The sequence below is a fragment of the Bufo bufo genome, chromosome 1, assembly GCF_905171765.1.
Source record: "Bufo bufo chromosome 1, aBufBuf1.1, whole genome shotgun sequence".
Taxonomy (NCBI): Eukaryota; Metazoa; Chordata; class Amphibia; order Anura; family Bufonidae; genus Bufo; species Bufo bufo.
Window position 1 is genome coordinate 810,332,920 of NC_053389.1, and position 144,179 is coordinate 810,477,098.

At 44.3% G+C, this 144,179-nt stretch overlaps 1 protein-coding gene across 2 annotated transcripts; it reads right to left on the reverse strand.

Annotated features, from left to right (window-relative positions):
* Nucleotides 1-15,472: 15,472 nt before the first annotated feature.
* KCNAB3 (potassium voltage-gated channel subfamily A regulatory beta subunit 3) lies at nt 15,473-103,170 on the reverse strand. 2 transcript variants are annotated; one of them, XM_040415198.1, is made up of 14 exons: nt 102,902-103,170; nt 78,025-78,068; nt 74,718-74,755; nt 74,490-74,569; nt 69,251-69,295; nt 69,124-69,168; nt 60,907-60,950; nt 57,622-57,708; nt 32,629-32,714; nt 30,579-30,699; nt 30,395-30,489; nt 23,981-24,101; nt 23,672-23,760; nt 15,473-15,913 (listed from the first exon to the last, which is right to left on the reverse strand). In XM_040415198.1, exons 1-14 carry the CDS (start codon nt 103,120-103,122, stop codon nt 15,824-15,826), a joined length of 1,206 nt encoding a protein of 401 aa, XP_040271132.1. In that variant the 5' UTR covers nt 103,123-103,170; the 3' UTR covers nt 15,473-15,823. The 2 variants fall into 2 exon arrangements, with proteins under 2 accessions (XP_040271132.1, XP_040271133.1); XM_040415199.1 differs by lacking the exon at nt 57,622-57,708.
* Between the last annotated feature and the right edge of the window lie 41,009 nt (nt 103,171-144,179).

The window sequence follows — 144,179 nt, forward strand, 5'->3', positions numbered from 1 at the left end:
TGAATTTACCGGACAAATAAAAATCAGTAATAGACATTGTGGCAGGAACCTCCCCCTGTAAGGGGTTGAGGACCTGGGGGGTAGTTTCAGAGAACAATCTCTTAAGATATAACTTGCGTATAGACAAGAACAGGTCTATCTCGAAATCAACCAGGTTGAACTGTCCCGGTAGGCTGTATCCCAGCCCCCGATTGAGGAGTGTGATACAGCCCTGGGGCAGTTCAGAGCCTGTGAGATTAAGAACCACATTTTCAGGAGGTGTTTGTATGTAGAGTTCGTCAGGAACTACTGTCGCCAGGAGACCTGACGTCTTCGTCTTGTCGATTTTCTGATTCCTCTTACTTGCTGTTCCACGTCTGCCACGCCCCCTTCTCGTGCTTTTTCTAAAGGGGTGTTTAAATCTTCAGTTGAGTTGACTTCATTTCCCTCGGAGGCACTTGATTCCGAATCAGTGGCCCAAAAATTGTGGCGGCCTCTCCGTGGGGTTCGTTTAGGGCGATTGCGCTTTTTCCCCCAATCAAAAACACGATCAGCCTCATAATCATTTTTGTCTCTGATGAATTTATCCCTCTTACGGTCTTTAATGTCCGCCTGTGTGGCAAGTAATTTTTTATTTAGCCTCTTCTCAAATCCATGAAATTGCGACTCCATGAGTCGTTTTTGTAGTTCTTCCCTTGCTTTGGTCAATTGCTCTGTAACATATGTGTATTCTTGCTGATCTCGTGCCAATACCAATTCCATAATCTCTAAAGAGAATCTCTGATGTGCTGCTTTCCATTCCCCTGTAAATAGGGGATCATCCTCGTACTGCACGATCTCTTTAAAGAGGCGTAAGCCTCTAGGAACACGTCCACTTTCCTTATAGGACTTCAATGACTCAATGGTCCAAAATAATCTGACTTCTTTGTCAGCTAGTTGGAATATTTTTACTTCCAAACTTTTAGTGCTGGAAGTCTGTACATAGTCCTGTTGATTGCAGGTAGCAAAAAATGTGTCCGCCCCTTGGCGACCCTGGATTAAACTGCATGTGGTATCAGGTGCGGTTTCTATTTCAGAGGTAATGGCCTCAGTGCTTAATACGGCGTGCTCTGCCATCATGATACAATTAGTATAGAGAGTGCCGCCTGTTCACGGTTCATGTCTCCCTCCTCTCTGACTTGAACTAGACCCCGAACCCCATTGAAGTCAATGGGTACCCGAACTTTTGAGCACTAAAATGGCTGTAAAAATGTCTTAAGAGCATGGCAAATGCTCTGCAAACAAATTTGGATAGGGAAATGAAATAAAAAAAAAGATAAAAGACCTTAAAAAAATAAAAATTAGGAATCATGTAGGAGGAAGAGGTTGAGGAGGCGGTGAATGGGTGGATGTGGCCGTGTAGGCTCACGTGGCGGTCTAGGTGGAAGCGGCGGCGAAGGAGGAATAGGTAGCCAACACAGATGTGTGTTATTTTGCATTTTTACATAGGGGTATCCCCCAAAATATTGGGACATATAAAAAAAAAAGGAATAAGTGCACTTGAGTACAAGGTGGATGGTTGAGGTCCTGCTATTAGAACTGTCTTTTCTGCACAAGGTACAGACCTGTCCTGAGGGATCCAAGCCTGGTTCATTTTAATGAACGTGAGCTTGTCCACGTTGGCTGTGGACAGGCGGCTGCGTCTGTCTGTAATGACGCCTCCTGCCGTGCTAAACACACGTTCAGAGAGTACACTGGCTGCAGGGCAGGCCAGCACCTCCAAGGCATAAAGGGCAAGCTCTGGCCATGTGGACAATTTGGAGACCCAGAAGTTGAATGGGGCAGAACCATCAGTCATGTTGTTCAAATGCTGCCTCCTGCTAACACGCTCCATATCAGGAGTTGGGGCCGATTGTTGCGGCGAGGTGACAAAGCTTTTCCACATGTCGGCCATGCTAACCCTGCCTTCTGAGGTGCTGGCGCTGACACAGCTGCGTTGGCGACCTCTTCCTCCTCCCATGCCTTTGCCTTGTGCTTCCACTTGTCCCCCGGTGTCAGTCGGGAATGCTCTCATGAGCGCGTGTACCAGCGTGCGCCTGTAGTCGCGCATCTTCCGATCGCGCTCCAGTGAGGGAATTAAGGACGGCACATTGTCTTTGCAACGGGGATCCAGCAGGGTGGCCACCCAGTAGTCAGCACACGTTAAAATGTGGGCAACTCTGCTGTCGTTGCGCAGGCACTGCAGCATGTAGTCGCTCATGTGTGCCAGGCTTCCCAGAGGTAAAGACAAGCTGTCCTCTGTGGGAGGCGTATCGTCTGCGTCCTCCGTATCCCCCCAGCCACGCACCAGTGATGGGCCTGAGCTGCGTTGGATGCCACCCCGCTGTGAACATGCTTCATCCCCATCCTCATCCTCCTCGTCCTCCAGTAGTGGGCCCTTGCTGGCCAAATTTGTACCTAGCCTCTGCTGTTGCAAAAATCCTCTTTCTGAGCCACTTCTAAAAGACTGGCCTGAAAGTGTTAGAGATGACCCCTCTTCCTCCTCCTCATCCTGGGCCACATCCTCTTCCATCATCGCCCTAAGTGTTTTCTCAAGAAGACATAGAAGTGGTATTGTAACACTGATAACGGCGTCATCAACACTGACCATGTTGGTGGAGTACTCGAAACAGCGCAACAGGGCACACAGGTCTCGCATGGAGGCCCAGTCATTGGTGGTGAAGTAGTGCTGTTCCGCAGTGCGACTCACCCGTGCGTGCTGCAGCTGAAACTCCACTATGGCCTGCTGCTGCTCGAACAGTCTCTCCAGCATGTGCAAGGTGGAGTTCCACCTGGTGGGCACGTTGCATATGAGGCGGTGAGCGGGAAGGCCGAAGTTACGCTGTAGAGCAGACAGCCGCGCGGCAGCAGGATGATAACGCCGGAAGCGTGCACAGACGGCCCGCACTTTACGCAGCAGCTCTGACATGTCGGGGTAGTTGTGAATGAATTTCTGCACCACCAAATTCAGCACATGCGCCAGGCAAGGGATGTGCGTTAAACCGGCTAGAAGCTGCAATGAGATTTGGCCTATTATCGCACACCACCAGGCTGGGCTTGAGGCTCACTGGCAGCAACCACTCGTCGGTCTGTTGTTCTATACCCCGCCACAACTCCTGCGCGGTGTGGGGCCTGTCCCCCAAACACATCAGTTTCAGAACGGCCTGCTTACGTTTACCCCTGGCTGTGCTGAAGTTGGTGGTGAAGGTCTGTCGCTGACCGGATGAGGAGGTGGTAGAAGAGGAGGAGGAAGCGGAGTAGGAAGAGGAGGCAACAGGAGGCAAAGAATGATGCCCTGCCATCCTTGGCGGCGGAAGGACGTGCGGCAAACAGCTCTCCGCCTGGGGCCCAGCCGCCACTACATTTACCCAGTGTGCAGTTAGGGAGATATAGCGTCCCTGGCTGTGCTTACTGGTCCACGTATCTGTGGTTAGGTCGACCTTGCCACAGATGGCGTTGCGCACTGCACACTTGATTTTATCCGATACTTGGTTGTGCAGGGAGGGCACGGCTCTCCTGGAGAAGTAGTGGCGGCTGGGAACGACGTACTGTGGGACACCAAGCGATATGAGCTGTTTGAAGCTGTCCGTCTCCACCAGCCTGAATGACAGCATTTCAAAGGCCAGTAGTTTAGAAATGCTGGCATTCAGGGCCAGGGATCGAGGGTGGCTAGGTGGGAATTTACGCTTTCTCTCAAAGGTTTGTGAGATGGAGAGCTGAACTCTTCCGTGTGACATGGTGGAGATGCTTGGTGACGGAGGTGGTGTTGTTGGTGGCACATCCTCTGTTTGCTGGGCGGCAGGTGCCAACGTTCCTCCAGAGGCGGAGGAAGAGGCCGAGGCAGCAGCAGAAGAAGGAGCAGGAGGGGCCTGAGCCCTTTCTTAGTTTTGAAGGTGCTTACTCCACTGCAGCCCGTGTCTCGCATGTAGATGCCTGGTCATGCAGGTTGTGCTAAGGTTCAGAACGTTAATGCCTCGCTTCAGGCTCTGATGGCACAGCGTGCAAACCACTTGGGTCTTGTCGTCAGCACATTGTGTGAAGAAGTGCCATGCCAGGGAACTCCTTGAAGCTGCTTTAGTGTGCTCGGTCCCTGGTGACGCTACGCTGTTGGCTCGGTCTCACCACTGCCTCTTCCTCCGAATTCTGAAAGTCAGTGGCTCGACCTTCATTCCACGTGGGGTCTAGGACCTCATCGTCTCCTGCATCGTCTTCCACCCAGTCTTCCTCCCTGACCTCCTTTTCGATCTGCACACTGCAGAAAGATGCAGCAGTTGGCAACTGTTTTTCGTCATCATCAGAAACGTGCTGAGGTGGTATTCCCATGTCCTCCTCAGGAAACATAAGTGGTTGTGCGTCAGTGCATTCTATGTCTTCCACCCCTGGGGAAGGGCTAGGTAGATGCCCTTGGGAAACTCTGCCAGCAGAGTCTTCAAACAGCATAAGAGACTGCTGCATGACTTGAGGCTCAGACTGGTTCCCCGATATGCACGGGGGTGATGTGACAGACTGATGGGCATGGGTTTCAGGTGCCATCTGTGCGATTTTTGCAGAAGACTGGGTGAGAGATAATGTGAACGTGCTGGATCCACTGTCGGCCACCCAATTGACTAGCGCCTGTACTTGCTCAGGCCTTACCATCCTTAGAATGGCATTAGGCCCGACCATATATCGCTGTAGATTCTAGCGGCTACTGGGACCTGAGGTAATAGGTTCAGTAGGACGTGTAGCTGTGGCAGAACGGCCACATCCTCTCCCTGCACCAGAGGCTCCACCAACACCACGACCATGACCGCGTCCCTTATTAGATGTTTGCCTCATAGTTACCGTTACAAAGCAAAGTAAAAAGTAGTTAAGTCTGTTAAAAATAATTAACCGCCAATAAAAACCCTTATGTAGGGTATTGCACTAAAAAAAATTTTTTTTAACTATATATGACAGCGGTATTTGTGGCCTAAGTTTCACAGTAACTTATGCATGTCTAATCCCAGATGTGCAGTATATCAGAGGGTTTTTTCACCCCAGTAACCAAAAAGCCGTATTTCTGGCCTAAATGTGACAGTCACTTATGCACGTCTAATCCCAGATGTGCAGTATATATTAGAGGGTTTTTTCACCCCAGTAACCAAAAAGCCGTATTTCTGGCCTAAAAAAGACAGTCACTTATGCAAGTCTTATCCCAGATGTGCAGTATATTAGAGGGTTTTTTCACCCCAGTAACCAAAAAGATGTATTTCTGGCCTAAATGTGACAGTCACTTATGCACGTCTTATCCCATATTTTGGAGTATATCAGAGGGTTTTTTCACCCCAGTAAGCAAAAAGATGTATTTCTGGCCTAAATGTGACAGTCACTTATGCACGTCTAATCCCAGATGTGCAGTATACACTCACCTAAAGAATTATTAGGAACACCATACTAATACGGTGTTGGACCCCCTTTTGCCTTCAGAACTGCCTTAATTCTACGTGGCATTGATTCAACAAGGTTCTGATAGCATTCTTTAGAAATGTTGGCCCATATTGATAGGATAGCATCTTGCAGTTGATGGAGATTTGAGGGATGCACATCCAGGGCACGAAGCTCCCGTTCTACCACATCCCAAAGATGCTCTATTGGGTTGAGATCTGGTGACTGTGGGGGCCATTTTAGTACAGTGAACTCATTGTCATGTTCAAGAAACCAATTTGAAATGATTCGAGCTTTGTGACATGGTGCATTATCCTGCTGGAAGTAGCCATCAGAGGATGGATACATGTTCTCATTCTGTTTACGCCAAATTCGGACTCTACCATTTGAATGTCTCAACAGAAATCGAGACTTATCAGACCAAGCAACATTTTTCCAGTCTTCAACAGTCCAATTTTGGTGAGCTCGTGCAAATTGTAGCCTCTTTTTCCTATTTGTAGTGGAGATGAGTGGTACCCGGTGGGGTCTTCTGCTGTTGTAGCCCATCCGCCTCAAGGTTGTGCGTGTTGTGGATTCACAAATGCTTTGCTGCCTACCTCGGTTGTAACGAGTGGTTATTTCAGTCAACGTTGCTCTTCTATCAGCTTGAATCAGTCGGCCCATTCTCCTCTGACCTCTAGCATCCACAAGGCATTTTTGCCCACAGGACTGCCGCATACTGGATGTTTTTCCCTTTTCACACCATTCTTTGTAAACCCTAGAAATGGTTGTGCGTGAAAATCCCAGTAACTGAGCAGATTGTGAAATACTCCGGCCCGTCTGGCACCAACAACCATGCCACGCTCAAAATTGCTTAAATCATCTTTCTTTACCATTCTGACATTCAGTTTGGAGTTCAGGAGATTGTCTTGACCAGGACCACAACCCTAAATGCATTGAAGCAACTGCCATGTGATTGGTTGACTAGATAATTGCATTAATGAGAAATAGAACAGGTGTTCCTAATAATTCTTTAGGTAAGTGTATATTAGAGGTTTTTTTCACCCCAGTAACCAAAAATCTGTATTTCTGGCCTAAATGTGACAGTCACTTATGCACGTCTTATCCCAGATGTGCAGTATAACAGAGGGTTTTTTCACCCCTTTAACCAAAAAGCCATATTTCTGTCCTAAATGTGACAGTCACTTATGCACGTCTAATCCCAGATGTGCAGTATATATTAGAGGGTTTTTTCACCCTAGTAAGCAAAAAGATGTATTTCTGGACTTGCAGACCTGCAGATATCCTGTGCTGGTGCACTATCGTTGCATAAAATGGCTGCCGATTATGTATTGATATTGACAAACTGAAGTAAAAAAGTTCGTTTTCAGCAGTAGTTGGCTCAGGGCAGGCTTATATATAATTGTGCACTGCATCCACAAAACACATTTGCTGTAGATCGCTGAGTAAAAAAAGCAGTTCTTGATAAGATCGCTCCCTGATCTCTCCCTCACAGCAGCTGCAGCCTCTCCCTACACTAATCCGAGCAGAGTGACTGGCGGCACTACGTGACTCCAGCTTAAATAGAGGCTGGGTCACATGCTGCAGTTGGCCAATCACAGTTATGCCAATAGTAGGCATGGCTGTGATGGCCTCTTGGGGCAAGTAGTATGACGCTTGTTGATTGGCTGCTGCGCAGCCTTTCAGAAAGCACCGAACCGGAACCCAAACTTTTATGTAAATATTCGAGTTCGGGTCCGGGTACCGAAAAACCTAAAGTTCGGTACGAACCCGAACTTTACAGTTCGGGTTCGCTCAACTCTAGTCATAGCCAGTTTTAAGACTGATACAGGTTTTGGTTTTCACAAAGTTTTCTAATTCTGTTTTTATGGTGACAATTTGCATTAAATCTAGATTGTTATGAAGAGTGATTAGATAAATTGCAATTAATTGTAATGTCATTATTTGTTGTGAAAATTAACTTAACCGCCTCCGGACCGCCTAACGCAGGATCGCGTTTTGGAGGCGGCAGCCCTGCGCACAGTCACGCATATATGCGTCATCTCGCGAGACGCGAGATTTCCTGTGAACGCGCGCACACAGGCGCGCGCGTTCACAGGATCGTAAGGTAAGCGAGTGGATCTCCAGCCTGCCAGCGGCGATCGTTCGCTGGCAGGCTGGAGATGTGATTTTTTTTAACCCCTAACAGGTATATTAGACGCTGTTTTGATAACAGCGTCTAATATACCTGCTACCTGGTCCTCTGGTGGTCCCTTTTGTTTGGATCGACCACCAGAGGACACAGGTAGCTCAGTAAAGTAGCACCAAACACCACTACACTACACTACACCCCCCCGTCACTTATTAACCCCTTATGAACCCCTGATCACCCCATCTAGACTCCCTGATCACCCCCCTGTCATTGATTACCCCCCTGTCATTGATCACCCCCCTGTAAGGCTCTATTCAGATGTCCGTATGATTTTTACGGATCCACTGATAGATGGATCGGATCCGCAAAACGCATACGGACGTCTGAATGGAGCCTTACAGGGGGGTGATCAATGACTGGGGTGATGCTTTTAGATCATTGTCTTCTTCTGCTACCCATGGTGCAATCATCATTGCTTTGCATCTAAGGGGCTTCACAGACAAGGATATTGCTTCTAAGATTGCACCAAAATCAACCATTTATTGGATCATCAGGAACTCTAAGGAGAGAGGTTCAGTTCCTCTCAAGGGCCCGGACCATCTCCTCAAGCGGAGTCAGCTATGCATGGGGAGAAAAACAGAACTGGATCGCACATCCACAATGCTATGCTTTGATCTGAACTCGCTTCTCAGCGCCATTTTAAAGTGTTCAGCCCCCCATATTTCATGCTGTACCAGAGGCATTAGTGTACATTTTGATCAAACGGCAGAGGCCCACTCACCACGCCAAGGTCGCCTCTTTGAGTGGGACCTCCTCTGACAAAAAGGTGCAGCACAATGCGGTGACAAAGCGGCACTGCCCTAGTAGGCGGCGGGACCCAGGAGTCAAACAGCAACCCTGCTGTCCGACAGTGCCACCCATGGCACAGGGTCCCACCAACCCACCAGAACAGCGCCACAAAAACAAAGGCCACCACGCAGTACTGCACCATGTGAACAGTTGTCTAACACAACATGTCCACTACTATCAAGCTGCAGGTCAATGACCACTTTATTCGAACTACTGTGATTATAACCACCTGTGCCAAATGGGAGGAGTGCTGATACCAGTAATAAAGAAGAAAAAGTCAAATAACAATTATCATGGGGAGAAAAACAGAACTGGATCGCACATCCACAATGCTATGCTTTGATCTGAACTCGCTTCTCAGTGCTATTTTAAAGTGTACAGTCCCCCATACTAAATGCTGTACCAGAGGCATTCAGCTATGCGATCGGGTCATCACCAGTGTAGAGCTTGCCAGGAATAGTGGCAGGCAAGTGTGAGTGCATCTGCATGCACAGTGAGGTGAAGGCTTTTGAAAGAATGGCCTGTTGTCAAGAAGGGCAGGGGGAAAAAAAAAACTTCTCCAAGAGAAATATCAAGGTCAGATGGGCATTCTGCAGGAAATACAGGGATCACACTGCAGAGGACTGGAGTAAAGTGACTTTCTCTGATGAAGCCCCTTCAGACTGGGACATCTAAAAAATGATTGTCCGGAGAAGAAAAGGTGAGTACCACCATAAGTCCTGTGTGATGCCAACACTAAAGTGTCCCGAAACCATTCATGTGTGGGGTTGCTTCTCATCCAATGGAGTAGGCACACTCACAATGTTGCCTAAGAACACTGCAGTGAATGAAGAATAATATCAAAACCTCCTCCAAGAGCAACTTCTCCCAACCATCCAGGAGCAATGGGGTGAAGCACAATGCTTTTTCCAGCGTGATAGAGAACCAGGTTACAACGAAAAATAACTAAGTGGCTCTGCAAACATTTTGGTTCCATTGCCAGGAAACTCAACAGATCTCAATCCCACTGAGAACATGTGGTAAGTCCTCAAAAAGCAGGTGGACAAACAAAAACACATAAATTGTGATAAAATCTAAGCACTAAATTGGTTACAATAAGTCAGGATTCAGCCCAGAAGCTGATATCCAGCGTGCCAGAGAAAATGACAGAAGTCTTGAAAAGCTTGGCGTTTTTGTCAATAAAAGTTAAAAAGCTTATAAAATGTTTATAATTGTACTTTTAGTATGCCATGGAAACATCTGACAAAAAAAAAGTAAAAACTCTGAAGCAGCAAACTTTGTGAAAACCAAAAATTGTGTCCGTCTCAAAACCTTAGGTCATAACTCTAAGAACCCTCTTAGCAGTCCTGATCAGCAGATGTGTGGCTTCCCCATCATACGTGGGACTTAGGAGGGGTTTTCCACTACTGCGCAACCTTTGTAAACTGCTGATTCAGAATGTTGTGTTAATGTTCAACCCATCATTTCAGCCATTATTAATGTCCAGGGTGATAGCAGTCAGATTGGTGTATGCATTATGTAGTCCTCTCTTTCCAGTGTCAGTAGATACAAAGTAGGAGGAATATAAATCTGGTATCTCTGACTAGTATCTGCTTTATCGTTGCTGACTACCTGCCCCTTACCTGCTTTCTGAGCTTCCATTTTGACCTCTGCCACTGACCTATGAACTGGTGGCTGTGGAGACACAATGTCAGTAGTTGTTATCTTTGACCAAATGATAGTCATGAGTCAGGCACAGAATAAGCCTTGGCCACCTTAGTTAAAAGTACAGTAGATTTAGATGAGCAGATAATCGTTTAAGCGATCACCGACATGAGCGACTACCAGCCAAACGTTCTAGAAGTCAACTAGCATTTAGATGAAAGGTTTGTCATGTACAATTTAGTTTTTTTTTTGCACAGGGCTCTCTATCAAGAATGTACACGATGTACATTTACATAATGCAATTCATTACAAACCATGATTGTACTTGTTTGCATCAGACGTCGAACTGGCTTTTTTGGTCAGATCGCTCATTCGTCCATCTTCCATCGCTTGCATTCAAATTGTAACGATTATCTGCTTGTCTAAATCCACCTTAAGGAATGAATGGACACCAGCCAGTCTCTAGGTCAGCAATGAGGCTGTGTCTAAGTCTGTGACAATCTCCTGGTCAAACGTCACAATTATTTAGCTTGTACCCCTGTTATAGAGGTCAAGATTAACATTCAGAGAGCATGTAAAGAGGTTGTCAAGGTAAGTAGTCAACAGAAACTTGTGTCTCTTTGGTGGTTTGCTCTACTTCCCATTACTGACCCAGATTGAATGACTTTCATTGGCTGAGGTCTAAACTTTTGCCTCTTTTTCTCAGAATCATCTCTGGTCCAAAGGTCGCCATACACATTAGAGGAATGTCGGCCAAACCCAATGATTTTGGCGGGAGCAACTGAGATTCTGATGTGTATGGTTGTGCCAACTCTTCTTCTTAAATTTTAACATGCCCAACCCTTTGTGCTCATGGGACATATGTCTCCGCTAGAGGACTCTGGCAGCAGTGTACTTCTGATTGAGAACAAATGCAAGCTCAGACAAACACCCGTTAGCTACAGTGTATGGTCATTTTGAAGGGGTATTCCCATTTGGAACATTCATGGCATATCAATATGTCTGAGAACCCACTCTTATCTATAGGATAGGACCCCCGAAGTGCAGCCATGAGAGTAGCCATGCATGTGCAGCCATCCTCCATTCACTGCATATGGGAGTTTCAAAAATAGGTAAGAATTTTCTCAGCAATTTTTGACAGTCCCATAGTGGTGAAGAGGGAGTGGCCATTTGTGTGTGTGTGAGACTTACAAACATTTTTAGAACGCTCAGCAATAAATGAAGAGCGTGCCTTTGAGTTTAATGTGTTTTATATGAAAGGAGATAGACTTTTTTTTTTTTGTAATTAGCTAGTAGTGACCAAACATTGTACCAAATATGCGTCCCCTCACTAACGAGCTTCCTATATGTGTCAAATAACTGAATGATGAATGTTTATGATCGGAGCAGTCAGATTGGTGGGTGTAGAGATGTCTCTGCTCCCAGCACTGTGTCTGTAGGTAGAATAAACCACACAGAAGGACAGCTATCATACCACTTGTGCTACATGGAGAAATACACCAAACTATGTCCGTCACAGTTCTTCTCTTGAGTCCAGAGACTGCGGCTTTGCCTCCTAACACCAGACAACTGAGAAATTTTGCGTGACTTTTGCTGCTGAGGAGCAACATGTAACTGAATCTCTTCTTGTGGAACATGCCTTTGTGATGATCATAAGGCCGTGATAAAAGAACTAGACTGAGCAGTACTAAATTTAAATTTTGGCCTTGAATTCTAGATTTCTGTAGAAACTGTAACAGAATGTTTCTTCAGTGCCACCGTTGAGGTCATCAGTGAAATGTCAAGGAAACCGATGACGTTTCTGAAGAAGCACTCACTTCTTCTGAAAGGGCCAACATGGAAATAGTTCAGGTTTATTACTGACCAACATAGCTTGTTGTTCTGGTGATTAATATAGGTTCCAGTTAATAGATCTCCTACAATGTTATCTTTTGGCATATACTTCTTAGGCATCAATTATTTCCATAACTGGAATCTCTGGAGAAGTATTCTTCCAAAGATCAATTGATGTTTTTTTTTTTCATTTATATATAACGCCATGCTTTAGGCATCTCTGATATTTTACGATATGAGAGTCCACCATTGCTGAAGAGGTAAGGGAGCGTTACTGAGTGTCCCTGCCCTTCTTTATGGTAAGTTGTGGGGTTTTCAGGTCAGGAATTTCTCACCAGAGTTGTTTTCTGTACCCAGATCATTTGCAAGAGCTGAAACACTAAAGAGAGCAGTTTTAGAAAGACATCTGACGTTCATGTATTACTCGACAGCTTATTCAATGAGCATCATGTAACGCTGTCCCCTTGTTCTCACTGATTGGCAGGGGTCATCAAAAGTGGGCAACCCCCTTTTAGTAAAGAACCTTTCTAGTATCAATTTCAAGACCATATAGTCTGGTTGGTACATTAACAAGGGGACATCGTCTACGACTATAGAAAAAAAGGTTCCTGTACTACATATGATTCTTTACTGTAAGAGCAGTGAGACTATGGAACTCTCTGCCTGAGGAGGTGGTGATTTTGAATTCACTAAAAGAGTTCAAGAGGGGCCTGGATGTATTTCTGAAGTGTAATATTATTACAGGGTATAGTTACTAGAATTCATGAGAAGGGTTGTTGATCCAAGCATTTATTCTGATTCCTGGATTAAGAGCTGGGAAGGAATTTTTACCTACAATGAGGAAAATTGTCTTCATGGGGTGTTTTGGCTTCCTCTGGATCAACATTGCAGGATAATAGTCCAAAGTGTATTTTTCAGTCTTACAAACGTTTTTACAGCAGATACTAGAGATACACACCAATCACAGACAAGGACTCTCGAAAGTGCTTTTTGGATTCTCAATTTAATATTATTAAGCAAGCTTGAGCAATGACTTCTCTGCCTTCGAGTCACACCAATCAGTAGTCATCTCCTAGCTTATGTCTGTCAGCTTAAAACTTCTCATCCCTGCAGATTTGGAAGATGTTATCACCGGGCACAAAAATTGGTTATTGCTTCCTGCGCCAAGTCTATGTACATCTATTAAAGTTCAACGAAAAAGACACAATACAGAACTAATAATAAAAAAAAATACTCATCCCCTCCCTAGTCTCTGGCCTCTCACATGGCTGATGTGAGAGTTACGACCGACCATTCAGTATCGTTGTACTCGATGAGTTTGAAAATAACTCCCTGCTGTTGGCCATAGACGGAATGATTTACTTGGAAGACGGAACGAATTTTGTCCAGTGTACCGTTTAAACATAAACTAATAAATCAAAGGTAGAAAGTCAAATGGCTTCAACTATTACAGCATCACAGACAACATGATTATCTTTATGGATACTCATTAAAGGGGTTCTCCAGGCTCCTGATACTGATGACATCTTCAGGATAGATCATTAATATCTGATGGGTGAGTGTCCGACACGCCGCGCCCCCACCGATCGGTTGTTCCCTGCAGCCTCTGGCACTAGGACTAGCACTTTGAATGGAACAGGAAGCACAGTGCCGCTCAACGTGTAGTGGCCATGCCGGGTTATTGCAGCTCAGCTGCAATTCACTTCTATGGGAGCTTAGCTGCAGTAACCCAGTAGGACCTCTACACTTTGAATGGAGCTGTGCTTTCAGGCTGCAGGCAATAGCTTTTCGGTGGAGGTGCGGGGTGTCGGACTCTCAACGATCAGCTGTTATGACCTATCCTGAGGGTAGGTCATCCTTTTTAGGAGACTAGAAAACTTATTTAAAGATAATAGAGCAGAATATCATAACATCTGTGGTCAACTCTGCTTGAGTAAGGGAAAAAATTCCCTTTTTGGGCTAGAACTAAGACTCGGGATTGCCAACTGGAATCCTATTGTAATCTGAGGTCTCCACCATTTACCAGAAAAGAGGGATCCCACTAATAGGAACCTCACTGTTCATAAAAAAAATTATTAAAGAGGAATTTTCCTCAAGTGGATTTTCTATTGCTATTCTTTGGATGAAGAAAAGGGGTTCTCCCCTTGAGCCTGCCCTTATATACCAATGGGGGCTCCTCCGAAGAGCACCGCTTAAGTTGATAGACCTGATGCATTTTTGATCATAGACTGTAGGCAACAGCCAATTGGCAGAAGTCTCCATGGGTCCTGATGTACTAAGCTTATCTTTGAGGGACAGAGTTGTTTGAATGGGAGTTGTGCAAAATGGACAACCCCTTTAAATTATCTGACTCATGTAGCACATTTCATCTTTGTGCTGGATCCCCTGGTATAATTCATTTGGTTATCTCTGCTGCCATCTTGTGTTTCACGTAATAGATTACAGCTTCATACCTGTTCCGTTATAGAATAATTTTGTGAACTTCCATCTTGTGTTTCAAGTAGAGTATTACATCTGTGCTACATTTTTTTATTATATCTTTTGCAGAACAGTTCACGCGCGAGTTGCTCCCGTGCGGCCACCTCTTATAGCCCGGAGGAATAGGGGGTGAACAGTTTTTCTGCACCCCACAAAAGCCGTCTATGCTTGAATACAAAGATTTACAAACGGATATTTAATTTCCGACCACTCATCGGAGGATTTTGTTGTGCACCTGTCACAATAAGTTATAGTTTTGTCACCTCGGTTTGGTTTTATCTCCTCTGCTTTCGGCTTGCGTCTCATGCCAAATGCCTACAGTGGCTATAGCATGCAAATGAGAGTCTATAAGAGCAGCATCCTACTAGTGTTAACATGGAGATGGTCTAAACTGCAGCTGCCAACCCCAACCCGACTGCGAATCTACAGAACCAAATCGACATCCGGGTCAGTGGATCCGTAGTCCAGCTGCATTACAGCCAACTGCATGAGGCTTTACAAGGGGTCAGTGTTCATTAGCGTCAGTTGCGTTGTCTGGATGTACAGGGGTCTTTTATTAATGGATGGAGCTGATTGTCATGTGTTGCAATGTCTGATGTGGTGGCATGCTCCGGACACAGCTGAATGGCACAGGAAGAACATGAATATTATTACAACCAAGACACAGTCATGTATGATAATCACTACTGTGGTAATGACTCACAGACAGAAAATTAATTGTGCTCTTCATGTAAAAGGAAAGGGGGTCTTCCTTCTGCCCACTCTGTTTAATGAGGAGTCCAGACGGACAGTTGCATTGCATATTTTAACTTGTCGGAAATGTACACGCAATGAGACTTCTCCTCTTCCTGCGCAACTAGCCAGAAGGGAGCTATGAGTCTGCTCCTCCTCCTGCAGGGTGATACATATAGAAGGAGCTATGAGTCTGCCCCTCCTCCTGCAGGGTGATACATATAGAAGGGAGCTATGAGTCTGCCCCTCCCCCTGCAGGGTGATATATATAGAAGGAGCTATGAGTCTGCACCTCCTCCTGCAGGGTGATACATATAGAAGGAGCTATGAGTCTGCCCCTCCTCCTGCAGGGTGATACATATAGAAGGGAGCTATGAGTCTGCTCCTCCTCCTGCAGGGTGATACAGACAGAAGGGAGCTATGAGTCCTTTTATAGAGAAAATCAGGAATAAGGAATATGAGCGCCATGAATCAGCCCTTCTTTAAATCTTTTCCATGCTAGTACCAGTTTAGTCGTTTTATCTCTGCCCCTCCCCTCGCAGGGTGACATGAAGTAATGCTTGTATTGACCCCACAGTACTAAGCAGGCAGCTGGTTTTCCTTCCATTATTGCTGGCTAAATGTACTCCTCCCGCTCTCTCAGCACTGCCAGAGTGGGGGACCATGCACCAGGCGAGCGTAATTTCATATGTCCTATGACCTCAGTCGTTGAGGACATTTCGAGGATTCTTCCAAAAGGCGGAGGGGAGGTCCTCACGCTCGGGAATCTTTCTTTATGTTGGGTTTGTTGCCAAGAATCTGGTCTATCTCCATTATGATCTGAGGCGTTATCTGTGAGAGAACCTGGAAATGGAGAAGTGGGAAATAAAGCAAAAGAAGTCAATGAGTCATATGAAGAACTTGCACTTTGAGTTCCTCCTGGATCCTGAATGGAACTTGTCACACGTTTGGCTGATATCGATCTAATTTAGCTTTGGTATCTAGTAGGAAAAAAGTCTAGACAACGCGGAAGTGATCTGCATGCATATTGAACTCGTAGTCCGTAGTAAGTGGTACAGCTGTACTCTAGTAGATCGTATTATTAAGGGGTTGTCTCATCTCAGATATTGATGGTATATCACTAGGAAGTGGGACCCGGACCAATCTCCAAACCGTGCCTTCCAAAGTGAGGTAGAGCAGACCGAGCAAGCATGGCCACACTCCAATCACCCCCATTAGAGTTCCGAAAATAAATGGAAAAAACAGATGCAAATGAGCTCTAAACAAGCTCTGCCTCTAATGCCATCAGATGTAAGGAAGCTATTCTATAAGTCAGTGTTCAACCCTTTAAATGAGCGCTCTATACCTCCCCTTCGGCCCAGGTACGAGTCAACGGAATGCTCTCCAGCCCCTTCGAGATACGAAATGGGACACGTCAGGGCTGCCCTCTCTCCCCTTTCCTGTACATTCTGTGTATGGAATCCCTTGCTAATGCCCTGCGAGCCAACCAGTCCATCAAAGGCATACACGTGGGACGTACCGAACATAAGCTGTCTCTGTTTGCGGATGACCTCCTCCTTTATTTGTCCTCGCCGAGAGTGTGTCCTAGATCTTTTCCATAACCGGGAAAGGAAACTATGGGTGGAGATGGTCCACGAACTAGACCCTTACCTAGCAACCGGTATTTTTTGGTTGCCGCAAACATACCAGAGACAATTACTCGATCCCAAACATCCATCCCTCCTTCATATGCTCGCTTAATCCTGGGTTAAATTTGCGTCCAAACTCAATCTGATCACGGCCTATGGCCCTTTAACGGCCCTTAACAACTGTCCTAATCTGCCAGCGGCTATTGGGCACCTACCGTCCTTTCACGCCACTTCTTCACCCTTGATCAGGATACGAGATCTCTTCGGGAACACTGGTATACGCCCCTGTGGCTACCAAGATCCCCAGAGCAATGGTTTCTCTACTTCCAGCTCCGCAACTTCCTCCGCTCCCTGGCCCCCGGATCGCAGCCGTCGGCCCGCTTGACTGACTTTGAGAAGCTATGGCTAGCGGATTCTTGTCCGGGGCATGCTATCTCTCTAGTATACGGCTTGTTGGGCACTGGGGAGATTGGAGACGGGCCACTCAAGTCCCAAATTGCAGACGCTAAGTTTGCGACTGATTGGGAGAGGGAATTGAACACCTCATTATCTGATGATCAGTGGAAAAGAGCACTCCTGTACACACACAAGTCCATTGTCTCTTGTCGACTACAGGAACTTAACTATAAGATACTTACGAGATGGTACAGAACTCCAGTGAAGGTCCACCGATTCTATCCTTCGGTTCCTGACACGTGCTGGCGCTGTAACTCAGCGGTGGGCACTATGCTTCATATATGGTGGGAGTGCCCAGGAGTCTCCTCTTTAGGGTCAGACGTCTTTTCCCTATACAATGCTCTATATCAGGGTCTGGTCCTCTGGAAACGGTTCATTGACGACATTGTTTTTATCTGGCAAGGGGACACTATATCCCTTGACAGTTTTTTAACCGACTTAAATAAAAATGAATTTTACGGTCAATACATACGCGCACAGAGAAATTGTACCACTAACATCCACTATCAAGAGGAGGCTGAAATACTGAATGCAAAATTTACAGAAAAAGGATATAAATTAGAAACACTCATCCCAATCACTGGAGCAGTAAAAAACTTGGATCGGAACATCCTATTAAAGGACAAAATACCGAATATAGATGACCCCGAGGACCAAAATGTCATCAAAGTCCCTATTATTACCACTTACAGCGCAGGGGTGAACAGTTTCAAAAGAATCATATACAAACATTGGGACATTTTAAAATATGATAAGACAATCGGCAACCAAATTCCTAATAACCTCACATTCATCTATAAAAAAGCCCCAAACTTGGCGAGTTTGATGGCTCCTTCTATCAAGAAAGAGAAAGCGGACTCCAAAATATGTACCAAAAAGGGCTTCTTTCCTTGCAGACTATGTAATAACTGCAAAACCTTGAGGTACCATGTCAAACCCACATTTGAAATAGAAACCAAACAAGGCAAATATATAATAAAGGATTACATTACCTGCCACACCAAAGGAGTCATCTACTAAATTAAGTGCCCATGCGACAAAATATATGTGGGATGAAGTAAAAGAGAACTTAGGGTGAGAATAAGGGAACATAACAACATAAATAAAAAATCTGAAAATCACCCCTTGTCCCGCCATTATACTGAATTTCACCAGGGAAAGTTTTCGGGATCAAAATTTGGGGGCATAGAGAAAGTCAAGGAAGATAAGAGGGGTGGTGACTACATCAAAACCATGTCAAGAACAGAAAGCAAATGGATATTTAGATGTAACAGTCTGGCCCCAATAGGACTAAACCAAGAAATAGAACTATTCGCATTCCAATAATAAATAACTAACAATAACTAAACATTGTATTTACCATGCCCAATGGACACTTAGCAAATCCAAGATATCATAAGCCCCGCCCCCTTCTCTTTATCTCTACTCATCCACCATTATCCGACCTTATTCACATATACCCAAATAAACAACTGTAGAACTATATAGATAAACCAGCTGAAAAAATTGCATTTAAATATATGGAAACATATTGATATCTCCACCGTTATAAAACCTATGTTTGCTTGTTGCCATGGGAATCGGAGGAGCTACTTAAACCTCCTAGGTACAGCTAATAGACTAACCCTGACGAAGGAGCCCGATAGGCTCCGAAAAGCGTAGGTAGTTTTTGTCCTACGGAGGCTCCTGTACTCTGAACGGTGACGTCACCACAAACGGTTTCCCGGGCAACAGACCAACAAGCTCCCTCGCGCTTCGCGTGCTTCCGGCCGGGGCCACGCTGCTGCTGGTAGGTGAGCCAGGAGGACGCCGCGATTTAAAAGAACAGGACAACCAGAAGAACTTTACAGCAACCAACCCATAGTAATTGCCACACTGGACCACTAACTGAAGGACTAATTTTGGATGAACAATAAGGTAGATACAGCGCTATTTCTACTTACACCAGTTTTGTTTTTTGTTTGTTTTTTGTTTGCTGCTTTTTTTGCCTAAATGCCAACAAATATATAAACATACCTTCACAGTACTCATTCTCAGAGACAGCCGTTTAGTCACTCAGGCCAGCACTGACTAATATTACCATCTGTAGGATTAGCTGTCTTGACCGTGTACTCCAGCGCTATCTGTCCTATATCACCTATGGGTGATATACATTTCTTTCTTCAATGCTCTATATCACCCTAATGTTACACCCTCACCATTGATTGCCTTACTGTCCATATATCCGGGGCGCCCCCAGCAAATAAAAAGAGGGACACTTAGAATCTTTGTACAGGCCATGAGGCAAATTATCCCCCGCAGATGGCGGTCCACGGACAGCTTGCAGAGAATAACCTGGATCTCAGCCCTGGACATCCTAGTTCGTATGGAGGAGCTTGGGTCAGAATCCCATAACCGGGTACAGATTTTCTCACGCTCTTGGGAGCCATGGTTCCAATTTCGGAACTCATCCCGTTTTGCAAACTGGTTGGCTACTGGTAGTACTGAGACCCATAGCTCCTGAACTGTGATACCATGGTTACTTGGTAGTACAGAACATCCTCAGCTTCCTCATCTACTGTTCTCTGGCCTCCCCCCCCCCCCCCTCTGATTTTGTGAGTCTGCTATCCCTGGTTCCTTACAGCTGGTAAATTGAACAGCATTACGCTACTCATACAATATACTTGTTACAGAATCCAGACTTCCCTCCCTTGCCCCCTAGTCTGTCCGTCCGTCCCACCTCTGTCTTTGTGTATTTATTATCCCCGGTTTCAGACAGCCGGTAAACATACAAGTATATGTCTTGTCCCCCGTGTTAGTCCACTAACTTATTGATTGTTAAGATATTATATCATCAATCCTTCATCTCACTGATTCTCAATGATAAAATGGCTATGTTGTAAACTTTATTATGCCATTGTTTCAATAAACAAAGATTGAACCATAACCTAGTTATATATCATCAATGTCTGAGATGGGGCAAGCCGTTTAATTGTTTGGTGGGAAGAGAGGTTGGTGCACAAGTCAAAGTCTCTTACCTTTTCTGGAAGACTGGAGATGGCATACATTCATTTCATATGATAGGCGGATAAGAAATACCAAGTATCTATAGATGAAGAATGGAAATGACACTACATGTCAACCTTGGACATTCTTCAGCTCTGGCTACTTGGTATATGCTATCATAATTATATGTCATATGTAGTAGATGATAAATCTACTACTGTCCACCAGAGACTTGGTAGTTCCTGAAAACCAAGTGAACTATATTTTTTAGGAGTTTTCTACACTGCGTGCAGAATTATTAGGCAAATGAGTATTTTGACCACATCATCCTCTTTATGCATGTTGTCTTACTCCAAGCTGTATAGGCTCGAAAGCCTACTACCAATTAAGCATATTAGGTGATGTGCATCTCTGTAATGAGAAGGGGTGTGGTCTAATGACATCAACACCCTATATTAGGTGTGCATAATTATTAGGCAACTTCCTTTCCTTTGGCAAAATGGGTCAAAAGAAGGACTTGACAGGCTCAGAAAAGTCAAAAATAGTGAGATATCTTGCAGAGGGATGCAGCACTCTTAAAATTGCAAAGCTTCTGAAGCGCGATCATCGAACAATCAAGCGTTTCATTCAAAATAGTCAACAGGGTCGCAAGAAGCGTGTGGAAAAACCAAGGCGCTAAATAACTGCCCATGAACTGAGAAAAGTCAAGCGTGCAGCTGCCAAGATGCCACTTGCCACCAGTTTGGCCATATTTTAGAGCTGCAACATCACTGGAGTGCCCAAAAGCACAAGGTGTGCAATACTCAGAGACATGGCCAAGGTAAGAAAGGCTGAAAGACGACCACCACTGAACAAGACACACAAGCTGAAACGTCAAGACTGGGCCAAGAAATATCTCAAGACTGATTTTTCTAAGGTTTTATGGACTGATGAAATGAGAGTGAGTCTTGATGGGCCAGATGGATGGGCCCGTGGCTGGATTGGTAACGGGCAGAGAGCTCCAGTCCGACTCAGACGCCAGCAAGGTGGAGGTGGAGTACTGGTTTGGGCTGGTATCATCAAAGATGAGCTTGTGGGGCCTTTTCGGGTTGAGGATGGAGTCAAGCTCAACTCCCAGTCCTACTGCCAGTTTCTGGAAGACACCTTCTTCAAGCAGTGGTACAGGAAGAAGTCTGCATCCTTCAAGAAAAACATGATTTTCATGCAGGACAATGCTGCATCACACGCGTCCAAGTACTCCACAGCGTGGCTGGCAAGAAAGGGTATAAAAGAAGAAAATCTAATGACATGGCCTCCTTGTTTACCTGATCTGAACCCCATTGAGAACCTGTGGTCCATCATCAAATGTGAGATTTACAAGGAGGGAAAACAGTACACCTCTCTGAACAGTGTCTGGGAGGCTGTGGTTGCTGCTGCACGCAATGTTGATGGTGAACAGATCAAAACACTGACAGAATCCATGGATGGCAGGCTTTTGAGTGTCCTTGCAAGGAAAGGTGGCTATATTGGTCACTGATTTGTTTTTGTTTTGTTTTTGACTGTCAGAAATGTATATTTGTGAATGTTGAGATGTTATATTGGTTTCACTGGTAAAAATAAATAATTGAAATGGGTATATATTTGTTTTTTGTTAAGTTGCCTAATAATTATGCACAGTAATAGTCACCTGCACACACAGATATCCCCCTAAAATAGCTAAAACTAAAAACAAACTAAAAACTACTTCCAAAAATATTCAGCTTTGATATTAATGAGTTTTTTGGGTTCATTGAGAACATGGTTGTTGTTCAATAATAAAATTAATCCTCAAAAATACAACTTGCCTAATAATTCTGCACTCCCTGTATACTTGGATTTGTTGACTTGGACTAACCAGTAATACTATCTGGTACTTCAATGTGGAGGCTGATGAGGTTGGGTTGGATTGGACTATGGAGGAGCCGAGCAGATTGATGTATAGTTTTATGGGAAAAGGTTAAGTAAAATTTTTCATTTATACATATACTTCCGTGTTCATTCTGGGCTTTGAAGTCAAGGAAGCGGTCATATCAGTTTTTGCTCTACAACTGTCAATCACTGATAAGAACGCCTCCTTGACTTCAAAGTCCAGAATAGATAGTAATAAAAATCTATGAAAGATGAGTTCTCATGTATCTTTTCTCACAAAACTACACGTTTGAGTCACATTCTGACCACTTCCTACTTTCAATGTCAAAAGTGCCTAGCTCATGGGTAAAAGGGGCAATGTATTATATTTGTGAAACGGGCTGATTATCGGCTTTCAGGCCAAGAGTGGCAGTATTTATGAAACTGCACAGTTTGTGAATCGTTCTCATGCTTCTGTGGTGAAAGTATATCGTGAGCGGACAAATGGCACCATTGTGAATAAGAGACACGGGAACTGTGGAGCACCAGGTCCGATTGATGTGAGGAGTGAATGTCAGCTAGGAAGGTGCACAAGGGTGGACTGACACGGTACAGTGGAGCAGCTCACCACCAAAATGAACTAGGGGGCTACCAGACGTGTCTAACACAACGGTTCAGAGAACCCTACTGCATATGGGGTCCAGAGCAGATAGATGGTCACTGCATCTCTGCTTATAAAATTGCATCAGCAGAAAAGGCTTAAATTTTCGCATCAGTATCAGAATTGGACCTCTGCTGATTGGTAAAGGGTTGTCTTCTCCGATGAGTCACCTTTTCTGATTCATGGAATGGATGGATGAAGAACAAACACCCTGCAACCATTGGTGGAAGAACACAAGCTGGTGGTGGCAGCGTTATGGTCTGTAGAAGGTTTTCATGCATTCTCTGAGTCCACTCTATGTAGAAGGCACACTCAACCGATTTGGGTATGAATCCATCTATGCATATTATGTATCACTCTGCTCTGCATCTCCTGACAGGTTTCCTTTTAAACCTTTAAAGTTTTTGGAAAGCATGTTTTTTGAGCTATCAAACAGTTTTCATTGTAAATCAGACCATGGAGGTCACATGTTTAGAACTTGTTGTTATTCGAACCAAAGTCCTGAAATCTGAGTTTACGCAACATGGTATTTATTATATATACTGTAGATCTTCTAATAGATCCCCTTTAAAGTGGTATTCCAGTGTAAGTAAGAAGTTCCTTGGCCTTCAACAGTTAAAACCAATGAACATGTGATCGAATCCCCTGCCACTGCCATGCTAAGCCGTGCTCCACTTTTTGCTGACATCCCAAAACAGCATCAAATACCTTTAAATGCCACTCAGCCAATCACAGATGGATCATCATTGCAGCCAGTGATTGGCTGAGCTGGATTCACAGCCACTTCCTGCTTTGTCAGGACTTGAGCAGGAAGTTGAGCACAGCGAGAACCTGTGCACCATCAAAACAGTAGCAGCATGGGCTCGGGGAGGTGAGTATAAACTTTTATCCCTTTTTTAACCATTTGATGGTCATGGGACCTCTATTTGATTGTTCTGCAATACCCCTTTAATGTTAAACTCTAAGGCCGTTTTAGTCAATGGGCCTACAAACACAGGATCTCACCTGGATGGAGCCCAAATTCTCAATAAGCTGATCACAATTGGAGACACCCAGAAGCACAGAACTGACTCCCTCGCTGCGCAGGCACCATGCTAGAAGAAGAAGAGGCTTTGTTATAATCAAGTTAGAATGCATAACTGTCTGGTCTGCTCTTGAAGACATTGTCTATGACTATAGGTTTGACCATCTATAATGTGGACACATTTCTCATCTTTATTGCAATGTATTCTACTGCACTTTCCCACATTGCTATGAACTGGCCACACTACTATATAAGTCCTATATAAACTAAGGTGCAGGGTCTTCTCCTACCTATGGCCAGCTGGGTGACTGTGCAGTGGAGGCGCTCAGCGATGGCATGCAGATCCTTCACCTTTAAGTGCTGTTTTTTTCCTTCTTCACTCACTGCTTTTTCTTTCAGCCAATGATATCCCTGCAAAGAATACAGGAAGCATTAAGACACAGTTACGGAGCGTTATCTGCTAGTGTAGCACAACTTGATTTCATATCAAACTTAGAGTCCCTGCACTTTCATACAATTTCATTTAATAGAGAATGGTGTAAATAGCTCATTTCTAAATCACTTCATTTAAAAAATCTTCCTGCATCCATGTGAAAAAAGCTGTAAAGTCATGGCCACTAGGGGTCTCCCTTCCACCTAAGTTGCAGTCCACTGCCTGTTGTCAAGGCAAGATCTGTCCGTGATAACAGAGACCGAGAAGATGGTTCACAGGAAATGGGTGTGTGTCAGAGCTAGCTGAAATCCTGAGCCTGATAAAACAACTGTTTCTACACAGCTTCTGAAGATTATAGGAGCCTCCTGTGTGTCTGTAGGTGTGATTTCTCCCTCCTTATCGGTTCTGTGAGCTCTGGAGCTGAAAAGAAAGTGGGAAGTAAGGGAAAGGATGTCACGGCAGTACAGTGCTGGACACTCCCTGCTTCTGAGTGAAATGCATCTAGCTGTGCTGCGGAAACAGGTAATATGTCTGAAAGAGACATTAGGGAAGCCCAAGCATAACTGGTCCTTCACAGTTATGACTGTACAAAGAAGCACAGCCATTATGCAAACTTTTTTTTTTTTTTGAAGATTGGGAACTGTGTCATGGTCTTACCTGCTTGCTGCTCTCCTTCGTTTGACATGTGCTGGCGGCCATCTTGGGTCCTGGGTTTCTTGTAGCCTTCCACCCTGCGGCTCCTCCTTCCCCTGGGAGGAGCTGGATGCCTAGCTCATATATATAGGAGGTCTGTGGCTTCAGTTCCTTGCTTGGTCCTCTTGTGTTCACATGCTTCTAAGACTGCTGCTGCTTCTGGTTCCTGATCCTGGCTTCGTCTGACTACCCTGCTGGTTCCTAATCCTGGCTTCGTCTGACTACCCTGCTGGTTCCTGATCCTGGCTTCGTCTGACTACCCTGCTGGTTCCTGATCCTGGCTTCGTCTGACTACCCTTCTGGTTCCTGACCTCTGGCTTCGCAAAGACTCTGCTCGGTTTCACCATCCGTTTGGACTTTTGCTTTACAGCTTTATTTTCAATAAAGCCTTCTTATTTTCATTTATCTCTTGTTGTACGTCTGGTTCATGGTTCCGTGACATTAGGACCAAGCCATGAATTCTGACGGTACAGGGCCATCCTCGCTACCCACGCTGGTTGCCAGACTTGATCAGCAGGATCACCTGTTGGGTCGGTTCGCTGTGGCGTTGCAAACCCTGCTTGAACGCACGGCTCATTTCGCTCCCGTTGCCGATGGGTCGGTTGTCGCTCCTGGGCTCGCTCCTACTGCCGCTCCGGTTGTTGCGCCAGAGTCTACCCCGACACCTGTTGTTGCGCCTGCGGTGTTTCGGGGTATGACCGGTTCTGCCCCTCTTCCACAGCGCTTTGGGGGAGAGCCAACTCAGTGCCGAGGTTTCCTTAACCAGGTGGGCATTTATTTCGAGTTGCTGCCACATGCCTTTCCTACTGAGAGATCAAAGGTGGGCTTCTTGATCTCGCTGCTCTCGGACAAGGCCTTGGCCTGGGCCAGCCCTTTATGGGAGAACAACAATCCGGTGGTTGCCGAGTTTTCCGGTTTTGTTGCTTCTCTTCGGAAGGTATTCGATGTGCCGGCTCGTGCTGCCTCTGCTGCGAAGCTCCTTATGTCCATCAGACAGGGTTCACGATCCGTAGCTGAATACGCCATTGAGTTTCGTACCCTGGCAGCAGAGGTGGGCTGGAATAATGAGGCTCTGGTCGCTGCTTTCTCTCATGGTCTCTCGGATGCCTTGAAGGATGAGGTTGCAGCTAAGGACCTACCAGTTGAGCTCGAGTCTCTTATTTCTTTCCTGATTTTGATTGACACCAGACTCAGGGAGAGACCTTCCTTTAAGGAGAACCTGCGGAGGTCTTCTAACAGATTGGTGCCTACGTTTGCTGTCCCACCCGTGCCTCCCTCTCCTCCCACGCCTCCTGGGGATGACTTGTCTGGGGGTGAACCCATGCAGCTGGGGTTTGCTCGCCTGTCCGAGGGGGAGAGGGCACTCCGGAGACGCGAGGGCCGATGCATGTACTGTGGTCTCGGTGGGCATTTTCGGTTGGCATGTCCGAACCGTCCGGGAAACGCTCGTACCCTGAGATCCTGTCGGGGGCAGATCTTGGGTGGAGTCTCCTCGTCCCCGGTTTCCCGTGTTGACAAACCACTGATCACTGTTGTCTTCTCCTGGGTCGGGGGCTCGGTGACGACCCAGGCGTTGGTGGACTCTGGTGCTGGTGGTTTGTTCATTGATAGTGTGTTCGCTGCCGCCAATTCCATTCCTCTGCAGGCTCGAGGTTCCCCACTGGCTCTTGAGGCGATAGACGGCAGACCCCTTCTGCCGCCACACGTGACTCATGAGACCCTTCCAGTGGGGATAGCCATTGGTGCCGTTCACAGAGAGTCGGTCTGCCTCCAGGTTATTTCGTCTCCACACTACTCGGTGGTCTTGGGGTACCCCTGGCTCCAGAAGCATAATCCGACTTTCGATTGGAGATCGGTCGAGATCCTCTCGTGGTCACCGCAGTGTGGGGCTAGTTGCATCCATGGGTCTGTCAAGTTGCTGTGTACTTCCTCGGACTCTCTGTTGCCTCCTGAATACGAGGAGTACCGGGATGTATTCGATAAGGTGCGCGCGGTTGCCCTACCTCCGCACCGCCCATACGATTGTGCCATAGAGTTACAATCTGGTGCCGTTCCTCCTCGTGGCAAAGTCTATCCACTGTCGGTAGCGGAGAATGAGGCCATGGAGGAGTACGTGAGGGAGGCGCTTTCACGCGGACACATTCGCAAATCTTCGTCCCCGGCAGGGGCTGGATTTTTCTTTGTGAAAAAGAAGGGAGGTGAGTTGAGGCCTTGCATCGATTACAGGGGTCTCAATCGCATCACGATCAAGAACGCTTACCCGATACCCTTGATTTCCGAGCTGTTCGATCGCCTTAAAGGGGCCACGGTCTTTACCAAACTCGACCTGAGGGCGGCATATAACCTGGTAAGGATCAAGGCGGGCGATGAGTGGAAGACCGCGTTTAACACCAGGACCGGTCATTACGAATCCTTGGTTATGCCCTTTGGGTTGTGCAATGCGCCCGCAGTCTTTCAGGAATTCATCAACGATGTTTTCCGTGACCTGTTGCAGCAGTGTGTGGTAGTCTATTTGGATGACATCTTGGTATATTCTGAATCCATGGAGGCCCACATTCTGGATGTCAGACGAGTGTTGCAACGGTTACGAGAGAACAAGCTGTTCGGTAAGCTTGAGAAATGCGAATTTCACCGATCCCAGGTAACCTTCTTAGGTTACATCATTTCCGCTGAGGGGTTCTCCATGGATCCTGAGAAGGTTTCGGCTGTCTTACAGTGGCCCCAGCCCAGTGGTCTTCGTTCCCTGCAGCGCTTTTTGGGCTTCGCCAATTATTATCGGAAGTTCATCAGGGACTTTTCCATGCTGGCCAAGCCTCTCACGGATCTGACCAGGAAGGGCAGTAATTCCCAGGTCTGGCCGCTCGAGGCCATCCGAGCTTTTGAGGCCCTAAAGTCCGCCTTTGTGTCGGCTCCGATTCTGTCGCATCCCAACCCTGGGTTGCCCTTTGTCCTCGAGGTGGACGCGTCTGAGACGGGAGTAGGCGCCCTTCTGTCTCAGCGTAGAACACCAGAGGGTCCTCTGCTTCCTTGTGGGTTTTACTCCCGGAAACTGTCTTCCGCGGAGTGCAACTATCAGATTGGTGACAGGGAGTTATTGGCCATCGTGCAGGCCCTTAAAGAATGGAGGCACTTGCTCGAGGGTTCGGTGGTTCCGGTTCTCATCCTGACGGACCACAAGAATCTGACCTACCTTTCTGAGGCCAAGAGATTGACACCACGTCAGGCCAGATGGGCTCTGTTCTTGTCACGTTTTAATTACGTGGTCTCCTACCTACCCGGTTCCAAGAACATCAGGGCGGATGCCCTATCACGGCAGTACTCCGAGCTGTCCAGGGAGGAGTCGATTCCGACTTCGGTCATACCTCCGAATCAGATCCTGGCCGCCATTCGCACCAGCCTGACCTCTCCCCTGGGTGAGCAGATTTTGGCGGCTCAATCTGGTGCTCCCTCTGGGAGACCCAACGGCAGATGTTTTGTGCCTGAGGAGTTGCGCACTCGGTTGTTGCGAACCTACCATAACTCCAAGACCGCGGGGCATCCTGGAAAGAATCAGCTGTCCTGGGCTGTTTCACGTCTGTTCTGGTGGCCTTCCCTACGTTCCGACATCGCCGCATATGTAGCGGCATGCTCCGTTTGTGCCCAGAGTAAGTCCCCTCGGCACCTTCCGTTGGGCCTTCTGCAACCCATAGCCACCGGGGAGCGCCCATGGTCACACCTGGGGATGGATTTCATTGTGGACCTCCCTGCATCCCGAGGCCATACGGTCATTCTCATGATTGTGGATCGGTTTTCCAAAATGTGCCACTGTGTTCCTCTCAAGAAGTTACCCTCTGCACAAGAGTTGGCCACGATTTTTGCCAGGGAGGTCTTCCGGTTGCACGGTTTGCCTAAGGAGATTGTGTCGGATCGGGGGAGTCAGTTTGTGTCCAGGTTCTGGCGCGCCTTTTGCTCCCAGTTGGGGATTCATCTCTCCTTCTCCTCGGCCTACCACCCTCAGTCCAATGGGGCCGCAGAACGGTCCAATCAGGCCTTGGAGCAATTCCTTCGTTGCTATGTCTCCGATCACCAAGACAATTGGGTTGACCTCCTGCCTTGGGCTGAGTTTGCCAGGAACACGGCGGTGAACTCTTCCTCTGGGACGTCTCCCTTCATGGCCAATTATGGGTTCCAACCTGCCGTGTTACCGGAGGTATTCTCTCGCCAGGATATTCCGGCTGTGGAGGATCACCTTTCCGTCCTACGTGCTTCTTGGGTACAGATCCAGAAGTCCCTTGAGGTCTCTGCGCAGCGCCAGAGATTCCAGGCTGATCGCAGACGAGCGCCTGCTCCTTCCTACCAGGTCGGAGACCGTGTATGGTTGTCCACCCGCAACCTCAACCTTCGAGTGCCCACTCCCAAGCTGGCGCCTCGCTTTGTTGGTCCCTTCCGAGTGCTTCGCAGGGTAAACCCGGTAGCCTATGCCCTTGCGCTTCCTCCTGGCATGCGGATCTCCAACGTGTTTCATGTCTCCCTGTTGAAGCCACTGGTGTGTAATCGTTTCACTTCCTCGGTTCCTCGGCCTCGTCCGGTCCAAGTGGGCAATCGTGAGGAATATGAGGTGAGCAATATCCTGGACTCACGCCTGGTCCGCGGTCGGTTGCAGTTTTTGGTCCATTGGCGTGGTTATGGTCCAGAGGAGCGTTCCTGGGTTCCCTCCGCAGATGTCCATGCTCCTGCCTTGCTCCGAGCCTTCCACGCACGCTTCCCTCAGAAACCGTTTTGTGCTCCGCGGAGGAGGGGCCCTTGAGGGGGAGGTACTGTCATGGTCTTACCTGCTTGCTGCTCTCCTTCGTTTGACATGTGCTGGCGGCCATCTTGGGTCCTGGGTTTCTTGTAGCCTTCCACCCTGCGGCTCCTCCTTCCCCTGGGAGGAGCTGGATGCCTAGCTCATATATATAGGAGGTCTGTGGCTTCAGTTCCTTGCTTGGTCCTCTTGTGTTCACATGCTTCTAAGACTGCTGCTGCTTCTGGTTCCTGATCCTGGCTTCGTCTGACTACCCTGCTGGTTCCTGATCCTGGCTTCGTCTGACTACCCTGCTGGTTCCTGATCCTGGCTTCGTCTGACTACCCTGCTGGTTCCTGATCCTGGCTTCGTCTGACTACCCTTCTGGTTCCTGACCTCTGGCTTCGCAAAGACTCTGCTCGGTTTCACCATCCGTTTGGACTTTTGCTTTACAGCTTTATTTTCAATAAAGCCTTCTTATTTTCATTTATCTCTTGTTGTACGTCTGGTTCATGGTTCCGTGACAAACTGGCACATGTGCAATCCACAAAACCAGTACTTACCTAACAAAGAGCTGATCATTAATGTCCAGGATGTAAGACATTTTCATAGATTTTTGTCTTTTTTTCTTATTGGTTTATTGTTGAGACTGTTTTACGTACAAATATATTTTAATATTGATAGTCAGCCAAAAAATATCAATCTTAAGGGGGAACCAGGTTGTCAGTCTTCCACCAGTACACCCTGTGGCCGACTTATCTTTGGAAATTGTCCATAATGGTTAGGCCCTATAAGTCTACGGTGTCATAGTCTTACCTTGAAGGAAGCTCTAGATTTTTCAGGGATAGTGTCCGCATATTTGCCAGTAATCATGCCACATGCTAATGGAGACCAGGTCATGGAGCCAACACCTGGTGAAAACAAGAGTGAAACAAATCCAAAGCGTTGGTGATGTCACCACGAACTGTGGATTGGAAGTCGTCTAGAATTTAACTCTCACCAATCTTATGATACAGCTCAGGGAGTTGAGTCTCTACTTTTTCACGCTGGAAGAGGTGATACTCAGCTTGTTCACACACAGGAGGGATGAGGTTAAACTGGCGGGCCACAGAATAGGCCTCCTAGTAACACAAAGGTAAGAGTGACTAAAACTACATAGTAACCCACGTCCCTCGTTTTCCAGTTTCTCCACCACTTTACTCCTTAATGACAAATGGTGGATATATCCCTCGATGAGCAGGTGCTAATTCCCACAGCACCACCTGTATCCGTCATGAAGGCCAGCTTGTTGTTTTTTCCCCATCCCTCCACAGAATAAAGTTGAAGCGGTTGGCCCATTTCAGACCTCAGTGTTATCGCTGGGATATGCCGTCAATGTCAGATATGGGGCCCTGAAGTGAAGAAGAGCATACTGCCAGCTTGCGCCCCATTCACTGCTATGGGATTTACAAAAATGGCTGGTGAATTGAGGGTGGCTGCGTTTGCGCAGTATGCTTTCATTCAGTTTGGGGGCATGTCCTGGAGATAGGAGAAACTCACAGAGATGGGACCCACACCTATCTGACATGGTATCAATGTCTGCGATGGCCCAACCCCTTTAACAGGTTATTTTTACCAAACAGTAGATGGCAAAAATGCAATTGCTGGAAGTTTTTATTGCATTTCCAACCCCCCACCCCCAATACAAAATAAATTATATGTACCCGAAAATGGTGACATTGAAAAATAAAACTCATTCACAGAAAGCCATGAAAATGTAAAAAAAAGTATGGAATGCGACAGTGAAAAAACAAAAAAATGACTTGGAAGTTAGACAACCTCTTTAATGACCAGGTGTTTTTTTAGATAACTCCCTCTCTTCACTCTGCAGAACCTGTTATGGTAAGCAAACTTACCTGCTTCCCGATGCTCTGTTCCGGCTCTGTGGGTCCACTACTGTCTACACTGTGTCTTGGTTTTCACATGATGGAAATGACTGGCTGCCGCAGCGAAGTGTCCCCCACGCAGCACGTGGCTCTTGTTCATGACAGAGGTTTACATTTGGGGAACGAAACAGTGAAGACAGTGGTGGACCTATAGACCTAGAACCAAGCATCAAGTAGCAGCTAAGTATTCATCTCTTTAAGGTTCAAACAATCTCTTTAAGGTTCACTACATCTCAAAATACAACCTGTCGTAGTTCACCATATCCGGCCTAGCTGGACACTGCCACACACCTCTGAACCCCTTTGACTATAATTGCATCTGTCCGGTTTCCGGGTTTTGGTGCGTGTAGCGTTTTGTTTTGCCCATTTCCAACCCAGCACTCATGCCAGAAACTGAACGCATCCAATGATAGTCTTTGGGATCTGGCGGTGAACGGCTAGATCCAGTGAACTCCGAAAAAGGCTCTTCTCTCCAGGAAAAGTTAAACGGGCGGGGGGGGATGGTGAACCTACCCTTAGTGGCAAAGCTCCATGGGAAAATAATATGCAAAGAGGTCTTTCTCAGCGAATGAGAACCACCTTGCTAGTGCCGTTGGATATTTAGCTTGGCGTGTTTCAAGGCTTGTTAAAAAGTTGGATATTGACTCATTGGGCGGCACGTCCTAAAGGTGGCAAGAGGGTTCTCTATGGGAGATACCTCTTTCCATTATATAAGGAAAAAGCGTTGACTCTAGGGCAGGGGTGCACAACCTGCGGCCCGGGGGCCACATGCGGCCCTTGATACCATTCTGTGCGGCCCCCAACCATCTGGTAACAGACATGTATGCCTATGTCTTGTGGCTGCTTACATGTAATTTTCATGTATTTCTCCCATTAGATGAGAGTCCTGGAAGTGTAACTAGACATTAATGGTATATAATGTGTGTTCAATATGCCATAAGTACAAAATTTCAGTTGTTAATACACCTTTAAATTTTAATTTCGGCCCTCGTCATTGGTTCAGTCTGGCAATGTGGCCCCCAACCAGGAAACGTTGTGCACCCCTGCTCTAGGGGGACAAGACTATAGCACTGGCTTTCTACAAAACAGACTGATGCTGAGATCAAGCTTTTGTGTCTCACGTACCATAATCTCCATTGCACTCCAGCGGGATGTGCCCCAGTACATCGCCATCCCCTGGTTAATGACAAAGGTCATGGCCCGTACGATCTCTGCACAGAGGAAAAGAGGACAACATAGTAAAATGGGATGGGAGCAGATCTGACAAGCATGGGCAGCCTGGTGGGCGGTCTGCGAGGCAGAGGCTGGACTTTACTACAGACCCTCCCAATTTATATGTACACCTGTCACACGCTGTGCACACGCTGGAGGGTGTCATACACTGTGCACACCCTGGAGGGTGTCATAGCTCTCTGACAGTTTCCTTCCTCCTCACTAGAAATAATTCTATTGCAGACATATATAGATTTGCCTATTTTTAGACAGCTGTTCCTGCGTCCAGCTGTAGAGGGACCCGCATACTGGGAGCCGGGCGCACAGGGGCTGCAGTTTGCTGAGATCAGCATAAATTTTGAGGAGGGGGAAGGGCTCAGGAGGAAGTATTCAGCCACAATTAGGCAAGGAACACAGAAGATAGACAAGAGAGGTAATGAGGATGGGAGGGAGCATGGGGAGAGACGGGTGCAGACTGAAGGAGGAGGCACACACTAGGAGACAGGCAACTTCAGGGGTCTATACCGAGAAGAGACGAGGGGGATACCACTGCTTTATTGTAGTATATATGCCTCTCATGGAAAAAGGAAAACATACATACACACACCATACATACATATACATTCACATCATACAGACACATATGCATTATACATACAGCCACACACCAAATATACATTGACATTGTACAAAAACGATACATACATATACACACACATACATTGATTTCATACCAATACACAATACATATTGTAATGCCGTGGGCTCCTATGACCAGTTTTGAAGAAAGGCAGGGACACAACAAAGTCTCTACAATACAGTTTATTGCTTGTTCCAACCAACTTACAGTTCAGTTCAGCCGGATCGCAGCCAGGTCAGGTAATCAGTCCACAGACCAGTGTTTCCTTCACATGCGTCTTGCAGGGTGTGATCTGTAGCCTCTCACTCCACAGACACACCCTGCTTCATGAGGCTGACTAGGGATGAGCGAATCGACTTCGGATGAAACATCCAAAGTCGATTGGCATAAAACTTCGTTCGGAGCAGTCCCTACTGCTGACTTTTAAACCACAATCGTGGATATGAGTCACGTATGAACCCCGGAGTGGATTGTGGGGAGTAAGCACCCACCCAGCTCTTTGCTTACTCCCAGTAAAAGCCTGGATTAGCTGAAACCAGCTATGCTAGTTATAGTCCACTATCTATTCTAGTGGACGCACAAGCTAACGGCTTTTACTCCCCCAAGGCTGGGTACCTTGGTGGCACGTTTCAGGTGCACCCCAGCAAACCTCGATATGCATCTCCTTAATAGGTTTCTTGAACCATTCTCGGAGATACATACCGTCCTTCATATATGAGGCCTGTCACTGCCTCACAGTATATATACACACAATAATATATACATCCACACACTATACATACACATACATTCATATCATACAGACATATATAATATACATACATACACATATACACCCACACCGCAAATACATTCACATCATACATACTATACATACATATATACAACCACACACTATGCATATTCATTCACACTATGTACACACACTATACATATACACCCACACCAAAGATACACATATAAAAACATATACATTAACATTGTACAAAAACTGTACAGATACACACAAACATACACATCCACACACTATACTTACACATACATTGATATCATACAAATACACTATACATACATACACACATTTACACCCACACCACAAACACATATTCATTCACATCATACACACTATACATACCGGGGTTCATCTATGTAAGGCCTGTGACACAGTGAGAGGTTTGGTCTGGAAAAACAGGTCAAATACCGGACCGGATTTTAAGTGCCGGTCCGGGTTTTGGCAGCACCTGGCTGTCCTTAAATAGGAGGCTGTGCTCAGAAGCCATGTCTGTGTGCTGGGATCTGAGGTCTGTGCTGGGCTGGAGAGCTGAGACCCGTGTGTCAGGGGAACAGGCTGCCAAAAGCCTGTATTTGGACTTTCTGAGGCAGAACTGCCACTAAGGTGAATTTTTGTTATATTAACTTGCCATTAGGTGTGAAGTAACAACAACACTGCAAAAGTGACGTTTTGTTTTTGGCACCATGTGTGAATAAACACTGAAGTTTGAATTACGAACTTTGATTTGTTTTGATGGTCTTTTTTGTACAGTTAGGTATCTTTGGCAGTCCTTGCGCCTGCTGGAAAATATAGACGATTTTCAGCAACTTCTATTCCTTTTTGCTGTCCCCCACCACGGCCAACACTCCTCTGTGTCAAACGCAATATAAAAACATCCGTGCAACAAATATCGTCGCACAGGCATTTCAAAAGTCATAAAATAAACTGTTGGTAAATGACCCCCACTGCGGGAATCAGCTCTGTAACATTAGGCCAAATGTGATCGAATGCCGTCGGAGACTGTGACACATAGGTCCATTTCCAACAGGTCTTCGCAGTTCTTCACATTCAATCCCAAGACACAAATTAACCCCTAAGCTCTAACTAACCATACAAGTCTCCCTGACTATATACGTGGCTTACTGCCAACCACGCAAACAAAATTACATTAATGTGTTACCTCACACCAGGAGTAAATGTCCACCTCCATGGTCAGAAAGGGAATGACTGGCCCCACTACCAACCTGCCCATCATTCTATAAACATCCAGGCCTGTAACAGGACTTACTATAGTCCTTAGCAAACTACTCTTTGTTCGGAATACTCAGCTATACTCTGGGGCGGATTGGCCATAGACCATACTGGGAAATTTCTCTGAGGGCCGATGCCCAGAGGGCCACCCAAACCCCCATCTCTGCTGCTGGCTGGGTACAGAATAAGATATCAGTGGTAATTAACTCTGTTAGAATCAGGTACTCATGTACCCAGCCCACAACATGACCTCCTGAATTCAACTATGTCCCGCATCTCACCTCCTAAGCACCCTGCTCCATATCTCAGTCAGAGACAACTGGAAGAGGAGGAGGAGAGAAAATGGCCTCTAATGATGGCCAACTCAGAGGGACAGCTTTTGAGGCAAGATATTGTGCGGCCCTGTGGTATGCGTTATTTTGCGCTATGGTATTGCTGACCCCCCTACTTTTATTGCAACGCCTCCTGTCAATTAAGACCCCCCTACAATATGGGGCCGCTTTTAGGTATTTTTTACCAGGGCCACTTTAGGTTCCCAATCCGCCCCTGGCTGTACTGGATCCATTATATCTCATCTAGTTTTCCCTGGAAGAGTAAAATACTTCCTCGAGCCTAGTGCACATATGCCAGGAATCTTGGGGAAATATAACGAGCTCTGATCACTTTTCCTTTCACTGCCTAACAATTTACACTATAGATTCATATATATCCACACATAATACATACATATAAACTCATACCATATATACACACATACAGAAACCCCACATCTACAAACTATACACACTGTAGGGATTTCCCAAATGGTAGCCTTCAGATAAATACACAGTGGCCTTTTAGTGGTGGAAATCAAAGTAATAAATGTCTTTTATTGTCGGCACACCACAATTCAACAGGCGGTAGTGATCAGCTTACTTCAGCTGACACTTAAAGAAAAACAATTCAGTCTTGAATCTGAACAATCACATAGAAAGTTTTAGGGCACAGTACCGTACTCCCCACGTACTGGATGGGAACCTTGCTTTGTCCTTTGTCTCTCGGCAGAGACCCTCTGGTTTTCACTCGGCTCCAAAAACACACAGCTACACAGAGCTCCACCATCAGCAAGGTAATCATCACCCCTGACCCTGCCGGCTGACTTTTTGTAAGCCCATCAAAACCCGGCCTGGACCATGGGAAACAGCCACCCACCCTGCACTTTGGCTGCTCCCAGTAAGAGCCGGCCCAGATTAGCTTTTCACAGCTATGCTAACTATCAAAGTGTGCATCAGCAACTGCTGCGGACATATGCACTACTGGCTCCTACTTCACCGAGGCCAGGAACCTTGGTGACACATATCTTCCATCTATGATGGTCCCTTGTGCCTTTCTACAACACATACATACGCACACAAACATACGCACATCTACAAACTATATACATACAGTATACACACAAACATACCCATCTACAAACTATACACACATACATATACACTCAAACCATGTGCATACACACAAACACCATACATACATATACAACTGACATCAAACTTACACACACAAAACAAATTGGTACTGATTTGGGGGTTGATTTGGGGTCTGATTTGGCAGCTGATCTGGGGTTTGGATGAATTTTGGGGCTGGGATCTGTACAAATTTGGAGGCCGATTTAGGGTCTGTATGAATGTGGGGGCTGATCTGGGGTCTATATTCATTTTGGGGTCTGATCTGGAGGTCTTTATTAATTGTGGGGTGTAGGGAGTCTGTTAATTTTTGGGTCTGTCTGGAGGTCTGTATTAATTTTGGCATCTGGTCTAGGAATCTTAATTTTGGGGTCTAAATAAATTTTGGTGTCTTTCTGAAGGTAATATTAATGTTTGGGTCTTGAGGTCTGTAATCATTTTGGAGTCTAGTCTGGCTGTTTCTGTATTAATTTGGGCAGGCACTGGTCCGCAGTCTCCCCCCGCAGCGCGTTTCTGCTTTCCCATGGGGGTCCTCCTAACTTCCTACACTCTACTTTTGTGACTTATGTGACCAAGGTCCGGAGCGACCGAAACTTCATAAAGACTCGGAGTCACAATATTGGCATCTCTCCGTTATTACTTATGTACCCATTTGAGGATATGTCGGAATAAAATAATTTTTATTTGCATGATAACCTTGAGTGTGCGGTGGTATCTCTCTTACTATTAATTTGGGCAGGGGCGGAGTGGGAACTTGAAGTAGCCCTGGAAAAAATACTAAAAGTGGCCCCGTTTTGAAGTCTAGTCCAAATTCATGGAAGGCAGGGCCAACATAAGTAGGCAGGGCCAGCAATATCATATTGTGGCACATTATACCATCCCAACAGGGCTAAATAACACAGTCCATCACAAAATACTGCCAGCAGCACAAAAAAAAATTCCCCAAAACTTCTGCCGCCAGCGAGGAGGACTCAGGCGACCCACTGGGCATCGGCCCACCAGGAAATTTCCATGTTAGCTCTGCGGCCAATCCGACCCTGAATTTGGGGGTTAATTTTGTGGTTTGGTCTTGAAACCTATATTCATTTTGGGCTTTGAAGGTCTGTATTAATTGGAGAGTCATATAGCTTGCAGCATTCTCAAGTGCAGCATTTATTAGTGCATCTGAGATATTTAGGAGATACTCAGGAGGTAATCTGGAGGTGGATACAATCTAAAAAAGTAAGATTTGTTTGTTTAAAATCTTTCCCCTCTTTAAAATGGCAGACCTGGTTCTGTGCACGAATTGTTGTGCTTTTATTTCAGGTTCCACTCTTCGGAGGTTTGGATGCTGTCTGATCTGTAGACAGCTCTCAATAATGCAGCAGGAAATGCATTTTTGAAATCTGAGATTTATAAATTAACTGTTAAACAAACTCAGGCTGGGAATGTTGCAATGCCACTGCCACTGCCACTGCCACAGAGGCCCCCTAGAAATGGAAGATGGGTTACTGCAGGTTCTGGTAGACTGAGAGTTGTTGATAGAAGACATGTCCCACACTCTGTGGCTCTCCATAATTCATTTGCAGCACTTTTAGAGCGCAAGAGCAACATGGAGGATGGCTCAGGCACAGTGGGTGAGGAACAATCATCTCCCATGCCTAAAGTATGCAAGACTGCAGCCAAAGACAAAAAGGATAAGGTAAGGACTGATAGTAAGCAGCTGTTGGTGGGCAATTCTATCATAAGAGGTGTGAAGTTTGAGGAAAATAGTTTTGTGAGATGTCTCCCTGGTGCTACCGCTAGCAGGGATAGACGACGTATCCTTAATATTGTTAGGCAAGCAAAGCAGGAAAGGGAGGTGTATGTTATTGTCCATCTTAGGACAAATGATCTGGCTTGCAATGAGGTTTCAAAGGTGAAGGAAGCTTTTCACACACTTGGAAATGATATAAGGGATGTTGAATCAACAGTTTCATTCTCTGCAGATTTGCCTGTGCATAACCTTCAGCATGACAGGAAGATGCACATTAAGGAATTCAATATATGGCTTGGTGAATGGTGTCTGAACCAGGGGTTTGGCTTTGTGTCTCATGTTAGCTCTTGTTGGAATGGAAAAGAACTGTGCAAGAAAGATGGTTTGCATCTTTCTCTCAAGGGAACGAATGTCCTCAGTGAACAGTTCAAAGTATTTGCTAAGGAGCATTTAAACTAGGATAGGGGGGCAAAAGAGTGATAATCCAGAAATACAACTGCCCCCCGAAACAATGCCAGAAGATGCCAGTAGCACATAGGTTAAGAAATGACAAGCTCAGAGTCTTGTCCACAAATGCTTGCAGTTTAGGGATTATGATCAATGAACTTGAGTCTATAATGGCATCTGAGAATATAGATTTACTGGCTGTTACTGAGACATGGTCCAATGGGAGTAATGACTGGGATATAACAATACCAGGTTTCTCTCTATATAGGAAAGACAGAGAAGGCAACAAAAGGGGGTTACCTTTCAGCTTGATAATCATAAGGTAACTCGTGTAGGTGTGATATATAGACCACCTAGCCAAGTCAAAGAATTAGATGATCTACTAGTTGAGGAAATAGCTAAAATGACATTGAAAGGGGAAGTTATCATTATGGGAGACTTTAATCTTCCTGATGTAAACTGGAAAACCAAAATAGCTAGTTCTGCCAGAAGTACAGATATTCTAAATTCCCTACTGGGATTATCTCTACAGCAAGTAGTTGAGGAGCCAACCCGGAAGGAGGCCATTTTAGATTTGAGTCACACCACACAAAAACAAACTGACTTTTCTAAAATTAGATTAGAGGTATACAAGTCCCTATCAGATTGGAACAGTTTCAATGGAGTCCAGGAGAAATGGGACTACTTAAAAGTGGCACTATTGAAGGCAACAAATAATTGCATTATGCTTGTCAGTAAAAGCAAAAAAGGAAGAGACCACTGTGGTACTCAGCAGAAGTGGCCAAAATCATTAAAAACAAAAAGATAGCATTTAGTAATTATAAAAAAAATAAAAAAAACGAGGATGACAGGCAAATTTATAATATTAGGCAGAGAGAGGCCAAGCAAGTTATAAGAGCTTCTAAAGCACAGGCAGAAGAGAAATTAGCTCAGTCAGTGAAAAAAGGCGATAAGACATTCTTCAGATACATAAATGAAAAAAGTAAACTAAAACAAGGAATTACCAAATTAAAAACAAAAGAAGGAAGGTATATGGAAGAAGATAAAGAACTAGCTGACTGCCTCAATGAATACTTCTGTTCAGTTTTTATAAAGGAAAATAAAGGAAAAGGACCTCAGTTAGGAAGGAAGACTAATGAATCTTTTGATGCATGTGTCTTTACAGAGGAGAAGGTTCTAAGTCAGCTGTCTAAAATTAATACAAATAAGTCACAGGGGCCTGATGGGATACACCCAAAGCTATTAAAAGAGCTAAGCGGTGAACTAGCAAAACCATTAGAAGATTTATTTAACCAATCACTGGTAACATGAGTCGTCCCAGAAGATTGGAAATGAACAAATGTTGTGCCCATTCACAAGAAACGTAGTAGGGAGGAATCGGCAACTATAGGCCAGTAAGCCTGACATCAATAGTGGGGAAATTAATGGAAACCCTACTTAAGGAGAGGATTGTTGAACATCTAAAATCCCACAGATTGAAAGATGAAAAACAGCATGGGTTTACTTCAGGGAGATCATGTCAAACTAATCTTATAGATTTTTTTTGATTGGGTGACTAAAATAATAGATGGCGGAGGTGCAGTAGACATCGCTTATCTGGACTTTAGTAAGGCTTTTGATACTGTCCCACATAGAAGACTTATCAATAAATTGCAGTCTTTGTGCTTGGACTCCCATATTGTTGAATGGATTAGGCAGTGGCTGAGGGACAGACATCAGAGGGTTGTAGTCAATGGAGTATATTCAGACTATGGTCTTGTTACCAGTGGGGTTCCACAGGGATCTGTACTGGGACCCATATTGTTTAATATCTAATATATATAATAGCGAAATTGCAGAAGGCCTCGATGGTAATGTGTGATTTTTTGCTGATGACACAAAGATTTGTAACAGGTTTGATGTTCCTGGAGGGATACACCAAATGGAAAAAGAATTTAGGAAAACTAGAGGAATGGTCAAAAATCTGGCAACTAAAATTGAATGTTGATAAGTGCAAGATATTGCCCCTGGGGCGTAAAGACCCAAGAGCAGAATATAAAATCAGTGATACAGTCCTAACCTCAGTATCTGAGGAAAGGGATTTAGGGGTCATTATTTCAGAAGACTTAAAGGTAGGCAGACAATGTCATAGAGCAGCAGGAATTGCTAGCAGAATACTTGGGTGTATAGGGAGAGGCATTACTAGTAGAAAGAGGGAGGTGCTCATGCCGCTCTACAGAGCACTAGTGAGACCTCATTTGGAGTATTGTGCTCAGTACTGGAGACCATATCTCCAGAAGGATATTTATACTTTGGAGAGAGTTCAGAGAAGAGCTACTAAACTGGTACATGGATTGCAGGATAAAACTTACCAGGAAAGATTAAAGGACCTTAACATGTATAGCTTGGAAGAAAGACGAGACAGAGGAGATATAATAGAAACTTTTAAATACATAAAGGGAATCAACAAGGTAAAAGAGGAGAGAATATTTAAAAGAAGAAAAACTGCTACAAGAGGACATAGTTTTAAATTAGAGGGGCAAAGGTTTAAAAGTAATATCAGGAAGTATTACTTTACTGAGAGAGTAGTGGATGCATGGAATAGCCTTCCTGCAGAAGTGGTAGCTGCAAATACAGCGAAGGAGTTTAAGCATGCATGGGATAGGCATAAGGCCATCCTTCATATAAGATAGGGCCAGGGGCTATTCATAGTATTCAGTATATTGGGCAGACTAGATGGTTCTTATCTGCCAACACATTCTATGTTTCTATGTCTAGGGGTCTGCATTAATTCTGGGGTCTGGGAGTCTATTAATTTTGGGGGTCTCATCTGTGCTTTGCAATAAGAGGGGGGTTTTCCAGCCATGTAAAATTTATTTTTGAATGAGAATAAGAATGTCATAAATAATAAAAGTAGTGATACCTTTCTGATCCCCACCACTCTCCTTCCGCTACTTGCTGCGTCCTCGCTGGTCTCCGTACTCCCAAGTCCCTCTTGACTCGAAAATGTGACCACTGCGACCAGTGATTGGGAAGTGAGTGGTGGGGATTGATAAGGTATCATAGCTTTTATTATTATATAACATTCCAAGCAGTTTGAAAGCACGGTGGATCAGTGGTTGGAACTGGTACCTTGCAGCACTGGGTTTCAAACCGACGAAGGGCAACATCTGCATGGAGTTTGTATATTCTCCCCATGTTTGTGTGGGCTTCCTCTGGTTTCTTCCCACACTCTAAAGATGCAGAATATGTTGGCGTCATATAAGTAAGCTAAATAAATAAACCTGCATGGGTTTGATTGTGGACTTTCATTTTAGCAGTATAGTATTTGGAGGCATTGGGCAACACTGTTGGTGCAGTATTGTGGGCACATGGGATAGCAGCAAGCACAGTATTCATGGAAGCTACAGAATGGCAGTGTTAAAGGGAGTATCTGGATAGGGCGATTCTTTGCTATAGTAGATTGACTGCAGAAGCAGTGAGCCAAAGTCAGAGGTATAACCTGAATCTCCTAAGTTCTAATGCAAAATCTGTAAATGGCTGCCATCTACCACGTGACATATATTAACCACCTCCGGATCGCCCAACGCAGGATCGCGTTCCGGAGGCGGAAGGTCCAGGCGGGGTCACGCATCTATGCGTCATCTCGCGAGATGCGATATTTCCTGTGAACGCGCGCACACAGGCGCGCGCGTTCACAGGATCGGAAGGTGAGCGAGTGGATCTACAGCCTCCCAGCGGCGATCGTTCGCTGGCAGGCTGTAGATGCGATTTTTTTAACCCCTAACAGGTATATTAGACGCTGTTTTGATAACGGCGTCTAATATACCTGCTACCTGGTCCTCTGGTGGTCCCTTTTGCTTGGATCGACCACCAGAGGACACAGGCAGCTCAGTAATAAGTAGCACCAAACACCACTACACTACACCCCCCCGTCACTTATTAACCCCTTATTAACCGCTGATCACCCCATATAGACTCCCTGATCACCCCCCTGTCATTGATCACCCCCCTGTAAGGCTCCATTCAGACGTCCGTATGTTTTTTACGGATCCGCGGATACATGGATCGGATCCACAAAACACATACGGACATCTGAATGGAGCCTTACAGGGGGGTGATCACCCCATATAGACTCCCTGATCACCCCACTGTCATTGATCACCCCCTTGTAAGGCTGGCTCCATTCAGAGGTCCGTATGTGTTTTGCGGAACCACGGATCCATGGATCGGATCCGCAAAACACATACGGACGTCTGAATGAAGCCTTACAGGGGGGTGATCAATGACAGGGGGGTGATCACCCCATATAGACTCCCTGATCACCCCATGTCATTGATCACCCCCCTGTAAGGCTCCATTCAGACATCCGTATGTTTTTTACGGATCCACGGATACATGGATCGGATCCGCAAAACACATACGGACGTCTGAATGGAGCCTTACAGGGGGGTGATCAATGACAGGGGGGTGATCAATGACATGGGGTGATCAAGGAGTCTACATGGGGTGATCACCCCCCTGTCATTGATCACCCCCCTGTAAGGCTCCATTCAGACGTCCGTATGTGTTTTGCGGATCCGTGGATCCGCAAAACACGGACACCGCGGATCTGCAAAACACATACGGACATCTGAATGGAGCCTTACAGGGGGGTGATCAATGACAGGGGGGTGATCACCCCATATACACTTCCTGATCACCCCCCTGTCATTGATCACCCCCCTGTAAGGCTCCATTCAGAAATTTTTTTGGCCCAAGTTAGCGGAAATTGTTTTTTTTCTTACAAAGTCTCATACTCCACTAACTTGTGTCAAAAAATAAAATCTCACATGAACTCACCATACCCCTCACAGAATCCAAATGCGTAAAATTTTTTAGACATTTATATTCCAGACTTCTTCTCACGCTTTAGGGCCCCTAAAATGCCAGGGCAGTATAAATACCCCACATGTGACACCATTTCGGAAAGAAGACACCCCAAGGTATTCCGTGAGGGGCATATTGAGTCCATGAAAGATTGAAATTTTTGTCCCAAGTTAGCGGAAAAGGAGACTTTGTGAGAAAAAACCCCAAAAAAATCAATTTCCGCTAACTTGTGCCAAAAAAAAAAATTCTATGAACTCCCCATGCCCCTCATTGAATACCTTGGGGTGTCTTCTTTCCACAATGGGGTCACATGTGGGGTATTTATACTGCCTTGGCATTTTAGGGGCCCTAAAGCGTGAGAAGAAGTTTGGGATCCAAATGTCTAAAAATGCCCTCATAAAAGGAATTTGGGCCCCTTTGCGCATCTAGGCTGCAAAAAAGTGTCACACATGTGGTATTTCCGTACTCAGGAGAAGTTGGGCAATGTGTTTTGGGGTGTCATTTTACATATACCCATGCTGGGTGAGATAAATATCTTGGTCAAATGCCAACTTTGTATTAAAAAATGGGAAAAGTTGTCTTTTGCCGAAATATTTCTCTCACCCAGCATGGGTATATGTAAAATGACACCCCAAAACACATTGCCCAACTTCTCCTGAGTACGGCGATACCAGATGTGTGACACTTTTTTGCAGCCTAGGTGGGCAAAGGGGCCCACATTCCAAAGAGCACCTTTAGGATTTCACAGGTCATTTTTTACACATTTTGATTTCAAACTACTTCCCACACATTAGGGCCCCTAAATTGCCAGGGCAGTATAACTACCCCACAAGGGAACCCATTTTGGAAAGAAGACACCCCAAGGTATTCCGTGAGGGGCATGGCGAGTTCCTAGAATTTTTTATTTTTTGTCACAAGTTAGCGGAAAATTATGATTTTTTTTTTTTCTTACAAAGTCTCATATTCCACTAACTTGTGACAAAAAATAAAAACTTCCATGAACTCACTATGCCCATCACAAAATACCTTGGGGTGTCTTCTTTCCAAAATGGGGTCACTTGTGAGGTAGTTATACTGCCCTGGCAATTTAGGGGCCCTAATGTGTGGGAAGTAGTTTGAAATCAAAATCTGTAAAAAATGACCTGTGAAATCCTAAAGGTGCTCTTTGGAATGTGGGCCCCTTTGCCCACCTAGGCTGCAAAAAGTGTCACACATCTGGTATCGCCGTACTCAGGAGAAGTTGGGCAATGTGTTTTGGGGTGTCATTTTACATATACCCATGCTGGGTGAGAGAAATATCTCGGCAAAAGACAACTTTTCCCATTTTTTTATACAAAGTTGGCATTTGACCAAGATATTTATCTCACCCAGCATGGGTATATGTAAAATTACACCCCAAAACACATTGCCCAACTTCTCCTGAGTACGGAGATACCACATGTGTGACACTTTTTTGCAGCCTAGGTGGGCAAAGGGGCCCACATTCCAAAGAGCACCTTTAGGATTTCACAGGTCATTTACCTACTTACCACACATTAGGGCCCCTAAATTGCCAGGTCAGTATAACTACCCCACAAGTGACCCCATTTTGGAAAGAAGACACCCCAAGGTATTTCGTGATGGGCATAGTGAGATCATGGAAGTTTTTATTTTTTGTCACAAGTTAGTGGAATATGAGACTTTGTAAGGAAAAAAATAAATAAATAAAAAATCATCATTTTCCGCTAACTTGTGACAAAAAATAAAAAGTTCTATGAACTCACTATGCCCATCAGCGAATACCTTAGGGTGTCTACTTTCCGAAATGGGGTCATTTGTGGGGTTTTTCTACTGTCTGGGCATTGTAGAAACTCAGGAAACATGACAGGTGCTCAGAAAGTCAGAGCTGCTTCAAAAAGCGGAAATTCACATTTTTGTACCATAGTTTGTAAACGCTATAGCTTTCACCCAAACCATTTTTTTTTACCCAAACATTTTTTTTTTATCAAAGACATGTAGAACAATAAATTTAGAGAAAAATTTATATATGGATGTCGTTTTTTTAAAAAAATTTTACAACTGAAAGTGAAAAATGTAATTTTTGGGCAAAAAAAAGCGGTAAATTTCGATTAATAACAAAAAAAAGTAAAAATGTCAGCAGCAATGAAATACCACTAAATGAAAGCTCTATTAGTGAGAAGAAAAGGAGGTAAAATTCATTTGGGTGGTAAGTTGCATGACCGAGCAATAAACGGTGAAAGTAGTGTAGTGCAGAAGTGTAAAAAGTGGCCTGGTTATTAATTGTGTTTAAGAAAGGGGAGCTGAGGTGGTTAACACTGGTGTCTTCTTATATGTCAAAAGATGCCAAAGATGCATGTGTGTAACGGGGTGCCACAGGCGCACTCGGTCTCCCATCAGCTGCATACCTGCTGCTTAGCTTCGGGAGCGAGGATCTGTGTTTGACCTCGTTCCCAGGGCGGCTTTGCTAGCTCCCTGCTCCTAGGTCTGCCTTGAGCGCCGAGCTGATCACTCGGTGCTCATCTGGTCGGTCTGTCGGTCATGTGATGCTGGCCACGTCACATGACCCTCACTCCCCACTATAAATACAGGCAGCCTGCTGGCCACAGGTTGCCTGTTAATTTAGGTTCCTGGCGTTTGTTGGATACCTGTATACTTACCTGATCCTGTTCCCTGACGATCCTTTGCCTGCTCCTCCTGTACTGCGCATCCCTGCTGGTATTTTGACCTCGGCTTCCACCTGACTATTCTTTGCGGACTCCTTTGGTACTTCTCGACTCTCCTGGTATTTATGACCCCGGCTTCTCCTGACCATTCTTTGCTTATCCCTCTGTACTGCGTTGTCCTCTTGGTTTTGACCCGGTCCATTCACTATCCGTTATTTGCCTGCACGTATCCTAAGTTAGGGACTGCCGTCCAGTTGTCCCCTGTCATCAGGACTCGTGAGGCAAGTAGGCAGGGCCAGGGGTGAGGGTGGAGCGCAGTGGTCACTATGCTCCCCCCTGTGTGTGTGTGTACGTGACCGTTACAGATTAACAGGCCCAGTAACCACTGTATAATGAATCCTCTGGTGACCCTGACTGACTATGTCTCTAATCTGACGCAGATGGTGCAGGAGCTAGGGGAAAAACCTCTGTTCATTTAAGTTAGGGCAAGGTTCTTCCACTCCTCAGGCCTCCAGTCCACATTTTAAACCCCAGATTAAGATCCCAGAACCCTTTTCTGGAGACCGGAAGAAGTTTCTCTCTTTTAAGGAGAGTTTCAAACTTTACTTCCGTTTGCGCCCCGTGTCCTCTGGCCCCGAGAGTCAACGCGTGGGCATTATCATTTCCCGACTACAGGGTGATCCCCAGGACTGGGCGTTCTCTTTACCTGCTGGCGCCAGTTGTTTAACTTCTGTGGAGGGGTTCTTTCAGGCCCTGGGTACCCTCTATGATGAACCAGACAGGGCTCTAGTAGCCGAGACGGCTCTAAAGGCACTGGTTCAGGGCAATCTACCTGCGGAGGATTATTGCACCCAATTCAGAAGGTGGTGTGTCCCCTCAGGATGGAACGAACCAGCCCTGAAGAGTCAGTTCAGGTCAGGTCTGTCTGATAATTTAAAGGATCTTCTGGTCAGTTATCAACTTCCAGAGACCTTAAAAGAGATGATGACCCTTGTTGTCCGACGGGTTAGAGAGAGACAACAGGAACTACAGTTCTCTTCCCAGATGGTGGTCCAGCCACAGGCCTATCCCAGACACAACGCTGAGGTCTCCACCGAGGAACCCATGCAGGTTGGCATGACCCGAGGGAATCTTCGCCGCAGACGTGGAGAATGCTTTTACTGTGGAGATCCTGACCATTGGATAAACCAGTGTCCAAAGAAGGTCCTCTCTGTCAAGTCTCCTATGGCAAGGCAACCTAAAGACCAGGTACACCCTGATTTTTCTAAATGTAAGCTTTTGGTACCCATTACGATTTCTCTGGGGGTAGATAAATGGCCGGGTAAGGCCTTTATTGATTCTGGCTCAGCAGCCAGCTTTATTGACTCTGAGTACGCTGTAAGATCGGGTATTCCAATGTTTGCTTTACCAACTCCTATCCATGTCATGGCTATTGATGCTACTCCTCTTATTGGTGGTACGGTGAGCTCATGTACCTCAGAGATTTCTCTAACCATGGGTGTGTGCCACTCAGAGAGATGTTCCCGTTTAGTCCTGGAGAACCTACTGGTTAAGGTGGTACTAGGGTTGCCTTGGCACCGACTACATAACCCCACTATAGATTGGTCCAAGGGGGAGTTGGTGAGATGGGGGCCTAAGTGTGACTCATGCTTGTCCGTGGTACAGGCTGGGGTCTCAGTAAAGTCTGATACTTTACCCACTGTTGTTAGGGAATATTCTGATGTATTCTTATCACCAACCCCGGAGGTTCTACCCCCCCATAGACCTTATGATTGTACTATATAGCTAGTAGAGGGGGCCAAGTTTCCTAAGGGGCGAATTTATAATCTTTCTAAGCCCGAACGCAAAGCCATGGAAGATTATATTAAGGAGAGCCTTGGTAAAGGCATATAAGACCTTATGTCTCTCCTATGGGGGTGGGGTTTTTCTTTGTTAAGAAAAAAGATGGTGGTCTTAGGCCATGCATCGATTACCGGAGATTAAATCAAATCACTGTCCAGAATAGATACTCCCTCCCATTGATTCCGGATTTATTTAACCAGGTTCTGGGGGAAACCTGGTTTTCCAAGATTGACCTGAAAGGGGCATACAATCTAATCCGAATCAAGGAGGGAGACGAATGGAAGACGGCGTTCAATACTCCAGCAGGACACTTTGAATATTAGGTGATCCCTTTTGGACTCAGCAATGCCCGAGCTGTGTTCCAAAACTTTATGAATGACATTCTTAGGGAGTTCTTAGGTAAATTTGTTATTGTCTATCTAGACGACATTTTGATATTCTCTCCTGACTTCGAATCTCATGTGTCTCATGTTAAACAAGTATTAGAGGTGTTGAGGGAGAATCAGCTATCTACCAAGCAAGAGAAATGTGTATATGGTGTACAGGAGATTCTGTTTCTAGGGCATGTTCTGACTCCTCACGCCTTCAAGATGGATCCTGGTAAGGTACTAGCAATTAAGGAATGGGTAAGACTTTCATCCTTAAACCCCTTACAACAGTTCTTAGGTTTCGCCAATTACTATTGTAAATTTATTATGAATTTTTCTGTAATTGCTAAACTGTTGACCGACCTTAATAAGAAAGGGGCGGATTGGGAGAATTGGTCTACTGAGGCCATTTCTTCATTTGAAAAATTAAAAAAGGCATTCAGTAGCGCTCCCATTCTGATCCAGCCTGATCAGGAGAGACCTTTTATTGTGGAAGTGGATGCGTCCGAGGACGGCGCAGGAGCAGTCCTTTCATAAGGTCCTGCTAGCCTCACTAACCTGAGACCGTGTGCCTTCTTCTCCAGGAAATTCTCTCCCACGGAGAGAAACTACGACATAGGGAGCTGCTGGCCATTAAATGGGAATTTGAGGAGTGGAGGCATTTTCTGGAGTGGGCAAGGCATTGTGTAACTGTTGTCACTGACCATAAAAACCTTATGTTTCTCGAGTCTGCTAAGAGGTTGAATGCCCATCAAGCCAGATGGGCTCTGTTTTTTACTAGTTTTGATTTTTCCATTATGTTCAGGCCGGGAAGTAAAAATGTAAAGGCGGACGCATTATCTCGGAGCTTCCATGCTTTTCAACCTACTGAGGTACCACCTGAATCCATCCTACCAGCAAAAATCTTCATAGCAGCTCTAACCCAGGATATCTCAGCTCGCATTAGGTCTGAACAACATTTGGCACCGGTATCCACCCCAACAGATAAGTTGTTTGTTCCCGTACAATTTCGTCTCCAGCTGTTCGGTGAGTGTCACGATTCTGCCTTTTGTGGACATCCGGGTGTTGAGGGTACTAAGGATCTGGTTTCTAGATCTTATTGGTGGCCCACTCTAGCTAGGGATGTCAAGTCCTACGTGTCAGCCTGTGAGGTTTGTGCCAGGTCCAAGACACCTAGGACTCGCCCTGCTGGTAACCTACGACCCCTACCCATTCCCAGTAGACCCTAGTCCCATATCTCAATGGACTTTATAACTGACCTACCGTCGGCGGAGGGTAAGACTGTGGTTTGGGCAGTGGTCGATAGGTTTAGCAAGATGGTCCATTTAATTCCCTTTTCTAAACTTCCGAATGCCAAAACCCTGGCATCTATTTTTGTGAAAGAAATTGTTTGATTGCATGGTATCCCGTAAAATATTGTTTCTGACAGGGGTGTGCAGTTTGTGTCCAAATTCTGGAGGGCCTTCTGTCAAAAATGTCAAATTTCATTGTCTTTTTCCTCTGCCTACCACCCTGAGAGTAATGGGCAGACTGAACGCCTTGATCAGTCTGTGGAACAATTCTTGAGGTTGTATGTTGCTGATGACCAGCAATTATGGGTTAAATTTCTTCCATTGGCTGAATTTGCTTTGAATAACCGTGTCAATTCTTCTGCTGGGGTTTCACCTTTCTTTTGTAACCATGGTTTCCATACCCATTTTCATTCTGGGTCATCCGTCTCCTCCTCTAACCCTGAGGCGGATAGGCTCTCCTCTGAACTGTGCACAGTTTGGGCCTGGGTTCAATCGAACTTAGAAAAGGCTCAAAGTTCTCAGAAACTCAAGGCCGATAGGAGACGTTCAAGGGGGCTGAATTTTCAGGTTGGGGATAAGGTATGGTTGTCCTCCAAGAATCTCTCTCTTAAGGTAGATTCTAAAAAGTTTGCTCCTTGTTTTATTGGACCATATAAGATCACGGAGGTGATTAACCCGGTATCATTTAGGTTGGAGCTGCCCGAGTCATTCCACATTCATAATGTGTTCCATAAATCTCTACTTAAAAAATATTTTGAACCGGTAGTACTATCGAAAGCCTCGCCTCTGCCGGTTCTTGTTAATGATGCTGTCGAGTATGTGGTGTCTAAAATAGTGGATGTCAAGAAGGTGCGTAATTCCTTGCAGTACCTGATTCACTGGAAGGGGTATGGACCTGAAGAGAGATCTTGGGTACCTGCCAGGGAGGTTCATGCTCCTAGACTTGTTCGAAAATTTCATTTAGAACACCCTGAAAGGCCATCGCCTGATGTCTTGGGTCCGGTGGCCCCTCGTAAAAGGGGGGGTACTGTAACGGGGTGCCGAAGGCGCACTCGGTCTCCCATCAGCCGCAGACCTGCTGCTTAGCTTCGGGAGCGAGGATCTGTGTTTGACCTCGTTCCCAGGGCAGCTTTGCTAGCTGGGAGGCTCCCTGCTCCTAGGTCTGCCTTGAGCGCCGAGCTGATCACTCGGTGCTCGACTGGTCGGTCTGTCGGTCATGTGACGCTGGCCACGTCACATGACCCTCACTCCCCACTATAAATACAGGCAGCCTGCTGGCCACAGGTTGCCTGTTAATTTAGGTTCCTGGCATTTGTTGGATACCTGTATAATTACCTGATCCTGTTCCCTGACGATCCTTTGCCTGCTCCTCCTGTACTGCGCTTCCCTGCTGGTAATTTGACCTCGGCTTCCACCTGACTGTTCTTTGCGGACTCCTTTGGTACTTCTCGACTCTCTTGGTATTTATGACCCCGGCTTCTCCTGACCATTCTTTGCTTATCCCTCTGTACTGCGTTGTCCTCTTGGTTTTGACCCGGTCCGTTCACTCTCCGTTATTTGTCTTGTCTGCCCTTCCCGCATGTATCCTAAGTTGGGGACTGCCGTCCAGTTGTCCCCTGTCATCAGGACTCGTGAGGCAAGTAGGCAGGGCCAGGGGTGAGGGTGGAGCGCAGTGGTCACTATCCTCCCCCCCGTGTGTGTGTGTGTACGTGACCGTTACAATGTGTAGTAAACTCTGCAGTCTTCAGGAGAAATCATCATGATGGTCTGGACCAAATAGAGAAGAAAAGGAAATTGAACAACTCAAATCAGTGCAGATGTTACCTGTGATTGGATTTCTATTTGTTATGGCTGTGACTGCTTCTTTTAAAATACGTTCAGATCTTTTTATTAGAAATTAAGGTCACTTTAAAGAGTCCCTGTACTTTTACACAATTTCATTTAATAGAGAATGGTGTAAGTAGCAAGTTTCTAAATCACTTTATTTGAAAACATCTGCTGCATCCACCTGAAAAAAATAGATGTAAAGTCATAGCCACTAGTGTTGAGCGCGAATATTCAAATCACGAATTTTAATCGCAAATATCACCACTTCGACAATTCTCAAATATTTAGAATATAGTGCTGTATATTCGTATTAGCAAATAGTGTTGATCACGAATATTCTAATTGCGAATTTATCGCGAATATCGGCACTTAGCAACATCCCTAGCAACCAATAGGAAAGTTGCCTACCCCTTAGTGTTGATCGCGAATATTCTAATCGCAAATTTTTATCACAAATATATTACATTGGCGATTTTCGCAATTAAGTAAATAATGACTGGAGATCACAAATTCTCGAATTTGCGAATTTATGGCACATATTCAGCCAAAAATCCGTAAATTTGAATATTGCCTATGCAGCTCATCACTAATGATAACCCTTACATTTTGTATAGCGCTTTTCTCCTGTCGGACTCAAAGCACTCAAGAGCCTACTGAAGCTGACTTACTACTGAATTGGTACTGACCCTACCTAGCCAGGATTTGAACCCTGGTCTCCCATATCAAAGGCAGAGCCCTTAACCAGTACACTATCCAGCCACTGCCACTATGGGGGGTCTTGCTTCCACCTAATTTGCAGTCCACTGCCTGTTGTCAAGGCAAGATCTGTCCCTGATAACAGAGACTCAGAAGATTGCTGAGATCCTGAGCTTGATAAAACAACTGCTACTACACTGCTTCTGAACATCACAGGAGCCTCCTGTGTGTCTGTGAGTGTGATTTCCCCCTCCTTATCAGTTCTGTGAGCTCTAGAACTGAAAACAAACTGTGGGAAGTAAGGGAAAGGATGTCACAGCAGTACAGTGCTGGGAGAGAGGAGATGCCCTCTGCTTCTGAGTGAAATGCATCTAGCTGGTCAGCTGAAACAGGTAATAATATGAAAAAAAAAACATTTAGGGAATCCCAAACATACAGTCATGTGAAAAAATTAGGACACCCTTTGAAAGCATGTGGTTTTTTGTAACATTTTTAATAAATGGTTATTTCATCTCCGTTTCAACAATACAGAGAGATTAAAGTAATCCAACTAAACAAAGAAAACTGAAGAAAAGTCTTTTCAAGATCTTCTGTAAATGTCATTCTACAAAAATGCCTATTCTAACTGAGGAAAAAGATAGGACACCCTCACATGTATTCCCTCTTAAATTGGCTCAGATCTCACACAGGTATATCACACCAGGTGCACATAATTAGTAGATCGTTACTCTGCATGTTGAATGAGGCTTGCCCTATTTAAACCTCAGACATTTAGTTTGGTGTGCTCCTGACTGTTGAAGTGAGAGTGAGCACCATGGTGAGAGCAAAAGAGCTGTCAGAGGACTTCAGAAAAAAGATTGTAGCAGCCTATGAGTCTGGGAAGGGATTTAAAAAGATCTCAAAAGATTTTGAAATCAGCCATTCCACTGTCCGGAAGATAGTCTACAAGTGGAGGGCTTTCAAAACAACTGCCAACATGCCCAGGACTGGTCGCCCCAGCAAGTTCACCCCAAGAGCAGACCGCAAGATGCTAAAAGAGGTATCCAAAAACCCTAAAGTGTCATCTCGAGAACTACAGCAGGCTCTGGCTACTGTTGATGTAGAAGTACATGCCTCTACAATCAGAAAGAGACTGTACAAGTTTAACTTGCATGGGAGGTGTGCAAGGAGGAAACCTTTGCTTTCCAAGAGAAACATCGAGGCCAGACTGACATTTGCCAGCGATAAAGTTGACAAAGACCAGGACTTCTGGAATAATGTTCTTTGGACAGATGAGTCCAAAATTGAATTATTTGGACACAACAGCAGAGGACATGTTTGGCGTAAACCAAACACAGCATTCCAAGAAAAGAACCTCATACCAACTGTGAAGCATGGAGGTGGAAGTGTCATGGTTTGGGGCTGCTTTGCTGCAGCAGGACCTGGTCAGCTCACCATCATAGAATCCACGATGAATTCTACTGTGTATCAGAAGGTGCTTGAAGAACATGTGAGACCATCAGTTAGAAAATTAAAGCTGAAGCGGAACTGGACCATGCAACATGACAATGACCCAAAACATACTAGTAAATCAACCAAAGATTGGCTGAAAAAGAAGAAATGGAGAGTCCTGGAATGGCCAAGTCAAAGTCCAGATTTGAATCCCATTGAGATGCTGTGGGGTGACTTGAAAAGGGCTGTACGTGCAAGAAACCCCTCAAACATCTCACAGCTGAAAAAGTTCTGCATTGAGGAGTGGGGTAAAATTTCCTCAGACCGATGTCGAAGACTGGTAGATGGCTACAAGAACCGTCTCACTGCAGTTATTTCAGCCAAAGGAGGCAACACTCACTATTAGGGGCAAGGGTGTCCTATCTTTTTCCTCAGTTAGAATAGGCATTTTTGTAGAATGACATTTACAGAAGATCTTGAAAAGACTTTTCTTCAGTTTTCTTTGTTTAGTCGGATTACTTTAATCTCTCTGTATTGTTGAAACGGAGATGAAATAACCATTTATTAAAAATGTTACAAAAAACCACATGCTTTCAAAGGGTGTCCTAATTTTTTCACAAGACTGTAACTGTTCCTTCACAGTTATGATTGTACAAAGAAGCAAAGCCATTTTTCAAAACCAGGTACGCTTTAAATATATTCTGGGGGGATCACAATTTGCCTACTCTGCCTAGGGCATGAAAATACCTTGTCCCGGCCCTAGTACTGTAAATCTATTTATGGACACATTAGCATTTTGTCCCAATGATATCATAGGTACAAATCCTAATTAAATATGGATTTAAAATATGGACGCAGTATATTTTTCACAGCCTCCATCAACCTCTATGACAAAATTAGAAATATGACCGAATAGCTCCATTGATTTACATGCACATTCAGGAGCTTCTAAATTTAGAACCACCAGTACCTTGGTATAAATGGGGCATTATACTCTGTTCACACCTCAAATGGTACCTAATGGACCTGTTGTAAATCAATGGTAGGGGGAATAAGTGATTTATGAGAGGAGAGTACTCCTTTGAGTTTTCCGGTTGTATGTTACATTTTCTTTTGAGACTTGTCTGAATACTGATATTTAAAGAGTATAGCATGAAATTTATAATAGTCCAATTTCTTAAAGGTTAATTAAGCCATGTCGATGGTAAATGGTCCACCAAAATGGAAACTGGGGCTGCATGGATTAATGAACATATGGGGCACTTTCTGTCTCTTCGTTGAGCCAAGAGGACTGCAGTGACCCATAGGTGGACTATCTAGCAATGCCTATAAAAGGTCCCGTGATCACTCGTATAGTCACGGCTCTTAATTTTTAATTAATTCACTCTTTACTACAGAGAGAGTGGTATCTGAAATCAATAAGATTAAAAGGTTTTGTCTACAGTCTGCTGACAGCTGCCAGGGAAAATCGACTTCCTGACGTCACTGAATCTACAGCCGAAAATCAACGATTATTAAACTCATCCAATGAATGCCTAAAATAATTGTATTGTAGATATATTCCATTAAATATGAGGACAGAATTCATGTAGAAGGGAAAAACAGTTCGCAATGGAAAGTTATCAGGCGTTCAGAGGTCAAAAATTCCATACTTTAGCAAAATCTGATTATTTTTTTTCTTCTCACAAGCTAATTGTTATGCCAGCGGTCTGTGCCCATGTTCTCACCTCCCCTGGTGGGTACAGCCACTGGATCACTCACCTAGGTTCCCTGTGCTGTTTCTTGTGTGCTTTGTGCCAACTGGCAGCCTGCTGCTACTTCCAAGCCACCACGACTGCCGAAGTAGCACTCTCTCTATGCAAACTGAGTCCTGTCCCCCCTTCTTTTGCCCATAGGGTGCAGGCACTCTTACAGGGCCAGTGCCACTCCTTTGTCTTCCCCAGCTAATAAGTGGCCACCTTAGGGTATTTAAGGCATCTACTCCTGTGATAGGGTGCTTGAACACTAGATTTTAGTTGTATGATATCCTGCTAAGGTGCATCATTGTCTTGCTTTGCCTGTCTGTCTACCAACCTCTGGATTTGACCCTTCTCTGCCTGACCTGACTTTTACCTGTTCCTTGTACTGACCCTCATACTGAGTTGTCTTCCCTAAAGCTTGGACTGATTTTGGATTGCACAAACTCTGCCTGCCTTCACCTCTACTTGTCCCTGACTGCAGTTTCCTGAGCTTGTGAGGATGGAGATGGGATGTAGGACAACTTCTCATATCACTGGTTATAGGGGTCCAATAGACATACATAGGTGCACCGTACTCTTCCAGCAGAGACACAGCATTTCACTTAAGCTATAAGTGGAAGGTCCACTGCAGCCTCCACTATCTCCATTCGGTCTAATACAAGGGACTGAATTAGCTTCTTTAATACTGCAATGTATACAGTGGGAGGTTTACCCAATGTATACAGCAGGTTCTAGATGTTAGTTCCCTGTGAAGATGCGCCATTGTTCTGTTTGATCTCCCATGTACCAGCTTTTACCTGTTTTCTGGATTTGAACCTTTGCTGCGTGAATTGAACTCTTCTCGTCTCTTGCACTGACCCTGTGCTGACCGCTCATACCTTTACAGTTTATTGCATTGCATGTACAATGCCTGCTCTGACCTTGGCTTGTTTACTACAGATTGCTTGATCCGTCATGGCCCCACACTGGTGTCACTTGACTTCTGTGGGTCAGCAGTCACTGAACAGAGGTTACTCCAGAAGGCGGCGGTCTGGTGGTTTTCCACCAATGGAGTTCATATCATTGTGTAGCACAAGTCATATCTATTCAGGGACACAGTGGATCCATGTCCACTTCCGTAACAAGATGAAAGGAATCATTAAACAATATGCCCTGCAGATTCATCATATACAGCAGGAATTATTGTTTTTCACTCAACCTGATTGATGTCTATGTGATATAGCTCTATCTTACTATTGGTGCATAGTAGTGTTCTCAGTATTCTGAGATTATATCATTAACATTGAGTTCCTTGCTATTTTTCACACGATAGTCATATATAAAGGGCATTTCTAATTGATGGAGACTGGGATTTTCTTTTTTACTTCACTGACAGTGATACAATCACATTTTATGTAGACTCACTCAGTGGGTGGTTGGCTTCTTGGAGCTATGGGTGACATCAAGCACCCATCCACCAAGGGTCCAGCAGGTAGAGCAACTACTGAGGGCAAGCAGCTAAAATGACGTACCTCAACTTTTAAAGGGGCTTTAGAGGTGAGCATTAGTGATAACAGTGGATGATGGAGGGGTAAGAAAGGTGGGGAGGCAGTGGTTAATGTACAAGGAAGGAAAGGATATAAAGGCTCAGGGGACAGATTGGAGAGCCTAATAATCATGACATTTCCATTTCTTCTTATTGGTACCTTGCTTGTTATGTCCCTGGGTGACACTGGCTGAAAATATGTCAACATGATATCTTCCAAATAAGTGATTGTCTTGTTACATATCTATAGATAAGTCCCAGATCTAAAATTCTCCCCGACATAACTGGTCTACATAAAAGAATATCAAGTACAACCTAATGTAGAAAAAAAAAAAGGCATAGTAAAGAAGAAGAAAGAGAGGAGGCAGGATAAAGATGAATATACCTTCCATTGGGCTATTGGCATCCATACGATTCGCAAAAACAATATCTACGTATTCCAGCTGCAGCCTTTGTAGAGACCCCCGGAGACCTGATGGACAGTGGATATCAATTAAATACATTCAGGACAAGATAGAAAAATAAATTTGAGAAATAGAAATGAGAGGCAGCATTCCTTTCCTTTTAATACATCATAATAGAACGCTTGCTCTTGATTATAGATTCTTCTATTGTCAAGATTACAGCAATTAAAAAGAAATCCCAAAAGGACAAGCCTCGGCCTCCTGATTAAATGAGACATCGAGAGGAGGTCAAGATGGGAATCCCAGAGAGACCTAAGAAGGCAGTTACCTCCATCCCCCTCTATCCTTCGTATTCTTCAGAATGTCATGTCCTATGGACAGCTTTGGTTTTAACTTAAAAGGGAACACTTCTCCGTATAACAAAAGACTCAGATTTGTCTGATTCTCGATGAAAATGCAAATCAAAATGTGGAACTTTAGAAAGGAAGTAGACGTGTGTATTTTCACTTTGAGATTGTCTAACTTAAGGACATAAACAAATTTGAAGGTTAAAAACTTTTAGAGCTGTTTTCCACTTTTAGATGTCTGATAATAGATGTCTTTGATGTCTATTAGATATATTAGATAACTACCCGTATCTAAAGTTGATAAAAACTGATGATTTCAACCAAAATGATTATTCATCAGGTGAAACTCAAAGGGTTCTGGGGCATCACTGTTATCTTTTTGTACTGGCCCTACTAACATATATTTTCCTTAACTTGACCATCCAGGTAAGGTTTTCGGCTATGACGTTGAACCACTATCCAGGACAATGAAGACTATAATACTGTTTCCTATGTACAAGAACATAACTACTATAATACTGCTCCTATGTACAAGAATATAACTACTATAATACTGCTCCTATGTACAAGAATATAACTACTATAATACTGCTCCTATGTACAAGAATATAACTACTATAATACTGCCTCCTATGTACAAGAATATAACTACTATAATACTGCCTCCTATGTACAAGAATATAACTACTATAATGCTGCCTCCTATGTACAAGAATATAACTACTATAATACTGCTCCTATGTACAAGAATATAACTACTATAATACTGCCTCCTATGTACAAGAATATAAATGCTATAATACTGCCTCCTATGTACAAGAATATAACTACTATAATACTGCCTCCTATGTACAAGAATATAACTACTATAATACTGCCTCCTATGTACAAGAATATAACTACTATAATACTGCTCCTATGTACAAGAATATAACTACTATAATACTGCTCCTATGTACAAGAATATAACTACTATAATACTGCTCCTATGTACAAGAATATAACTACTATAATACTGCGCCTATGTACAAGAATATAACTACTATAATACTGCTCCTATGTACAAGAATATAACTACTATAATACTGCTCCTATGTACAAGAATATAACTACTATAATACTGCGCCTATGTACAAGAATATAACTACTATAATACTGCCTCCTATGTACAAGAATATAACTACTATAATACTGCCTCCTATGTACAAGAATATAACTACTATAATACTGCCTCCTATGTACAAGAATATAACTACTATAATACTGCCTCCTATGTACAAGAATATAACTACTATAATACTGCTCCTATGTACAAGAATATAACTACTATAATACTGCCTCCTATGTACAAGAATATAACTACTATAATACTGCTCCTATGTACAAGAATATAACTACTATAATACTGCTCCTCTGTACAAGAATATAACTACTATAATACTGCTCCTCTGTACAAGAATATAACTACTATAATACTGCTCCTATGTACAAGAATATAACTACTAATACTGCTCCTATGTACAAGAATATAACTACTATAATACTGCTCCTATGTACAAGAATATAACTACTATAATACTGTTCCTATGTACAAGAATATAACTACTATAATACTGCTCCTATGTACAAGAATATAACTACTATAATACTGCCACCTATGTACAAGAATATAACTACTATAATACTGCTCCTCTGTACAAGAATATAACTACTATAATACTGCTCCTCTGTACAAGAATATAACTACTATAATACTGCTCCTATGTACAAGAATATAACTACTATAATACTGCTCCTATGTACAAGAATATAACTACTATAATACTGCCCCTATGTACAGGAATATAACTACTATAATACTGCTCCTATGTACAAGAATATAACTACTATAATACTGCTCCTCTGTACAAGAATATAACTACTATAATACTGCTCCTCTGTACAAGAATATAACTACTATAATACTGCCTCCTATGTACAAGAATATAACTACTATAATACTGCCTCCTATGTACAAGAATATAACTACTATAATACTGCCTCCTATGTACAAGAATATAACTACTATAATACTGCTCCTATGTACAAGGATATAACTACTATAATACTGCCTCCTATGTACAAGAATATAACTACTATAATACTGCTCCTATGTACAAGAATATAACTACTATAATACTGTCTCCTATGTACAAGAATATAACTACTATAATACTGCCCATATGTACAGGAATATAACTACTATAATACTGCTCCTCTGTACAAGAATATAACTACTATAATACTGCTCCTATGTACAAGAAAATAACTACTATAATACTGCCCCTATGTACAAGAATATAACTACTATAATACTGCCTCCTATGTACAAGAATATAACTACTATAATACTGCTCCTCTGTACAAGAATATAACTACTATAATACTGCTCCTATGTACAAGAATATAACTACTATAATACTGCCTCCTATGTACAAGATGATAACTACTATAATACTGCCTCCTATGTACAAGAATATAACTACTATAATACTGCTCCTATGTACAAGAATATAACTACTATAATACTGCCTCCTATGTACAAGAATATAACTACTATAATACTGCCACCTATGTACAAGAATATAACTACTATAATACTGCTCCTATGTACAAGAATATAACTACTATAATACTGCTCCTATGTACAGGAATATAACTACTATAATACTGCCTCCTATGTACAAGAATATAACTACTATAATACTGCTCCTATGTACAAGAATATAACTGCTATAATACTGCTCCTATGTACAAGAATATAACTACTATAATACTGCTCCTATGTACAAGAATATAACTACTATAATACTGCCTCCTATGTACAATATAACTTGATGACTGGTAGATTTGAATGACTTTTAAATGCCAGATACTCACCTTCAATAATATGCTTTCGTGACAAGCCCCTCTCGGTTTCTGCGCTGTATAGAAGGGTTGAGAAGAGAATTATGGAAAACAGAATTATTCTAATAAAATAAAACCTATATATTAAAGGGGTTGTCTCTCACTTCAGCAAATGACATTTATCATGTAAAGAAAGTTAATACAAGGCACTTCCTAATGTATTGTGATTGTCCATATTGCTTCCTTTGCTGGCTGGATTCATTTTTCCATCACATTATGCACTGCTCGTTTTGCTGGTTACGACCACCCTGCAATCCATAAGTGGTGGCCATGCTTGCACACTATAGGAAATAGCTTCAGCCTCTCTGGTGGCCGGGACCATGGGAGCGCACATAGGCTAGTGTTTTTTCCTATAGTGTGCAAGCATGACCACCACTGATGGATTGCAGGGTGGTCTGTAACCATGGAAACGAGCAGTGCATAATGTGGTGGAAAAATGAATCCAGCCAGCAAAGGAAGCAATATGGACACTCACAATACATTAGTAATTGCCTTGTATTAACTTTCTCTACATAATAAATGGCACTTACTGAAGTGAGACGACCCCTTTAAGCATTAAGTACACTGCTCAAAAAAATAAAGGGAACACAAAAATAACACATCCTAGATATGAGTTAATTAAATATTCTTCTGAAATACTTTGTTCTTTACATAGTTGAATGTGCTGACAACAAAATCACACAAAAATTAAAAAATGGAAATCAAATTTTTCAACCCATGGAGGTCTGGTTTTGGAGTCACACTCAAAATTAAAGTGGAAAAACACACTACAGGCTGATCCAACTTTGATGTAATGTCCTTAAAACAAGTCAAAATGAGGCTCAGTAGTGTGTGTGGCCTCCACGTGCCTGTATGACCTCCCTACAATGCCTGTGCATGCTCCTGATGAGGTGGCGGACGGTCTCCTGAGGGATCTCCTCCCAGACCTGGACTAAAGCATCTGCCAACTCCTGGACAGTCTGTGGTGCAACGTGAGAGAGCGAGACATGATGTCCCAGATGTGCTCAATTGGATTCAGGTCTGGGGAACGGGCGGCCCAGTCCATAGGATCAATGCCTTCGTCTTGCAGGAACTGCTGACACACTCCAGCCACATGAGGTCTAGCATTGTCTTGCATTAGGAGGAACCCAGGGCCAACCGCACCAGCATATGGTCTCACAAGGGGTCTGAGGATCTCATCTCGGTACCTAATGGCAGTCAGGCTACCTCTGGCGAGCACATGGAGGGCTGTGCGGCCCTCCAAAGAAATGCCACCCCACACCATTACTGACCCAATGCCAAACCGGTCATGCTGGAGGATGTTGCAGGCAGCAGAACGTTCTCCACGGCGTCTCCAGACTCTGTCACGTCTCTCACATGTGCTCAGTGTGAACCTGCTTTTATCTGTGAAGAGCACAGGGCGCCAGTGGCGAATTTGCCAATCTTGGTGTTCTCTGGCAAATGCCAAACGTCCTGCACGGTGTTGGGCTGTAAGCACAACCCCCACCTGTGTATGTCGGGCCCTCATATCACCCTCATGGAGTCTGTTTCTGACCGTTTGAGCAGACACATGCACATTTGTGGCCTGCTGGAGGTCATTTTGCAGGGCTCTGGCAGTGCTCCTCCTGTTCCTCCTTGCACAAAGGCAGAGGTAGCGGTCCTGCTGCTGGGTTATTGCCCTCCTACAGCCTCCTCCACGTCTCCTGATGTACTGGCCTGTCTCCTGGTAGCGCCTCCATGCTCTGGACACTACGCTGACAGACACAGCAAACCTTCTTGCCACAGGTCGCATTGATGTGCCATCCTGGATAAGCTGCACTACCTGAGCCACTTGTGTGGGTTGTAGACTCCGTCTCATGCTACCACTAGAGTGAAAGCACAGCCAGCATTCAAAAGTGACCAAAACATCAGCCAGGAAGCATAGGAACTGAGAAGTGGTCTGTTGTCACCACCTGCAGAACCACTCCTTTATTGGGGGTGTCTTGCTAATTGCCTATAATTTCCACCTGTTGTCTATCCATTTGCACAACAGCATGTGAAATGGATTGCCACTCAGTGTTGCTTCCTAAGTGGACAGTTTGATTTCACAGAAGTGTGATTGTGTCACGGATGGTGTACAGGAAACAAGACAATGCAATATAATCAATGACTCACTGGATCCACAACTAAGGAACAAAAGGGAGACCCCTGCATGAGACCTGCCACTCTCCCTGATTGCTCAGCCTATGCGAACACCCCAAAGGTGGATGGGCGCATATCCACGTACCTCGGCTATCTTATACCTGAAGACCCTACAATAGTGAGGGGACACGACCACCGGCTCCCTACACTAGACACGGAGGGAGTCAGGGTCTCCTTAAATCCAGCAGACAGAAAATCACAAATAAAGGAACAGCACTTATCTTGCAGAGGACTGGGAAATAAGAACAGCATGCACACACACTCCAGGAAGTTGTATAAGCCGCACACTACTGCATTATGGGGAGGAACTTAAAGGGAAGCAATCAGTCCAACTGCATGACAGCTGAGATAGACTAACGAGAAGAGGAACTGAAACCAAAACAAAGAAACTCAAGGAGGAGGATCTGGAAGGCTCCTGTCAGAGCTTCTCAGCTGTCTGGTTGTGACAGTACCCCTCCCTCTACGAGTGGACTCCGGACACTCAGAGCCCACCTTCTCAGGATGTGACCTATGGAAAGCCCTGATGAGACAAGTGGCCTTAATGTCCGTCACTGGGACCCACATCCTCTCCTCAGGACCATAACCCTCCCAATGAACAAGGTACTGGAGGGAACCGCGGACAAGACGAGAATCCACAATCCTAGAGACCTGAAATTCAAGATTTCCATCAACCATAATCGGAGAAGGAGGCAAAGGCGAGGGTACAATAGGTTGAACATAAGGTTTCAATAAGGACTTATGAAAAACATTATGGATCTTCCAAGTCTGAGGAAGATCAAGACGGTAGGCAACAGGATTGATGACAGACAGGATCTTGTAAGGCCCAATAAACCTAGGACCCAACTTCCAGGAGGGAACCTTCAATTTGATATTTTTGGTAGACAACCACACCAGATCACCAACATTCAGGTCCGGACCAGGCACACGTCTCTTATCTGCCACACGCTTATGTCTCTCACTCATGCTCTTTAGATTATCCTGAATCTTTTGCCAAATAGATGACAAAGACGAGGAGAATCTGTCCTCATCAGGTAAACCAGAAGACCCCTCTCCCGAGAAAGTTCCAAACTGCGGATGAAACCTATATGCACCAAAAAATGGTGACTTATCAGAGGACTCCTGACGACGGTTATTTAAAGCAAACTCAGCAAGGGACAAAAAAGAACACCAATCCTCCTGATTCTCCGCCACAAAACAGCGCAGATATGTCTCCAGATTCTGATTGACGCGCTCTGTCTGGCCATTCAACTGCGGGTGGAAAGCAGAAGAGAATGACAACCGAACCCCAAGCGAGAACAGAAAGCCTTCCAGAATCTGGAAACAAACTGCGTGCCCCTATCAGAGACTATGTCTGAAGGAATACCATGCAATTTGACAATGTGGTCAATAAATGCCTGCACCAGCGTCTTAGCATTGGGCAAACCAGGAAAAGGGATGAAATGCACCATTTTGCTAAAACGGTCCACCACCACCAGAATCACAGTCTTCCCCGAGGAACGAGGCAAGTCCGTTATGAAGTCCATGGACAGATGTGTCCAAGGACGGGAAGGAATGGGTAAGGGAAGGAGAGGACCTGATGGCCGTGAATGAGGGACTTTGGCACGAGCGCAAGTCTCGCAAGCTGCCACAAAACCCTCAACCGACTTACGAAGCGCAGGCCACCAGAATCTCCGAGCGATGAGATCCAGTGTGGCTCTTGCCCCCGGGTGCCCAGCAAGGACCGTATCGTGGTGTTCCTTAAAAATCTTGTGTCTCAAAGCGAGAGGCACAAACAACCTCCCAGGAGGACAAAGATCAGGAGCCTCTGACTGGGCTGCCTGCACCTTTGCCTCCAATTCAGGAAAAAGAGCAGAGACCACCACACCTTCAGCCAAAATGGGACCCGGGTCTTCAAAATTCCCACCTCCTGGAAAACAACGTGACAGGGCATCTGCCTTCACATGCTTAACCCCAGGGCGGAACGTGAAAACAAAATTAAACCTTGAAAAGAACAAAGACCATCTGGCCTGTCTCGGGTTCAGACGCTTGGCTGACTCCAAGTAGGCCAGATTTTTATGGTCAGTAAACACGGTAATAGGGTGTCTGGCTCCCTCCAGCCAATGGCGCCATTCCTCAAAAGCTAACTTGATGGCCAACAATTCCCTATCTCCCACATCATAATTTCTCTCTGCGGAGGAGAGTTTCTTCGAGAAAAAGGCACACGGTTGCCACTTGGCAGGAGAGGAACCCTGAGACAAGACCGCACCCACCCCTACCTCAGAAGCATCAACCTCAACTATGAAGGGTAACGAAATATCAGGTTGTACCAGGATGGGAGCGGAAGCAAAACTCTCCTTGATATTAGAAAAGGCCTTACGCGCCTCTACCGACCAGGAAGAAAAATCTACCCCCTTTCTGGTCATATCAGTAAGTGGTTTAACAACAGAGGAATAATTCAAAATAAATTTCCTGTAATAATTGGCAAAGCCCAAAAAACGCATCAGCGCCTTCTGATTCTCAGGAAGCTCCCACTCAAGCACAGCGTAGACCTTCTCGGGGTCCGTGCGAAAACCAGAAGCAGAGAGAAGAAACCCCAGAAATTGAATTTCTGGAACCGCAAACACACATTTTTCCAGTTTCGCGTATAATTTATTCTCCCGCAGGATGAGCAAGACCTGACGTAAGTGTTCCTTATGAGTCTTGAAATCAGGAGAAAAAATCAAAATGTCATCCAAATACACTAATACAAATTTTCCCATTAAATGATAAAAAATGCTGTTCACGAAATGCTGAAAAACGGCTGGGGCATTCATCAAACCAAAAGGCATAACCAAATTCTCAAAATGGCCCTCAGGGGTATTGAAAGCCGTCTTCCATTCGTCTCCTTCTCTGACCCTGACCAGGTTGTATGTCCCTCTTAGGTCTAATTTGGAAAAGACTTTAGCCCCAACAACCTGGTTAAACAGGTCCGGGATCAGAGGAAGCGGATAAGGGTCACGAATAGTGATACTGTTCAGCTCCCTGAAATCCAGACAAGGTCTTAAAGAACCATCTTTTTTCTTAACAAAGAAAAAAACAGCTGCAACAGGTGACTTCGAGGGTCGTATATGTCCTTTTCTCAGACTCTCAGAAATATAAGCACGCATAGCGACCCTCTCAGGTTGGGAAAGATTGTATAAACGAGATTTAGGCAGCTTGGCGCCTGGGATGAGATTAATAGGGCAATCGTACTCCCTGTGCGGAGGCAAATCCTGAACTCCACTCTCAGAGAAGACATCCGAAAATTCAGAGAGGAAAGGTGGTACAGTCTTAGTAGAAACCTCAGAAACAGATGTCATGAGGCAATTCTCTCTGCAAAAGTCACTCCAACCATTTATTTGCCTCGGTTGCCAATCAATGGTGGGGTTATGTTTAGTGAGCCAGGGTAGCCCAAACACTAGAGGAGTAGGCAAACCGCTAAGGACGAAACATGACACATCCTCAACATGAGCATTACTCACAATTAAACGGATATTGTGAACTATGCCCTTTAATGATTTCTGAGAAAGTGGAGCGGAATCAATAGCAAAAACAGGAATATCCTTTCCCAAAGTGCATACCTGGAAACCATGAGTTATTGCAAATTGATTATCAATGAGATTGACAGCTGCTCCACTATCCACAAAAATCTCACAAAAAATGCTCTTGCTCTCTAGCGCCACCCTAGCAGGCAGGACAAAACGGGAACTACAAGCAAACGGAAAACCTTCAATTTCCGCCTCAACCCTGCCAATAGTAACAGACGGAACATTTTTAAAAGATTTTTTCCTTTTTGTTTCTTTATTACTCCCAGAAAACTGCCTGTATCTCCTAGAGGGACAAACATTTGCCAAATGATTTATACCTCCACAACAAAAACAAACCCTCCCATGCGGGCTGAATCTTCTATTGTCAGAGGCAATCAACCCCAGCTGCATGGGCTCCTGCTCAGAAGGGGCTGACAGCGACTGAGACCCCTGCGCACAGAATGAGACCGCTGCATTGTCCCGGGACTGAGTATGACAGGAAGGAGAGATCTCTCCTCTTTCTCTAAGACGCCTGTCAATACGAACGGCCTGAGACATAGCAGAATCCAAGGAGGTAGGTCTCTCATGAAAGGCAAATGCATCTTTCAATCCCTCTGAAAGACCATGGCAAAATTGACTTCGGAGTGCAGCATCATTCCAACCAGTATCAGCTGCCCATCTCCGAAATTCTGAGCAGTATATCTCTGTGGATTGTTTACCCTGGCATAACAGACGTAGTCTAGACTCAGCCAGAGCAATACGATCCGGATCATCATATATCTGACCCAGGGCTAAAAAGAATTCATCCACTGAACGGAGGGGCCGTGCCCCCTCCGGCAGCGAAAAGGCCCAGGACTGAGCGTTACCACTGAGCAGCGATATAATGATCCCCACCCTCCGTTCCTCATCACCAGAAGAATGGGGAAGAAGGCGAAAATGGAGTTTGCAAGCCTCTCTAAAACGCACAAAATACTCACTACCCCCGGAGAACGTATCCGGGAGCGAGATCTTAGGCTCAGAACAAACTCCATGAACGCAAGCTGAACCGGTCACTTGAAACTGATAAAAAGTCTTACGGAGATCAGCTACCTCCAATGAAAGACCCTGGAAACGTTCAGCCAAAAGTGAAACCGGATCCATGCTTGAGACGGTTTAGGCGGCTTATAATGTCACGGATGGTGTACAGGAAACAAGACAATGCAATATAATCAATGACTCACTGGATCCACAACTAAGGAACAAAAGGGAGACCCCTGCATGAGACCTGCCACTCTCCCTGACTGCTCAGCCTATGCGAACACCCCAAAGGTGGATGGGCGCATATCCACGTACCTCGGCTATCTTATACCTGAAGACCCTACAATAGTGAGGGGACACGACCACCGGCTCCCTACACTAGACACGGAGGGAGTCAGGGTCTCCTTAAATCCAGCAGACAGAAAATCACAAATAAAGGAACAGCACTTATCTTGCAGAGGACTGGGAAATAAGAACAGCATGCACACACACTCCAGGAAGTTGTATAAGCCGCACACTACTGCATTATGGGGAGGAACTTAAAGGGAAGCAATCAGTCCAACTGCATGACAGCTGAGATAGACTAACGAGAAGAGGAACTGAAACCAAAACAAAGAAACTCAAGGAGGAGGATCTGGAAGGCTCCTGTCAGAGCTTCTCAGCTGTCTGGTTGTGACAGATTGACTTGGCGTTACATTGTGTTGTTTAAGTGTTCCCCTTATTTTTTTTGAGCAGTGTATTTTATTTTCATGTATGTGACCGCTCAAATTTTTTTGCTCACAGCTATGGGACTTCCTTGACTGGGTTCTTAACAAATCTCTATTGGTTGGATGTCACTGCTTCGGAATCTCTTATACAGCCCATATTGACCTTGCTTGATTCCACTAAAGTTGGATCCTTCCAAGAGTTTCCCTTGACACAGTTAAAACAACCTAATGTAGTCGTCGTCGTAAAAATAATGTGGCTTATGATTTATATTTTATGAATCATAGAAGATTTTTGACAATTGAACGAAGCCCAGTGTTATCCATGAGGCTTACATAATCCCTGTGGAATTGACACTTGTGTTTTGTGGGCTGAAGGGTCAATACTCATCTGATCCTACAGATTAGTCAATTGAATGATTTTCCAAGATTGTAGAAACATTGGCCAGAGAAAGGAAACGGCATAAAATAAAAAAGAACTAATACTTCTTTGACACCATCATGGTGGTCCTGTCAATGTGCCCATCTACCTATGTGACTGCTCCAATCAAGCATCATGCCGGTAGACTGGCATGTCATCAAAGAGCAATGGAGACCACTAAAGTGGTGGCACTAGAGCTGTAGGTATTGTGTCTTTTTGTTATTTTATGCCACTCCCTCCTCATGGCCATTTTTTTTTAAATCTCTTTATTATTAAAAAAATTTGTAGACAAAAACTCTAAGCCCTACAGTCAAAACATAGTTCACTAATCAGTATTGTCCATTACGACATCTGTGACACTTACTGGCCTCCCCAGTAGATTTTGGTTGTAACCACATAACTGGAACGTCTAAAAATATATAGAAAAATATATTAAAACAGCATAGATTAGATAGATAGCTAGATAGTCTGTCTAATATATGAATACTTACCTCCATTCTTTCTTCTTAAGAATGTTACCCAAAGTCTTCTCTGCTCTGTTTGGACGTGAGAAAATACGTTTTAGTTTTTGCACAAAAAATCATTTCCATCATGACAAAGAATAGCAAAACAGTACATGTGGGCTCTTCTCTACCACCTATATGTGGGCTCTTGTCTACCACCTACATGTGGGCTCTTGTCTACCTCCTACATATGGCCTCTTTTCTTCCATCTACATGTGGCCTCTTCTCTACCACCTACAGGTGGCCTCTTCTCTACCACCTACAGATGGGCTCTTCTCTACCACCTACAGGTGGGCTCTTCTCTACCACCTACAGGTGGGCTCTTCTCTACCACCTACAGGTGGGCTCTTCTCTACCACCTACAGGTGGGCTCTTCTCTACCACTTCAATTTTGCGTAAAGCAGACTAATGCCATCTACGTTCCATAGAAACGTTATAAAAAATATTTTTAGTACTGATTCTTTAAACATAAAAACAGGGCTGCTCTGTATTAAAATTTGCGCGTATTTAGCATGTAGTTTTTTCCTAGGCAGTTCTGGTGGAGCCTCCCTTACATTGAAAGCTTTCTCTTCTGTTCCTTCCCCCAGATATACAAGTTATACCGAGAGTCAGCCAAGCAGCATTAAGCAATTTTTACGGGTAACTGACAATTCAGTAGCAATGAGCTGATTAAACACAAATCGCCAGAACCCCGGTCATCATTTAATATAAAGCTGCGTGCATAGACATGGAAATTCAATTTAGGAGCCTGAAATGTTCTTGGCTTCCAAACAACTTGGCAAGAGAGTTATAGCCATTCTACGTAGATCTTAGTGATGAGCGAACCAAATTTTCTTCAGATTGACAACGTTCCACCTCATAAGATAACATGGGAGAAGTCTTTGTGTTGCGGATTTTCTGGCCGAATTTTCCGCCAATTTTGAAGACACCTTTGGCTTTCTTTTCCTTTTGAAAGTAAAGCCAATTTGCATATCTTTTCACCAGAAACTCAGAGGAACATTGTCTGGCCTTTAAGACTCCTCACGTCTATTAGGCGTTCTCCATAAGGAGAAATAGTACTCCCCTGATCCTGACTAAGGCCTCTAAGCCATTTTTTCTGCTCTGCACTAATGATGAGCAATTTCCCCAAAACAGCTGTCTGCAGATGAGATCCAAGTTATGCTTCAAGGCCTGTTTAAAATGTTGACCATTGACTTTTCCCTTTGGAAGGAAAGCTAATTTGTAAATCTTTTTCACAGAGGAACATTGTCTCGCCTATAAGACTCTTCACACCTACTAAGTGCTCTTCATAAGGAGAAATAGTACCCCCTCCGGATCCTGACAGAGGTCTATCATCTAGCTAAGCCAATTTTCTCTCCTCTGCACTGAGCAATAACTCCAAAACAGCTGTCTTCAGATGAGATCAAAGTTATGCTTCAAGACCTGTTTAATAGGTTGAGCATTGACTTTTCCCTTTGGAAGGAAAGCTAATTTGCATATCTCTATCCCAGAGGAGCATTGTCTCGTCTAAGACTCTTCACACCTACTGGACTCTCTCCTTAAAAGCATCTCCCTCTCTCTCATTTAAAGGACTTTTGATATGGATAGGATTGATTCCTATCCAAATCAAATTGCTTTGCAGATTCAGATGAATCAGAATTAAACAAATTTTAAGAAATTTGCTCATTCTAGTAGATCTATATCATCACAGTCCTTGATTAGCCTGGCTTGGACCCTAGGCAAGGTGAGGACTAGTAGTATGTTTTTGTTTACTTTGAATGCAAAAGGGGATGGGAAGGGGGAACTACCCAACAAATGCTACAGTAGTAGTCCTCAGCAGTCAGTTTTTAAGCCAAGGAGTCCAGGGTCCTTCATGGTTCAGATCATTTGTTTTCGAGATCTTTCTTTCATAAGGAGAGATTCTCTGTCAGTTAGGCTTTACCTTACATATACTGTACTTCAAAGGGTTTTCCAAGATTTTTTTTTTAAAGATGACCTACCATCAAATAGGTCATCAGTATCTGATTGGTGGGGGTCAGACACCTGGGACCCCTGCTGATCAGCTGTTTTGATGGCATTTTGCACTCCTGTGAGTGCCCCTGCCTTCTTGCAGCTCACCAAGCACAGTGCAGTACATTGTATGTTGGCTGTGCTTGGTCTCACGCTCAGCCTCATTCACTTAATCTGGGGCTGAGCTGCTCCTAGGCCACATGAACGGTGAACTGGCCTAGGAAAAGCAGAAAGAAGGCCGCGGCGCTCACAGGAACGTCACTGCCTTCTCAAACATTCACATACCGATAACCTATCCAGAGGATAGGCCATCAGTATTAAAGTCTCAGAAAACCTCTAAGCAACTGAGGTTACAATTTCATTGCAGTATCTTTTAAACACCAGAATTTTTGGAAGTTTTTTATTTCATTTTGGCAGTAATGTTCCACTGAAAATAAAGTAGAAAATATTGTCCTTCTGTAGAAGTCATCGCAAATGATAGGACCTCCTATATAGATAAGTAATCCATTGTCAGTTTACTGCGGCTATAAGGGGAAGATGTTATCGGAAGGGTAATCCTCATGATAATAGTAAGTGTAGACTTGGGACTAACAGTATGAAAGCTCTATTGTTCTCTTTCTAGGCCTAGATAAAGATGCCACGGAAGAGCAATGCATGGATCAGTGTAATGTGTTATGCTCTAATATAGTCACTATAGAAGGTGCTCTCTATGGTCTTAGTGATGGCCTAACTTAGAGAGTTAAAAGAGATTGTTTGCCATGCTAAAAGTCCAAACAGCAAGTGAAGGAGCCAAGACAGGAAGTAGAATCCATCCACCCTTTTTTTTTTTTTTTTTTTATGTATAGACTATTCATATATAGGCTGTTGATATGTGATAAAAATGTTTTGATGGAAGCGTCCCTTTAAATCAGGGGTGAGGAACCTTTTTGCTGCCAAGGGCCTTTTGGATATTTGTAACATCGCGGGCCATACAAAATTCTCAACTCAAAAATTTGACCGCTATATTTCCTCAAAAATATAATTGACTTAAGGGTAAAATACAGAAATTGTGTTTAAATTTTTTTTTAAATCCAGAGCGCTGTATTCTTGCAGCACACAATGGTGCCTGCACTATATATATATATATATATATATATATATATATTATATATAGTACAGGCGCCATTTTGACCAAATATAGAGAATGCCATATATTTAGTTCCTTATTTCCTTATTTGGAATTAATGTCAGCCAAGCTCATCCCAGAAGAGTCCAGAGAGGGGTTCAATCAGCTTTCACTATCCCTGCCTCTGTCCCTGCCTTTGTCCCTTTCTAAGCCTCAAATCAGCCCCCCCCCCCACCTTCATCAGCCTCAGATCAGCCTCCCATCAGACTCCCCAGCCTACATCAGGTTCAGATCACACCCCCATCAGACCCCCCAGCCGCAGATCACACCCCCATCAGATCCTTCCTAGTCTCCATTAGCCTCAGATCAGCCCCATCAGACCCCCAAAGTCTTCATCAGCCTCAGATCAGACCCCCAGCCTCTATCAGCCTCACATCAGACCCGCATAAGACCCTCCCCAGCCTCAAATCAGCCTCCCATCAGACCCCCCCAGCCTTCATGAGCCTCAGATCAGACACCCATCAGACCCCCCCAGCCTCAGATCAGACCCCAATCAGACCCCCCCAGCCTCAGATCAGACCCACATCAGACCCTCCCCAGCCTCAAATCAGCCTCCCATCAGACCCCCCCAGCCTCCATAATGGAAGCTGTCATTAGCATTTGCACTATATGCTCGGGCAGGGAGCCGGGGGCCACAGGAAATGATCCAGCGGGCCGGAGGTTCCCCACCCCTGAAATTAACTGAATGACCTTTCCTTAGAAAGTGTCAAAGACAGAACCCTTTGGGATCTATCTTCATGACTTCTTATGATGCGGGGCTGAAGACAACAGTAGCTCATGGAACCTCTTATGGTTCCTCTGAATAGCTGTGCTCATAGAAAGAAGGGGAAAGCGGTTTCCCAGACCCCTGGCTGACCCCTCTAAGGCTTCTTTCATTTTGGCTTTCCGTTTCTGAGATCCGTTCAGGGCTCTCACAAGCGGTCCAAAACGGATCAGTTTTTGCCCTAATGCATTCCAAATTAAATAGGATCCGCTCAGAATGCATCAGTTTGCCTCCATTCCGTCTCTATTCCGCTCTGGAGGAGGACACCAAAACGCTGCCTGCAGCGTTTTGCTGTCCGCTTGACGAAACTGAGCCAAACGGATCCGTCCTGGCACACAATGTAAGTCAATGGGGACAGATCCGTTTTCTCTAATACAATCTGGCACAGATAGAAAACGGATCCGTCCTCCGTTGACTTTCAATGGAGTTCATGACGGATCCGTCTTGGCTATGTTACAGATAATACAAACGGATCCGTTCATGACGGATGCATGCGGTTGTATTATTGTAACGGATCCGTTTTTGAAGATCCATGACGGATCCGCCCCAAAACGCGAGTGTGAAAGTAGCCTAAGAGGCCAGTAGTGGACGGTATCACAATGTAATCTATCCTAATGTAAATATGCCTATCATGGGGCCAGGCCATTTTCCCTTGAGAGGATATGCCTTAACTATCTAATTCATAGAAGTCCGAGCAACCAGTGCCAAGTCTAGAGATGCCCAGTTCCACATTCCTAGAGCAGAATTGGCAGCAGAAACGTGATCACTCATTATTGAAGCAGTCCTTAAAGGAAACCACAAGAGTCCTTTTACATGGGCCAAATTCAGTCCAGAGCACTGATCAACAATATAAATCGATTGGTGCTCACTTAAAGAGTCTCTTCCCTAACAAAGTGAAAGGGGGATGAAGGATCGCTAGTACATAGTAGATCGGTTTCCATATTGTTGGCATCGCATCTCCTGTTTACGAGGGGAGATACGCTGCCAACCAGTGATCCGGTCATCCGACTAATGAGTGTTTGTTGGTTGATTACTGGCTTGTTTACACTGGGCTATGAAGAAGCCAACACTTCTTCAGCAGGTATCTGCCCATGTGAAAGGACCTCATCTTATTCTCACTTTCATGCAGATGAATACAACTATTCTTTGTTGTTATGAGATATATGATGCTCACATAACCACTACGGGTGACAGATCTTCAGTACCGAGAACCTCCTGAAACATTTACATTCATATGTGGTTGCAGACTGTAGGGTTGGTGACCCTTCAAGCTTTCTATATTCACTTTCCTTCCAGCACCCTCTGCTCACCTGCCGGCCGCATACACCTCCGCAGTGTCAAACAGATTGACCCCATGTTCGTAGGCAATAGCCATGAGATTTTCTGCAACCTGGTGGAAAATAAAAGAGGCGGGTGTCAGCAACCTCAGCCCTTGTTCTCCAGCCCCTTCCATATGTCTCACACCTGCCCCATCCCCCCTCCTAGTGCTGACCTATCCATCTTTACCAGTCACCTCCCCCTCCATCTGCTTTCCTTACCTCATCTGAAATCTGAGATCCAAACGTTACCCAGGTCCCTACAGACAGAAGGTGAGAGGGGTGGTTAGTGAACATTCGGTGCTAGAAGTTTGTGAAAATCATATACAGGAGAGCATGCATGACGTGACACTGCAGCTTACATATCAATCTGTAGAGCACAGGTACCTCAGATCAGCTCCATATTTATCTGCGTGTTGGACCATATACCTCCCTCGTTTCCCCCCGGGCAACTCCTGTTTCAGGTTTTCTGTCAAATTGTGATAATCTTGAGACCTGTTTTGGTTAAGGGGCTGCAGAAGTTGCAGATGCACCCAGATACTGTTGCATCAGTGGACACAAAGGCCCCTCTGCCCCAAAAGGGGGCGCTAACGATATAAATGGCACATACGGTAATAGAGGACCCTCTTAAGGTGATCATACACCTTCCAAAGCTGTCGACATCTATACCTCCCGACTCAGCTGAGCATGTATGTGTTTTCAGTCTGGTGCCAACAGTCCTCACCCTCCCGAACCACAGTCGTGGCTTCTGAGATTTATACCCAAAAGAGATATTAGGCAAGTCCTGAAAATAAGCGTTTGTGAAGATTCTCACATCAAGATATCCCCTACTTTGAAGCTGTGTTTGCCTAAGACACATATGACTATGATTGGCCAGAAAATTACCAATCAATGGTCATAGTATAATTCCTACGAACAATCTCACCATCGACATGACAGAATAAAAAAAGCAAAAAATGATCATGCCGTACACTTCGGCCAACCATGTATATTTGCATATATTTTTTTAAACAAGGGCCAGAATTGTGAAATTGCATATGGGCAGCTTTAAACTATGAAAGGTTGTCTCATCTTAGACATTGATGGCATATAGCAAGGATATTCCATCAATTTCCCACTTCATTCTCTAAAGTGAAGGAGAGCCCACTGGACATGCCTGGCATGCTCTCTGTTCACTGCTATTGGAGTTCTGAAAATAGCTGAGTGAGCGCCCTCGGCTATTTTCAGAAGCCTCAGAGCTATGAATGTAGAGAGCACAGCGCAAGCGCGGCCACCTTTCCATTCACTGCTGTGGGACTGTCGTGCTCACTCGGCTATTTTCAGAACTCCCATAGCAGTGGAGAGCACGCCATGCATGTGCAGTGTGCTCTCCTTCACTTCGGTGGCCCTGTTCTAGAGAACGGAGGGGATGTAAGAAGTGGAACCTGCATCTCTTTGATATTGAGGACATAAACTTGATCAATGTCTGAGATAGGAATACATTTTCTCATTTTGGCCTTCAATGTCTTTAAATCTAGCCATAACTATCCCACTTTATCTGACACCAGGCATGGAGAGACAAAACTGCACCCTGGGCAGTACAGTTCCCCAGACAACCATATGATGCCCATCGTGCACGTGTCTTATTAATTATAATTCAACCCATACACGACACTGGAAGGATGCTGTACCTCTGCCTCGCAACTTGCACTGCCCAGCATATAGTTGTCTCTTCTCACCTGATGTGAGATGGAGTGAGAGAGCATGTCTGGAGAGGTGCCAACCTGCAAACTACTCCTCTCAAGCCCAGAGACTAAATTGGAGGCAGACCTATTACCAGTGTCACGGTGTGCTCTATAAAGACTACCTTGATTTTTCAGTACACTTTTCTTTCCACACAAATAGTGGATGTAGGACCTAACGAGGTTTGAAGAAATACTGTACATTCTAGAGAATGAAATACTGGAGCAGCCAGAATGCGACTATGCCTGTAGTAGTAGTAGTAGTAGTAGTAATTATTATGGTCCGTCATGGAATGTTGTCTGTTCATATTAAATAAAATGTTCTCGGCTCATGGGGAGGGGGCTCCACCTGCCAAGAATACCATCATTCATACGTTGGGGCCTGCTGAGCCAGAACATTTATGTTCGAACATAAAACACAGCATTCAGCAAAACAGAAATAATAAAGCTCGGTGGAGCAGGGTTATATAATCCTCAGGGGTCAATATTTCCCCCCGGGTGTAGCATAACGTCGGTGAATATCATCTCGAAGAGTGCTTGGAGGAAAATGGATGCATTCTAGTCAGTACGAAGACCCTGATAATCAGTTGTTGTTATTATTATGAGATTCATGAAGGATGCATGCATATAAACTTTACCTTTTTTTAACCATTTCCTAGGGGACTTTAACAGGCGATATTCTGATCACTTCTAAAATAGTGTATTACACTGTCAGTGCTACACTGACAGACACTATAAGGCTGCTCTGGGATACACTGCAAGGACATTGGCACCCCACAATGTCAGTCACGAGATGCTTACGGGAGACAAAGGGAGTCCTATCCCTCTAAACTACGTAGGTGCAGTGGTCACTATTGACCATGGCATCCAATGATTAAATGGCCGGGATCAGCCCTTCTTTAGGAGCCCAGCTTTCCATGTGAGAGCCAAGCCACTGCTCTTCGCTGCATGAGAGACGTGCGCAGAACTTAGACTAGGTGGCAACCTAGCTTAAGGCCCGTTAGTGACCACCATAAAAAGGCGTATTGGCAGTCACTAATGGGTTAATGTCCTTCTCTTTGTTGAAAGAAAGTTGGAAGCTCCCCATACACATTGGATTGTCAGCTAGTCCCACTAAAATTTGCAGAGATGGGCAGATAATCTATTGTATATGGGGACCTTAAGGTTGGAGATGAGGGTCATGTTTCCCACCACAGCAAGACCATATAAGGTGGTGCTTCATGAGTCTTCCTAGCAGTAGTAGAAACTCTGAAGTCCACGACTAGTACATGATCCTATTGGATTAGTGATTACAGATGATGTCTAATCATGTTGAAGAAGTGCATACAACTCTACTCTGGAATTGGTCTTTATGGTCTATAGGAAAGTTGTACAGTAGTTCAGAAGATAGAGGCAACTTGTTATCTAGTCGCTTGGTTGCACAATATGTTGAACCCTTTAGATTGCTTATTTGCATCCTTACTTGCTCGGCATTACCAGGGCATATGTAACATGTAACAAATCCATCCATATATCCTGAATACAACATGGTACATTTCCAGTCGTTAGCCATAAACATTAGACAGCTGTTGGGCGGGCGAACAGTAGTTTGGCTGTCAGCTATCTCTCCTGACTGTTCTCGATAAGGACGGGGGGGGGGGGTCGCTGCTATATTCTACTGGTGGTTTTATCTCCCAGAAAACAAAAGGATTGGGCATGTTGGATTTCTGCTGAGTTGGGAGGATGCCATTAGTTGTCATCTGGTCCTACCAAAATCAGTCGACATCTAGTGTGTGTAGCTGGCTTTATGTATATATACAAACACTTACCTAATCCTAAACAGGAGACACGTAATCCAGACTTTCCTAGATTCCTGTGGAACAAAGAGATTTTTATTTTAATATGGAGTCAATATAAACAGATAAATATTACATAGATATGAAATGGATGATAGATAGATAGATAGATAGATAGATAGATAGATAGATAGATAGATAGCATATGAATGGATAAATACAATGGTGCTTGAGAGTTTGTGAACCCTTCAGAATTTTCTATATTTCTTCATAAATTTGACCTAAAACTCAGATGTCACACAAGTCCTAAAAGTAGATAAAGATAACCAAATCAAACAAATGAGTCATAAATATTAGGCTTGGTCATTTATTTATTGAGAAATATGATCCAATATCACATTTCTGTGGGTGGTAAAAGTATCTGACTCTTTAGGATTAGAAAATAATTTGAAGGTGAAATTGGAGTCAGATATTTTCAATCAATGGAATGACAAACAGGTGTGAGTGGGTGACCTGTTTTTTTTTTTAAAGAATGTGCATCTACCAGTGGAAGTGTTTTATGGCACAAACAAATGAGATTTCTGAGAATATCAGAAGAAGAGCTGTTGATGCTCATCAGGCTGGAGAACGTTACAAAATCATCTCTAACTATCTCTAAAAAGTTGAACTCCACCACCAATCCACAGTCACATTGTGTACAAATGGAGAAAATGCAAGACAATTATTACCATCCCCAGGACTGGTTGACCAACAAAGATCAAACAAGGCATGTAAGAGCTCAAAAGGTCGCAAATGAACCCAAGGTAACCTCTAAGCAACTAAAGGCATTTCTCACATAAGCTAATGTTCATTTTCATGAGTCCACCATCAGGACACTTAACAATGGAGAGCATGGCAGGATTGGAAGGAGAAAGCTGCTGCTCTACAAAAAGGACATTGCTGCTCATCTGCAGTTTGCTAAAGTTCATCTGGACAAGCAGGAAGACTATTGGAGCAATGTTTTGTGGACAAATAATACCAAAATAGAACTTCTTGGTTTAAATGAGAAGCATTATGTTTGGAGAAACCAAACCACTGCATTCCATCATAAAATCCTAATCCCATCTGTGAAACACAGTGGTGGTAGTATTACGGTTTAGGCCTGTTTAGCTGCATCTGGGTCAGGATGGCTTGCCATCATTGATGGAACAATGAATTTTGAATTATACTGGCACATTCTAAAGGAAAATGTCAATAAATCTGTTCATGAGCTGAATCTCAAGAAAATATAGTTGGAGATCTCAATATCACCACAGAACCCACAACTGATTCCTCAACAGGTAAATCTAGGCTTACACACAAAGCCTTAAGGGCAATCCAAAAATACAAAAACCTGGAAACCTCTAAAATAACAGAGCTGAAGCTGTTTTTTATGGAGGAATGGGCTAAAATTCCTCCAAGCCGATGTGCAGGACTAATCAGCAAATACCAGAAACGTTTAGTTGCAGTTATTGCTGAGTCACACCAGATTCTGAAAGCAAAGGTTCACATACTTTTGCCACTCACAGACATGATATTGGATCAATGATTAATTTAACAATGGTCTTGAGTTTCTTCCATTTGTACACAATCTTTCTGACTGTGGATTGGTGGAGTCCAAACTTTTTAGAGATGGTTTTGTATTCTTTTCCAGCATGATAAGCATCAACAACTCTTCTTCTGAGGTCCTCAGAAATCTCCATTGTTCGTGCCATGATACACTTCCACAAACATGTGTTGTGAAGATTAGACCTTTAAATTATCTGCTAATAATAAAGGTTCACATACTTTTGCCCCTCACAGACATTACACCCTGTACAGAATTATTAGGCAAATGAGTATTTTGACCACATCATCCACTTTATGCATGTTGTCTTACTCCAAGCTGTATAGGCTCGAAAGCCTACTACCAATTAAGCATATTAGGTGATGTGCATCTCTGTAATGAGAAGGGGTGTGGTCTAATGACATCAACACCCTATATCAGGTGTGCATAATTATTAGGCAACTTCCTTTCCTTTGGCAAAATGGGTCAAAAGAAGGACTTGACAGGCTCAGAAAAGTCAAAAATAGTGAGATATCTTGCAGAGGGATGCAGCACTCTTAAAATTGCAAAGCTTCTGAAGCGTGATCATCGAACAATCAAGCGTTTCATTCAAAATAGTCAACAGGGTCGCAAGAAGCGTGTGGAAAAACCAAGGCGCAAAATAACTGCCCATGAACTGAGAAAAGTCAAGCGTGCAGCTGCCAAGATGCCACTTGCCACCAGTTTGGCCATATTTCAGAGCTGCAACATCACTGGAGTGCCCAAAAGCACAAGGTGTGCAATACTCAGAGACATGGCCAAGGTAAGAAAGGCTGAAAGACGACCACCACTGAACAAGACACACAAGCTGAAACGTCAAGACTGGGCCAAGAAATATCTCAAGACTGATTTTTCTAAGGTTTTATGGACTGATGAAATGAGAGTGAGTCTTGATGGGCCAGATGGATGGGCCCGTGGCTGGATTGGTAAAGGGCAGAGAGCTCCAGTCCGACTCAGACGCCAGCAAGGTGGAGGTGGAGTACTGGTTTGGGCTGGTATCATCAAAGATGAGCTTGTGGGGCTTTTTCGGGTTGAGGATGGAGTCAAGCTCAACTCCCAGTCCTACTGCCAGTTTCTGGAAGACACCTTCTTCAAGCAGTGGTACAGGAAGAAGTCTGCATCCTTCAAGAAAAACATGATTTTCATGCAGGACAATGCTCCATCACACGCGTCCAAGTACTCCACAGCGTGGCTGGCAAGAAAGGGTATAAAAGAAGAAAATCTAATGACATGGCCTCCTGGTTCACCTGATCTGAACCCCATTGAGAACCTGTGGTCCATCATCAAATGTGAGATTTACAAGGAGGGAAAACAGTACACCTCTCTGAACAGTGTCTGGGAGGCTGTGGTTGCTGCTGCACCCAATGTTGATGGTGAACAGATCAAAACACTGACAGAATCCATGGATGGCAGGCTTTTGAGTGTCCTTGCAAAGAAAGGTGGCTATATTGGTCACTGATTTGTTTTTGTTTTGTTTTTGAATGTCAGAAATGTATATTTGTGAATGTTGAGATGTTATATTGGTTTCACTGGTAAAAATAAATAATTGAAATGGGTATATATTTGTTTTTTGTTAAGTTGCCTAATAATTATGCACAGTAATAGTCACCTGCACACACAGATATCCCCCTAAAATAGCTAAAACTAAAAACAAACTAAAAACTACTTCCAAAAATATTCAGCTTTGATATTAATGAGTTTTTTGGGTTCATTGAGAACATGGTTGTTGTTCAATAATAAAATTAATCCTCAAAAATACAACTTGCCTAATAATTCTGCACTCCCTGTATATATTGGATCATTTTCCTCAATAAAATAAATCACCAAGTCTAATATTTTTGTTTGATGTGGGTATCTTTATCTACTTTTGGAACTTGTGTAATTATCTGATGTAGTTTAAGGTCAAACTTCTGCAGAGATATAGAAAATTATGTAGGGTTTGCAAACTTTCAAGCAACACTATATAAAATATATAGATTGATTGATAGATAGCTACACTATCAGATCAGCACACTGAGAGTGGTAGTAGATTAGCCTCCTAGGCTTAAAGGAGCTGTGGGCAATGTGAATTCCTTGCTGCAATATGGGGCAGCCGATGCCCCCTGTGTTACGAAGGGGATGCAAATGAGCTCTTAACAAGCTGTGCCTCTGATGCCACCAGATGTAAGGTGTAGCTATCCTATAAATCAATGTTCGACCCTTTAAATATGACTTGAGACTTGACTTGGATAATAAGTAAGCAAGCACCTCATCAGCAGGCAGCTGTTTCAGGGTGATTGCCCCTCATCAGTGCAGAGCAGAGAGTACTGGCTTAACTGGTTAAGAGGCCTAAGTCAGGGGGGTACTATCTTTCCTAGAATTCCAGAGGAGCATATATGACCTATAAGTCCCTGTGGCGAAACCAACCTCGCCACTGGGTTTTGGAGAGGCCTGTTTATCCGCCTCTTGCCTCAGGATTATGGCCCATACTAACTTTTAAACCCCTGAACCTATTCAAGTGAATTTTGGATAGGTTTGTCCCCAAGTTATACTGTTTAAATTGATGTAAGTTATATGTATGGCCAATGTAAACTCCCAAAGTTGTAACAATTTATAATAAGTGTAACTTGTCAGCTTGGGAGGAATATGCTGGGTGTGTTTCTATTGTGCCATTGTCCCATTGTCTGTTTAAATGGTGATGTCTGTCCTGTTGTCTGCACATGTGTATTGGCGATCTCCCTTTGTCCTGAGACATAATTGGATTGCTCCTCAGGTTGTCTCCAGGACAGAGAGGAGGAAACCATGATGCATTGTGGGGATATGTTGTATCTGTCCTATGTCACAGTCTTCATTCTGGTCCCCTAGGGGCGTGTACACCAGATGGGCTTGGTTGTTTTATACCTCCCTGTGGGCGGATCTGTATTTGCAAACAACTGTAATAAAAAAACAGGCTAGGTGTGCCAGGACCTCAGACCACTGCTTGACCCTCAACACGGAGCCTTGTCTCGTTATTGGGGGGATCCGCTGTATGCTGTTAGAGACTGATTGCCAGGAGTGTAAGCTGATTGTATGCTTTTCCTGTTCGTCTGCTAGCAGCTATTCGTGAGGTTCCAGTTTGGAGTGCTATTTTGTATCCAGTTCGGGAGTTTGGTGTTCTGCAGTAGCTATGCCTGTCTCTCAGAAAGGGGCACATCGCCTAAACGGATTTTAACCCCTTGTCTGCTGAAACGGTCCGTTACAGTCCCTTTACACCGATTAAGGCAACCTCTCCTCAAGGAGAAATAGTACCCGTGTTACGGAATGGCTCATTTTGAAGATGCTACTTTATTTGGGAGAACACAGCCATTTTTTCCTCATGTTTAGCACCGCTATAATAATCTCATACCTATAATTCATCTTGACTGAGTCTGTTTAATTTATGATCTATGTTTAATACTTCTACTGAATTGAGTTCACCCTGTTAAATATTCAAAGACTGCATTTTACAGTACTTATTTATTTAGTGCTTGCTGTCATAATTCATCTGTTTATTGTACACTAGTCCCGGCAAAATAATGAGGCCACCTAGCTAGGACTCCACAAGGCATAACCCATCCTCACTTCACATCAGACATTTCACATCAGACATCTCAGGGTGTTGGCATATTTTTTAAAGGTACACTCCTGGCAGGAGCATGATACATGGATTAACAAGACATGTGGAGAGTCATGTTATGCCCCTCTCAGTACCTGCACTAGGCAGAACATAGTATTAACTGGAGTGTTCAATGAATAGACATGCCATCACATTTGCCCAAAGTGCTCCTTTTGGATTTGTCTACTTTATATAACCCATTTTCATGTGTTCTATTAGGTTGAGGCTGGAGTTATCATTTTGGAGTCCATTGCAAGGGATGACTCTCGGTTTATTCAAAGTGTAGAGCATCACACGTTGGATGATAATCCTCTATTCTCAGTAAAAAGCAATGCTCATGCTCTGGTAGACCCAGTGCATCGTATAACATAGGTGGCCCATCGGTTTGCCGTAGGTGCCTTGGCAGTGAGTTCTAAGCAGTTACCTCCTCCAGTTGGGGGTGTCAACAAGTACCAGCAGCATATACAACCTCAGTTTAGTTCAGTGCTCGGAGAAAAATAGGACTAATGGGAGAGAAACAAGTAGGATACCAATAGTATCCTGACATTAATGTTTGCACCACATACAGTGAGGAACAGAAGTATTTGAACACCCTGCAATTTTGCAAGTTCTCCCACTTAGAAATCATGGAGGGGTCTGAAATTCACATTGTAGGTGCATTCGCACTCTGAGAGACAGAATAAAAAAATAAAAAGTCAGGAAATCACATTGTATGATTTTTAAAGAATTTATTTGTCTTGCACTGCTGAACATAAGTATTTGAACACCTGAGAAAATCAGTGTTAATATTTGGTACAGAAGCATTTGTTTGCAATTACAAAGGTCAAACGTTTCCTGTGGTTCTTGACCAGGTTTTCACACACTGCAACAGGGATTTTGGCCCACTCCTACACACAGATCTCCTCTAGATCTGTCAGGTTTCGGGGCTGTCGCTGAGCAATACGGAGTTTCAGCTCCCTCCAAAGATGTTCTATTGGATTTAGGTCTGGAGACTGGCTAGGCCACTGCAGAACCTTGATATGCTTCTTACGGAGCCACTCCATGGGTATCCTGGCTGTGTGCTTAGGGTCGGTGTCATGTTGGAAGACCCAGCCACGACCCATCTTCAATGCTCTGACTGATGGAAGGGGGTTGTTGCTCAAAATCTCACAATAAATGGCCCCATTCATCCTCTCCTTAATACAGTCCAGTCGTCCTGTCCCCTTCGCAGAAAAGCACCCCCAAAGCATGATGTTACCACCCCCATGCTTCACAGTAGGGATGGTGTTCTTGGGATGCAACTCATCCTTCTTTTTCCTCCAAATACGAGTGAAGTTTAGACCACAAAGTTCTACTTTGGTCTCATCTGACCACATGACTTTCTCCCATGCCTCCTCTGGATCATCCAGATGGTCATTGGCAATCTTCAGACGGGCCTGGACATGTGATGACTTGAGCAGGGGAACCTTCCATGCAATGCATGATTTGAAACCATGACGGCGTAGTGTTCTACCAACAGTGACCTTTGAAACTGTGGTCCCAGCTCTTTTCATGTCATTGACCAGCTCCTCCCTTGTCGTTCTGGGCTGATTTCTCACCTTTCTTATCATCAGTGATACCGCACGAGGTGAGATCTTGCATGGAGCCCCAGTCCGAGCGAGACTGACAGTCGTCTTTAGCCTCTTTTATTTTCTAACAATTGCTCCAACAGTTGATCTATTTTCACCAAGCTGCTTGGCAATTGCTCTGTAGCCCTTTCGAGCCTTGTGGAGGTCCACAATTTTGTCTCTGGTGTCTTTTGACAGCTCTTTGGTCTTGCCCATGGTAGTAGTTGGTGTCTGACTGACTGTGGGGTGGACAGGTGTCTTTAAAGAACTCAGACAGGTGCTACTAAGTTATATTAGTGAGTGGAGTAGAGGTGGACTTTTTAAAGGCACAGTAACAGGTCTTTGAGAACCAGAATTCTTGCTGTTTCTCAGGTGTTCTAATACTTATGTTTAGCAGTGCAAGACAAAGAAATTCTTTAAAAATCATACAATGTGATTTCCTGTTTTTTTATTTTTATTCTGTCTCTCAGAGTGGGAATGCACCTACAATGTGAATTTCAGACCCCTCCATGATTTCTAAGTGGGAGAACTTGCACAATTGCAGGGTGTTCAAATACTTCTGTTCCTCACTGTATGGAAAAAATAAAAATCTGTCCAAATGGACTGAGGACCATCCAGATGTATGAACAGAAGAAGAATGATTATCTTTCCAATCAATCGAAAACATCTGATCAGTGTCGGACTGGGGTTCTGTGGGTCCACCAGAAGAAATTATTCTTGAGGTCCAATCCCTATATGGTTTTGAGGTCCAAAACCCTATAGGTTTTGTTTCAAAGAAGTAGACTCTAGTGGCAAGTGACTGTCTCCTAAAGTAGCTCCAAATAGAGTTTTCTCTCCTGGACCTTTGAGAGCCTGGGCCCACCGGAGGACCCTCTGGTTCTCTGGGGTGCCAGTCCAATGCTGCATCCAATCTACATCATACATCCTACCATCAAAAATGGTGGGGGTGTTGGGAGGTTTTGTTGCCTTCAATAATGTGTCATTACTGAAGGAATCAAAAATTTGGCTTAGAACATCCTCTGAGCTTTTACCTTTTTCTACCAGTTCCCTTTAAAGTCTCCAAAAGTGACAAGAAGTGACGGCCATTGCAGATTCTACATACAAAGGCTGTCAACTAGACAGACCCCTGGAATGATGTATCTGCCTGGCTATGCATTGATGCGTAGAGTGCCATTTAATTTCAGGTTTACCATTCAGGAGAGTTAGGAACATTGTTGACAACCTCGATAGCCGTTGTGATGGCTGCCACATTCTGTTATCTCTATCAGAAAACCTTGAAGGAAGGAACTGTTCTAAATAAGAGATGTTCTAACCACATTTTTTTCAAAAAGCTTGCAGAAAAAAGACGACCCAAGAGCTTATATCATATATATGAACTTCCTGTGGATTTTTTTATTTTATTTTGGATGGAAATGGTCTAAGGTCTGAGGTCAATAATTAGTCATCTGCTATAAGCTATTAACTAAAGTGTTATCGGATTGTGAAGCAAGACTGTGATCCAAGACATAAGTCTACATATTTATAGAGACAAAGTCATGACAAAAAGCCAATAGAGATGATATGGCCTGAAACGCATAGTTCATAGTAACATAGTAACATAGTAATATAGTAACATAGTACATAAGGCCAAAAAAAGACATTTGTCCATCCAGTTCGGCCTGTTATCCTGCAAGTTGATCCAGAGGAAGGCAAAAAAACCCTGTGAGGTAGAAGCCAATTTTCCTCACTTTAGGGGATTAAAAATTCCTTCCCGACTCCAATCAGGCAATCAGAATAACTCCCTGGACCAACGACCCCTCTCTAGTAGCTATAGCCTGTAATATTATTACGCTCCAGAAATACATCCAGGCCCCTCCTGAATTCCTTTATTGTACTCACCATCACCACCTCCTCAGGTAGAGAGTTCCATAGTCTCACTGCTCTTACCGTAAAGAATCCTTTTCTATGTTTGTGTAGAAACCTTCTTTCCTCCAGACGCAGAGGATGTCCCCTCGTCACAGTTACAGTCCTGGGGATAAATAGATGATGGGATAGATCTCTGTACTGACCCCTGATATATTTATACATATTAATTACATCTCCCCTCAGTCGTCTTTTTTCTAACGTGAATAACCCTAATTTTGCTAATCTTTCAGGGTACTGTAGTTGCCCCATTCCAGTTATTACTTTAGTTGCCCTCCTCTGGACCCTCTCCAGCTCTGCTATGTCTGCCTTGTTCACTGGAGCCCAGAACTGTACACAGTACTCCATGTGTGGTCTGACTAATGATTTGTAAAGTAGTAGGAATATGTTCTCATCACGGGCATCTATGCCCCTTCTGATGCAACCCATTATCTTATTGGCCTTGGCAGCAGCTGCCTGACACTGGTTTTTGCAGCTTAGTTTGCTGTTTATTAAAATTCCTAGATCCTTTTCCATGTCAGTGTTACCCAGTGTTTTACCATTTAGTATGTACGGGTGACTTGCATTATTTCTTCCCATGTGCATAACCTTACATTTGTCAGTGTTAAACCTCATCTGCCACGTATCTGCCCAAGCCTCCAATTTATCCAGATACCTCTGTAACAGTATACTGTCCTCTGTAGTATATATACAGTATACTGTCCTCTGTAGTATATATACAGTATACTGTCCTCTGTAGTGTATATACAGTATACTGTGCTCTGTAGTATATATACAGTATACTGTCCTCTGTAGTGTATATACAGTATACTGTCCTCTGTAGTATATATATACAGTATACTGTCCTCTTCAGTGTTAATTACTTTACACAGTTTAGTGTCATCTGCGAAAATTGATATTTTGCTATGCAAGCCTTCTACAAGATCATTAATAAATATATTGAAGAGAATAGGGCCCAATACTGACCCCTGAGGTACCCCACTAGTGACAGTGACCCAATCTGAGTGTGTAACATTAATACCCACCCTCTGTTTTCTATTATTGAGCCAGTTACTTACCCACTTACAGAGGTTTTCTCCGAGTCCGAGCATTCTCATTTTATATACTAACCTTTTATGTGGTACAGTGTCAAATGCTTTGGAGAAGTCCAGATACACGACATCCATTGATTCGCCGCTGTCAAGTCTAGAACTTACCTCCTCATAGAAACTGATTAAATTAGTTTGACATGACCGATCCCTCATGAAGCCATGCTGATATGGCGTTATTTGCTTATTTCCGTTAAGATGCTCTAAGATAGCATCTCTCAGAAAACCTTCAGTTTACCCACAACAGATGTTAAACTTACCGGCCTATAGTTTCCAGGCTCTGTTTTTGGACCCTTTTTGAATATTGGCACCACATTTGCTATGCGCCAATCCTGTGGGACATTCCCTGTCAGTATAGAGTCCGCAAATATCAGAAATAAGGGTCTGGCTATGACATTACTTAATTCCCTTAGGATACGGGGGTGTATGCCATCCGGTCCTGGCGATTTGTCTATTTTGATCTTTTTAGGTTCATGAAGGAAAAACAAAAATAAAGGTCTTCTACAAAGAATAGTGGGCTGAAGTATCTCAGAAGCTGTGTTAAGGACCAATATCTAATGACAGAAAGCATTTGGTTGGCAAATGGTTTGTGTAACGGGGTGCCGAAGGCGCACTCGGTCTCCCATCAGCCGCAGACCTGCTGCTTAGCTTCGGGAGTGAGGATCTGTGTTTGACCTCGTTCCCAGGGCGGCTTTGATAGCTGGGAGGCTCCCTGCTCCTAGGTATGCCTTGAGCGCCGAGCTGATCACTCGGTGCTCGACTGGTTGGTCTGTCGGTCATGTGACGCTGGCCACGTCACATGACCCTCACTCCCCACTATAAATACAGGCAGCCTACTGGCCACAGGTTGCCTGTTAATTTAGGTTCCTGGCAGTTGTTGGATACCTGTGTACTTACCTGATCCTGTTCCCTGACGATCCTTTGCCTGCTCCTCCTGTATTGCGCGTCCTTCCTGGTATATTGACCTCGGCTTCCACCTGACTATTCTTTGCGGACTCCTTTGGTACCTCTCGACTCTCCTAGTATTTATGACCCCGGCTTCTCCTGACCTTTCTTTGCTTATCCCTCTGTACTGCGTTGTCCTCTTGGTTTTGACCCGGTCCGTTCACTATCCGTTATTTGTCTTGTCTGTCCTTCCCGCACGTATCCTAAGTTAGGGACTGCCGTCCAGTTGTCCCCTGTCATCAGGACTCGTGAGGCAAGTAGGCAGGGCCAGGGGTGAGGGTGGAGCACAGTGGTCACTATCCTCCGCCCTGTGTGTGTGTGTACGTGACCGTTACAGTTTGGTTGTTAAGACTGGTACGACCATTTTTTATATTTGATTTTTGAGATTTGAACCTTGATCATCCATAGTGGCATCATGAATGGGTTAATCAGTGTGTCGGAGAGGATGAGTGAGCCTACAGCGATGGTTGTTAAACCCCGGCAGTGTGGGCAGTCTGCTGTGTAATAAATAAGTTACATTGCGTGGCTACGCTTATCACAAGACAGATAGGTAATATATCAGTGAGATTGTATGGTGTCAGAGGCAGCCAGGACCTCTGACAACACTGACTACTGATGGATGGTGCGGTACTGAAGACCTCCAGTAATGTATGGATCAGTGTTCTGAATGCACTTACACATTCCATTTATCCAACCCACCTCAATACAACCACTGTACCTCCATGTAACCTATACACTAAAACATGACCATATAACCTCATATACCAACATATAACCAGTATACTGCCATATAACCTCATGTACCAACATACAACCAGTATACCTTATTGTAACCTCATATACCAGTATACAACTAGTATACCTCCATATAACCTCATAAAGTATAACATGACTTGTATACCGCCATATAACCTCATATACCAACATATAACCAGTATACCGCCATATAACCTCATGTACCAACATACAACCAGTATACCTTATTGTAACCCCATATACCAGTATACAAGTTGTATACCTCTATATAATCTCATACAGTATAACATGACCTGTATACCGCCATAAAACCTCATATACCAACATACGACTAGTAAACATCCATGTAACCTCATGTTGAACGATTGTACCTCCACGCAAGGTCATACACTATAGGATGACTTGTATACCGCCATATACCCTCATATACAACCAGTGTTCCTCCATGTATCCTCATACACAAACAGTACACTGCTGTGTAATCTCACACATCATCACCATATAACCAGTATACCTCCATATAACCCCATTCACCGCCATATAGCAGCCCCGGCCCCCTCCTCATAGGTTAAAACATTCTCATACTGATGTAATCATGGACTGTATTATTGCCCCGGTCTAAGCCAGATCCCCAATGGGTTTGGTCAGCCACCAAAATGTCCAGCTCTAGTTGTAGTACCGCCATGTGCATGACCCCTCAGTCCCAGAAGGCTTTGCTTATTTCAAAGGGATTGTCCAATGTAATAAAAGCTAATAACGGCTCATAAAATACTTCCACATAATGTATGCCCATAGACTTGTGCCCACACAACATATGTACCTACTTCTAAGTGCCACCTAGAAATTGTGACTATACAATAATGCATTTGTGCCCACTCAGTAACTGTCCGCAGACCAGTCATACCCACTCAGCAAACTGTGCCCACCTACCTACCAGCAAGTGCTAGTTCTACCTTTATACTGCAGTCCTGTAGGTGTCTACAACTAAGATGTATTCCGGTGTATCTCAGCACTATTCTGGTGTATCTCAGCTGCAGCTTAGAGGAATCTCAACAGGCAAGGTACGGTATCTTAGCAGTGTATCTGCAGTTGTTTGCTGTATCTCAGCAGTGTATCTGCAGTTGTTTAGTGTATCTCAGCAGTGTATCTGCAGTTTGGTGTATCTCAGCAGTGTATCTGCAGTTGCTCTCTTGTATCTCAGCAGTGTATCTGCAGTTGCTCTCCTGTATCTTAGCAGTGTATCTGCTCTTGCTCTGTTGTATCTCAGCAATGTATCTCTTGAATCTCAGCAGTGTATCTGCAGTTGCTCTCTTGTATCTCAGCAGTGTATCTGCAGTTGCTCTCTTGTATCTCAGCAGTGTATCTGCAGTTGCTCTCTTGTATCTCAGCAGTGTATCTGCAGTTGCTCTCTTGTATCTCAGCAGTGTATCTGCAGTTGCTCTCTTGTATCTCAGCAGTGTATCTGCAGTTGCTCTCTTGTACTTCAGCAGTGTATCTGCAGTTGCTTTCCTGTATCTCAGCAGTGTATCTGCAGTTGCTCTCTTGTATCTCAGCAGTGTTTCTGCAGTTGTTTGGTGTATCTCAGCAGTGTATCTGCAGTTGCTCTCCTGTATTTCAGCAGTGTATCTGCTCTTGCTCTCCTGTATATCAGCATTGTATCTCAGCAGTGTATCTGCAGTTGCTCTCTTATATCTCAGCAGTGTATACGCAGTTGCTCTCTTGTATATCAGCAGTGTATCTGCAGTTGCTCTCTTGTATCTCAGCAGTGTATCTGCAGTTGCTCTCTTGTATCTCAGCAGTGTATCTGCAGTTGCTCTCTTGTATCTCAGCAGTGTATCTGCAGTTGTTTGCTGTATCTCAGCAGTGTATCTGCAGTTGTTTAGTGTATCTCAGCAGTGTATCTGCAGTTGTTTAGTGTATCTCAGCAGTGTATCTGCAGTTTGGTGTATCTCAGCAGTGTATCTGCAGTTGCTCTCTTGTATCTCAGCAGTGTATCTGCAGTTGCTCTCCTGTATCTTAGCAGTGTATCTGCTCTTGCTCTGTTGTATCTCAGCAATGTATCTCTTGAATCTCAGCAGTGTATCTGCAGTTGCTCTCTTGTATCTCAGCAGTGTATCTGCAGTTGCTCTCTTATATCTCAGCAGTGTATATGCAGTTGCTCTCTTGTATCTCAGCAGTGTATCTGCAGTTACTCTCTTGTATCTCAGCAGTGTATCTGCAGTTGCTTGGTGTATCTCAGCAGTGTATCTGCAGTTGCTCTCCTGTATTTCAGCAGTGTATCTGCTCTTGCTCTCCTGTATATCAGCATTGTATCTCAGCAGTGTATCTGCAGTTGCTCTCTTATATCTCAGCAGTGTATACGCAGTTGCTCTCTTGTATATCAGCAGTGTATCTGCAGTTGCTCTCTTGTATCTCAGCAGTGTATCTGCAGTTGCTCTCTTGTATCTCAGCAGTGTATCTGCAGTTGTTTGCTGTATCTCAGCAGTGTATCTGCAGTTGCTCTCTTGTATCTCAGCAGTGTATCTGCAGTTGTTTGCTGTATCTCAGCAGTGTATCTGCAGTTGTTTAGTGTATCTCAGCAGTGTATCTGCAGTTGTTTAGTGTATCTCAGCAGTGTATCTGCAGTTTGGTGTATCTCAGCAGTGTATCTGCAGTTGCTCTCTTGTATCTCAGCAGTGTATCTGCAGTTGCTCTCCTGTATCTTAGCAGTGTATCTGCTCTTGCTCTGTTGTATCTCAGCAATGTATCTCTTGAATCTCAGCAGTGTATCTGCAGTTGCTCTCTTGTATCTCAGCAAGTGTATCTGCAGTTGCTCTCTTATATCTCAGCAGTGTATATGCAGTTGCTCTCTTGTATATCAGCAGTGTATCTGCAGTTGCTCTCTTGTATCTCAGCAGTGTATCTGCAGTTGTTTGGTGTATCTCAGCAGTGTATCTGCAGTTGCTCTCCTGTATTTCAGCAGTGTATCTGCTTTTGCTCTCCTGTATATCAGCATTGTATCTCAGCAGTGTATCTGCAGTTGCTCTCTTATATCTCAGCAGTGTATACGCAGTTGCTCTCTTGTATATCAGCAGTGTATCTGCAGTTGCTCTCTTGTATCTCAGCAGTGTATCTGCAGTTGCTCTCTTGTATCTCAGCAGTGTATCTGCAGTTGTTTGCTGTATCTCAGCAGTGTATCTGCAGTTGTTTAGTGTATCTCAGCAGTGTATCTGCAGTTGTTTAGTGTATCTCAGCAGTGTATCTGCAGTTTGGTGTATCTCAGCAGTGTATCTGCAGTTGCTCTCTTGTATCTCAGCAGTGTATCTGCAGTTGCTCTCCTGTATCTTAGCAGTGTATCTGCTCTTGCTCTGTTGTATCTCAGCAATGTATCTCTTGAATCTCAGCAGTGTATCTGCAGTTGCTCTCTTGTATCTCAGCAGTGTATCTGCAGTTGCTCTCTTATATCTCAGCAGTGTATATGCAGTTGCTCTCTTGTATATCAGCAGTGTATCTGCAGTTGCTCTCTTGTATCTCAGCAGTGTATCTGCAGTTGCTCTCTTGTATCTCAGCAGTGTATCTGCAGTTGTTTGGTGTATCTCAGCAGTGTATCTACAGTTGCTCTCCTGTATTTCAGCAGTGTATCTGCTCTTGCTCTCCTGTATATCAGCATTGTATCTCAGCAGTGTATCTGCAGTTGCTCTCTTATATCTCAGCAGTGAATCTTCAGTTGCTCTCTTGTATCTCAGCAGTGTATCTGCCATTGCTCTCTTGTATCTCAGCAGTGTATATGCAGTTGCTCTCTTGTATATCAGCAGTGTATCTGCAGTTGTTTGGTGTATCTCAGCAGTGCATCTGCAGTTGTTTGGTGTATCTCAGCAGTTGCTCTCTTGTATCTCAGCAGTGTATCTGCAGTTGCTCTCTTGTATCTCAGCAGTGTATCTGCAGTTGCTTTCCTGTATCTCAGCAGTATATCTGCAGTTGCTCTCTTGTATCTCAGCAGTGTATCTGCAGTTGCTTTCCTGTATCTCAGCAGTGTATCTGCAGTTGTTTGGTGTATCTCAGCAGTGTATCTGCAGTTGCTCTCCTGTATTTCAGCAGTGTATCTGCTCTTGCTCTCCTGTATCTCAGCATTGTATATCAGCAGTGTATCTGCAGTTGCTTTCCTGTATCTCAGCAGTATATCTGCAGTTGCTCTCTTGTATCTCAGCAGTGTATCTGCAGTTGCTTTCCTGTATCTCAGCAGTATATCTGCAGTTGCTCTCTTGTATCTCAGCAGTGTATCTGCAGTTGCTTTCCTGTATCTCAGCAGTGTATCTGCAGTTGCTCTCCTGTATTTCAGCAGTGTATCTGCTCTTGCTCTCCTGTATCTCAGCATTGTATATCAGCAGTGTATCTGCAGTTGCTTTCCTGTATCTCAGCAGTGTATCTGCAGTTGCTCTCTTGTATCTCAGCAGTGTATCTGCAGTTGCTTTCCTGTATCTCAGCAGTATATCTGCAGTTGCTCTCTTGTATCTCAGCAGTGTATCTGCAGTTGCTTTCCTGTATCTCAGCAGTATATCTGCAGTTGCTCTCTTGTATCTCAGCAGTGTATCTGCAGTTGCTCTCCTGTATTTCAGCTGTGTATCTGTAGTTGCTCTCCTGTATCTCAGCAGTGTATCTGCAGTTGCTCTCTTGTATCTCAGCAGTGTATCTGCAGTTGCTCTCTTGTATCTCAGCAGTGTATCTGCAGTTGCTCTCTTGTATCTCAGCAGTGTATCTGCAGTTGCTCTCTTGTACTTCAGCAGTGTATCTGCAGTTGCTTTCCTGTATCTCAGCAGTGTATCTGCAGTTGCTCTCTTGTATCTCAGCAGTGTTTCTGCAGTTGTTTGGTGTATCTCAGCAGTGTATCTGCAGTTGCTCTCCTGTATTTCAGCAGTGTATCTGCTCTTGCTCTCCTGTATATCAGCATTGTATCTCAGCAGTGTATCTGCAGTTGCTCTCTTATATCTCAGCAGTGTATACGCAGTTGCTCTCTTGTATATCAGCAGTGTATCTGCAGTTGCTCTCTTGTATCTCAGCAGTGTATCTGCAGTTGCTCTCTTGTATCTCAGCAGTGTATCTGCAGTTGCTCTCTTGTATCTCAGCAGTGTATCTGCAGTTGTTTGCTGTATCTCAGCAGTGTATCTGCAGTTGTTTAGTGTATCTCAGCAGTGTATCTGCAGTTGTTTAGTGTATCTCAGCAGTGTATCTGCAGTTTGGTGTATCTCAGCAGTGTATCTGCAGTTGCTCTCTTGTATCTCAGCAGTGTATCTGCAGTTGCTCTCCTGTATCTTAGCAGTGTATCTGCTCTTGCTCTGTTGTATCTCAGCAATGTATCTCTTGAATCTCAGCAGTGTATCTGCAGTTGCTCTCTTGTATCTCAGCAGTGTATCTGCAGTTGCTCTCTTATATCTCAGCAGTGTATATGCAGTTGCTCTCTTGTATCTCAGCAGTGTATCTGCAGTTACTCTCTTGTATCTCAGCAGTGTATCTGCAGTTGCTTCGTGTATCTCAGCAGTGTATCTGCAGTTGCTCTCCTGTATTTCAGCAGTGTATCTGCTCTTGCTCTCCTGTATATCAGCATTGTATCTCAGCAGTGTATCTGCAGTTGCTCTCTTATATCTCAGCAGTGTATACGCAGTTGCTCTCTTGTATATCAGCAGTGTATCTGCAGTTGCTCTCTTGTATCTCAGCAGTGTATCTGCAGTTGCTCTCTTGTATCTCAGCAGTGTATCTGCAGTTGTTTGCTGTATCTCAGCAGTGTATCTGCAGTTGCTCTCTTGTATCTCAGCAGTGTATCTGCAGTTGTTTGCTGTATCTCAGCAGTGTATCTGCAGTTGTTTAGTGTATCTCAGCAGTGTATCTGCAGTTGTTTAGTGTATCTCAGCAGTGTATCTGCAGTTTGGTGTATCTCAGCAGTGTATCTGCAGTTGCTCTCTTGTATCTCAGCAGTGTATCTGCAGTTGCTCTCCTGTATCTTAGCAGTGTATCTGCTCTTGCTCTGTTGTATCTCAGCAATGTATCTCTTGAATCTCAGCAGTGTATCTGCAGTTGCTCTCTTGTATCTCAGCAGTGTATCTGCAGTTGCTCTCTTATATCTCAGCAGTGTATATGCAGTTGCTCTCTTGTATATCAGCAGTGTATCTGCAGTTGCTCTCTTGTATCTCAGCAGTGTATCTGCAGTTGTTTGGTGTATCTCAGCAGTGTATCTGCAGTTGCTCTCCTGTATTTCAGCAGTGTATCTGCAGTTGCTCTCCTGTATCTTAGCAGTGTATCTGCTCTTGCTCTGTTGTATCTCAGCAATGTATCTCTTGAATCTCAGCAGTGTATCTGCAGTTGCTCTCTTGTATATCAGCAGTGTATCTGCAGTTGCTCTCTTGTATCTCAGCAGTGTATCTGCAGTTGCTCTCTTGTATCTCAGCAGTGTATCTGCAGTTGTTTGCTGTATCTCAGCAGTGTATCTGCAGTTGTTTAGTGTATCTCAGCAGTGTATCTGCAGTTGTTTAGTGTATCTCAGCAGTGTATCTGCAGTTTGGTGTATCTCAGCAGTGTATCTGCAGTTGCTCTCTTGTATCTCAGCAGTGTATCTGCAGTTGCTCTCCTGTATCTTAGCAGTGTATCTGCTCTTGCTCTGTTGTATCTCAGCAATGTATCTCTTGAATCTCAGCAGTGTATCTGCAGTTGCTCTCTTGTATCTCAGCAGTGTATCTGCAGTTGCTCTCTTATATCTCAGCAGTGTATATGCAGTTGCTCTCTTGTATATCAGCAGTGTATCTGCAGTTGCTCTCTTGTATCTCAGCAGTGTATCTGCAGTTGCTCTCTTGTATCTCAGCAGTGTATCTGCAGTTGTTTGGTGTATCTCAGCAGTGTATCTACAGTTGCTCTCCTGTATTTCAGCAGTGTATCTGCTCTTGCTCTCCTGTATATCAGCATTGTATCTCAGCAGTGTATCTGCAGTTGCTCTCTTATATCTCAGCAGTGAATCTTCAGTTGCTCTCTTGTATCTCAGCAGTGTATCTGCCATTGCTCTCTTGTATCTCAGCAGTGTATATGCAGTTGCTCTCTTGTATATCAGCAGTGTATCTGCAGTTGTTTGGTGTATCTCAGCAGTGCATCTGCAGTTGTTTGGTGTATCTCAGCAGTTGCTCTCTTGTATCTCAGCAGTGTATCTGCAGTTGCTCTCTTGTATCTCAGCAGTGTATCTGCAGTTGCTTTCCTGTATCTCAGCAGTATATCTGCAGTTGCTCTCTTGTATCTCAGCAGTGTATCTGCAGTTGCTTTCCTGTATCTCAGCAGTGTATCTGCAGTTGTTTGGTGTATCTCAGCAGTGTATCTGCAGTTGCTCTCCTGTATTTCAGCAGTGTATCTGCTCTTGCTCTCCTGTATCTCAGCATTGTATATCAGCAGTGTATCTGCAGTTGCTTTCCTGTATCTCAGCAGTATATCTGCAGTTGCTCTCTTGTATCTCAGCAGTGTATCTGCAGTTGCTTTCCTGTATCTCAGCAGTATATCTGCAGTTGCTCTCTTGTATCTCAGCAGTGTATCTGCAGTTGCTTTCCTGTATCTCAGCAGTGTATCTGCAGTTGCTCTCCTGTATTTCAGCAGTGTATCTGCTCTTGCTCTCCTGTATCTCAGCATTGTATATCAGCAGTGTATCTGCAGTTGCTTTCCTGTATCTCAGCAGTGTATCTGCAGTTGCTCTCTTGTATCTCAGCAGTGTATCTGCAGTTGCTTTCCTGTATCTCAGCAGTATATCTGCAGTTGCTCTCTTGTATCTCAGCAGTGTATCTGCAGTTGCTTTCCTGTATCTCAGCAGTATATCTGCAGTTGCTCTCTTGTATCTCAGCAGTGTATCTGCAGTTGCTCTCCTGTATTTCAGCTGTGTATCTGTAGTTGCTCTCCTGTATCTCAGCAGTGTATCTGCAGTTGCTCTCCTGTATCTCAGCAGTGTATCTGCAGTTGCTCTCCTGTATCTCAGCAGTGTATCTGCAGTTTCTCTCCTGTATCTTAGCAGTGTATCTGCAGTTGCTCTCCTGTATCTCAGCAGTGTATCTGCAGTTTCTCTCCTGTATCTTAGCAGTTTATCTGCAGTTGCTCTCCTGTATCTCAGCACTGTATTTGCAGTTGCTCTCCTGTATTTCAGCTGTGTATCTGTAGTTGCTCTCGTTGTAGTTTAGCTCAGCAGTTGCTCAGATGTATACCATCAGGAAACAGATGTATCTAAGTAACAGCTCATGTGTATCCCAGGAATAGTTCAGGAACATCTCAGGAATAGTTCAGGTGTGTCTGAGGAGTAGCTCAGGATGATGTGTATCCCAGGACTAGTCCAGGTGTAGCTCACAAGTAGCTGAGTTGTATTTCAGGAATAATTCAGGCATATATCAAAAGTAAATCTGGTTTGTGTCTCAGAACTAACTAATGTGTCTCTGGGACAGCTATCTCAAGTCTAACTCAAGTGTACCTCAGGAAAAGCTCAGGTATATCTCAAGAAAAGCTCAGGTATATGTTAGGAAAAGAACAGGTATATCTCTGGAAAAGTTCAGGTATATCTCAGTAAATGCTCAGGTACAGTGCTGCCCATAATTATTCATACCCCCGGCAAATTTTGACTTAAAGTTACTTTTATTCAACCAGCAAGTAATTTTTTGACGGGAAATTACATAGGTGTCTCCCAAAAGATAATAAGACGATGTACAAGATGCATTATTGTGGAAAAAAACATTTCTCAGCTTTTATTTACATTTGAGCAAAAAATACAAGATGTTCCGCACTGTGGAAAATCTCAGAGGATGTGGTCAAAAGCCAAAAGTGACACCTGTGCTGGCCAGGAGGATAGTTAGAGAGGTGAAAATGAATCCAAGATTCACCACCAAGGCCATCCTGGTGAATCTGGGCTCTGCTGGTGGCAATGTCTCAAGGCAGACAATCCAACGGACACTGCACAATGCAGACCAAGGAGGACGCCTCTTCTCCAGATAAGGCACACAAAAGCTCGCTTGGCCTTTGCAAAAGCTCATCTGGACAAAGAAGAAGACTTCTGGTCTTCTGTGTTATGGTCAGATGAAACAAAAATTGAATTGTTTGGTCACAATGATGTTTCCTTCCTTTGGCGTAAATAAGGAGAAGCCTTCAACCCAAAGAACACCATCCCCACTGTCAAACATGGTGGTGGGAACCTCATGCTTTGGGGGTGCTTTTCAGCCAATGGACCAGGGAACCTAATCACAGTAAACGGCACCATGAATAAAAAGCAATACATGAGGATTCTCAACGACAACATCAGGCCGTCTGCAGAGAAACTTGGCCTTGGGCACCAGTGGACATTTCAGCATGACAATGACCCAAAACACACAGCAAAAGTGGTGAAGAAATGGTTAGCAGACAACATTAACGCCTTGGAGTGGCCCAGCCAGAGTCCAGACTTGAATCCAATTGAGAATCTGTGGAGGGAGCTAAAGATCTGGGTGACGGCAAGAAGACCCTCCAACCTGAAAGATTTGGAGCTCATTGCTAAAGATGAATGGGCAAAAATACCTGTGGAGACCTGCAAAAAGCTGGTCTGCAATTATAGGAAGCGTTTGATTGCTGTAATAGCCAATAAAGGCTTTTCTATTGATTATTGAGAAGGGTATGAATAATTTTGGACTGGACACTTTTTGCTTAAATGTAAATAAAAGCTGAGAAATGTTTTTTTCCCCACAATAATGCCTCTTGTACATTGTCCTATTATCTTTTGGGAGACACCTATGTCATTTCCCTTCAAAAAATTACTTGCTGGTTGAATAAAAGTAACTTTAAGTCAAAATTTGCCACTGTATATCTCTGGAAAAGATTGAGTATATCTCTGGAAATGCTCAGGTCTATCTCTGGAAAAGCTCAGGTATATCTATGGAAAAGCTCAGATATATCTCAGTAAGTGCTCAGGTATATCCCAGTAAATGCGCAGGTATATATCTGGAAGAGCTTGAGTATATCTGAGGAAAAGGTCATGTATATCTCAGAAAAAGCTGACGTATATCTCTGGAAATGATCAGGTATATTTCTGGAAAGGATCAGGTATATCTCTGGAAGAGCTTAAGTATATCTCAGAAAAAGCTTATGTACAGTGGCGGAAATAATTATTTGACCCCTCACTGATTTTGTAAGTTTGTCCAATGACAAAGAAATGAAAAGTCTCAGAACAGTATCATTTCAATGGTAGGTTTATTGTAACAGTGGCAGATAGCACATCAAAAGGAAAATCGAAAAAATAACTTTAAATAAAAGATAGCAACTGATTTGCATTTCATTGAGTGAAATAAGTATTTGAACCCCTACCAACCATTAAGAGTTCTGGCTCCCACAGAGTGGTTAGACACTTCTACTCAATTAGTCACCCTCATTAAGGACACCTGTCTTAACTAGTCACCTGTATAAAAGACACCTGTCCACAGAATCAATCAATCAAGCAGACTCCAAACTCTCCAACATGGGAAAGACCAAAGAGCTGTCCAAGGATGTCAGAGACAAAATTGTAGACCTGCACAAGGCTGGAATGGGCTACAAAACCATTAGCAAGAAGCTGGGAGAGAAGGTGACAACTGTTGGTGCGATTGTTCGAAAATGGAAGGAGCACAAAATGACCATCAATCGACCTCGCTCTGGGGCTCCACGCAAGATCTCACCTCGTGGGGTGTCAATGGTTCTGAGAAAGGTGAAAAAGCATCCTAGAACTACACGGGAGGAGTTAGTTAATGACCTCAAATTAGCAGGGACCATAGTCACCAAGAAAACCATTGGAAACACATTACACCGCAATGGATTAAAATCCTGCAGGGCTCGCAAGGTCCCCCTGCTCAGGAAGGCAGATGTGCAGGCCCGTCTGAAGTTTGCCAATGAACACCTGAATGATTCAGAGAGTGACTGGGAGAAGGTGCTGTGGTCTGATGAGACCAAAATAGAGCTCTTTGGCATTAACTCAACTCGCTGTGTTTGGAGGAAGAAAAATGCTGCCTATGACCCCCAAAACACCGTCCCCACCGTCAAGCATGGGGGTGGAAACATTTTGCTTTGGGGGTGTTTTTCTGCTAAGGGCACAGGACAACTTATTCGCATAAACGGGAAAATGGACGGAGCCATGTATCGTGAAATCCTGAGCGACAACCTCCTTCCCTCTGCCAGGAAACTGAAAATGGGTCGTGGATGGGTGTTCCAGCACGACAATGACCCAAAACATACAGCAAAGGCAACAAAGGAGTGGCTCAAGAAGAAGCACATTAAGGTCATGGAGTGGCCTAGTCAGTCTCCGGACCTTAATCCAATCGAAAACCTATGGAGGGAGCTCAAGCTCAGAGTTGCACAGAGACAGCATCGAAACGTTAGGGATTTAGAGATGATCTGCAAAGAGGAGTGGACCAACATTCCTCCTAAAATGTGCGCAAACTTGGTCATCAATTACAAGAAACGTTTGACCTCTGTGCTTGCAAACAAGGGTTTTTCCACCAAGTATTAAGTCTTTTTTTGTTAGAGGGTTCAAATACTTATTTCACTCAATGAAATGCAAATCAGTTGCTATCTTTTATTTAAAGTTATTTTTTCGATTTTCCTTTTGATGTGCTATCTGCCACTGTTACAATAAACCTACCATTGAAATGATACTGTTCTGAGACTTTTCATTTCTTTGTCATTGGACAAACTTACAAAATCAGTGAGGGGTCAAATAATTATTTCCGCCACTGTATATCTCAGGGTTAGGGCTCATGCACACGTGTTCTACTTTTTTGCGGTGCGGAGGCATGGACTGAAATTCCACAGAAGTGCTTCGTACTGCTTCCATGAGCTTCCGATTGGTTCCTCTGCTCCTCACCGCTTCGTATCTTGTGTATTGCAGAGCCATTAAGTCAATGTTTGCGGTCCGCAATACGGGCAAGGGGCACACACACTCATAGCATAGCACATAAAAGTCACTTTGCTGACTCCATAACTGCAGAGTCCAGACCTCCTCTGCCATTAACATCAGCACAAAAACTGTGCTGTGCCGGGAGCTTCCTGGCATTAGTTTCTATGGTTGAGCAGCTGCATACAAGCCTTCCATCACCAAGCATAATGCCAGGCGATGGATGGAGTGGTGTAAAGCAGCCTACACTTATCTCTGGAAGAGGGGACACATTTTCTGTGGAGTGACCAATCACGCTTCTCTTTCTGGCAGTCTGATGGACGAGCTGGGGTTTGGTGAATGCCTGCCTGACTTCATTGTGCCTGAGGGTGCTATGAGGATGGTTTTCAGGGGTCGGCATCGGCCCCTTAGTGCCAGTGAAGGGAAATCTTAATGGTTCAGTAGACCAAGAAACTGTGGACAATTGCATGCTTACAACTTTGTGGGAACAGTTTGGGGAAGGACCTTTTCTGCTCCAGCATGACTGTGCCCCAGTGCACCCAAGTCCATGAAGGCATGGTTGGGGGAGTCTGGTGAGAAAGAACCTGACCGGCCGCTCATAGCCCTGACCTCAACCTCATGCAACAACTTTAAGATAAACTAGAACGGAGATTCTGAACCATGTCCTGTCCTCCAACATTAGTATCTGACCTCACAAATGCTCTCCTGGTTGAATGGGCAGAAATGACTACGGATACCTTCTAAAATCCTGTAGAAAGCCTTCCCAGAAGAGCAACAGGGGGACAACTCAATGTCTATGGATTTAGAATGGAAGGTCATAAAAGCTCCTAGAGGTGGATGGATATACAGATGGACGTATGAAGAGATAAATAGATAGATAGAGTAGATATATAGACAGATATGAGATACACAGACTGACTGACAGATAAATAGATATTAGATAGATAGATAGATAAATAGATATGAGATAGATAGATAGATAGATAGATATGAGATAGATAGATAGATAGATAGATATGAGATAGATAGATAGATAGATATGAGATAGATAGATAGATAGATAGATAGATAGATAGATAGATAGATAGATAGATATGAGATAGATAGATAGATAGATAGACAGACATTAGGTAGATAAGATAGATAAATAGATATGAGATATATAGACATTAGATAGATAGATAGATAGATAGATAGATAGATAGATATGAGATAGATAGATATTAGAAACAATCAGGGACAGTCCTGGCAAGCTCGGGACAGTTGGCAGCTATAGATAGATAGATATGAGATAGATAGATGATAGATATTAGATAGATAGATAGATAGATAGATAGATAGATAGATAGATATGAGATATATATGAGATAGATAGATAGATAGATAGATAGATAGATAGATAGATAAATATGAGATAGAAAGATATTAGATAGATAGATAGATAGATAGATAGATAGATAGATAGATAGATAGATAGATATGAGATAGATAGGTAGATAGACTTATGGTCTCTGATCGTCCTTATAGATGTTGGGTTGCTCTTACCTGTATTTCATGCCAGTAGATTTACCAGTAGACTCACGCAGGATGTTTGAGAGAAGGGGGAGAAGCTTATTAGTGTTTTTTGTCTCCGGCGGGGGGGTGCGTTGTTTCGTCTGCCCCCCATTTCCCCCATTTGGCCCGCCAGAAGGGCGAGTGGGGCAGAGACGGTCCTCACTGGTCCTACTTCTTAATGTCTGCTCTGTGCAAGCAAAAGAAACTTGCATATTGAGAGCGAGAGGGAACAAGCACGATGGGAGCCAATTTGACGTAATGGGGGGCTTTGCGGATGTCAAGGGGTCCAAAAATGTCCAGGAAAGGGGTAGGGGGGATCGGGAGCTGCAGAAAAGAATGGAGAAGGGACAATGAAGGAGAAGTGTCAGAAGACCAGGAGGAGGACGAGGAAGGACCACACAGAGGTGGATGCTGAATGGGAAATATCTGTTTGGATACAGGAGAGGTATGGAGAGGGGGATGGAGAGAGACAAGGGAGGAGGGATGAGGGGGATGGGACAAGGGGAAGACAAAAAAGTGAGTGGTCCAGGAGGAGATATGGAGGGGGTCAGGATGCTTCGTGGGTTTGGGCAGAGAGTAGAGTGGTATGGATCCCAGGGGGTGGCTGATGACTACAGAGGACTTGAGGAGATGAAGGAAGTGCAGAGCTGATGCTCTGCGTGCAGTGGTGGGACAGCTCTGCAGTTATCCAGGGGGCACTCCACATCCCTCCCTGCTCCTCTCTCGGTTTCTCTCACATCCCTCTCTGCACTGATGCAGCTAATAGGAGCTCCTCCTCCTCCTACTGAATCTACTCGCACTCTGCATGCATAGACTTTATGTACACAATCCCACATAGTGCTAATGAGGCACACACTAACTCGGCCCGCATGGAAAAGAGAAGAAAGGGTGGTGGTCTTGGTGGTGGGGGTGATGCTGAGCAACCTCTGTCTGTAGTCGGCCGCAGCATCTAGATGTCTGCAGAGCTATGACAGAAGAGAAGTGCAGGGCAGGTGTATGCCAGGAGAAGACTAGGACAAACCATGCAGTGCTGAGGATATGATAGGACCTGCACGGTAGGGGGAAAACAAAGAAGAGAGACTAGTAGTCTGCAGGTGGTGACCTACCAGGTGTGTGTGGGTGTATAGACAGTAATACTCTGCAAGAACCTAGTAAGGGAGGGTGATAAGACCATGATGCTCTGCATGTACCAGGCCAATGCAGTGGTAAGATCGAGGGTAAGGCAAGTATTGATAGTTAGGACCTGCAAGAACCAAGTAAAGGAGGGTGATAAGACCATGATGCTGTCCAGGTACCATGCCATGGTGGTGGTAAGATCCAGGGTAAGGCGAGTATTGATATAAAGAATGATGCTCACCAAGTGCCAGGCCAAGGTGGTGGTAAGACACAATGTGAGACGAGTATTGATAGTTATAACCAGCAATAATCAAGTAAGGAAGAGTGTTCAGGCTCTGATGCTCTTCAGATCATAAGACACCAGGTATGGAGATGATAGACTATTACACTCTGCAAGAAGATAAAGAGGTTGTGCTACAAAAAATATTCTATATTTCTCAAACCAGAACCTGGACCTGAATACTTTTGTATTTGCATGGAATTAAAATTTTAGTATAGCTACTGAGTTATTCAATAAATTGTATCTGTATGGCGCCACCTGCTGTTTGTTCTGTTCCTTATTTCTCTGTCCACATTATTCCATTATGGTGGTTGCACATGCTCAGTTGAAATCTTCAGTTGCACGCTCTCAGAATAAAGGGGTGTCCGGTTGCTGATATCGATGACCTGTGCTGAGGATAGGTCATCAATATCGAAAACCGGTCACCCCTTTAAACTGAGTGCATGCAACTGAAGATTTTAAATGAGTGTGAGGATAAGTCATCAGTTGAGGAAACAACCCTTTTACATTTTCAACTAGCACCAGCTCTATCTTCTGTTAGAAGCTGTGGCCGTTACAGGGAAAGAGCTGCAGCAGAAATGAGAAAGGACATGCCCCCTGAGAAAGGACAAGCCCCCTGAGAAAGGACAAGCCCCCTGAGAAAGGACACGTCCTGAGAAAGGACAAGCCCCCTGAGAAAGGACACGTCCTGAGAAAGAACAAGCCCCCTGAGAAAAGACATCTGTCAGCTTGAAATAAATGTAACACAGCAATTGGACCAATGATTGGGGAGATCTCTGGATCCATGTGAGGTACAGGGCTGGTTCTAGCTTTCATGCTAGCTATAGCTTGTCATGCACCTGATGCCTGATTTTTAATTTTTTACATTAAACATGGGATAATCCCTTTTAAAATGAGAGAGTATGTTCTGCTGGACCATGCCAAGGAGCTGGTAAGACACAACAGGTAATGAAGGTGTAGACAATTATGTCCCGTAAGAACAAAGAGGGGCGAATATAAGTCTGTGCAGGAACCAGACCATGGAGGTGATAAGACACCAAATAAGGAGGTTGTAGATAGTTATGTCCTGTAAGTAAGCAATGGTTCTGTAGCCAAAAACCAAGATGAGGAGATGTCACAATGATGTTAGGTTTTGCACCGGATCTGCTGTATTGATAGAACACAATACCAGGTAAAGTAGACATTAACACTGATGTTCTGCAGGTACCAGCTAGGCAAGTATTGAGACCATGGTGACATTACCACATACCTTATGCAAGTTTTTGATAAGTGAGATGTTAAAACATCAGCGTATTTTCACCACCTAGAAATTGGGATGTTAACACTGCTACTTTGCAGGTTCTAGTTACGAGGTGTTAAGACACTGAAGATCTGAAGGAACCGATTCATGGGGTGTCACACTGCTTCTTTATAGTTTCCACTCAGGAGAGCTGTTATGTCATAGACAATCTGCAGGTCAGAAGCAACACGTGGAGAAGGAATTAATAATGTTCTTTAGGCCAGGAATCTGCGCTGGCTCTGCAGATCCCAAGTTGGTCTGTTTTGCAGGTACGAGGCCAGTGAGATTTTCACACTGTGCAGGTGCTAGATTGGTAGGTACCAGGTCTTTGAGGTGGTGACACTCTACAGGTATCAGATTGATAAGATGTGGATGCTATGTTGGTACCAGGATTGTAACGTGTGAGTACTCTGCAGGTGCCAGATTGTTTGGGTGTTGACATTCTGGAGGTACCTGGTCTGTAGGTACCACATATGTGGATTTAGCTATTTTGATCATAGAACTAATGTTTTGGTACCACATGACTCGCTTGTTAATACTAGGTACCTGTGGTAACAGCTCAAAGGTAGACCCTAGCCCCGAAGGTGAAGAATAAGAAGCAGAAGTTATTTTTCTAGTCTTACACTGAATCATTTACAGAATGTATTGTAGGATGGTCCCTGATGACAAGGTCAGAGATCCTAGACTGAAGCTCATGGAGAACACACTGACTCATAATTACTGGACAGGCCTCTGGCAGCAGAAGATTGTACTGTCTGTTCCAACAGGAGCTTGGACTTGCTGTTAATTATAATAAAGCACCTGCAGAGTCAGCTCATTTTTACATTTCAGAAACGGTCTCTGAAGAATTGATCAGAAATGATTCTTCTAATCGATGGCCGAGAGCCAGAGACATTACACTTACAGAGCAGAAGGGTTAAACAAACAAACATCTCAGTAACTTAAGAGCAAAACTTCATATTAGGAAAGACGTGGTGGTGGTGGTGGGAGGTGCATGCTCGAACGTGAGCGAGATGGATCTGTGAAGAGATTTAATGCAGCACACAGAGAACTGCAGCAGAAAGCACTGCCACACAGAGAATTTTCTGACTCAGCATGTTGTGACGCAGACCAAAAGAAAGAGGGAGAAAAAAAGAGACCCAACCAGAAAGGAACAAACCTGCAATGAAGATACGGACATCTAACCAGATAGACAGACCTCATCCCAGCGAGGTAGACAGAGACAGAAGATATGTATAATGGATACTTCAGTAACAGGCCGAAAGACAGACACAAATAGAGAGACTTAGAAGGAGACAGAGACCTAACAAAATAAGAACTCTCTAGAGATTGACATAAACCCTGCGTGGTAGAGACAGACATCCAACAAGTGAGATGGACCAAACCAGAAAAACAGAGACTAAGGCTACTTTCACACTAGCGTTTTTGCTGGACCTGGCAGGGTTACTGATAATACAACCGTCTGCATCCGTTATGAACTCCATTGAAAGTCAATGGGAGACGGATCTGTTTTCTATAGTGTCAGAGAAAACATCCGTTCCCATTGACTTGCATTGTGGGTCAGGACGGATCGGTCTTTTTCTTCATCCCAGGACGGAAAGCAAACGGCAGTATGCTGCAAACCGCTCTCCGGTATGAGAAGGGAACGGCAGGCATTTTGGAGCACTCTGTTCTGTTCAGTTACGTTTTGTCCCCGTTGACAATGAATGGAGACAAAACAAAAGCGTTATTTTTTTTCTGGTATTGAGACCCGATGATGGATCTCAATACCGGAAAATATTAACGCTAGTGTGAAAGTAGACTTAACCAAACAGTGACATAATACGAGAGAGAGACAAAGACCAGTCCTGGGAGAGACAGAGATATGACCAGTGAGACAGAGACCAAACCAGTACAAGATTTAACCAGATAGGCCCTATGTGAGAGAGACAAAGACCAAACCTGGTAGAGGCAGAGATCTGACCAGTGAGACAGTAACTAAACCAGAAAGATAATGACCTAATCAGAGAGGGATAAAGGCCAAGCCTGGTAGAAGCAGAGATCTGACTAATGAGACATTGACCAAATAAGAAAGACAAAGAATTAATCAGATAGAGAAACCTTATGAGAGAGACAAAGGTCAGAGACAGAGATACAACAGGGACCAATCCAGAAAAAAAGGGACAGAGATTTAATCAGATGGTTATATTTCACAAGAGAGAGAGGTACAGGATAAACTGCAAGATACATTGACTACTAACCAGGAAGAGAGAAATACTTAAAGGGGTTGTCCAGGTTCAGAGCTGAACCCGGACACATCCCCTTTTACACCCAGGCAGCCCCCCTGATATGAGCATTGGAGCATTACATGCTCCGATGCTCTCCCTTACCCTGCACTGAATTGCGCAGGGCGAAGGAGAGCTCATATCAGGGGGGCTGCCGGGGTGAAAATGGGGATATGTCCTGGTTCAGTTCTGAACCCGGACAACCCTTTTGAGGACCTTTTACATGGGCTAATAAGTGTTGGTAATAACGCTCGTTAGCGATGACCAGGCAGTGTAAATGTACCACCGATTTCCCGATGAATGAGTGAAACGCAAAAATGATCATTTACTGGCAACAGATCGTGCCGTGTAAACACGATCCTCTGCCGGAAAACAACGAGTCCATATGGGGAAGAGCAATGGCATTAGCAATCACTCCTCCCCATACTCTGGACGCGATCACAGCTTGTAAATGCACCCATCAGCAGATTGTCGGGAAGGAACGCTTCCTTCCCGACAATCTGCTGTAATATCGTCCGGTGTAAAGAGACCTTTAGAGAGACAGAAACAGAGACAGAAAAAAAGATAAAGAAATACAGAAACCAAGCCAAGTGGAAACAGAGATCAAACCCAACCAGAAAGAAAGAGACAGATTTCTATAAAGAGACACATCAGATTTCTATAAAGAGACACATCAGAGCGACAATTGACAAGAGAGAGACCCAACCAGAGTGTAAGAGACAGACACAAAGACATAAAAACAAAAGAATCAGATAGAAGTAAATGGACATAAAATTAGCTCCAATAGAGTCGGCAAGAAGCCCCATTAAAGATACAGAGAGGGCAGAGACAGACCACAAGACAAACCCAGTCTTAAAGGGACACCAATCACAAAGGAGTATTTTTAAGCTCAATATATTAAAAAAAAAAAAAAATTATTGAGGTCTTGGCTGTTTTTAATTTCGGCAGTTCCGTGCCACTAATAAATTTAGTCCAAAATGCTGACCTTCTGATAATGGTCCTCAGTGGTAAGGAGGAATCATCTCAATTTACAGCACCGCTGTGCAGGAAGAGATTATCTCTAAGGTAGTCTCATTAGAACAGTGGGTGTAGGATTAGAATGGCAGAATGATAACTCTTCACCTGATTGATAAGTCTAGATACATACGTATGACAAGAAGACTTAGTCCAAACAGTTAGAAGATGGAGAACATGACAGGCGTGAATTCACAGTATACAAAGGACCGTACAGATGTCTGTATGCAGTCTAAAGCATCTGACACCTCACCCTTCGCCATGTCACCACATACTTCCTTTTGGAATGGTTCATCTCAGACGAAGCACATGGTAAAACACTGGTCAGAGGGTGAAGTTGGAGGATATGTCAGGCGGAGTACAGACATGTCTCACCTGGATCAGTATAGGTTTTTGTGATGATTTCTATTGGTATTCAAAACTGCTTGGAGGTGCCTACACATCTCGCTTACTTAGTGTGTCTGGTTCAATAATATTAATGGTATCCTTGTTTGAGTGTGTCAGTATACACTGATTAGTTTTTTTGCATTATATTCATATTCTGAATACTCCCTAATTACAATTGGACCTGCTCTGTACTGCCCTTTGAATATTTACAGAGTGTAGGAGAAACTAAGCCCACAGAGGAACAATGCTTTCATAAGTGTAATGTGAGAGGCCCTGACCAGTCTCGGACTGGCCCACCGGGGAGCCGGGGAAATCCTCGGTGGTCCCCAAACAAGCAAGTGAGCTTTTTTGCTTAGAAGCTGTCTGCGATAAGCTCCGCCCCCTGTACACAGTCAGATGCAGCTGCCTGCGATTCATCCTTAATGAGGAGGGCTCCACACCAGCGCTGATTCCTGGGAACTGACAGGTTTCGTGTAATCAGCTCTCCTGGTCAGAGTAAGGCTGTTTCCACATGATCTGATTTTCATAAAATTTCAGCAAAAAACACTGCGTTTTGCTGGGATTTTATGTAAATTAGATCATGTGGAAACAGCCTTACTCTGACCAAGAGAGCTGATTGGACTAAAACCTGTCAGTAAATAGCACTGACAGGATCTCCTCCAATGAGGCAGCTCTGCTAGAAGGACTGCTGCCTGTGTGATCAGTCTGGAGCCGAGCCCTGCTGCTGCGAGGGGGAGGACCCTGGCTCAGGACCTAGGGACACAACTGGCAACACAGAGGGCCATGAGGTGAGGAAGGAATCTACATGTATTGTAATTGGTTTAAAAAAGTGCCTGCATGTATGACAGTGTGTGTATGTAAGAGTGTCTGCATGTATGACAGTGTGTGTATGTAAGAGTGCCTGCATGTATGAAAGTGTGTGTGTGTAAGAGTGTCTGCATGTATGACAGTGTGTGTATGTAAGAGTGTCTGCATGTATGACAGTGTGTGTATGTAAGAGTGCATGCATGTATGACAGTGTGTGTATGTAAGAGTGTCTGCATGTATGAAAGTGTGTGTGTGTAAGAGTGCCTGCATGTATGACAGTGTGTGTATGTAAGAGTACCTGCGTGTATGACAGTGTGTGTATGTGAGAGTGTCTGCATGTATGACAGTGTGTGTATGTAAGAGTGCCTGCATGTATGACTGTGTGCATGTAAGAGGGCCTGCATGTATGACAGTGTGTGTATGTAAGAGTGCCTGCATGTATGACAGTGTGTGTATGTAAGAGTGCCTGCATGTATGACAGTGTGTGTATGTAAGAGTGCCTGCATGTATGACAGTGTGTATGTAAGAGTGCCTGCATGTATGACAGTGTGTGTATGTAAGAGTGCCTGCATGTATGACAGTGTGTGTATGTAAGAGTGTCTGCATGTATGACAGTGTGTGTATGTAAGAGTGCCTGCATGTATGACAGTGTGTGTATGTAAGAGTGTCTGCATGTATGATAGTGTGTGTATGTAAGAGTGCCTGCATGTATGACGGTGTGTGTATGTAAGAGTGCCTGCATGTATGACAGTGTGTGTATGTAAGAGTGCCTGCATGTATGACAGTGTGTGTATGTGAGAGTGCCTGCATGTATGACAGTGTGTGTATGTAAGAGTGCCTGCATGTATGACAGTGTGTGTATGTAAGAGTGCCTGCATGTATGACAGTGTGTGTATGTAAGAGTGCCTGCATGTATGACGGTGTGTGTATGTAAGAGTGCCTGCATGTATGACAGTGTGTGTGTGTAAGAGTGCCTGCATGTATGACAGTGTGTGTATGTAAGCGTGCCTGCATGTATGACAGTGTGTGTATGTAAGAGTGCCTGCATGTATGACAGTGTGTGTATGTAAGAGTGCCTGCATGTATGACAGTGTGTGTATGTAAGAGTGCCTGCATGTATGACAGTGTGTGTATGTAAGAGTGCCTGCATGTATGACAGTGTGTGTATGTAAGAGTGCCTGCATGTATGACAGTGTGTATGTAAGAGTGCCTGCATGTATGACAGTGTGTGTATGTAAGAGTGCCTGCATGTATGACAGTGTGTGTATGTAAGAGTGCCTGCATGTATGACAGTGTGTGTATGTAAGAGTGTCTGCATGTATGACAGTGTGTGTATGTAAGAGTGCCTGCATGTATGACAGTGTGTGTATGTAAGATTGCCTGCATGTATGACAGTGTGTATATGTAAGAGTGCCTGCATGTATGACAGTGTGTGTATGTAAGAGTGCCTGCATGTATGACGGTGTGTGTATGTAAGAGTGCCTGCATGTATGACAGTGTGTGTGTGTAAGAGTGCCTGCATGTATGACGGTGTGTGTATGTAAGAGTGCCTGCATGTATGACAGTGTGTGTGTGTAAGAGTGCCTGCATGTATGACAGTGTGTGTATGTAAGAGTGCCTGCATGTATGACAGTGTGTGTATGTAAGAGTGCCTGCATGTATGACAGTGTGTGTATGTAAGAGTGCCTGCATGTATGACAGTGTGTATGTAAGAGTGCCTGCATGTATGACAGTGCCTAATTGGCTAGGTTACGGGTTAAGGCTCAACCATGTTGGGGTGGATTGGGCAGGGTGGGTGGTTGTGGGCATCAGGTTTTTGTGTGTTTGTGTCAGTGTGTGTCGGTGTGAAGGTTTGCTCCTCCACGGGACCTAAAGACTCAGTTCTACTCTCTTGGTGGCTGTATGGCATCAGTTAGGTTGATGTCCTGGAATATCAGGGGTCTTAACAATAAGATTAAACGCTCATTGGTCTTTAGAGGGGTCGGTCCCAATACACAGAAAAAAAAATAAAGGGTCCAAGGTAATAACTAAAGCCACGAGGTATTTGTATTATGAGAGACATCCTGTCTGATGTGTTCAGCATAGCATGCTCCCACTGATGAGAGGCTGTGGACGGAGCGGCTGCAAAGTGGAAGCAAAAATCCCAGCATGCATCACAGCAAGCACCTTCAGAGGAGCGGTCACATGACATCCCTATTATTATTATTATTTTTTGGCACAGTTTTTATTTTATTGTTTTACGGCATTCACCTGAGCGGGTGAATCATGTGATTATTTTATAGAGCAGGTTGTTATGAATGCAGCCATACCTAATATGTCTACTTTTTTATTTATTTTATTCTGTTTTACACAATAAAAGCTTTTTTGAAAAAAAAAACATGTTTTAGTGTGTCCATTTTCTGAAAGCCATCATTTTTATTTTTTGGGTGATTTTCTTATGTAGGGGCTAATTTTTTGAAGGATGAAATGACGGTTTGATTAATACTATTTTGGGGTACATACTTTTTGTGATGTAGGGTGAGAAGTTTTTATTTTATTTTTTCTTGGCGTTTATCTGAGGGTTTGGATCATGGTATATTTTTATAGAGCTGGTCAGTACAGATGCGCCGATTCCTAATATGTCTGTATATATATGCATATATATATACATATATACACATGAATACATTTATATAGTAACATAGTACATAAGGCTGGAAAAAGACATCTGTCCATCCAGTTCGGCCTGTCATCCTGCAAGTTGATCCAGAGGAAGGCAAAAAAAACCTGTGAGGTAGAAGCCAATTTTCCTTACTTAAGGGGAATAAAAAATTCCTTCCCGACTCCAATCAGGCAATCAGAATAACTCCCTGGATAAACGACCCCTCTCTAGTAGCTATAGCCTGTAATATTATTAAGCTCCAGAAATACGTCCAGGCCCCTCTTGAATTCCTTTATTGTACTCACCATCACCACCTCCTCAGGCAGAGAGCTCCATAGTCTCACTGCTCTTACCGTAAAGAATCCTCTTCTATGTTTGTGTACAAACCTTCTTTCCTCCAGACGCAGAGGATGTCCCCTCGTCACAGTCACAGTCCTGGGGATAAATAGATGATGGGAGAGATCTCTGTACTGACCCCTGATATATTTATACATAGTAATTAGATCTCCCCTCAGTCGTCTTTTTTCTAAAGTGAATAACCCTAATTTTGATGATCTTTCAGGGTACTGTAGTTGCCCCATTCCAGTTATTACTTTAGTTGCCCTCCTCTGGACCCTCTCCAGCTCTGCTATGTCTGCCTTGTTTACAGGAGCCCAGAACTGTACACAGTCCTCCATGTGTGGTCTGACTAGCGATTTGTAAAGTGGTAGGACTATGTTCTTATCACGGGCATCTATGCCCCTTCTGATGACACCCATTATCTTATTGGCCTTGGCAGCCGCTGCCTGACACTGTTTTTTGCAGCTTAGTTTGCTGTTTATTAAAATTCCTAGATCCTTTTCCATGTCAGTGTTACCGAGTGTTTTACCATTTAGTATGTACGGGTGACTTGCATTATTCCTTCCCATGCGCATAACCTTACATTTGTCAGTGTTAAACCTCATCTGCCACTTATCTGCCCAAGCCTCCAATCTATCCAGATCCCTCTGTAGTAATATACTGTCCTCTACAGTGTATATATATACAGTATACTGTCCTCTGTAGTGTATATACTGTATACTGTCCTCTGTAGTGTATATATACAGTATACTGTCCTCTGTAGTATATATATACAGTATACTGTCCTCTGTAGTATATATATACAGTATACTGTCCTCTGTAGTATATATACAGTATACTGTCCTCTGTAGTATATATATACAGTATACTGTCCTCTGTAGTATATATACAGTATACTGTCCTCTGTAGTATATATACAGTATACTGTCCTCTGTAGTATATATACAGTATACTGTCCTCTGTAGTATATATATACAGTATACTGTCCTCTGTAGTATATATACAGTATACTGTCCTCTGTAGTGTATATACAGTATACTGTCCTCTGTAGTGTATATATACAGTATACTGTCCTCTGTAGTATATATATACAGTATACTGTCCTCTGTAGTATATATATATACAGTATACTGTCCTCTGTAGTATATATATATACAGTATACTGTCCTCTCCAGTGTAAATTACTTTACACAGTTTAGTGTCATCTGCGAAAATTGATACTTTACTGTGCAAGCCTTCTACAAGATCATTAATAAATATATTGAAGAGAATTGGACCCAATACTGACCCCTGAGGTACCCCACTAGTGACAGTGACCCAATCTGAGTGTGTACCGTTAATAACCCCCCTCTGTTTTCTATCAGGTACTTACCCACATACAGACGTTTTCTCCCAGTCCGAGCATTCTCATTTTATATACTAACCTTTTATGTGGTACAGTGTCAAATGCTTTGGAGAAGTCCAGATACACGACATCCATTGATTCGCCGCTGTCAAGTCTAGAACTTACTTCCTCATAGAAACTGATTAAATTAGTTTGACATGACCGATCCCTCACGAAGCCATGCTGATATGGCGTTATTTGCTTATTTCCGTTGAGATGTTCTAAGATAGCATCTCTCAGAAAACCTTCAAACAGTTTACCCACAACAGATGTTAAACTTACTGGCCTATAGTTTCCAGGCTCTGTTTTTGGACCCTTTTTGAATATTGGCACCACATTTGCCATGCGCCAATCCTGTGGGACATTCCCTGTCAGTATAGAGTCCGCAAATATCAGAAATAAGGGTCTGGCTATGACATTACTTAATTCCTTTAGGATACGGGGGTGTATGCCATCTGGTCCTGGCGATTTGTCTATTTTGATCTTTTTAAGTCGCTGTTGTACGTCTCCCTGGGTCAGACAGGACACTTTTAATGGGGAATTTATTTCAACATTCAGCATGTCATCTGACAGTTTATTTTCCTCAGTGAATACATTGGAGAAAAAAATATTTAACAGCTTTGCTTTCCCCTCGTCGCTCTCTGCGACTCACCCCTCATTACTCTTTAAAGGGCCGACACCTTCAGATTTATACTTTTTACCATTTATATAATTGAAGAACATTTTAGGGTTAGTTTTGCTCTCTTTGGCAATTATATTTATTAAAACTTACTTTACAGGGGCTCTGGAGTTTGTAAATTACGGTCAGGGGATCAGACGCGCTCCTACTAGGCTCCCCGCTCCGAACTTTGACAGGAATTAGCTGTACAGACAGAACAAGCAGAGCCGGAGCAGGTAGCGCCCCAGTGGCAGGGGCGCTACACACGACCGCGTGTCCCCCGTGGCTGTACTGCAGCCTGCATACAGCGGGTCTGCAATACACGGGACACCGGCTGTGTGCATTCCGCATCACGGATGCGGACTCGTTCACTTGAATGGGTCCACAAATACGGAGATGCGGTGCGGAACGGAAGCACTACGGAGTTCTTTCGTGGTGTTCCATTCCGTGCTTCCATTCCGCAAAAAGATAGAACTTGTCCTATCTTTTTGCGGAACGGTCGGATCGCAGACCCCATTCAAGTGAATGGGGTCGCGATCCGCATGTGGCTGGACCACGGTTGGTGCCTGTGCATTGCGGACCGCAGCATGGGCACGGCAGCACACGTTCGTGTGCAAGAGGCCTTAGGCAGGTGAGGAAAAGCAGCGCAAAATGTGACAGAGAAGGAGAAAGCCCGAAATAAAGATTGACAGAAACTTAATGAGACTAATGGGGAGAAGGAAACAGAACCAACCCGAGATGGAGTGAAGACAATATTCACTCTCAGCTATGAGTGAAACTAGTCAGATGACATTAGTGGCAGTGCGTGAACTGTGACAACAATCACAAGGCTGAAGGGGCTATGGCCTTTTCCCTATATCCACCTTACAGTACAACTGATTTCTTTTAACCCTTTTACCTCCAAGGATATGTGATACATCATGACATTAATTGCTTCTTTTGTCTAAGATATGAAGGTGGGTCCAGGATCTTTTCTTCATGTCATCATTCCTCTTATCAGTCAGAGCTTGTCATCTATCGCTCGTAGAGCCTCCACTGGCCCTACCAGTGAGAATTTCAATTTTCTGGCAAATTTTCTATTTTAATCCATTTTTTCCAGTAACAAAGCAAAGCAAAGCCAAACCAAACAAAATGCTATATTTATTGCCCTGATTCTGTAGTTTTCAGGAACACCCCATATGTGGCCGTAAACTACTGTACGGGCACACAGTAGGGCGTAGAGGGAAAGGTGTGCCGTATGGTTTTTGGAAGGCAGATTTTGCTGGACTGGTTTATTTACACCATGTCCCATTTGAAGCCCCCCTACAGTAGAAACTCCATAAAAGTGACCCCCTTTTGGAAACTACGGGATAATATGGCAGTTTTGTTGGGACTATTTTTAGGGTACATATGATTTTTAGGTTATCTATATTACATTTTTGTGAGGCAAGGTTACCAAAAATAGAAATTCTGAAATTTCATCTCCATTTGCCAATAACTCTTGTGGAACACCTAAAGTGTTAACGACGTTTGTAAAATCAGTTTTGGATACCTTGAGGGGTGTAGTTTCTTAGATGGGGTCGCTTTTATGGAGTTTTTACTCTAGGGGTGCATCAGGGGGGCTTCAAATGGGACATGGTGCCAAAAAAAGGCCATCAAAATCTGCCTTCCAGAAATCATACGGCGTTCCTTTCCTTCTGCGCCCTGCCGTTTGGTCATACAGCAGTTTACGACTACATATGGGGTGTTTCTGTAAACTTCAGAATCAGGGTAATAAATATTAAGTTTTGTTTGGCTGTTAACCCTTGCTTTGTTATTGGGAAAAAATGGATTAACATGGAAAATTTGTCAAATTTTTTTTTTACTGTGTTCATCTGAGGGGTTAGGGGGGTATTTTTATAGAGCAGATTCTTACGGATGCGGCGATACCTAATATGTCTACTTTTTATTTATTTATTTATGTTTTACACTATATTATCTTTTTATAAAGAAAAAAAATAACATTTTAGTATCTCCATAGTCATTATTTTTTTAGTTTTTATGTAGGGGCTCATTTTTTGCGGAATGAGAGTACAGTTTTATTGGCACTATTTTGGGGGGCATATGACTTTTTGATCGCTTGCTATTAAAATTTTTGTGATGTAAGGTGACCAAAAAATAATTTTTTTTGCACCGTTTTTTACCGTGTTCAGCTGAGGCTACTTTCACACTAGCGTTCGGGGCTCCGCTTGTGAGTTCCGTTTGAAGGGGCTCACAAGCGGCCCCGAACGGATCCGTCCAGCCCTAATGCATTCTGAATGGATGCGGATCCGCTCAGAATGCATCAGTCTGGCTCCGTTTGTCCTCCGCTCCGCTCAGCAGGCGGACCCCTGAATGCAGCTTGCAGCGTTCAGGTGTCCGCCTGGCCGTGCGGAGGCAAACGGATCGGTCTAGACTTACAATGTAAGTCAATGGGGACGGATCCGTTTGAAGTTGACACAGTATGGCTCAATTTTCAAATGGATCCGTCTCCCATTGACTTTCAATGTAAAGTCAAAACGGATCCGTTTGCATCCGTTTGCATTTTTTTGTTCATGGTAATGCAAACGGATCCGTTCTGAACGGATCTAAACGTTTGCATTATAGGTGCGGATCCGTCTGGGCACATACCAGACGGATCCGACCTAAACGCAGGTGTGAAAGTAGCCTGAGGTGTTAGCGGGGGTATTTTTATAGAGCAGATTCTTACAGATGCGGCGATACCTAATAATATGTCTACTTTTTATTTATTTATTTATGTTTTACACTATATTATCTTTTTATAAAGAAAAAAACATTTTAATATCTCCATAGTCTGAGTCTTTTTTTTTTTTTTTGCCGATTATCTTATGTAGGGGCTAATTTTTTGCGGAATGAGAGGACGGTTTTATTGGCACTATTTTGGAGGGCATATGACTTTTTGATAGCTTGCTATTACAATTTTTGTGATGTAAAAACGTTTTTATTTTATTTTTTGGACCGTGTTCATCTGAGGAGTTAGGGGGGGTATTTTTATATAGCAGATTCTTACGGATGCGGCGATACCTAATACCGTATTTTTCGCCCTATAGGACGCACCGGCCCATAAGACGCACCTAGGTTTTTGAGGAGGAAAATAAGAAAAAAATATATTTTGAACCAATAGGTGTGCTTTTGGTGGGTTTTGAACTAATTGTGGTCTGTGGATGGCACACTGTTATGGGGGATCTGTGGATGGCGAACTGTTATGGGGATCTGTGGGTGACGCACTGTTATGGGGATCTGTGGGTGACGCACTGTTATGGGGGATCTGTGGGTGACACTTATGGGGGATCTGTGGGTGACACTTATGGGGGATCTGTGGGTGACACTTATGGGGGATCTGTGGGTGACACTTATGGGGGATCTGTGGGTGACACTTATGGGGGATCTGAGGGTGACACTTATGGGGGATCTGAGGGTGGCTCTTATTGGGGTCTCTGGATGGCACTGTTATGGGGATCTGTGTATGACACAGTTATGGTCACATCTTATGCTATGTGTCATCCACAGATCCCCTCCATAACAGTGTCCCTGTAGTGAATGACCCTCAATACAAGGGGTGGGGGGTCACATCTGCTTTTATAATGACAGCGGGGCCCGTGCAGTGACTGTATTCTACTACACGGGCCCCGCTCACTGTATAATCGTATCTGTATTCTGTAATAGTTAATTGTGTATATAATGTAATCGCATAATCAGCGCTACTTACAACTACAAGTGCTCGGTAGGTAGCAGAGAGGAGGGAGGAGGGAGGCCGGGAGGACGGGCGCTGGCAGCATGAGTCACTACGTCATGCGCCCACGCCGCCTGCTTCATTCATAAAGTGGGCGGCGCAGGCGCGTGACGTAGTGAGTGACGCGCCGCCCGCCCGTCCTCCCGGCCTGCCTCCTCCCTCCTCTCTGCTACCTACCGAGAGCTTGTAGTTGTAAGTAGCGCTGATTTTGCGATTACATTATATACACAATTAACTATTACAGAATACAGATACGATTATACTGTGAGCGGGGCCCGTGTAGTAGAATACAGTCACTGCACGGGCCCCGCTGTCATTATAGAAGAAGATGCCGGCCCCCAGCCCCTCCTCCCTCACAGCTGATACACCCGCCGCACGGCAGGTATCATTGAAAATACGGCAAAATCAGCAGCATTCGCCCCATAAGACGCACTGCTATTTTCCCCCCACTTTTGGGGGGGAAAAGTGCGTCTTATATGGCGAAAAATACGGTATGTCTACTTTTTTTTAATTTATTTTAGTTTTACAAAATAATATTTTTGAAAAAAAAAATTTTTTGTTTTAGTGTCTCAAGTCTGAGAACCAGTTTTTTATCCAATTGGCAGTGTAAATTGGGATATAAATGTAGTACTCCATGGAAGAGTGGTACTCCCTGAAGCAATCAATAATGTAGAGGTCCGGATGATCCGTGCACGTGTCACACTGAGTAGTGGTGTCCTTCCGTATCCCCCTCATGTGACACACTCTGCACCTTTTTTGGGTCCGTCCCTTCTTTCCAATATGGGGGACCAGAGGCGTAGCTAGAGTTCTATGGGCCCGGGGCAACCTTTGAATTGGGCCCCCCCCACCGGGCCCGACCCCCCACCAGTCATACACAGGGGACTGGCATGGCATCAAATCCTTCATAAAGGCCCGGCCTCGGGGGCAAAATCATGAAATATATACAGAGCGGGCAAAAAATGTAATATATACACAGGAGACAAATGTAATTTATACAGAGGGGGCAAAATGTATATAAATATACCCTCTGCGCCTGCGATCGTTACGCCCCTGCCTTTATATAAATCCATTTTGCCCCCTCTGTATATATTACATTTGTCCCCTGTGTATATATTGAATTTTTTGCCCGCTCTGTATATATTTCATTTTTTTTCACTTTGCCCCTATATATGTCATTATTTTGTCCCCCAGGCTGGGCCCCTATGAAGGATTTGCTGCCATGCCAGTCCCCTGTGTATTACCACTGTGCCATGCTGCCAGGTGCCCCTCTGTGAGTTATGAAGCCAGCGGTGTGTGCACATTTACACACCTTCTCTGAGGAGACTGCTCCACTCCCGAGGGATCCTGCGAGATCACAGCAAGAAAGCAGTGCCGGATTGGTGGAGGCGGGGCCAGGGGTGGGGCGGGATGTAATTCACTGTGAGAGCGCAGTGTTGTGCCGCCGGTCAGGCATGACCTGACTGGCCATTATTAAAGTAAGATTAAAATGTTTTAAATCACTTGCGTGCGGGGCTGTGGAGACCGCGATCATTAGGACTTGCAAGGGGGGCCCTCTGGGCCCCCCTGGCTTAGGGGCCCGGTCGCAACTGCGACTGCTGTGACCCCTATAGTTACGCCACTGTGGGGGACCACACCTTGAAAGTGTTGGCCAGGGACGATCTGGGCGCCTCCAGTTCCCGAGGTACTCCGGCCTGCTCTTTCCCAATCAGAAAAGATCAGGTCCTTGAGGACTGCCTCATAGAACTGAAGGAATTTCCCTGTGTTGCCAGCGCTCCGGGACAGCACAAAAAGAGTTGTACAAGGCAACCTGCACCAAGTAGACCGCAACTTTTTTGTACCATGCCCGTGTTTAGCACATGGCATTATATGGCGTGAGGACTTGATCAGAAAGATCAACTCCTCCCATATACCGATTGTAGTCGACGATAAAATCGGACTTGAGGACCGTTGCCGCGGTACCTCGCACAGGGACAGGGGTGATGCCATTACCATCAATTGTGGACAGTACAAGGACATCCCTCTTGTCCTTATATCTGACCAGCAACAAGTTTCCAGTGTTAAGGGCACGGGTCTCACCCCTGGGGATAGGTACCTGGAGAGGGTGGGCAGGGAGGCCGTGTTGATTTTTCTGCACGGTCCCACAAGCGGACGGCGGTGAGCGACTGGAACAAGGGGATACTAGTATAAAAGTTATCCACGTACAGGTGGTAACCCTTATCTAGCAGTGGGTGCATAAGGTCCCACACAAGTTTCCTGCTAACACCCAGAGTGGGGGGACATTCTGGGGGTTGAATACAGGAATCTCGCCCCTCGTACACACGAAACTTGTAAGTGTACCTGTCACGGCCTATGGTGTACGCTGTGACACTGTTGCCACACTTGCGGTTGCCCGCGGCAACGTGTTGCTGTGAGAAAATGCGGTGGCAGTGTTCCGGCCTTCTGGGTGATTGCCGTGACATGGTTGCCACGCATGCTGTTGCCGGTGGTAACGTGTGGCTTAGTTTGCTTGTGTGTGCACTTCCCCTTTAAGTGGCTTACTTCCTCTGTCTGGTGTTGGAAGGGTTAATTCCCTTCCTAGTGTTTAGTGAACACTGGGTTTATGTGTTTGTGGGTGTGGCTGCTTGGGCTATTTAGTCTCTGCTGGAAGCCTGTAGCTCTGTGTTCTTCCAGGCTTGGTGTGTGCTGGTGGTTCACTGCTCCTGGCTTTACCATCTGTCCAGTGAGGGCCAACCTTGTGGTCAAAGATGTTCAATGTTAACCCGGTGTCTCCTTCCCTTCCTGTCATTATTTGTATGGAGTGGGTGATGTTTAGGGTGTTTGTATTTCTTGTTTGGTGCTACATGGCTGGTGATGTTTGGTGTCCAGCATGTTTATTAGTCATTCCCCTGACTCATGTTATTGCAGCCATGGGAGTCCTGGGTTCCTGTGTGGTTTGTGGTGTGTGCTGTGTCCTTTAATGTGGGTGTGGACTGCAGCACAAGGGCATGGGTTCCAGTCAGTGTGTCTGTGGCAGGTAAGTGTGTTTTTGGTTTTGTTTACCTGCCATCTCCATATGCTGCATGTGTTCCCCTCTCCTTGCAGCCTAGCATCAGATAGAGACTCCTGTTCCTCCATGACTGGGATGAACAGGTCGTCTCTCCCCTGCTCCTAAGTGAGGGATTTCCAGGACGACTCAGGATATTAGGTATCCAGGGTATGAGTTGTCCCACCATCGGGGTCCGCTCATACGGTGAGGAGTCAGGGAGAGGATTAGGGATGTTGTAGGAGGTGACCTGCTCCCTTATTACTCCTTTTTGGCCTGGCGGAAAATGAGTCTCCCCTTGAACGCAATGAGAGACTCATCAACCGCGACCTCCCTTCCAGGTACATAGGCCTGTACAAATTAGTGATCGATGACCGGCCTGATATTGTACAGGTGGTCATAGGCAGGATCACCTCGGGGGGGGGACATGCTGCATTATCTGAATAATGCAGGCATTTCCGGATGGCCTCAAACCGGGAGCGTGTCATGGCCGTACTGTAAAGTGGGGTCTGGTAGAGGACGTCCCCACTCCAGTAATGCCTGACACTAGGTTTCTTGACTAGGTCCATATGCAGCACGAGGCTCCAAAATGTCCTCATCTCGGCTGCACTGACCGGCGTCCAGCCACCGGGCCTAGCCAAAAAGGAGCCCTGGTGTTGAGCAACGAACTGTTGGGCGTACAGGTTCGTCTGCTCCACCATCAGATTTACCAGTTGGTCACTGAAAAAATTACTAAAAAAGTCATATTCAGTGAAGCTCACTGTGGAAATCTGGATTCCTGGTTGGCCTACAAAATCAGGAATCATGGGCTCAAATCGCTCTGGGGTACACCAGACAAGTTCACCGGCAAGGGGCTCCGGTGGATTTAACTGGTGGGCCGGAAAACTAGTACGAGCCCCAGCGCTGCTCGTACTAGGGTGGGCCACAGGGTCCCTATCATGGCGGTCCCCTTGCTCCGCCGCCTTGGGGGCTCATCATCATCGCTAGATGATGAGGGGGAGGACCCGGATGACAACAGGAAAGTGGGGTCATCCTCATCCTTACTAGGACTGTCGGAGTCGGAGGCAAGCAGGGCGTATGCCTCCTCGGCCGAGAACATCCGGCCGGCCATAGGGGAGTGTGTGTCTGCGTGTGTATGTGTGCGCGTGTAAATCATTATTCGGTGTGCGTGTGTGACTAACTAAAAAAAGGGGAATTTTTTTTAATTTGATCAGCAGTGGGGTGTGCGATGCGATAACAGTGGCCGGATGCTAAGAGTGCCGGCCACAGTCAGCGTATATGCACAAAAAAAGAACTGAAAAAAAAAACAGCTTGCGCCCAAAAAGAAGTTGAGGGGGGGCAGCGGGGCAAACTTTCCCTGAATAGCCCTGCCTAACCCAACCTTTCCCTAAATACTTGGGGGGTTCTGGGGCACAGATGGGGGTGCTGGCTGGAGATCGGTGCAGCTCTGGATCCACGTGCAGCAGCGCTCCTCTCTCCTCGGCTCCCGGACACAAAAGGAGGAGGAGAGGAGCGCTGCTCTAATTTGAACCTCCCGCCCGCCCACCTACCAATCAGAGCCGATCCTGAGAGGTGATGTCACCATCACCTCTCAGGATCTAAGGATGGTGATTGGTGGTGTATTATCACACCACCGATCACCATCCTGTTCCGGGTTATCGGGTCCCCAGAGACCCGAATAACCCAGAAACGCAGAAAACCGCAGGTCTGAATTGACCTGCGTTTTGCCGCGATCGCCGACATGGGGGGGTCACAAGACCCCCCGGCGCATTTAGCCAAGGTGCCTGCTCAATGATTTGAGCAGGCACCGGGTTAAGTACCAGGACAACATGCGGTACCGGTACGTCATTTGTCCTGAAGAGGCTAAACAGACAACTTAGCAGTTGTCTGTTTAACCTCTTCAGGACAAATGACGTACCAGTACCGCATGTTGTCCTGGTACTTAACCCGGTGCCTGCTCAAATCATTGAGCAAGCACCTTGGCTAAATGCGCCAAAGTTGCCTGTCAGTGGTCTTCCGGCCTCACAAACTTTGTTGTATGCACTCTGGATTCTGGATACAAGTTAGCGAGAACAATTTAGAGTCAGTTTGGGTTACTGTGCAGCTTGATAATCATAAGGTAACTCGTGTAGGTGTGATATATAGACCACCTAGCCAAGTCAAAGAATTAGATGATCTACTAGTTGAGGAAATAGCTAAAATGACATTGAAGGGGGAAGTTATCATTATGGGAGACTTCAATCTTCCAGATGTAAACTGGAAAACCAAAATAGCTAGTTCTGCCAGGAGTACAGATATTCTAAATTCCCTACTGGGATTATCTCTACAGCAAGTAGTGGAGGAGCCAACCCGGAAGGAGGCCATTTTAGATTTAGTATTCACAAATGGGAATTTGGTATCTGATATTACTGTAGGGGAAAGCTTGGGATCTAGTGATCACCAGTCAGTGTGGTTTACTATAAGTACAGTGACTGAGTCACACCACACAAAAACAAAAGTTTTAGATTTTAGAAAAACAGACTTTTCTAAAATTAGATTAGTGGTATACAAGTCCCTATCAGACTGGAACAGTTTCATTGGAGTCCAGGAGAAATGGGACTACTTAAAAGTGGCACTATTGAAGGCAACAGAAAATTGCATTAGGCTTGTCAGTAAAAGCAAAAAAAGGAAGAGACCACTGTGGTACTCAGCATAAGTGGCCAAAATCATTAAAAACAAAAAGATAGCATTTAGGAATTATAAAAAAAAAAAAAAACGAGGATGACAGACAAATTTATAAGATTAGGCAGAGAGAGGCCAAACAAGTTATAAGAGCTTCCAAAGCACAGGCAGAAGAGAAATTAGCTCAGTCAGGGAAAAAAGGCGAGAAGGCATTCTTCAGATACATAAATGAAAAAAGGAAACTAAAACAAGGAATTACCAAATTAAAAACAAAAGAAGGAAGGTATATAGAAGAAGATAAAGAACTAGCTGACTGCCTCAATGAATATTTCTGTTCAGTTTTTACAAAGGAAAATGAAGGAGAAGGACCTCAGTTAGGAAAGAAGACTAATGAATCTTTTGATGCATGTGTCTTTACAGAGGAAGAGGTTCTAAGTCAGCTGTCTAAAATTAATACAAATAAGTCACAGGGGCCTGATGGGATACACCCAAAGCTATTAAAAGAGCTCAGCGTTGAACTAGCAAAACCATTAACAGATTTATTTAACCAATCGCTGGCAACAGGAGTCGTCCCAGAAGATTGGAAATTAGCAAATGTTGTGCCCATTCACAAGAAAGGTAGTAGGGAGGAATCGGGCAACTATAGGCCAGTAAGCCTGACATCAATAGTGGGGAAATTAATGGAAACCATACTTAAGGAGAGGATTGTGGAACATCTAAAATCCCATGGATTGAAAGATGAAAAACAGCATGGGTTTACTTCAGGGAGATCATGTCAAACTAATCTTATTGATTTTTTCGATTGGGTGACTAAAATAATAGATGGAGGAGGTGCAGTAGACATCGCTTATCTAGACTTTAGTAAGGCTTTTGATACTGTCCCACATAGAAAGCTTATCAATAAAGTGCAGTCTTTGGGCTTGGACTCCCATATTGTTGAATGGATTAGGCAGTGGCTGAGGGACAGGCAACAGAGGGTTGTAGTCAATGGAGTATATTCAGACCAAGGTCTTGTTACCAGTGGGGTACCTCAGGGATCTGTTCTGGGACCCATATTGTTTAATATCTTTATCAGCGAAATTGCAGAAGGCCTCGATGGTAAGGTGTGTCTTTTTGCTGATGACACAAAGATTTGTAACAGGGTTGATGTTCCTGGAGGGATACACCAAATGGAAAAGGATTTAGGAAAACTAGAGGAATGGTCAAAAATATGGCAACTAAAATTTAATGTTGATAAGTGCAAGATAATGCACCTGGGACGTAAAAACCCAAAAGCAGAATATAAAATCAGTGATACAGTCCTAACCTCAGTATCTGAGGAAAGGGATTTAGGGGTCATTATTTCAGAAGACTTAAAGGTAGGCAGACAATGTCATAGAGCAGCAGGAAATGCTAGCAGAATGCTTGGGTGTATAGGGAGAGGAATTACCAGTAGAAAGAGGGAGGTGCTCATGCCGCTCTACAGAGCACTAGTGAGACCTCATTTGGAGTATTGTGCTCAGTACTGGAGACCATATCTCCAGAAGGATATTGATACTTTGGAGAGAGTTCAGAGAAGAGCTACTAAACTGGTACATGGATTGCAGGATAAAACTTACCAGGAAAGATTAAAGGACCTTAACATGTATAGCTTGGAAGAAAGACGAGACAGAGGGGATATGATAGAAACTTTTAAATACATAAAGGGAATCAACAAGGTAAAAGAGGAGAGAATATTTAAAAGAAGAAAAACTGCTACAAGAGGACATAGTTTTAAATTAGAGGGGCAAAGGTTTAAAAGTAATATCAGGAAGTATTACTTTACTGAGAGAGTAGTGGATGCATGGAATAGCCTTCCTGCAGAAGTGGTAGCTGCAAATACAGTGGAGGAGTTTAAGCATGCATGGGATAGGCATAAGGCCATCCTTCATATAAGATAGGGCCAGGGGCTATCCATAGTATTTAGTATATTGGGCAGACTGGATGGGCCAAATGGTTCTTATCTGCCGACACATTCTTTGTTTCTGTGTTTCTATAATATTTAAATAAATAAGAATGTGTGCCAAGTCTTAAAGCCTGGATATTCTAAAAATTATTGAAAAAAAATTAAAAATATTTGCTAGGCAGAAAGCTGGTCAAATAAAGGTGAGTGTGTTTAATAGTGTCAAAGTGAAGTATGTGCAAAAGTACCATCAGATAGTGGGATTCCACCCCCCCAGTGAGTTCTGGCATCCTAAGGTGACCACTCCTGGGGAATTTCTGCTTGGTTTCTAGCTTTGATCCAGTGGCCGCCGGTCACCCACAGAAGTGCTTTTAAGCCCCAGGTGTACACCAACCTATACTACACTTGATCCTAGCGAAAAGGCCAAGAAGCTATAGTGATATGACATTGGAGAGAGCACCAAGGTCCCTTAAATCCTACAACCATACAGGACTTATAGCTGCTCCCCCCAATTCTACCATCCAGCAAGCAAATTATGTAATATAACAATTATATTAGGAAATTCAGTTGAACTTAAGACCAAGGTCCACCTCAAAAGTGCATAGTCCTGGCTGGCTGCAGTCTGTTCTTAGTTTTGTTCCACCAAACTCATTTGATAATGATGGACCAAGAGGACTACTAAAAGGGTCTAAAGACACAAGACTAGAAAAGCAGGGCTGGTCATCCAAGGTCAGCAAGGTAAGTAGAGACAAGTATTAGGTCAATGCATCAATTGGCTGAAATATAATCTATGAATACACTGGGTCTTTCAAAATGAGTTCAAAGAATCTTATCAAGGGAGCTTCCCTTTGCATCTGGCACCCATCTCACCACAGATACTGTATATTACAGCTGACACCATGTAAAATATTTAGTATAGATATGAGATCCACCAGCTGCCTTCTACAATGTAGAATTCATACTGTAAAAGCTAAGGGGTGCTTCAATCTCAGCCATTCATGTCTTACATGGTGGCCAGAGCTGGTTGGGGTTATGGAAATAGCTCTACATTGCTTTTGTATTTCCCATAGAAGTAAATAGGAGTTTTGGTAATCCCAACTAGCTATGACCATAGGATATGAGGTGTATACCAATGTCAGCCATGAATGTATGGCAATACCCCTTTAATTAACAATCAGCAGAGGGTTTCCAAAGGTATTTCAAAAAAGTTCTGAGATAAATTATCATTGGGTCTGGTATTGTGTGAACCTGAAATCGGCCTCTACTCTTTCTACACCTTGTTTTATTCTCGCTTTTTTATAAATGAAATAAATCGTAGAGCGTTAGGGTAACATGTCACTGTAACACCCATGGTTGCATGGTGTAAGACATTGTGATCATTTTCATAGATATACTGTATGTTCCTGTATGGTCCTGTACTTGCTCGTGCAGATTTACCAGTAACAGAGCTCTCGGGTGGCACGGACACTAATCCAATGAGATGTCAGCATCTAATGATGGACTTCAGAAGCTATGTCCAATGACCACTGTCATTATGCAATGGCACTGTGGGCATCTCAATGGAACTAGCACTTTGAGAAATACTATGATCTTCACACTAAGGACACGACTTTAATCCTAGAACTATTAATACCAGAAGGAAGCTGACTTTGTGGAAACTGCACTACACTATGGGCACTACAATGAAGCTGGCACTGTTGGAGCTAATATGAGCTACTACATTATCAATATTAGGGTGTCCATACAAATTTGGTAAATGAAGGCCAATCCCATTGATTTCAGATGTTGGCAGGAATGAAGGATGAAAGTTTCAACCCAATTCGATTCTTTGTCCCAGCAGGAGATGAGCTGCACCAGAGAGGGCAAATAGTTGTAGGCCATCTGCCTTCAAGCTTTTCACAACTGAGATAGGAATAACTATAGTAAGTGCTGGCCTCGGAAACATCTGAGCAGGCTGGAATGGGAGCTGTAATGTTTTCGGTAACTCAGCAGTTATGTCGTAGCTTTCTGGGCCATTTATGTAACTCTTTCCACCCCCAACCGGTTCTTACTTACAAGCCATGAAAGGCTGTGATGGGAATAACCCTTTCAGTGTACGAGAACCTTTATCCCGACCACAGTATTAATGGCTAAATCTCACAGCTCGAGAAACTTGCCTCACTGGTTTAGGCATGAAGGGGATTTTTTTGCATCGCAGTTCGAGAATTAGAAAGGATATAATAATCTTGAAAAAATTAGACAACCCTTTTAACTTCATCCTCCTACACCCTGGCAAACTGGAGGAGCATAGATGTAGGCGAACCTTGAAGCTCCTAGTCAGTAGTGCCTGTTGTATAGCATTCTATCATAAACCTTATATAATATTGCTGTATTCTTACATGAAAGGGGTGTTGATTCCCTTCAGGTACTAGGAGCTGGCAGTGTTATCATGAGAACATGAGCAAGGAAGCTCAGGCAGCTGTAAAGGAAAAAGGGAAGAACTCCCATACTTCTGGAAGAAACAAAAAATATCTTTAGTTCCTTGCAACATGACTAAATACTCACCCTTCCTGCTGAAAATTTTGAAGGTGATCCCTGTAGATGTGAGCCAGAATCCGATGGTTTGGTCGGTTAAGGCCTAATGTGAGTTACCTAGATAAGGCTACGTTCACATCTCCACTGAAGGCAATCCAGTAGTCTGTTCAAGAAGAGGAACAGACTACCGGAATTTCTGTAACCTGCAAAGACGGATATCTCCGGGGACGGTCAGATCATCGTTGACTATAATGGGATCAGCTGGACAAATACCACTGCGTGCAGCGGTATTTGTCCAAATGAAAGCCGGCATTCATGCCGGAAAGCCACCAAATCTGGATCTCATTATAGTCAGTTAGGATCATCCGGCGGTGTGCAGAGGTATCCGCCATGCTGGAGACAGTAACTCAAGTAGTCGGTTCCACTGCCGAATTAACGGATTACCTTCAGCAGAGATGGAAGCCTACCCTAATCAGTTTCAAAGTGTATGAGGGTGGTCCACAACAATCAGTTGATCAATGGGCTGACTTAAAAAAAAAAAAAAATTAAACAACCCCTTTAACTACTGTTTTAGATTTTCACTACTTACACTCCCATTGACAGCCAGCCACCATTGCACTCATTTGTAGTGGTATTGATGAATCCAGGCTCTGCTTGGCATCTTACGATGGTCAGTTTGTAGTATGGAGGCCTTGCAGTGAACACTTCTATCCTGCCTATCCTTTGGAGCAACACACTGCCCAATTTGCTGGTGTGATGATCTGGGTCACCCCTAGTAGTGATACGAGGAAACTAACAGCTCAGCAAGATGTGCAGGACATCTTGCCACCACATGTGGTGACTCTCATGGCAGGGCTGACAATTCCTAGTGTGATGGTCTGGGGAGCCATTGCATACAACAGTCGGTCATCCCTAATAGTGATGCGAGGACACTAACAGCTCAGTGATATGTGCAGGACATCCTGCCACCATGTGTGCCCCTCTCATGGCAGGGCTTCCAACCTGGCTTCCAACCAGTATAATGCTCACCCTCACACAAGGGTTTCCCACGAATGTCTCCTTGGCAGTCTGGTCACCAGATTTATAACAAATCCAGCATTTTTGGGAGCAGCTGGGATGCCAAATTCAGAAAGTTACAAGTGTTCAGGATCTACAGGACCAACTGTACAATCAATGGGCAAATGTGCCACAGGATACCATTTGGAACCTGTATGCCGCCATGCCCAACTGAATCTCATCTTGTATCCAGGCTAGAAACCGTATCACATTTTGTACCCAGGCTACAGACCGTATCACATCTTGTATCCAGGCTTGAGACCGTATCGCATCTTGTATCCAGGCTAGAGGCTGTATCTCATCTCCTATCCAGGCTAGAGGCCGCATCTCATCTTGTATCCAGACTAGAGACCATATCTCATGTGGTATCCAGGCTAGAGGCCATATCTCATCTTGTATTCAGGCTAGAGGCCGTATCTCATCTTGCATCCAGACTAGAGACCATATCTCATGTGGTATCCAGGCTTGAGGCTGTATCTCATCTTGTATCCAGGCTAAAGGCCATATCTCTTCTTGTATCCAGGCTAGAGGCTCTATCTCATCTTGTATCTAGGCTAGAAGCCATATCTCATCTGTTATCCAGGCTAAAGGCCGTATCTCATCTTGTATCCAGGCTAGGGGCCGTATCTCATCTTGTATCCAGGCTAGAGGCTATATCTCATCTAATTACAGTCACACATAGGAAGCTTCATTCCAACATCTCCTTGGTACAGGATTTTTCTTCATCAATGAGTGTACTACTGGCAGGTTGCTGAACAAGCTCTCCATTTATCTCTATGGACGCTGCCAGTCCTACAGAGTAATGGGGCTGACAACCATTTTAATCATTTCACAGATGCCTACAAAACCACAAAGTACAAGATGCCATGGTGAATTATTCATCCAATTTATGTGATCTTCACAATGAAGCATCATCCTCACAAACACAACGGCTGTAAACTATGAAGGTGATCCCTGTAGATGTGAGTCAGAATCCCTCAATTACAGATAATTCCGTCGGTCAAGCAGGGCAACAGTATGGCCAGATTTGACGTGCCTAGACTATTAGTTTCAGGGCGTCTGAAGGTGGCCCACACCAATCAGTTAATCGTTCGGCTTAGACTTTAAAAAAGGAGACAATGGCCCCCATAGTACTTCAAAGTATAGACAATGGCCGGGCCCCCATAGTGCTCCACAGTATAAAGGCCCCCTTTGCACCCCCCAGTATAGAAAATGGCCCCCTCCATCCCCCCAGTATAATGACCCCATAGTGCTCCCCAGTATAAGTAATGCCCCCAGTGCTATAAAATGTCCCATTTAGCCCTCAACCCATTTAGTCCTCACTGGATGCTGCAGGACCTGTGTTCCCAACCTGATCATGTGATGTCACCACTCTGGGAGCACAGGTCCTGCCACATCCAGTGAGGAATGAGTGTCCCTGCGGGTGCAAGTCGATGAGATCATTTTCTTAATTTTATTTTAACCCCTGAAAGTTCCATGTAGTCTCTTCTGATAGCTGTTGGACGGGTGCACTGCTGTCTATACAGCCGTTCAAAATGGGACCACAGATTTCAATAGGACTTGCTGTGAATGAGGAATTCCTTTAGGGCGTCTCTGTATTAATTTTGGGGTGTGACGGCCCCTTTAATAATGTCACAGATGCCACAAAGTACAAGCGGCGGCGGTGAATTAGTCATCCAGCGCAGTGATCTGTAAGAACCGTCATCCTCACAGACACAAGGGCTGTAAATTATGAAGGTGATTCCTGCAGATACGAGCAGGATTCCCTCGCTTACAGATAATTGCAGCGTACGGCATTGTGTGATAGAAACGTCCTGCTAGGAATTAACGTAAACCGCAGTCTGGGCTGTTTTAATTAAGGGGATGGATTAACGTAATTAGGCAGGATGATAAATTAAAGGACATAGTGTAGTCTGGAGCCGCTGCTGTTTCCGGAAGCCACCACCAGATGGCAGTGAAGACACACCATTGTGCTCATCAGTCCTGCGCATCCTCCACCATCATTGCTGCGTGTAGTGATGAGCGGGCTGGAGGTCAGTGTGTCCGGGAAGTGACACCGTCCAGTCCCAGGCACGTCACCAGCTATCTGATACCGCCACCTACGCGATGGATAATTATCAAGGGGCAGCACTCTACTGAGCATACATCATCTAATCCTATCATAGGTGATACTGTCTGGTGTATCTAAGCCGATCATATGTGATACTGGTGTATCTAAGTTTATCGTTAGAGATGAGCGAAGTATTAAAAAATTTGATTCATCTGCTTCGTCGAATTTTACCAAAAAATGTACTTTGTCACGGAGGGCATTTCTTTGTAAGTAGCGGATGCAATAACAGGGAATGGCGATTGCGTCCGCCCCTATCATTGTACACTTCAGATCCTGCGTTCATAGTAATAACACGGTGTAAAATAAAATAAAATAAATTACATCATACTTACCTCATCCATTTGATTGAAGATCTAGCGTGAAATCTTGCGTGGTCCGTGATGACCAGGATTTCATACGAGATCTTCAATTAAGCAAATGGATGAGGTAAGTATGATAATTCTAGTTTTTTATACCATTTCAGGGAAAGTCAATTCGCTACCACGAAGTTCGGCTTCGCAGCAAAACGAATTGTCCCTGAAATTCGGATTCGGATGTGGACTTCGATTCACTCAACACTATTTATCATGTATGATACTTGTTTGCTGCCCCTGTGTATCGAAGGCTCAGTTCACATCTGCCTTTTCTGTTCCATCAAAGAAACAGAAAAATACAGCACATGACGCGGGTTTGACTTCAAGGGGTTAATTTACTCCACTTACTCAATCCTGTGCCTTTCACCGAGGCTGCAGACTGAGCACAAATCCCCCACCGACACAGTCCACGCTCAGATACATGCTCTCCAGCAATCAGTCGACCAGACACGCTTTACAAGGCATTGGAGCCATAGAGCATTCAGGGACTAATGTTAAAGCGTACCTGGGATTTTAAAAAAAAGTTTGCATAATGGCTGTGCTTCATTGTAGAATCATAACTGTGAAGGGACAGTTATGTTCAGACTCCCCTAAAGTCTCTTTAAGTCATATTATTCCCTGCTTCAACTGCACAGATAGATGCATTTCTCTCAGAAGCAGGATGGGAATGCCTTCTTCCAGGAATATTATTAAGTTGCTGCTGGTTTCTTAATTTACCCCCCTGTATGGGGTGGAGGATGCTCAGTTGGGATGTCCATTTGACCATTTTTTTTCCCTTATACACCCAGGTGTCGAAAGTCACCCTCTTAATTCAGTATGGGCTTCAGCTCAGAGTCCCACTGGCAATAGAAATTCCCCGGAGAAGTTCAAAGGGTGTTATATAGTTACATGTAACACATCTGGACATGCAAAGAAGTATCTCCCAAGAAGGAGAAAAGTCTCGCCACTGCCACCCATTGAGATGGTTATCTTTCTTGGGAAATACCTCTTTGCCTATTTCCCATGGAGAACTGCCGATAAGTCTCTATACCATTAGTAAGTCTCCATACTGGACTAGTCTCTTTGAAGGGATTCAGCACCCTGCCTAAAACACATCTGGACACAAAACTCTAATAGAATTACCTTAACAAATATACCGTATGTTTTGCCTATAAAACACACTTTACCCCCCAAAGGTGGGGTAAAACGGTCAGTGCATCTTATAGGGTGAATACTAATGAGCGCTTCCATTACAGAAGTGCTCATTAGTATTGGACTGGGTAGCGGTCTTCTTCTGCTGATGTGACCAGCGCAGTGTGAGGACGTAGGCACGCTCCATGGCCTCACGCTGCGTGACGCTGGGTCACAGCACAGTTCGGCAGGGAGAGAGCTGAATCTCTGGAGCAGCGCGTCTGGAACAGGTGACGTAAGTTGAATTATTTATTTATTTTTTGTCTGAGCAAAGGTCCTTTTGGGGGTCTGAGCTGGGGTCTATTTAACACTGGTAGTCTGAGCTGGGGTCTATTTGAGGGTCTGATTAACATTGGGGTCTGATCTTGGGTCTGTTTGGTGGTCTGATTAACACTGGGGGTCTGATCTGAGGTCTGATGAAAAAAAAAATGTTTTCTTATTTTCGTCCTCTAAAACCTAGGTGCGTCTTATGGGCAGATGCGTCTTATATTTTTTTATCTATCATTTGTAGACTGAATGAATGTGGAGGAAACAATTTTTGGAAGATGTTAACCTTAACCATCGGCAACCATACAGCTTTGGCTGTGCCTGGCACTACATCCCATTCACCTGAATGAGAGTGAGCTGCAGTACCAGACACAACCACAACTGTATGTATGGCGCTGTGCCACGGTAAACAAAGACGGGAACGATCAGTGACCTCCCCATACACCTGATCACGACCATTCTTGGTTCTCCTCCACATGGGGCTCTGATAACTGTTCTGAAAACCATTGAGCCCCAATGACATGCTGGTAATTCCCATATCCTCTTACTGAGCCATCCCTTATGCGCGCTCTATAATCTCTATGTAGAGATATTTTTTCATCTTTTTATTTTTCCAGAGCAGATGTTTGTGGCAGACTGACTGTCCATGCACCCTCAGATATCTCCTCCTTCCCAAGGTTACCACTATCCATCTCATCGGCCTCAGGGCAGTATAGATCACTTCTGTATCTTCTGCAGTCTACAGTCATGGCCGCCCACCTACGAGAACAGAAGCTAAACCGTTATGTGACTCTGCCATGTCAATATACCTGTAGTGTATATGTTATATTTATTGCAGGATGTTTTATCTCCTCGCTCTTAAAGGGGTTATCCCATGATTGATGAAAAAAATGAAAATCATATAGTAAACGGCAATCTCATTCTAACAAAGCTAGAACCAGCCCTGTATCTCACATGGGTCCAGAGATCTCCCCATACATTGCTCCAGTTGCTCTGCCAGATTATCTTCAGCCTGGCAGCTCAGGGGGTGTGTCCTTTCTGCTCTTCGTGTAACTGCCACAGCTTCCAACAGAACATATGACTGATGGCAGTTGAAGATTTAAACTGAGCACGTGCGACCAGCTCTGTGAGATGGCCAAAAAAAAATAAGCAAGAGAACAAACAGCAGGTGGCGCTATACAGATACATTTTATTGAATAACTCACTGGCTATACAACATTTTTAATTTCATGCAATTACAAAAGTATTCAGATCCAGTTGCTGGTTTGAAAAATGTAGAATATGTTTTGTGACACAACCCCCTTAAGCATGCCACATAACTTAAATCCATGTTTGATACACCAAGTGACGGTCACTGCGGGAGTCCTATAATCTTGGATAGATGCGTTGGACATTGCAGATGAGCCGCACTGGGGACAGTGACAAATGTTCTACTGATACTGTACTGTCATATGAATGTATTGCACTGTAGATGTGTATTTTGAGGTTATGTTGCCAACTAGTGGCCAGTTTTGTTGGCTAATATGTTGTTAGGTCCTAGAGCTATAGTGAGAGCACATATTTGTGAGATGACAAATAGCAGTGCCCTGCAGAGAGGATGTGGGGGTGAGAAGCTGCTGCTGCCGATAGATTCATGCAGCCATACTCCTGCATTTAGTCAGCTAGTAAGTAGAGGTATGAGGCACTAGTCAGGAAGGCGCCCCACCACAGGGAATAGATAGGACCACAGAGGAGCTGAGCACTGTGGTGGAAAGGGGTAGCCTGGAGAACGGGTAGTGGACTTGAACTTCCCAGCTTCCGCACCCTATGGAGAGGCCAGGTTGGGAGCACAATGATCAGCCAGCCTGCTGTTGTTCGGCAGCTGAAGGTCTGCCATATACTGTTATACACAAATAGCGCCACTCTTGTCTCTGGGTTTGTGCAGTATTGCAGCACAGTCTCATTCATGTGGATACTAGACACAACCCATGGATAAGCTCAGCTCTGTTTTGGGGAAAATAAATACAAACCCTTTTTTCAGAGCTGTGTAGTTGGAGTTGCATTATTATATTGTGCAATTTATTAAATGCATCGGTTCTTGCATATGTAATAAAGTTTATACATTTTAATCACGTAAGTGTATGCAATTTTGCATCAATCTAAGATGCCAGTTCATCAGTGACAACTAAAATGGAGTCGGACTAGTAAATTTGGCTTACACACTCCACAGCCCTGCTTTTTTCCCAATCCTGGACAATCCCTTTAATTTGGCTAGAACGAAAGACCAAGGTAAGACGATTACTTTCAGCTTTTTTTTCAGACACTCAGAAGAAACTACTAAAGGCTCGTGCAGCCATAGAAGGGTGAAGAGATGCGGCGAGATTCATCTATTGCCTCCCAAACCCACATATGGCTGGATTGGATATATCAGTACCAGGAGGCAGCTGCAAAGCCTCCAGAGCAATGTTCTTTTTAAAGAGATGGCTTAGTTTGGACAATCTAAGCCTAAACCTTTGATATATAGTACAGACTTCCCAGCAGAGCCATTGTTCTTCAGCCAAGGATCCAATGGTTACTGAGAAGGTTGAAGGCTAACACAGCGAATGAACTGCTATCTCGATCTTGACATGATGGAACTGTTCAGGCCCCGGGAAAACCACTTCTGATGCTGTGTTTGTTACTGACCACAGCATCTGAGCGGTTAAATGTCTATGATTGGCATTATTACCGATCATAAACTCCAGGTGTCTGTGGCTGTGTAAAACAAAAGACACCCAGCAGCTTTGGCACCTGCTCAGCTTTAGTGTTGATCGCGAATATTCGAATTGCGAATTTTGATCGCGAATATAGCCACTTCGAGAATTCGCAAATATTTAGAATATAGTGCCATATATTCGCGAATAGTGTTCATTTGCGAATATTCTAATCGCAAATTTATCAAGAATATCGGCACTTAGCAAAATCCCTAGAAACCAATAGGAAAGTTGCCTACCCCTTAGTGTTGATCGCGAATATTCTAATCGCGAATGTTTATTGCGAATATATTACATTGCCGATTTTTGCAATCAAGTAAATAATGACTGGAGATCACGAATTCTCAAATTTAGCAAAATTTATGGCGAATATTCGGCCAATAATTCGCGAAATATCGCGAATTCGAATATTGCCTATGCCGCTCTCATGCCCTGCTCAGGCTTTGTGCGGAGGTCTGCCAGATTAGCAGCACGTGTGTAGCCTTTTGTTTTTGTTTGGAGTTGAGCTATATCCGCCTCCCTTCAGGTGCACTGGGTGGGGTCGTTGGTTTGAGTTTAAATTACGCCCACTCCCAGTGTCCTGTGCGGGTTATAGCTTTTGTCTGGCTCAGAGGAAGGAAGGAAGGATTAGCTGTTCCTGCTCAGAAAGATAAGTTGGTGTTGCTTTCTTGTGGTTGACTGTCTAGGCTGTTAGAGAGACGCCTCTTTCCCCCTTTCACCATCTTAGGGTATCTTCAGCTTAGGCACGGGGACACGGTCATTCCCACCTTCAGGGTCTGAACGTGGGCATAGAAGTCTAGGGAGAGCTGGTAGGGATTTGTCAGGAGGTGACCTTCATCCCCAGCTTCTTGCCTAGACACTTGTTTGTTTATATTCTGTGCATCTTGTATCCTGTCCGCCGTGACAGCTGCTCATCACTACTCAGCTTCTGAGCAGGGACCAACGTTAAACACTCAGCATCGGATGTAACTGTACGTCGATGTCGTGAAGGGATTAAAGGGTTCCTATCACTTTGTATCGCATAATTAGCTGTCAGACACTAACGATCCGCTAGTGTCTGCTCTGGCCAACCATCCTACTATAATCGCTTGTGGGGCAGCGGTTTTGCTAAAAAAACTAACTTTTATAAATATGCTAATGAGCCTCTAGGTGCTATGTGGGCGTCATTAGCACCTAGAGGCTCCATCTACCTTCATAAACAGCCGCCGCCCAGCGCGTCCCTCCAGCCCGCCCATGTCCTGCTGAATGCGATCCTCCGTGTGACGCAGCGGACGAATTCTCGCGCTTGCGCTGTGCGCGGCTGTATTCGGCCCATTTGAGATGTCTGAGGTAGCGGACGAATTCTCGCGCATGCGCCGTGCGCGGCTGTATTCGGCGCATTTGAGACGTCTGAGCTGGGAGCAGACATTCAAAGCGCATGCGCCGAATACAGCCGCGCACGGCGCATGCGCGAGAATTTGTCCGCTGCGTCACACGGAGGATCGCATTCAGCAGGAGATGGGCGGGCTGGAGGGACGTGCTGGGCGGCGACAGTTTATGAAGGTAGACGGAGCCTCTAGGTGCTAATGATGCCCACATAGCACCTAGAGGCTCATTAGCATATTTATAAAAGTTCGTTTTTTAGCAAAACCGCTGCCCCACAAGCGATTATAGTAGGATGATTGGCCAGAGCAGACACTAACAGATCGCTAGTGTCTGACAGCTAATTATGTGATACAAAGTGATAGAAACCCTTTAAAGACCCACCATTCACTCTACATGTATGGCACACATCAGGAATGTGTTAGAGGAACTTTCCTATCTTATAAAGTGAGGCCATATGGTTAGGATATGCCATCGCTTTGTCATCGGTGAAGATCTGAGTGCAATGTGTCCATGGAACCTATACTCTAATACAGAACCATGTGGAGAGTCGCCATATTTCCAAAGATACAGAGTTGTTCCTATGGGAGAATACCTCCATAATACAGCATCTGATGACACAAAGCTCTAGAAAGGCTCCCTATTAGGTGGCACACATACAGAATGGTCCTGTAAATGCCTTCCCTAGAACAGTAATAACAGCCCCTTTCGTAACCCCACACAATAAAAGTGTGTGAGGGGACACAAGGTGGAAATTATTACTGTCGAAGGCCAGAATTGGGGTCTTATTACTATCAAAATCGGGGATACAAAGATGGCAGTATTATATTACATGGGGCACAAAGGGGGTAATATGACTGTATGGGCACTGTTATTAATTGGGGACACTATCACTCTGTGTGGACACTTTTACTTTGCGGTGCACTATCTGGGGCACAACTACTGTGGCACAATATGGGGCAGTGTATGTTTGCCAATATTATTTTGAGGGGCACTATCTATTTGAAAGAGTTTTAAAAAACACATAAATAACACAGACAATACATTTGAAGACATTTTGCACTATTGCATCTATTTGGATTTTTTTTTTTTCATGGGTGCCGTCTATATGGCACTGTTTTTGGAGGCAATTATAGTTATGACATTATACAGTATCTGCGGACACTACGCCAGACAGGAGGTACAGTAAAAGGGCAAATGGGTAGTAACCGACGCAGAATTGGGAGGATCAACAGGACAGGAGGTTTGTGTTGTTTAATGAAAGGTAAGGAGGTTGCTGTTCAAGTGAGGACCTAAAGATGTTTGTGTGACTAATTCTGTAGACTCCAGTTGGAACTGGAAGAAGTCACTATGGTGGTCTGGGCCAAATGGAAAAAAAAGAAAAAGAGAAGGACTACAATCAGATAGGATGTTACCTATTACTCGCTGAATATCTGAAGAAGTTCATGTAGCTAACTCTGCAGACACAAATCGTGACTGGAAGAAGTCATCATGGTGTTCTGGGTCAAATGGAAAAGAAAGGAAAAAAAGAGAGGGACTATAATCATATAGAAATTTACCAATGAGCCCTTTTGGAGGCTCAAGTCATGACTGGAAGAAAAAGTCATGGTGGTCTGGTCCAAAAGGAATATAAAAGAGAGAAGGACTACAATCAGATAGCATGTAACCTATGAGTCACTGGATTGAACTGTACTGTAATCACTTATATGGTCTGTAGAACTGGTATCTACTACTATATGGTCACTTTATAGTTGTAGCCCTGCTTTAAATTTTTCCGAGGACCACACTTTCTCTAAAACCGATCCTGTCCAGCAGTACGTCCAAAAGTTTCTCCCGACGCTATCTGTCCACTGAAATGGACTCTAGTGGCTGTTACATCTAAGCAGCCACTAGAGGTCGCTCACATGTACCTACCCGCTCCTTCACTGATTTCTATGAACAGTGCTGGAAAACGAGAATGGGGCTTGTGGTGCCATGCCGGCTTTCCCTTCCCTGCAACAGAAGGACTGACAGCTGTATCTCTCTGTATGATCAAAAGTAACGTTGTGATCTGCCCTCTAGGCAGCCATGCCAGCTGCGCTTAAGTTAGCTACTTATCCCTTTCTTCCAGCCCAGTGATAAGATCTAGGCAGATGACAGCCTAGGTGGTTCTCAACCTCTACCAATGGAACGGTTAAAAAAAAGAGGGCAATCAACTACTGCAAAGCAAAATCAGCACATCAAATAAAAGGACTAGGTCCACACAGGGGCAGATGAATGGGTGCACAAGGGAGAGGGTATTTGCACAGAAGAAGGTTACATCAGGAGAATCTTAGATAAGTTAATGCATCTTCTATGGGTGCTCAAAGTTAATTCTACATCACCCTCAAGGTTTGTAGGCCTAGAAGAGGCATATGTTACAGTAGGTCCCATCTGATAGAAGCCACCTTGTCGCTGGTAGATGGGCCCGACATATTCTTAATCAATTTCTAATATTCATACAGTAAGTATAGCATTGATGCAGTTTACATTTATTAATATTTTTTATGTTTGCATGTGTTTTTGCGCATGGAGCAATGTGCTGCTACTTGTAGTCCTTGTTTGCTTTTACATTGCAGCCGTGGTAGCGTGCACCTGGACCCCTTTTTTGCATATATTTGGAGGTGCTGGTCTAACTTTGTTTTCATTAATGTAAAAAATGAAAATCTGACAGTCTAGTACATGACAACCTCCTTTTAACAAAGCTAGAACCAGCCGTGTACCTCACAGGGGTCCAGAGTTCTCCACATTCATTGCTCCAATTGTTTTGCTAGGTTGATTTCAAGCTGGCATCTCAGGAGGCCTGTCCTGCCCGCTGCAGGTGGTGGCAGTCAAAGGATGGAACTAAGCATGTGCCTCCATCTCAATGAGGAGGACCGAGAAATAAGAAAAAAAAGCAAACAGCTGGTGGCGCTATATAGATAGATTTCAGTGAATAACATGAATACTGACATGCCATTACAAGAGTATTCAGAGCCAGGTGCTGGTTTGAAAACTGTGGAGTATTATTCGTGGGGCCACCCCTTTATAGGTTGTCAATGTGTGGCAATGTGCTGGACAGCATGGCGCACATCTACTATAGAGGTGTACAAGGGGGTGGGTGTCATTGGCTGGAATAGACCCTCCGACATGAGCCATCAGGGACTGAAAAATCAAAAACAGCACATAGTGGTTAGATACTGCACATGGAATGCAGTGTTTAGTAAATGGTGTATCTAAGCCAACCATGGGTCATACTGTGCTGCTGAGCCATGTATCTCGTGTGTGATATTATCTGGTGAACTGGTGTATCTAAGCCTCTATACAACATACTGTCTGCTGAGCTTGTGTATCTAACTTGCAGGCACTAGGCCGGCAGCCTATCAGAGGCCGGCGCAATGACGTCATCGTGCCGCCTGAGCCTTACATTACAGCGTGGGACACAGGAAGAGGCTGCATCGCATCGCTGACACTTAGGTAAGTATAAGTGTTTTTTTTTGTTTTTTTTGTTTTTTTTTTACAATAGTGTTACTGGCACATTGGGGGGGCTTATTACAAAACTGGCACATGATGATGGGGGGGACTTTATACTGGCACATGATGATGGGGGGGACTTTATACTGGCACATGATGATGGGGGGGACTTTATACTGGCACATGATGATGGGGGGGACTTTATACTGGCACATGATGATGGGGGGGGACTTTATACTGGCACATGATGATGGGGGGGACTTTATACTGGCACATGATGATGGGGGGGACTTTATACTGGCACATGATGATGGGGGGAGACTTAATACTGGCACATGATGATGGGGGGGGACTTAATACTGGCACATGATGATGGGGGACTTAATACTGGCACATGATGGGGGGGACTTAATACTGGCACATGATGGGGGGACTTAATACTGGCACATGATGATGGGGGGACTTAATACTGGCACATGATGATGGGGGGACTTAATACTGGCACATGATGATGGGGGGAGACTTAATACTGGCACATGATGATGGGGGGGGACTTAATACTGGCACATGATGATGGGGGACTTAATACTGGCACATGATGATGGGGGGACTTAATACTGGCACATGATGATGGGGGATTTAATACTGGCACATGATGATGGGGGGACTTAATACTGGCACATGATGATGGGGGGACTTAATACTGGAACATGGGGGGGCTTAATACTGGCACGTGATGGGGGGCTTATTACTGGCACGTGATGGGGGGCTTATTACTGGCACGTGATGGGGGGGCTTATTACTGGCACGTGATGGGGGGCTCATTACTGCCACGTGATGGGGGGCTCATTACTGCCACGTGATGGGGGCTCTTGTTACTGCCACGTGATGGGGCTTATTACTGGCACATTGGGGGGCTCTTGTTACTGGCACGTTATTGAGGGCACTTATTACTGGCACATTATTGGTGGGCACTATAGGGGCATCTACTGAGGCCACAAAGAAGGGGTGTTTTATATGGGGGCTCTGTACAGTAGCATTTTATACTGGGACACATTATGGTGGGTACTATGGAGAAGGGGAGACAGGAGTACTATGGAGTCATCTACGGGGGGCACTAAGAAGGGGTATTTTATACTTGCAAATTATGGGGGACACTGAGGGCATCTACTGGGGCACGATATATGGGACATTTTATACTGGTACATTATGGGGGGCACTAGCAGGAAGGGGGGAGAGGAGCACTATGGAGGCATTTACTGGTGCACTATATAGGGGTATTTTATACTGGCACATTATGGGGGAAATTAGCTCAACTGGGGGCATAAGGGGGTATGTTTTGCACATTATAAGGAGAATTATTTCTACTGGGGGGCATTATGGTGGGTTTTATTACTCCCCCATGGTATGACCCCCTAGTAGCAGCACCAGCCTCTCCCTGCTCTGCAATCCCTCTGCCCCTTCTCCAAATCCTTATTATGAAATCTTTCTCATTAGGATAAAGCACAACATCAGCTCCGCCGAGCCCCCGGCCAAAGTGTTGAAGTGGTGTCCGAGATCCCCAAGGGCCAAGCCAAGTAATTGTATGTTTATTTTATATATGTATACTCCTGTGAGAGGCGGGGAGGGAGATCTGTGGATGACACTGTTATAGGGAGGGAGATCTGTGGATGACACTGTTATAGGGAGGGAGATCTGTGGATGACACTGTTATAGGGAGGGAGATCTGTGGATGACACTGTTATAGGGAGGGAGATCTGTGGATGACACTGTTATAGGGAGGGAGATCTGTGGATGATGCTGTTATGGAGGGGCAAATGGGGATGACACTGTCATGGGGTGGATCTGTGGATGACACATATAGCATAAGATGCTATATACGGTATGTGGCATCCACAGATCCCCCCCATAGCAGTGTCATCCACAGATCCCCCTCTCTATAAAAGTGTCATCCACAGACAGCAGGACTTTTCTTCCCTGTTGCGGTTTTAGGTATTGGGTAAAGTATTGCAGCATTTCTAAGCGTACTTGTGTAAATGTATCGTTGTTATAGCTGCCCCCCCTACTTTTGTCCTGGCCCCCAGTGTCCCCCCCCAAAATTTGAAAGCTAGAGACGCCACTGCACAGCATAGCCTCTCAGTGAGAGAAACTGCAGCCTCCTCCCCACTGACAGAAAGAGAAACTGCAGCCTCCTCCCCCTCCCCACTGACAGAAAGAGAAACTGCAGCTGCTTCGCCCTGCCCTCACACAGCATAGCGTCTGAGAGAGATAAACTGCAGCCTCCTCCCCCTCCTCTCTCAGATCATGCAGTCTTAGAGAAAATGCAGCCTCCTCCCTCTCACAGCACTGAGGCTGCAGCAGCCTCACCCTCCCCTCTCACAGCATGCATTTTCATATAGAGAAAAAAACTGCAGTGGCCTGCCTTCCCGTCTCTCACCATTTAGTCTCAAAGACAGAGAGAGAGAAACTGCAGTCACCCCCCCCCCCCCCCCCCCCCCCCGCCCTTAAGAGTCTCACAGAGAGAGAGAAAAAAAATCTGCAGGCTCCGCATTCCCTATCACAGCATGCGGTTTCCAAAAGAAAGAGAAACTGTAGCTGCCTCCCTTTCCCCTCTCACTGCCTGCAGTTATATACGGTATATAGAGAGATACTGCAGTTTTATCTCGCCTGCTTATGATCTTTTATTTACTATACTAGATATTAAGGCCGT

What these genes read in the sequence shown, in the direction of transcription:
- KCNAB3 (XM_040415198.1), bottom strand. Translation starts at nt 103,122, where the DNA reads ATGCAAGTTTCTTTTGCTTGCACAGAGCAGACATTAAGAAGTAGGACC. An exon ending in ACGAAAGCATATTATTGAAG is followed by an intron (nt 57,709 to 60,906) that starts GTGAGTATCTGG and finishes ACTGTCCATCAG; the next exon opens with GTCTCCGGGGGTCTCTACAA. An exon ending in TGAGCTGTATCATAAGATTG is followed by an intron (nt 30,490 to 30,578) that starts GTGAGAGTTAAA and finishes TGTTTTCACCAG; the next exon opens with GTGTTGGCTCCATGACCTGG.